Below are 144179 nucleotides of genomic sequence, written 5' to 3' on the forward strand. Positions count from 1 at the left end.
AAGTTATTTCAGTCAAAACCAGGATAGAAAAGGATTATAAAACACACAAAGAAAACATATCTTGTCAAAGAAATTTTCCAGCAGCTTGCTTATGCTGGCTTTCTAATTCCTCAGAACTGCCGAAGAACAGGGTACGGATGCTGGTTTTACTGTTTTGCAAACAAAACCAATGTTCTTGACAGTATTTCATTTGCATATGGACAACTACATCTATATTTGGTAATTTCAGAATTCCACAGCTATTACAGACAAATTTTCATAGACATACTTTGTCTTTATTTTTGCAGATCACTACATCAGACTGCACTTTCCTGAATTTTATGACTATGTTCACAGCAAGAACAAGAAATCAAGGGAATGTAAAAGGGATTTCAATTTCACAGATTGCCTTGGCACACTGATTGTAGGGTTCTCGTTTAATGCACAGTCCATTAGTAAATGGAAAAACACCCTGCTTTTTAAAATAATGCTATGGCTGCATAGCTTTGTGAAGCTGAATAGCTGCTATAAATGGTCTTAGCAATAATCCTGGAAGTAAAACATCCAAAATCCACCAATGTATTAGATCTATAATTTAGTTATTTGCTGGTACTATTTAGCAGAACTGACCAGGATGACTCATAGTATTTGGAAAGTTGTTTGTAATTTAAAACTAACAAACTTCATAAAACTTGCTGTGTGTCAGTTAGCAGTGAAGAATTTCAACATTGTGCAGTTGTTTTTTTACACTTTCAAATTTCTTAAATTTTATTAGTGAATTGTATTATAATTTTCAAAAAGATGCTTAGGATGTATTAAGGCAGAAAAACATTCTGTTCCTTACTATTTTGCAAATATTTATGTGCTTGCTAAGATTTGACTGCAGTGGGACATGAATCCATACTGTGTACTGCAAATACATTTAATTACATCATCAATAGAAAACATATTTTCATCCAAGTAAAATCAATTCTCCTATCAAAACAGTTTTGTATGAGCACTCGGAGAAACCCTGTAAAATTAATTGTACAACTTAATGTATACCATCAATACACATCTCAGGTAAAACTGTCTTTTACAGAACTGTATCAAAACATATGTGCCTTTTCATGTGCCTCATGAAGCCATCAAAATAAAGCCTACAAGGGATTTGCATGGTGCATAGATCTTGTAGTACTTCTTGGTTTAAGAAATAGTGAAGTTTCAACTGTTTGTCATAACCACATAATTGCAAAGATATAGCTGAGAATGAAAAGTAGAATTTGCAATACAAGATTCTTCAAGTTTCATTGATAAATGAAGAAAATCTATTAATAAGAAGCAATAAAAGAAAAATGTAAAGCTAAAAAAATTTAGAATGCACTGTTCAACAGTTTGAGTGTGTGTTGGGGTGGCAAGCATAATACAGCATGCATGCAGGAGAAGGTGCATGCATACACATTTATGTTTTAAAAGCTCATATGCATTTATTGGTGTTTTCAGTTTAAACTACTTTGTTATGTTAGAAATGTTTCTGTCTTTATGATATAAATATTTCTGAAAATACTTAAATTTATTTAGAAAACAACATTTGAAACACTGACCAATCAACTTTTTAGTCAGAATTCATGGACGACATAATAGACAAATTTCTTATTTTGGCCTTCAGCAACTTTGGAAGAGAAACACAGAAAACAATAACTAGTTAGAGTCTTTTTTTTTTTTTTTTTTAATTAATGTTAACCTAAAATCTAAATTAAAGGTGAAATATTGCCTGCTTTTGAGACAATAGAAATTTGTACTTTTGCTTTACTAGATGCAGGATTAGAACCAAAATCAATTCAAAATTAATACAAGTTACAATACATTCATTATTACGTAAACTAACAAAAGAGGGTCAGTAAAAAGAATACAAGGCAAAGAATAGAATAGTGCACTGTGGTTTTATTGATGGCAGCAATGACAATCTGCTTCTTTCAAACGTAAAAAGTATTCAGCTTCATGTAACTAAGAACTTTAAAAAAGTCTCTTTTGAGGTGTCAGCTCTGAATTCCTTCCACTCACACCAGCTTTCTTCGTTCCATTCTGCTGCTTGGTAAAAGCCAGAAGTTCTTCTAGAAGTCTTCAGCAAGTTGGAGCTGCCACTGAATTTCCCCCCACCCCGAGAAGATTGCTAAATGAAAAAGATACAATAGATAAGCACTAAGACTCTCTGCTCTTTGTACAACATATGCTTTACTGCTTTTTTTTTCCTCCAAAAGAGTATATATCTATTATTTCGTACTTACAGAGACATAAATCTTCAAAAGATTAAATCAGAAGGTTGCACTCCAGTGCAATAGGTATCATTGGTATAATACAAGGAAAGAACACTTTTAGGCAGACTCTTACAAAAATGTGATTTCTCCATTTGAAAGGACTTCAATACAGATTTTATACCAAGATTGACAACGTGTAGATTAATTGTCACTGAGCAAGGGAAAGCCAAAGAAAAAAATAAGGACCTAAGAGTTCTCGGTCATTTCAGGATCCTCCAAAAGCAATGATCTTTCAAAATACACATTTCTGATTACTTGCGCCCCTTCTTTTTCATATTATCCTGACATTCTAACTTGGGAAATGTAAGCTCATGAGGCATTTTTATTGAAGTTAGTATCTAATTCCTGTATGTTTATTCTCTAGGAGAATATTTTCTTTTATAAATCTGTTAAAACTAGTACTTGACTCATACCTCAAACAATCTATGATGTGTCCAAGGAGTCTAAATACAATGCTCTAAATGGATGCCGTTATACTGGACTCCATACCAGAAAATTAGAAAGCAAATTTCCATTAGAAAATTAGAAAGCAAATCTAGCAGAGAAAAGGTAGTCCATATCACATAGATATAGCTCCTGGATACAGTACTATAGTACTTTCATCCTCAAAAAGATTTCAATACAGTATTCTTAGGATTAGGAAAATTTTCTGAGTTTTGATGTTATTCAGAGATGACCCCAGATTCCACCTTCTTTAAGAGAAAGGAACAGGCCATTCAGTCTTCAAAACATTCACTACAACACATTGACAGAGGGGGGGAAAAAAATCTACATCTAGTTTAAATAAAGGATTATTTTAACCGGAACTACCACAGGAGCTAGGTAAGATTAAGTAATCCTTCCTGTCTCTAGTTTCTATGTAGAAGGTACCTCTTGTCTCACTATTTCTTTCTAGATTTTTTTTTCCTGGAAAAGACCATTGCCACTTATTGACAAATGCCTTTAAATGTCCTTTACTGGCACTATTCACAACCTGAATCTAACCCCTTTGTGATATTTTTTGACAAATGATAGTGGCACTCAATTTAAATCAGAATCCTGCTAGAATCATCAAAGCAAGACGCAAGAAAACCTGCAAGGTATAACAACCTATACCTTAGTAAAGTTGTTCCTTACATGTGAACATTTAATTCACTCTCCTTGGGAAACAAGAGTTACTATCAATCTCTCTGGATGTCTGTATTGCCTCTACTCTCAGCTGACCCAAGCAAAAAACAGTTTTCCAGATTTTTATTGTAAAATTAGAGAAATAACAAAATTACCTAAAGACATAAGAAATGTTTTTGACTGTCCTCTATACTGAGTAGAAATTTCATTAGCCAGGCTAATGAAATGACACTTTTCTGAGCCAGTAAGACTTAGTTTAAAACACAATTTATGCACACACCGGAAGTGTTTTTGCTTGCTTTATACTTGTCTCAGGAAATGTCTACTGATGGTGATTGATATATTTACTTAAAATAGAAAATCAAATGATAAGTGCAAAAATAGTCTACAATAGAGTGAAAAACAAGTCAGGAATAAATTTTGCTCCTTACATTGACAGTACTCCCCAAAATGAAGGTATTTTAGCATATGATCAAACAAGCAAAATCTTTTGTTATTACATGTCAGAAACATCAAAAGCTGTAGAGACCCACTACACCTATTCAGTCGCATGAACAGAGGAGGAGTATAGCAAGAAAGGAACTGAAAAAAGTTTAGTAAAAATAAAGAAGCTAACAGTAAAAAAAAAAAAAAATCTGATGCAAGACAAAGATACACGTAGAGGTTCACAAACTAGAATGTGACTTCACAAAGCTTGCTTTATTCAGAACAAACTTTTAATCAACCATTTTAGAATAAAGGATTTAGAAGATCCACAAGTAAGATGGATGCAGTACTTGATTTGGTTAGTGAAAGAGTTCCTATTGGTTTATCTGATTGGCCTTTTAAATTTTCTCAATGTAAATATCAGGGATATCATATTTTCTGAGTGTAATAGACAATCCTCACATTTCTACTAATTAATAAACTATAGCTTCAAGTATATCCTCAAGATTCAGAGTATGATGAGTATCGTTAGGAGCTGCACCTCATCATTCAACAGCAAGGTCACTGAATCGCAGATTTTAATGTTAGAACTGCAAATTCTCTTTTCCATACTAAAGCAAAACAATAGAAAAAACATTTATTTACATACATGGCTCATAAAAACTAGCACATTGGACCATGAACAGAGGTAGACAATCCAAATGCAGCAGGGACTGCATCTATGTGCTTCAGGGAAGAAGCTAGCCCAATATACGTGGAAAAAGAGAAAAATCACTGCTGCTACCAAGTTTAAAAGTATCAGGTAAATCGTTGCTTATATGACACAAGTCTCTCCCTAATGCATTAAAAAAAAAAAAAAAAAAATGTTATTTTCCAAAGCCTTTCTTTTTTTTTTTTTTTTTTTTTTTTTTTTTTTGGTCTTCTTCCTTTGTACAAGTATATTCAGTCTCTTTCTACAACTAGAAAATCCAGAGAAAAATAGATATCTACCTTCCCTATAACATAAAAACACCCATATCACTAAAAAAAATTCAGGACGGACTGCCAAACGCATCTTCCACATAGGTAACTGTGCCTTCTCACAACTATGAATCTTTCACTTAAATGATAAGGTAGATTTATAATCAATAGTTCTCTGTAGATGTGGGAATCACTGTGATTTGGGCTTATGCCTTACAATTTATAAATAGATTGCCAGTAATAAACAGTCGGGTATAGAGGCATTACTGTTTGATAGTATCATTTTTTCTTTTTAAATGAGAAACAACATTCTTCTAGGAATTTTAAATAAGGTATTTGTTCATATAATGATAAGTACATTATTTTTTCAATATGTTCATTACCTTCAAATTAATACTGAGGGCTTCTGTACCAACCAACTACTGGCAAAGCTGTAGGAAGTTCTCTCATAAACACCACAAAGAATGAGGAATACACAAATGTATAACAATTCAGATACACTTTTCTTGAAATCTACACCATCAATAAAATGCCAGTAGCATGTATTTACCTTTTAATTCTTATTAGTCAGTTTCTAGCTCTTGGGGGTTGATAAAACTGTTGAGTAGGTCGTGTGGATCGTCTCGGCTGGCCATCACCTCCTCTGCGAAACTCTAAAGTTTGTTCATATGTTTCTTCATCCTCCTCCTGCAGGTAAATAGCATTGTTTTAAATGTTGAGTAGGCAAATGAATTATACATAAGTATATGCATATACATACACACACAAACATATAGACACACACACACAAACATGTATGAATGAATGCATGCATAGGGACTGATACTTCTGTGCTCATGACCATTTAGGAAAACCAGTGAGATAATGGGAGCGAGTAGCTCCCTTTTCTGAATGTAGGAAAATAACAAAAACAAAGTGGAGCATCTCAAAACACAGTTCTCCAAGGCAATGGCAGAAGCTATTAAATACTTGCAAAGAAACATATATAGGAAAGCAAAATTATTTTCAAAAAGTCATACAGGCATCAAACTCAAGTAGTAATATAACCTACATGACCTACTAGAGCAGGAGAAAAATCACCTTTTGGGAGTTGCACAGTATGTACGAAATGAAATAAAAGAATTAGGGAATGAAAATGCAAGCAACAAAATCTGGCAATATATATTCTAGAAGCACATGTCTGAAACAAAAGAAGATGCAAATCTGTGAAGCAGTAATACTGAAAAAAGGCTACAAGTAATATTGAACAGCAATTTTGGTACGAATTTGCTACATGCAGCAATAATAAACATAACCTCTGAATAATGAGAGTAGAGGTAATTTCAAGTTTGCCATATTGCATTCACTCCCAGGCATCTTAATACCACAAAGATACTGATATGGAGGGAGTTCAGACAACAACAACAACAACAAGTATAAAGAGTACAGAGAATGATTTACAAAGGAAGATTAAAATAGCTAAATATTCAATTTGGATGAGAAATAGTGAAATAAAATACCAAAAGAAATACTGAAAATATGGAAAGAAACACTGAAATCATTCATCTGGTAGAATATTTTAAGGGGATATACACTAAAGATAGAGAAGAAGTTTAGAGTACTAGAGTTTTTAACAAAGAAACAGAAAAAACAGAAGTTTAGGATGCATGTCAAGTAAATGTTCCTGAACATGAGAATATGATCATCAAATGGTTTCTCAGGGAAGCAGTTATAATTGTATTTCTTTAACATCCTAAAATCAGACTGGAGCAGACAATAGAATTTGTAGTGTGGAAAACAATTAAACATTGGAAACAGATTTGTTTGATTTGTTTACTCTCATTGCTGATGACAGTAATTCCTGCCTTCCCTTTCCCCCAAAGGAATCCAATACTCTTCTGTTCAAAGAGGGCATTAAACTCAATAAAACATTGGATTTTGTACATATATGATGCTATGTATTAAGCTGCATATGTTTTAGATAGCTGGTGACAGGTCCTTTTGATTTAAGTCTTCAGTTGATATATTCCATAACTGCATACAAACAGGAAAAGACTAATGCGCAGCTTAGTATAGCAAAGATTAACGAAAGTCTACAGGGCATTACTAGGTCCAGTGGGAATATGGTTCAAAAAATCCACTTCTGAGAAAACGCTCTGAGTACATAACCCAGAATTCCCTTTCACTAGGAATATAGAACACACAGCAAGAACAGCTAATAAAAGAAAATACAAAAATCCTTCAACAATCCCAACATTTAGGAACTGTCTTACAATGCAGCATGCACGTAAGGACCAATAAGCGAATCACAACAGTAAAATGATCTAAGAGACAGAAAGGAAACCCCACAGTCTAACTTTCTTTCCTTTGCAAAAAGTCAAATCTTACTTAGGAAACTCTGTCCCTTCAGAATCAACTTGCATGCTGACAAACATGCAATTCTGAAATAAGTGTCTGACATACTTGCTCTTCAGGTTAAGGTCTCTTATTTATAAGGCATGTCTGTGGTCACAGCTAGATTTCCAGAACCACAGATTAAGTGCTACATAGGAAGACACTCTGCAATAACTGTAGAGGAAAGAAAACAGATTTCCAGCACAGTCACATACAAGTTAATTGATCTAAATCTTCAAGCTTGACTGTAGCCAAGTGCTGAGAGCTGTGGCATCCTGCCATAAAGCTTATTTTAGGGCAAAGCTGTATCTGTTTTACTGTATTCAGCACTATGAAACCCCTCACATGAAGAATTTCAGACACACTGATTATCCAAAAGAAATAAATAGAAAAGCAAAGCTAAGGAATTTGACATTAATGTTTCCCCTCCACACACAGAATACCAGGAAATGTTTTTTGCTGACACATCACTGACATTTAACATTCATATTAATAGAGAAAGATTCAGGAAGACTCATGTAGAACACAAGGTAGGAGGAAAACTGGTAGTTTTTGACCATTTGGACAAGTGCTACTATTTTCTGTCAAAAATAAAACAAACTCCTGAAATAAACAAATGACTTGGGTTAAACAGAAGCACAGTCCTGAAAAAGAGACACTCTTTAGCTACAGGAGACTGCTCTTAGGCTGCAATCATCTTCATCCCTGAAAAGAGTCTGGACTTTTCTCTTTAGTTGTAACATATTAAATGTATCCAATAGCATGAAATACATACATCAAAGCGGGAATGCTAGCCTTCCTGTCGGAGAAATCAGTCAGTACTAAGGTTACTTGTTTCATATATTCCCAAATCTCTAGCATTTATTTTTATTTTTTTATTTTTTGTTGGTCAAAACTGTAAAAGATACTTTAAAATGGTCTTCTGATTAAAGTTTAAACTTGGGAGAGATCAGTAATTTAGGCTTTGTTTCTACCCCTTTTTTGACACTGAGAAAAGAACTTAAAATCTTTTCACCTCATTTCTGGGTTAATGACATAAGCATATGAACATGCCAGCTTAATGCCGCAGTATTCGATTAACATTACTGAAGACATCTTAACCTGAATAACTATAAATATTATCAAAATGAGAACAATCATTGCTCAAAGTATATCCCTTTTGGACTTGGCTTTTCAGCTACCATTTCATTGCTCAGTTTCTCAGTACCACAGAACTGCTTGCTATGTAAATGGTATATCTAAATTAAAGGTCATGGGTCCGTTCATCTTTAAAAAACAAACAAACAAAACCCCCAACCAAAATGCAGACATATGCGTTTTGCAATCCTGTCAGCCCTACGCTATCTGAATAATCACCAAATATTGTCATCTTTCCGCTTATCAACTCTTCAGGAAAAATTATGCTATGACTTTCACAGGTCTAGTCCAGACTCAATTTAGCAGTAAAGCAGTCTCCCATCAATGGCAAGGAAACTTCTAAAAACTAAAATCTAAATTTTTAAAGTTAAACTAGATAGATGGCTAAAGCTAAGTAATATAAACACTTCCCACTCTTTCAGGATACTCTAAGCAACCGGAATAGTTGAGAAAAAAAGTTTTCATATTATTTGCCAGAGAGTAAACCAAAGACGTAATTACATCACTTCTTAAAATTCTTTTCCAAATATGTAATCTAAAATTGAAGGAAAAAAAATTCTCAAGAACAAAATGTTGAACTTTATCTGCTGGATATTTGGATTTCTCCAAAACTGGAAGATATATTGACATCTATGCATGACTGAAAGCTTAGCAATGCATACTGATGTTTTCAAGAGACTGTAATGAATTAGACATTTGTATGTCTTTGTAACCTTGATACTCTTTGCTCAAAAAAATCAGAAATTAAATAGGTTACTGCATCACCTTTCACTCATAACAAATGCAGCCTCTTCCTGAGGATAAGTACATCAGAGTAAATTTCTGTAATAGCAAGTCTTCACCAAACCTCATAGAAGTTATTGTTATCGATCCTTTCAACTTAATCACACCAAATTAAAATTAGAATTTGTCTTACACATATTTGTTTTAATGTGTTTGTCTTTATACATAGAATGAACACTTTAGATACATGCATTTTAGCACAAGTAGTTTTATTAAAATAGACAGTAGTGAAATGTGAAAAATCAATCTGCTTCTCTGGTCTTATGAATTTATTTGATCTCAAATAGATCCAAGATTCTTCAAAATACTGATTTGCCAAGCTTATCTTTTCTCTCAACACACTACTGATATTCTGTCCTCCTTTTTTATTGCCTTTTTATTTTGTATCCTACTTGACCATTTTCTTGGTCCATCTCCTTTATCTCCTTTACAGTAAAATCCCTCCATTCCATGCTCAAAACTGTCTTCTCTCTTTTGGAAGGGCATCCATTCTTTGTAGTCAAAACTTACGTTCTCTAATATTTACTTCCTTGTTTCTTCTATTCTTCTGCCTAAAACAAATTACAATCACTTATATTCCTTTCATTTTAACTCTGTAGTCACTTCGGTCACGTACCTTGCTATTAACCCTATTTTTTCCAGTCTTACTTGCTCCTTGTTTTCTATTTTTCAGCTGCTTTTCACTCACTCTAAATTATTCCTTTTCCCACATCCTTATCAATATAAGATCTGGACTGCATTTCATAAAGCAAAGGTGGCCACAAACCTCTGCACCCTACCATTTCCTCTCCTATGCTATTTCCATTCTTTTTCCATTACCAATAGAGGTTTTACGTTAGTGAACTATTCCAGAAACACATATGCTTGATTATCTCCATCTTTTTGGCTTATTGTACACTATTTGCCTAACATCCTGGGAGCAGCAACTGTGTTTCCTAGTATTTGCATGATACCTACCTAGGGCAATGTTCCCTGAACTTCAACTACCATCACATAGCATAACTGCAGGAAATACTGAAAACTGACAGGTTCATAGGAAAGGAAAAAAACAAAACAAAACAAAAAAAATCAGGGAAATATGCATAAGAAAATTATTATAGTAACAGGTTAGAATGGTATGAGAGAGAGGGGATAGAAGATATCAAAATTCTTTAGGTATTTAAAATTGAGATACTGAAAAAAGCTGAACTCAGACACATCTATCATACAGTATTTTCTCTAACCTTCTACAAATTTCTTTCATCAAGAATTAAGTCATCAGCATCAAGCACTTCACCTACGAATGTCTATGACTGAAGAACTTGAAATGCGGTATGAAGTACTATGTATGAAGTACTACAATCTAAATCCCATTCCAAGGGCAGATGATTTTCTTTGAATAAGAATGAGTACCAAAAAATACATCTTGTAGGAAAAAGACAAAAATCTAATTTATAACCAAGCAGTTGTAAAGCCTTAGGGGAAAAAGATTTTATAAATAATCAATAAAAATCATCATTAAAAGCTTACAAAGATTAACAAAGGCTATTTTAACACTCTCATATGCTATTGAGATTTCAACTAATCTTAGGATAGAAAGTATATCTGTAGTATTAACACAAGTATCATACTAATAGGTTAGGATCCAACAGTGCCCTGGACCACAGTTTAGTTGCAGTGTCTATATTATTGACCTGGAAGAGTAGACACTGCCTGTTACCAGTGGCACAACCTCCTAGTAGGTCAACCTAGAAAAATTAATACCTCTTTAAGAAACAGCAACAAAATCTAATGCAGCAAGTTAGCCTGGCTGGCAGTCAAGAAAGCCTCCAAAATGCAATCTGCCAACTACATGCAAACCAAGATATATTCTGATATGTATGTTGAGAATAATAATCCATTAGTTGTTAACCTGACTTCCTACCACTAGGCAGCAGTTTTTATATAAAGTAAGTAGAAGGTGCTAATACAAATTCCTATCCCAGTAAAAGTATATTTAACAGTTAAGTCATCTCTTCAAAAAAAGCTCAACCACAGGCAATTATTCTTAGCTACTTCTGTGTCTCCCAGGGAGAATATCACTCCCTTCCTCTAATATTTTATTTAAAGTTTTAAGCTTTTCACAGCACATTCAAAAAGAATATTTGAATACTTTTATACTGAGAAAGGAAGTAAAAGTTCTTTGGAATTTCAACCTCTATTCAAAATTTTGCAATAAAAAAATTTACTCTTACTGTTGATATCTTTGTTCCAATAAGACATATAGAAGATAGACAGAAACTTAAAAAGCATAGAAAGAGAAATATATGCACACTCGGTGTTATTTGTTGGGCCTACATATTCTAAATTTGAAGAGCCTGCACCACCACTGTATTATATGAGCCCATCTTAGTGAATGGGCAGGTAATATCAGACCAGCCAGTTGACTAGCAGTATGTCAAAAATTCATTTGATTTTACAACTGCAGTATGTAGCCATAAATCCAACAGTTAAAAAGATTTTAATAACCCTTAAAATTAACCATATTAAAGCAAAGCAAATATATATCTTACAAAAAGCATTCTCAATAAATTTCAATTGCAAGACTTCTTTCAGAACATTCAAAGAAATGTTTAGAAACTTTCATGCATGTGCAGTTCTTGAGGTGAGTACTCATTCTGAGTCAGATCTAAAGTGCTTGAATACCTTGTTCTGAGCCTTTGAGAGAAAGATGAGTTTACAGAATGATCTAAATACAGTAAGTCAGAGCTTGGACTTACAAGATCATAATCAGAGTAGTTACATGTATTATATGTTTTATTATTGCTTGTATAATTTCTGAGAACATTACGACTTACAGCTCAAGGAGTGGGTGGTGACAATAAAGAGCAGGCCAGATGTTATGGATTATACATACAAGCTTTGACTGCTGCATGTTCTGCTCATGTATACTTAGGAAGCAGCTGCATGTTACAACTTAGCGGCTCCCCCAGTTTCCACCTACAAATAAGTGGCTTTCCACTAATCGTCCTTCCTCTCCTGCTTTGGGGTAGAAAGTTCTGCTCCATTCTCTGGGCCCTTCTGCTGCAACATTTCAATATACTAATATATAGAGAACTCTTGCAACAAAAAAGCATGCAGTCTTCTGTGGGTTATAAAGGGAGGAACATCAGAGCCTCCATCAGAGGCAAGGAGGGCCCAGAGGAGCAGCACGGGGTCAGGAAACATGGGACAAAGAGGAGACAGAAGGTAAAGACAGCAGACATTTTCTTTTTCAGTAGTGGCAAACTACTGTGTCAATTTAAGCTTCACCTACATGCCCAAGGCATGAAAAACTTGCTGAACTCTAAGCACTAAAACGTGTTTCCTTCTTTGGAAAATTAACTTCTCTGTCATGTGCATTTCAACTCCATTTGCTTTCAGATTTTGTGCCTTTTTCAAACTGCCTACTATTTCAGCAAGTTGTCTCCTGCTGTTAGCACACGAAGTGGTCTCTTGCTTTCTTGGTTGAATTCCTTTCCTAAGCCTCTCTTCTTTCGCCTAGTTACCCAGTGTTCATCTCCTAGAGTACTCAAACCTTTGATCTCTGCGGTTTCTACTCACCCATACTTGTATTAATGTAAAGTAGATTAAAATATTCTCCTGCTGCATGAAAAAGCACCTCTCCCAAACCTTCCTTTAAACTTTCAATAAAGTTTTATCTTAACACTTAAATGCAAAAAAAAAATACTTTTTAATAAATGCATAAGTTTTATCAATTTAGAGTAAATTAGGGCATAATTTCAAAAATTAATATCAAGAGAGAGGTGAACATTCCAAGTAGAAGTTATCAGAAATGTCAAGACTTTTCAGAGATCTTAAATGTATCCAAGTACTGATTTTGTGGGAACAACACTAAGTGTCCATTACAGAGTAATTCAGCATAATTATTCTTGATCAATTTTCTCTGCAAATTATACTTCTTATTTAAAATAATATTTTCTCTTACAGAGTAGTCTTCCCATGCCTTTCTCTAGTGTGGACATACACATTTTTTTCATTGCACATGTCTATATTAGACTGGGCCTAGAAATTACATATCCATACCGATTTCTGAGCTAAAATGTGAATAAGAGGGACAACTGGAAATCAAAGTTATACTGCCTGATCTGCATAATGTCAACCGCTCACCGCTGCCAATAGGTACTGAGAAATTGCAGCATAATTAATGTACTCTTAAAGGATTTTTTTTAGAAAATATAATTCTGGCGTGCTTACATATACAGTAGTAAGACATATTAGCAATGTATCACTGACAGCTGAAACTACACAATTAGTTGCAAGGTAATAGCTGTTTAAATCAATAAATATTTTTATTAAAAAAGTATTATATGAAAAAATAACCTTTTTATATGGTATTTAGAAAGTTAATAAGATAATCCACAGATGCACTCAGTTATCCTTGACACTTAGCTCTGGTCTGCATCTTCTGAAGTATATCATTATGCTGCAAGTAGATCTTTCATAAGCGATGAAACTAAGTAAAGAAATAAACTATATGACAACCTTAAATATATGACCTATTTCTGACATCTAGACTAAAATTCCACGGACAGTTGAACCAATGTGATGTCTTTCCACTGCCAAAACAAAGTTGTTTCCTTTCTCTTCCTACTCCTTCCTTCCTTACTCTTGTTTCCCCTGTTCCCCTCCCTTTACCACTCAGGTGCACAGTTACACCCTTAACAAATTAAAGTAGGCTGGCATTAATGTGCCCTCTGAGTAATGATCCTGGAGCTGAAAGATACACACACAAAAAAACATTTTTTTTTAATCTTATTTACATTCAAGAAAAAGGAACTGATCCTTCTGTGGGTATGTCAGTGTACCTTCTCCTTTTCAGAATAAAAATTTTCAAGTTGACCTTTCCCTGAGTGAGTTCTTTCTTTAGTGTAAGCAAATCAATAGAGAAGTCTCTTCTGTCGATATCATCACTAACAAAGCATCAGAAGTCTAAAGTCAATTTTATATTTTCTCACCTAATTTTTATGCAATTCTGCAATGCATTTCTCCAGCAAGTTTCAAATTTTAGTACCATTTCTTCCCACTAGAAAAAGGCTTCTTAATACATTAAGATATTAAATTTATAATAAATATTCACTAATCTTGAAAAAAATGGGATACATACTACTAAATTTTTAAAATTACATTTCAGCAGAGGAAAAGGAAAATAAGTTGGGCCAAAAACAGCTGAGCTTTGAACAATTTCTAACAATTCCACAGTTACAATTTCTAACATATTCTTTTAGGACAACATTCATTCTGAGCATGCTTATTTTTGTGAGGCAAGAAACCCTCAATAACCAAATGACAGAAGACTTGGAGATTTTTCAGAAAACTCAAGAAATACAAAATAAATGGATGGACAAGAGGGAAAAATCATATTCTTAAATCTGAGATTGCTAAAAGCAATGCTGCAATTTACCTGGAATCAGATATAAGCGTTTCTTGGCATTTTGTTGCTTTTCTTCAACTTTGAAGACAAAGCACTTGTCTGTTTTCTAAACAGTATACATTCTAATTAGGTTTCCATAAAGCCAGGGCTAATGTAAGCCTGGGGCATGATTATCCCACAGACACTTTGCTAGCTTATCTGTTCCCCTTAAGGATATCACACAGAGTACTCATACTTGCAGTCACTCCCAGTGGCAAATAAAAATAAATATAGGATGATTCTTGTCGGATTTGTGCTTGTGACATAAACATTCTCTGTTGCAAGCTGTCAGAATCTTCTCAATACAGAAAAAAACATGAATTTTAAGTTATTCATATAAATACAAATTAAATTATTCATATTGTATTCTAAAACCAGTAGCTTATGTTGACTTTTTAACATAAGAGTAATGTTAATTACAAAGCTTCTTCATACTGAGAAGTATAAATATCAAACTATAAATATTAACAGCTTTGCATTTAACAATTTCTAATGGAAAGGTTGAAACACTGAAGCAAGTTCTATAGAAAAGAACATTCATTCATTCATTGAATGTTCTCAATTTAGTAAGAAGAAAGTAACAAACTGGAAATGGAGATATTTTTTCAACAAAATACTTAACAAACCTAGGGACAGAAAATCAGTAAAAGTAACTAGTATAACTAAGGAGTTACGGCAGTAAACGTGTCAGCTTTTGGGATTAGGTGCATGTTAAGGATTGATTCCTCGCCCCCACATACGCACACACCATCCATGCTCTTCCCCCTCCTCACCCCAACATTTTTAAAAATATCCATCCAGTACTTCAGAAAACAAAACTGAATGAAGATCTCTGGAAATATGACAAAAATAATCTTAACTGGTTTTACAGAAATATTCCTAAGCATATTGCCAAAAGAATACTCATGTAAAGCTGGAAAAAATTCAACATTCAGTTTCCTTGCACTAAGTGCACTCTTAAAAAAAAACATATACTTTTGGAGGAAAAAATCCCAAAAGAACAAAAAAACCCCACATATTTACATTTGGACTTATTTTAGCAAGTAAACAAAAAATTCTGCTGATAGAAAACTCAAAATGAGGAAAACATTAAATAATAGCATGAGAAATAACCTATGCTTTGCAGCCAGGGCTAAAGTCATCATCAAAAGCTAAATAAAAAGGAGGAGATCAAGGAGTTTTAGTGACATTGTAGGTGTAAGAATTCCATGAATACACACTTGCGTGTGCCCAAATCTGGCATGTATATCCCCAATATCAACAACGAACTGAAGTTTATATACACAGTAAACGTGTATTTAATCTTCCGTATGAATGACCAGCTGCACAAAAATAAATCCAGAAAATGAAACATTGCAAAAAGTATTTAAGTAAAAATACATTTAAGAATTTTAAAACACAAAAATATCCCAAATCCTTACAGATAGTGCAGAAACATATCCAAAGGAAAAAAAAAAGAAACACATTATATAAATGCTGAACATTTACATTTTAAAGTAAAATATACAGAATTTCACCTACATTTTATATTATTTTTAACCAGTATTAAAAAAACAAACAGGCTATGCCATCCTGCAAGTTCTACAACAGTATCAAAAACTAGAATGGGGCAAAAGATTCTCATTATAAATATTATCAATTTTTAAGCTGCTACAGGATAGAACAAAGCTCTAAAATCTGGTCTTGAGCAAATTTGCCGTGCCTACATGTAATTAACTACTAGGTTAGGACTAAAGTTAAGAACTTCTCAGTTTGCACAAGAAGCAAAACACTACATAACAAAAAATCCCCAAAAAGCAAAATTTACTCACGTTTGTAGCATTCCCCTTCCCTCCTTGATGAAGCTCGCCCAGTGATATGTTGCTAGGAAGTCCTTTTTTCAGGTCTAGACATCAATCTTTGCTCAGTAGCTCCCCTCCTTTAACTGGCCTGGAGCTTGCTGTGTAAGACCAAGGGTTCTCGCACTGGGGGCTCAACTCCTCTCCTCGCCTAGAACAGTGATGATGAAACTCTGTGGCCTACGATGGCATTTGAGGCGATTGCCATTGCGACGAACGCCATGCCTCAAACGGCGTTCTGAGCTTCCGCAGCAGCGATGCTCGGCACGGAGGATTGCTGACATAACCCAGCGGATGTCAGACAGCCAGAATGAGAGAAGAGGCAATAGACTGCAAGAAAGGAAGGGAGAGGCCAGCAAGAAAGACGAATAAAAGCTCCTCACCAACCAGGGAAGGGAGACAGATTAGGCGAGCAGGGAGAAGAAGCGAGTCTGGAATGGGCCAAGAAGGAAAGAAAGGACAGAAACCCACTAAGTCCACATCCAGTATCTTGCAAATTTTCACTTTTGGCCATTGTACTCAAGCAGGTTCATCATCACTGTCCTAGAAAGTACACTGAGGGAGCTCCATCAGGAAAGGAACAAACATTACTGCAATAGCAAAACACTCCTGTTTTCATTTCCTCCTACATGCCATTTGGCCCACAGTGGAAGTCCTATAAGAGCAAAGACAAAGTAGGAAAAGAAAGGAAGTGCCCAGGACAACAGGAAAAAAATCAACATAGGGAAGGAAAAAAAATGATGAAAGGATGCCATAAAATAACTATACAAACCTTTTTGATCATTTCAGCAAGAGATTATTATTCTATACGTACTGCTACAAACCTACATGAAATAAGTTCAAAGATTCCAAGTAAGAAGTCAGAAATAACATTTCTATCCAGGCCCTAATAAAAATGTTTAGAATACAGGGTGATGAGGAAAAAAAATAAACACAAGAAACTGACAGATGTGCTTCCTAACCATAGGAGAATCTGAAACAATCATTCTGAGCAATTAAAATATTCTCTTATATTTGCTATATGACAGCATGTCCCAAGTTAGAAGATCCTACACTTGATGTAGGATCATTATGTACAGAATACATACTAAATGCATGAAACATGAAAAAAATTACATAATCATCAAAAATTTATTGCTTAACTAGCTCTTACTCTTAAATAAATAATTATTCTACTTGACAAAGAGCTCTTGAACATTACACTTAATTTTTAAAAAGAATATGGAATTAACTTCAAAAACTTTGACATTTTATTTTTTCTCTCTCAATAAATTAGAACTCATCTAATTTTTGGCAGATGCTTCAAGTAATGATAGATGTTTATTATAGTAATAATAAGTATGTATTTCCAACCCTAAACAACATTTCTGAAAGAATCATGTTGAAGAAAACTGCAAAAGACTTTCTTCCATATATAAATTTAAAAATAGTTTTCACAGGACTAGTGTATTTTTAGTTTTCATTGCTAGTGTATTAAGGATTGTGTACTATAAATGATGAAAGCACACAGCCTTTAGATTTATATAAATATGTCCCAAGATCTAAGAAGATTAAAGGAGTAATAATTCTAGGCTAAAAAAAAATTACTGTCAAATGTACTTTTGACAAAATACAGATACAACGAAAAAAAGGTGTAATTCAGGCTGACATGATATACAACCACTATGACAAATATGTGGGTTTTTTGTTTGTTTGTTTTTAACTACATAAGTTAAAATAAAAAGGAAGATATAATTTCCTGTTCTTCACTTAACATATTATGATATAGTAAAAGAGCCAACATTCTAAAATCAACAAAAATAATTCATGTATTTTTCATTTAACAGCCCCATATCATGCTGTTTCTTACTAATAATAAGCAATACATTTAGAGGGCTGAATATTACAGGGGACTGACTATTATTAAACTTTATAATATATCAAGAGATAATTCTTTTCAAAACTGGATTTAGAATCAGAGGCTTAAGAGGGTATTTCAAATCCAGTCATCAAGACTGAAGATTAGACAACTAGCATATAACAGCTATACCATCAATTAAAGATAAATTTATATATATCCTGGAAACCATGAGGATGAATCTCAATATAAGCTGGTTGAAGAAAGGAATCTAGTATCTAGTGGATATGGAGACATGGAGAAGACTCCAGGTCCAATAGCCATCCTCGCACTAGATATCACTGAACTAAAATATCCATCTGCTGAGTGCATAAGGCCCTTCTTGGTTCAAGTACAAAGTGCTGCCATACTGTCTGCTATTATATCTAGAAACAAGTGACACCACATTTACTAGCTTTTGCAAAGTATATTTTCATATAGTAAACAAATGTTACCTATATTCTTAAATTGTGCTGGTTTTGCTATATTTATAATGTTATAATATATTAATATTATTAGTACAATGATTTCCTATTCTAGGAGTACATGCTGAGGCAGGGAAGGAACAGATGTACAAAAACACAACTGTGACTTTTCCTTGACATTACTACTAGGAAATATCATCTCTTGGTGCTCAGTTATTTTACAACTACTCCTGAAAGAGCACATCCAGTTCCAGTGAACACTAAAGTAAGTGGAACACTACCAAACTGGGGTTCAAAACAGAGCTATAAAAACAGATAAAGGACTGGCCAAAGTACACTATAGTAAAAGGCTTCAAGAGAACAATCTATCTGGTTTATCAAAAAAGCTAATGGCTGTCCTGATCACAGCCTAAAGAAAGAGCTTTGACAGAGGGCTATAGCATCTAGTAGCTGAACTCTAATGGCTAGAAGAAAAAAAAACACACTAGATAAACTCACACCAGGAACAAAGCATAAATTGGAAACAGTGAAGGTTATTAACAGTTGGAACCACTTACCAAGATATGTAATGAAATCTTCATTCCTGTACCTTTAAATTAGATCATATATTTTTGAAAAAATATTTTTTCCTATAGCAAATAAAAATTAAATGCAGAGAAATTCTATACCCTGTTAAGTAAGACATCAGGTTGAAAAGTGGAGTCATTTTTAAACCCTTCTTATTCTACTTTATTAAATTTAAGAGAATGGAAACACAAGAAAGTCAAGCAATGACCTGAACTGAAAAAGGTCAAATACAAAAACTTCACTCTGAGTGATTAACCCTCTTAGCTTGCTTTTAAGATTACTAAGATTCAATATGGGAGTTTCCATTAAAAATTCTGTAACTCCAGTTACCAGACAAGCTGTTCAGAGATAAAACAACGTAAGCCTGTCCCATGTAAAGTAGGACAACATGACTGCCCCCATTGCAGATGCTGAAATGACAAAATTATCTATCTGCGTATTTTAAGGAAAGCAAAAATAGAGGTAAGCCAAAGTTATCTTCTAAAGGAAAAACACAGACCGGCATTTCAGGGTTCCATATGACTCCTCTAACATTAGGACTAAAATTACTTATATCATGTCCTAACTCATCCTTTCATTTTGTAAATAAATAAATAAGTAAAAATATGCACAATTATCCAAGTTTGCACTTATAAAATGAACGGGGCCTGTTATCAAAAAAATTGCATTTTATGTAAAGTTTAAGTAAATACCATTTCTCCCAAAACTCTGAAACTCTAGATATACTAACCTAGTTCTCACATGGCAAACAAAGTTTGAAGAGATTTCAGACCAAGCATTTCCTTTTCCATTTATGCTCTGTAAAAATGGTCTGAGAAAATCTGATGAACTGCTGCTAGCCTCTGACACTGAACAATTTTATCTAGCTCAGACATATCTGTACTCATTTAGCAATGATCTATAAATATCTGTCTTGGGACATGAAAGCACTTGCAAGTGATACCACTAATATCAAAAAAAGAAAGCATTCTTGAGAGAAAAGAAAAAAAAGAAAAGAAAAAAGGAAAAAGAAGAAAAAAGGAAGAATCATTGTCATTGTCATAAATCTTACACAAATTTGCCTTAAGAAAATAAAACAAGTAAGCAGGAAAAAACACAATTTATGTAGTTAGCTATAGTTACATCTATCTATCTATCTATATTTGGAGGATACAAAAGGAGTAATTTCATATGCTTCTCAAGAATGAAGCAAATAAATCACTTTTCTGCAAACAACTCCTTTCACATTTACAAATATTAAATGTACAAGAAAGATTCAGTGCATCTTTTCCATACGTAACGCACATATTCAACATGTGCTGTATGCAATAAGATCTAGAATCAAATATATACACTACACTTATTTTTATAAGGTTTGTCATAACTTCTCTTCTACAATACCAGTTCACACAGTCTCATGCCTCTCTTCCCTAGAAAACAATGTCAGGAATACTAAGTCAGTTCCTCAAGTTTCCTCTTTAATTTAAAGAAATTCCTTGAATTAATCCATTAATAATCAGATAAACTCAGAAAACTGAGATGTGGAAGAGACTGGAAAATCAGAAGAGAAATGGGTATGTCAAGTATAGGCCAGACAGTTCTGCACATCAGACTTAGTCAACATGCTTTGAGATAAAAACAGTGCCTACAATAGGACAAACTTGTGTTCAATCTCAATAAATGCAGTGCAGAGTAATCTGAATATAAAATCTTTCAAAAAAAAATCTCACAAAATGAGAATTTGAAAAACTTTTATCGCATGACAGCAGCATCCAAAACCATACTTAATACAGATTACGGCATGCTGCACCAAAATGATTCCCAATGGTGCAGTCACCAATGAATCACCTGTGACATTTATTAGCAAGACAAGACCAAAAAAAGACGAAAAAGCAAAACAGTGAAATAGTGTAATGCTCAAAATATCATATTTTAACTGGCTCAACTATTCCCAATGATTACAAACCACAAGAAGAATGTTCTTAATCTGACCTTAATTACTGGCAGTAGCTTGTAATGATATGGTTTCTCAGGGGATAGAGGTGCTAAAGAAAATTATTTACTAACTGTTTACCAGGGTAAATGTTTTCCACAACATTTGCTTCTAACTCCTGCCTCCTGAAAGCAGATGGAAGCAAAAAGAAAATAATTATCCTGACAGAAATGACAAGACATCTCCTGCAGGTTGATTCTATGTAAAGGAAGGTATGATAATGCTCTTCAGAAGAAGTGATGAAATTTAAAGAGACATTTCAAATTAGTAAAAAAGCCTTTGGAAAGAAACAGGAGGAAGAAGGGGAAAAAAAAAGTCCTAAGATAGACTATAAAAGGTCAATACCTTCTAGTCTTAGCTTGAAACGACCCAGGCAACAGAAATCACCATATGTACGGAAAATAAGATCTCAAAGCACATCCACGTAAAATAACACTCAAAATCTAAAGTTTTTTAGGGAAGGAGAGAGAGAACCTTTTGTGGAAACTAAGTCTACTCTGGTAAGCCTTTGGATTAAAAATAAATCAATGAATAAATATATGACACCATTCAGGAGAAAGGGAGGTCCAAACTACTGAAAAAACAGAGTCTTCATTTAGTTCATTTAGTCGATGAATAATTAAGAACTGTACAACGATTCTAGAGATTTTCCTAAGAGTATGGAAGCCAAAGAATTAAAAATAATGAACTGTTGTCTGATACAACTATTTATCAAGATTTTTGCTACAGTAGTCTTAGAATTGGTTAGTTAGCAAATTCTACTTTAACAGCCTCATTTTTTGTATACTCAATGAGGATAGAAGCTAGATAAGATATTCAACCAAGATATGAATAATTTATCTATTCCATCTCATAGAATCGTAAGATGGTAAGGTTGGAAGGGACTTCTGGATATCATCTAGTCCAACCCTCAGCGGAGCCCATACGCGGACTGAACCCACAACCTCGGCATTAGCAGCACCACGCTCTAACCAGCTGAGCTAAACCTGCCCCCATCTACGTAATTACTCACAAAGACTTCGTTCTTGACACAAAACAGAAAAAGAGCATGGTGTCATACTAAGAACATCCAGGTAAAAGACCCAGAGCAACCATCAAAAATAGCACCTAGTCCTTCAAATAAACATTTGCCTATTGCAAATCAAGACCCTGGAATTCTGTTCAAAGCCCCCATAAAACAAATAGGCTAAAGCTGTCAGCAAAAGCCTTCTCCAGCCTGGAAGAGGCAATGGTAATCTTTAGGATCACAGTGGTTTTCAGTGTTGCTCCTAATATTGATGGAGAAGTGTTCCAACACCTTCAGTGTGGTGGGGTTTTTTTTGTTTTGTTTTGTTTTTTTTTAATAAGTTTGCTTCTTTAGTTACCAGAAACTGGGGATAGGTATACGAAGGGCCAGAACTATAGGGTTTGTCTGTTTGTTTAAGAGAAGTCAACATCTATAGAAACCCTTTATAGCTCTGTGACATTACCAAATTTGTGCTCTCAATAGTTCTTTAAATAAAATGCCTGCTACCATGAATTAACTGAGTCCAAGACTCTCTGCTCTTTTCCTTCTTTGAGTCCTGCCTTATTGGGAGGACAATACAAATAAGCTGCAAAGGGGATTTTCTATCTGCTATGGAAGAACTTCTTCCTATAGAAGAACTAGGAATACACATACTTTGATAATATTTTCTGCCTTCTTATCTCCTTAGAGAAATACAGTGCAAAATACAGGAAGAAGACTAGGCTACAGAAATCATTTGTAACTATTTTTTTTTTCTTTTTATAAAGTAGTATAAAGAAAGAGTTCTTATGAATTCAACTCTAGCTCGCCCTGAGAGGAATCAGAATAAGGTACCTACATATGTACATGGTAAAAGAACAATGTTTAACTTCCTTCGTATAATAACAGAAAACAAAAAAGCATAAACCTAAATGTAAACTGAGGAATGAAAGCTATCAAATGATTAAGGAAATGTAAAATGTAAAAGAGAAATGGATTTGGCTTTGCAAGAAAAGTCACAAGATAAGCACTTAGGCTACATTTTTTCATAATTTATTAAGGAAAAAAAACTCCTACAGCTTAGAGAATAAAATTAAGACTTAAAGTTTTTAAAGTATTATCTTACCTTTATTTAATTTTTCCACAAAACAGACTATTAAGTGAGTCAGGAAAGCCCTTAAAATTCCATGCTTTTCAGGTGTTAGCACAATCTTACATCTTTTACAAGGAGAACAAGCAGTTTTTATTTCTACAAAGGCTTTTTGCTGAAATTTTTGGGAGGATTATAATATTTTCATTAAGTGACCACTGCTACATATAGGGAAACAGAAGGATACAGTTTTGTAATCTTACATACAGGACACTCAAAGAACTATAAAATTGTGGAATCTAAACGTCATTTTATTATTAAAAATATTTATGAATTGCATGATTAATACATATTTTACAAGCGCTAAGCAAAAAAAGAAAGTTTTACTGTTCTTACATATACGGGTATTGTATGCGATTATTCAAAAAGTCCCCCCACTAGTTGTTTGATTTATCTTACATGAAATACAGCTTTATCTTCTACATTTCAGCAGTGTGAAAGATAAATAGCAGCATGTTGGCTATCAGAGGGGCTGAAAACTCACAAGGGCAACTGAGCAATGGACACTGTATAATCAATTATTAAGGAACCTTAAGATCATCTAGCTAAATCTTTTTCCATTAAGGTGGAAAGCAAAACTGATCCTGAGAATATTAGACAGACTGGATCTACATCCAGGAAAAGAAAGAACTTGAAATAATGTGACTACATTATGCCTCAGTTCTGTATTAGAACATTAGTGGGTGTAGAGACCTGCACATTAGTCAGCAGGGGGTGGGGGAAGAAGAGTTAGCTCAACTCTTCTAAGAACGTAAAGAATTTTCATCAATTTACTATTTTCAGCTTTATAATTACGAAGGATGCCAGAAGTATATACCAGAAGCTCAGGTATTTAAACAGTAAGTATGCCATCAAAAGAGGATCACTATGATATTTTGGTTGTTTTTTAACATGACTAGTTCAGCAGGTTCGTATACTTTTCTTGAGCTGGTGTACTTTTACCAGTTTGTTTGCTGGACAAAAAGAGAGAGGGAAAGACAGACAGAATTAAAATTAACTTACGAACACGAGAAAGTGTGCAGGAGAAAACTGTTAATAATCTAAAAATTAGACTATATATATATACATGCCTTGAAATAAAGCTTTTCTAATATAATTCTTTCCAAAAGGACTCTGAAAAACAGGTAATATTAGGACATCAGAACTCACAAACAGCGTAAGTCTTCAAGATAGTTAAGAAGCCATTATTACCTGGAAGAACTGAAATAAATTCAGCAGAACACTTCTAATAAAACAAGGTCATTGCTGCTGATAACATAGATTAGCAGAAGGAAAGAAGAGATATTTTTGAATGTAGTTTAAAAATCTGATCATTTCTCTCATAAGGAGTAAACATCACAAAGTTATATCACAAAGTTACATACAGCTTATGACAAAGAATTAGGTAATAAGCAGCATGAGAACTTCTTTTTGCATTTGTGTGCTATCTAGATTTCTACATTGATAAGAACACTGAGACACAGACAAGTGACCAACAGTGTTCAGCTTAAGAGAGAACCCTGAGTATCAGAGCATGACTCCAATGAATGATCAAGTAATCTGCAAATGCAGAATGAGACCTAGAATTAGCATGCAAATACAGAAAAGTGAAGGGCAAGGTGCAACTTTCTCCTGCAAAAATCCTTTACTTGCAAGGATCTCTGTGCAACAGAACAACAAAACTTTGGAAAGAAACCGTAAAATCTTTGTTTACTATGAAGTTGTTGGGTGGAAATTATCTTGCATGACTCTATCATCTAAACTTAGCTGTCTGAATTCAAGTTACTCATTTAAGCTCCCTTGAGAGTCAGTGGAGAGAAAAAGGCACAATGAAGAAGGTATCTTTGATCTCCAAATGGACTGCAAAGTCCCCTGAAAATGCTTATTTCTCCCCAAGAACAACAAAGGAAGCCTCAAAGATTAGGTTAGGATGCAGCATTATGTTATGACAATGTTAGGTCAGTAGTAGAACCTTCTCGCCGCACACTGTCCCACCATTTTCTGTCAGCTTTAACAAATTAACCCTGCAGAAAAAAAAAGGGGGGGGGGGGGGAAACAGAACAAAACAAAAACACGGTTTTCCATATTGAACCCACCCTATGGCTGCATGACTGATCTAACATAGAAGGAGAGGGATGAAGAAGCACATGTGGTCACAGATGAGCAGAAGAGACATGGAGAAGGATCGTGACTTCAGGTTAGCAGCTAAAGTTCTAAAGCCAAGTTCTTGAACTACAAAGACTAACTTCCAGCTGAAGCAATGCCATTCTTTATGATTATCATCAAAAGTGCAAAGAAAAGGCTGATTATTAACCTGAAAGAGGGTCAAAATGAGAAGAATAATCCTACAGTATGAGACTGGCACCTCACAACTCAGCTAGTAGATGGAATAAATAAATAAAATGAAAAGTTTCATAAGAACAGTAATATATCAGCAGGGATGAATGTCAGATGTCTTTTGAACTACAAAAGAGAGATCATAAAGGCACCTGAGAGCTACAGGTAGCAACTCAATTTAAAAGACCACTGGCAGGAAACAGTAGTTGACTGTTCAGCCTCTGCAGCAGTACTAACATGGCTATACGACCTATAGGTAGGAAATGATAATAAGCTCAGTAAACTCATCATTAGGAAAAACTATCAATATACAAATATGAATACTTTTTGTGCGGCTTTTCTAGTAAAAATAAGCAATAAATTTTGTATTCCTGTTTTCTTAAACCAAAATGTAGCTCTGTTTTCATGACATTCACAAATAAAGCCTATTAAAATTCAGCTTCCATATGGCAAATACATTCTAAACTTCATAAAATAACCAAGTATACACCTCCACCATAGTATTTGGCAAAGAAGAAATCATTGAAACAAGAATAAAACCATGATACAAAATAAAAAGATACAAACAGATGTCTGTTTTTAGCCATACACACACATATAGTAAAACCTTCAGAATATAAATTTAGAAGGCTGTTTTCTGATCTTTACAGAACAAAATACAATGTACATGAAATGAAACAGAAATCTGACTTTGACAATCACTTAGTATTTAATAGAGTAAGCACAACTTTTAGAGAGAAAAAATATGCATAAAACTTTATCTGACAGGTCAATTAAAGTATTCATTCTCAAATGATACAATTTAATTTTATTATACATGAAAAATATCACATTATTACACTTTTATCATCAGTAAGAAATTTCATATAGATATTATATAGATAGCTAAAAGATACGAAGGTTTTGTTTGTGTATTTGCTTTTTAAGTATTTTTTCCACACTTTTAAAGTTAGCAGTCTGCATAAATAGCACACGTTCGTGAAGGATTACAGGTATACACATACAGAATATGTAGTTTATATCTTTGTATACAATTTATCACATACCCATGTGTCTGGATGAACAGGCCTGATGTTGCTGAGAAGCACCTCTTCATAATTTCCATAATCACAGAATTTAACAACTGCAGTTGTCCCAGAAGAATGGAGAGCTTCAATTTCTGCCCGGTAGAACTTAAAAGAGAAATTTTCAGAGGTCACAAAATATTATGTGAAATACTACAAACAGTTTAACTATATTTTTTTTTTATAAAATTTTTTACTCATTGTCAGTATTACATTTTGAGTAAGATTTGTACCAGGTGTCTGTATGTTAGAACTTTACAAGAGTTTTCAAACACAGTCCATATCTGCAAGGACACCATAGCACAACAAAAATTGTGGTTTAACAATGATTTTAGAATAATCATTGTGAATATATGCAGCTTATGAAATTAGAATATTTAAAGTATTTTCATTTGTCTGGCAAACAAAGCAAATTTATGGCTAATAAAAATGCTGTTGTATATAAAGTTGTGATTTTTTTTAAAAAAATACATGCCTAATAGGTAGTTGCTTATACATATAAACTTATATACTACGAATATTAATATATACTTATTTTTTACATTGGCATACAAAAAATGAACTAAAATAAAATACTAAAAAATGGCCCTTCAGAAAAGTCTTCCTTCATCTATCCCAAGTTTGATTTTTTTAACATTTATCCAAACACTGAAAAGCTCATTTTAACCTGTCCAATCACTTTTTTGTATTACTGAACTCATAGAATTGGTAAGGTTGGAAGGGACCTCTGGAGATCATCCAGTCCAACCCTCAAACAATTGGCCTATACATGGATTGAACCCACAACCTTGGCATTATTAGCACCACGCTAATTTACCATTTACCATACAGACTGTTCTGAAGAGCACAGCATCCTGGCTTTTGTTCCTTGGAAAGCACGATGGGCCTCTAGACCCATGTGCGTCCCTTCAATTTTTAAGCACTAAAATGGAAGTTAGGAATTTAGTCATCCTAAATTCAACCTAAATTACAGATACACAATCACCTCCAAAGTGGCTTAATTTAAGAACCTAGTTTGATGCAATGAATTCAGGCCCTGTATTTCATATACAGAACAAGATGCTAGCCAAAATATAAATTAAACACTTATAAACAAAACCTTTTTGTGCTAGTTTTTTCCACTAGTACAAAAGAAAACATTAAAGATACAACTTGAGGTACTTGTTATCTGGCTAAGGCATACCTTGTTGTCTTCCCAATAAAGAGCAAAACACTCATCCCCTGGTCTCCAACTTTTTCCATAATCCACATGAATCGATGGTTCTAATATTTTCTCTGGTTTTATGGGCCCAGATCTCCTTTTGGGTCCAGTGTTGTAATACAACATTTTGTCATCAAAAGATGGAACTGTAGTGGGTCCTGATGGTTTGATAGGTCCTACTCGTCTTCCCTTCTGATGATGCTCAGTATCTCCATTTGGTATAGCATTAAAATTATCAGTTCTAGCAGAATTCTGATAATCATTATTCACATTAAAATGTTGTTCACTTTTTAATGTAAAGGTTTCACTACTTATTGTTCGTGCCTTCCTATCACAAAAATTTTCAGAACTGTGTATTTGGTTTTCCCTTTTCCCGCGTTTCTGGTTATTGTTGTCTGTGATATCTTGCGCAGTAGAGTTTTCCTTGAGTTCCGAGAACGACGCTCCTTTTCCTATTCTATTTTGCATATTATAATCTCTTTTTTTAAAAGAGACATCATTCTGGTGAGCGGCTGTGGAATAACCCATATCCTTTGGCCTATCATTTCTAGGATAATGTCTGTCATTTTTATTTTTTTCGTCTGTCCACTGCTCTAAAGAGCTGTGCCTTTCAAGGCCTCTGTTTCTTGGTAACCCACTACCTTCCAAAGACTGCCTTGAATTTTGAATCTCTCTTTGAAAACGAGGGGGTTTCTCATTCCTTGGCTGTCTCATGTCATTGCGAGAAATGTGTCTCGAATGATTCTCTTTGATGCCATTCTGCTCTGTATTCAGAAATTTGTGTTGTACTTGATGTGGTGGCTGAAACTGCAATTTTGGTTCTGCAAAGAAAGACATTATTTCAATTATTACAATATTTCATAAAAAGCATTTTAGAAATATTGTTTCAGATACTAATTAAGAAAACAATGGGATTAATTAGAAAAGTAAGTAGCATTTATCTTTATGGTATAAAAATTGAATGTAAACCAAGAATTAGCAGAAAAGACATATGAACTGTAGATTGTAATTCCTAGTTACTGCAAAGCACATACCCCTCTGCAGTACTTAGAGCCAAATAGCCTACCAGAATGAGGAATGCTGGACATAAATTTGCAGGAAGTTACTCATTTCTTCTCATGAAAATTAGTAACTTGCTTGAGTAACAGTTATTTAAGAGAAAGAAATAGAATTCCAACGTGGAGAGGAGCAGAAAGGAAAATGAGGGGAAAAAAGAAAGACATATCATCCAAATTGGAATTTGCTCTAAAAATAGCTTGTTAACAGCAGCTATTCAGCGTAACAGACAAAGACAAGATATAGAAACGATAAAATGAACACAAAGTGACAAATTGCAGCTAACGGAGACAACATGCAGAACTCTTAAGACCCGGATCAATAGGCCATAACAGGAGCCACTCAAGCCTAACCTTCAAGAGACTTAACTAGAACTTCAACTAGTGAGAAGAAAAATAAGATTATCATGGATCTTGTGGGAAAGAGCAAACTTACCATGGGACATTAGAGGGAGATTCTGAGACTATGTGAAACTTATTGTGGGATATTTATGAAAAAAAAAGCCAAAGGAAGGGAAAGGGGAAAACAAAGGTGAATGCAGTGGGAATAGGCATGATAAGATGCAGAAGGAATAGGATAAAACAGGACAGTCACAAGTAAACAAGCTCCTCGTCAGCATTCCTGTCCAGCCAGCTCCTGCACCCCATTTGTTCCATCTTCTTATTTACTAACTTCAAACTGTTTTCTGGGTGACCAAGGGTCTACTGTCCACATACTGGAGGGATCCATGTGAGTATGTGCATGTGGGTGGTTGGGTGTGAGGACACTCAGGATCTTCAAAAATACTAACAGATTTGCTTTATACACGTACTATATCAAGTATTTGGAATATACTTAATGTCTTAATTAAGATGAGGTTTGTGGGTTCTTTTTTTCTTTTTTGATTGGAAGAATTCCAGTTTGCAATATTCTGTCAATATTGTGGCCACGCTAGCATCTCTCTAAGATTCTTGCATCTGTATTTATTTTATTTTTTGACTATTTATGATATTCTTCTTGCCCAGACTGTACTTCAGGGATATTGAGTAGAAATGTATTTAATTATATGCCTAACTTTTAGCACACACATCCATTTCATACAAGAATAACATAAAGGCATTATTGAGCTTGGAAACTCCCTGAAAAATGTAACAAGGGCTAAATCTTAAAATATCAGCCACTCCTGGTAATAAAGTACATATATACACATATATATTAAAAAGTACCTGTGTCCTTTTAAAAAAAAAAATCCTATCAACACAGGCAGGTAGGGAACATATACAGAGAGCAGCAGTCCTGACTGTCCCTTAATATAGCTGAGCATTAACCTGAAGCTGTCCTACAGATGCAGAAAGCTTATCTTTTTTTCTATCTCTTTGATTTTCCTTCTAGTAAGAGGTTACAAATATTCTTATATGAGACAGTATTCCTGTTGGGGGGAAGGTCTTTAAAATCTAGAAGAAAATAATTCAGAATTATTTTCTGAATATTATTCTGGATAATTCAGAATTCAAATGCTATCATCTACTTAACAAGAATTACTTGTAATGTAGAATTAAAAAAACCCACAACTTTCATTTATTATTATAAACTACTATTCTTCAAAGAAGCACAGGGATTAAAATGAGTGTAACAGCTAAGAAAAGACAGCATCATGTTTAAATGTTAACACAAATAGATTCATCTAGAATTAAGTATTTACTGGAAGAATGTATATTATCTCATTTCAAGTCATAGAAAATTTAGCAGGTTGTTAATAGAAAAGGCCAATGGTTACAAATTTATTTAAGAACAACAACAAATTTCTAATATATTGGTAGCAAATAAATTGTTGGACAACAGGATATTCAAATAAATTATTTCTCCCCAATATAATGTGATCAGGACATAAAAGCAGCAACCTTATTTTAAAGTATATCTGAATTTTCAGTTATAAATTATTTTTAACAGTACAGGAAGATTCAAATAGTACTAAACATTAAACAGAATGGGAAGAGATTAGCTCATTTCAAAACAGTGAATATAAGTATCTTCTTTCTATACCTGTTTACTGTGACATGCAAAAGGTGCTTATCAAACACCTGAGATATTCTCATATTCTAATCTTAAGATGCAAAAAGCGTGGTAAACTGAGGTCTTCTAAGGACATTCATCTATGGTGGTAAAAATGTACTGGCTTCTTAGTGGACTACATCATTCTACACACTGGCCTTGTATTAGCAGGACACATTAATCCATTGTTTGATGTTCAAGCACCATCCTTGTCCAAAAGGAAACTGCTAAAAAGCAGTAAATGTTTATTTGTCACTCAGTCAACAAAAAAAGTCTATAGATTGATAAAAACACTTTCTTAATTTGTGACGTTTTATGTGATCACTAAATAACTGAGATGAATCTAAGCATTCGTTAACAGAAAAAGAGAGATCCCCTCTTCTGGTAGCAGCAGCGGCTGCTTGCAGTAGCGCTGTTCTGTGCTTCTACTTCTTGTCCACCTCCAACGAACTTTTAGTTAAAGTTCACAGAAAATCAATAGTTTCCACAAACTGGAGATCAAATTACTATTAATTTGGTACTTGGCAAAAAATACGATATGCTATTCCATCAAACAACAAGACATATCAGTCCAGTCACTATCATTATAACTAGAACTATGGGAAAATAATCCGGAAAAATGTCATTTCGAAATTAATGACAATGCTTTTGTCTTTTGCTGGGTAGTTTTAAGACAGCTACTGGATCTTGTCAGTTAAAAAAAAAAAAGAAAAAAAAAAAAAACTGTCAGTTATTTTTTAGTTATTTAAGTTTTTGTAGGTGGTGCTCCTGAAAAGCCTGTACACAAACAATCACATTCCCTTGTTCAGGAGAAACCAGCAGGAACTGATCCCAGGAAATGCAATAATAAAAAAAGATTTTTTAAAAAATTGCTCCATTAATAATGGCATTTATAAAGCACAGTTTCCTGAAGCTCTTTCCTGTGGATTATCTCATGTTTAATTATGTTGTTAAACTCATAAAGGCAGTAGCCTTTCCCACATCAGTGACACTTATTTAGAGTTCTCTTTCCAACTTGGTTTCTGTTTGTAGGCAACTTGATGAAAGTATTTCTTTGAAACATCTACCCTTGAAGCAAATTTTATCCCAAATTGGCCAGAAGGTTCAAAAATTAAAGGGAAAGCAAGAGTAAATTTGCATAAGCCTCACATCTCAGAGTAAAACTCCAGTTTACTAAAGAGTCAAATTTATTCGATTCATTTGTCAAATTACATAAATACTATCAATATCTTTTCTAAAATACAGAAGGAACATTGAGGAACGTAAACCTTATTTATGTGCTCCAGTTAAAAAATAAATAAATAAATAAATTGAAGATGTCTACACTACTAAGATAAAAATCATACAAATAGAAAAAGTGGTGAAAAAGTCATTTTATAGTTGCATTGACTACAAATCAAAATTTACAAGATTAAATGACTGGAAAAAAAGGACAGGAACTAGGGAAAAACTTTTTATTACTCTTTAAAAATAGGAAATTCAATATATTTTTATTTTCTGTATCCGAAGTTACTAATAGAATACCAAAATCTCCTAACTTATGCTGCTGATGACAATATCATAGAATCAGTAAGGTTGGAAGGGACCTCTGGAGAACATCTAGTCCAACCTCCCTGATCAGCAGGGTCACCTAGAGCATGTTAGACAGGGTTGCATCCAGGCAGGCCTTGAAGATCTCCAGAGAAGGAGACTCCACAACCTCTCTGGGCAACCTGTGCCAGTGCTCCGTCACTCTTACAGTGAATATATATTATTACAACAAGAACTAGTTTGCTTTCTTTGATAATCACAATTACCATTGACTGTATTTCAATTTTAGAAATAAAACTGTATAACAGCTATGACTTTGACATATCTTCATTGAAGATATGGCTTCTAAACAGTGAACTCCAAATTAAAAAAAAAAAAAAAAAAAACTCAGAGAAAGGTTGGAACTCATGTTTTTTTCCCCGCTAGTTTTTTCTCCTCAGAATATTCACATAAATTGTATTGGCAGGAAATGAAACATTATATTTTACTGTATTAATGCATTTCAAGCTCTTAATTCATTTGGGCAATATATAAGATATAATAAAAGAATGGAAATGCCCTGTCCCTTTGGAGAACTTCTAGGGCTGCTTCTCTAAGTGCTCTGGTGTGAAGCCTGCTGCCTCTGCTAAGTGCTCACTCTCCATTTCCAGAGATGTCCTCTGAGTATGACACAGTAAGAAAATCTCTGCCAGAGGGAATTGTTTGCAGGCCTCCTACATGGTCCAGGTCTCTGCTTGCACATATCTCCTGCAAACAACACAGGCAACCAAGGACATGAGGCTAATTGCAGCTAAATTAGGTGAGATGCTCAGATGTGGGGTGAGATGAAACAAGAATCCACAGCGGACCCAGCCAAAACCCATTTTGCCACCATCCTTCTAACATTTTGCTGCCAACTCTCTTCCCCTATTTTGACTTTAAAAGAGAAGCAGCATAGTGACATTTTGAAATGTCACTCAAATTATTACAGGAATATTGTATTTAATTAGGACACACACACAAAGAAGAAAATTGATAAACCATTCTTTGCTCAAAGAGAAAGTAATCCAGAAAAATCTTTTAATGAGAGACTAGCAAATTTCAAACCACATGACTAATACAATTGATGAATAAAAGACAACTTTTCTTTTTTTTAAGGTAAAAACCCATTAGAAAAGGGACTTCTGAGAGGGTTCGCAATCTAGTAAGAAAGGCATAATGAAACACAGCAGCTCGAAGCTGAATACAGAAAATTCAGATCAAAAATGAAAGATTCCATCTTTTAAATGGTGATCTTCAGCAAATTATGAGTCACAAAAGCAATTAAACTCATAATACAATTAATTCACTATGTGTAAAACAAAACTGGGTATCTAAATTCGTATTATCAACCAAAGCCTAATTGCTGGAACAGGAAGCAGCCTGTGACTTGCTCCCTCCTCGCAAAGTGTCCTTATTAACAGATTACAAAGACATGCTCCCTTTTGCTTGCTTTTTTCTGTGGTCCCATTAATTTTTTCCAATTGTTGTGCAGGAGCTTTATTTTAACAGAAGGAGCATGAAGAGTCCACAGCAAGCACAGCCTGTCTCATGGAAGAGGGAAGGGGAAATTCTAAACAACTGAAAATATTTTAGTCAATGCTATAACCAGAATAACCATCATAAGCACATCACTATGACTCTCTCAAGAAAAAAAAAAAATATATATATATATATATATATCTGTGTGTGTGTGTATATATATATATATACACATATATAGATATATATATAGATATATATAGATATATATCTTTGGGTTCAAAGAGGTCTACCAAAAGTTTTCATAGATTCAGATTCTAAATGGACGGAAGCATCAACCTACTCTGAATCTCTAAGAACTAAAGAGAGACGCAACATCAGAAACATGGTCAAGTTCTCATTATGTTTGTCTATGTCTAGTTCTTTCCTAATTCTTCAGTCAGAGTCTCTTGACAGTTCTGTTTTCCCTAAAAATCTCTCTGTTTGTGTTTCCTTATTCTAGCTGGCAAAGATGGATGGATTGCTCCTCATAAAAAAAGAGAAATTTAAAAAAATAAAACAAAAGATTAATGGAAAAATCTTTGTGTTCAGTAACAGAAATAATTTAATCGATGGAAGCAAGTAAATGTTGCCAGTTACAGTAGTTCCATTTAGTATTTTTGTGTATGTCACATAGTCAGTAGGTTTCTTTCTCCAAGTCAAAGCTCATATTATTTACTTTCAACATAAGAATACCTTCAAAAGTAACAAAAAACATTTAGAGTTAAAACACTCTGTAGGATATGACCATGTTTTTTGTCAAAATTCTATGCATTTCTTTTAAAGAATGTTCACTATATACTATGTTTTACCTATTAAAGAATTAGTTGATTATATGAGAATCAGATATTAAATAGTTTTGACAGCAGTGATTACTGAAAAACAAAAAAATATTTCATTAACTATGAAAAATGGTAGGATATAGGGAAAAAAACAAAGGGTATCACAGAATAAAAGATTATACATCTTATTTTCTTATAACTAATTTGTGCTTATTAAAAAATGTACTTTCTTACCTCTAAAAAACAAAAAGAGTATCTCTTGAACACAATATAAATCTATTTTAATTCATGAATATTATTCTGCTTAGTCTAAATAGGAAAAAGACAGCAAATCAAAGATAAACTAAATAACTGCCTTGTAGCTCCTGCTCACAAACTGAAACATATAGCCTTGACTTTGCAAATTCAAAGGCAAATTTATAAATTCTCAACAATCAACAGCATCTAGGTTTCAGATGGAATAAGAACCATAAAAGCCAAAAGAAAAACAAGGAGAAATGATCAGACAAAAGCAAATCAATTCTCTTTGTGTGTTTGAGAAAAAATCCAAACACTCTCTCCCTAGATCACATAAATCATTTTTGAAGAAAATGTCATGCAGCACAGAATTAAAAAAAAAAATCTATCTCATTTTTTTTTTAAAAAAAAAAACCTTTTTTTTGGCTTCTACATAGACACTTAGTATCATTTTCATGATAATGACAGATGTGGCCACTTCAAATAATCATATGCTCCTGATCATATGTGTAATGGTAGGAGTGTCCTCTATTCACAACTGTCCCTATACAAATCCCATCTCTTTAAATACATTTTAAAAGGTGTCTGGATTTTAGAGGCCATATGGGACAGCACAAGATAAAATGGTCCAGAAATACTGCAGAGCAATTCATCATCTTTTATATTCAGTGGAGGATGTATTATGCCACATATAAATTCAGAAAACCTACCAGCATGGGCAGTTACTTTGCAAAAGATCAATGATGAGACCTTGCAGATGTAACATTACAAATTTGAGTTGCTTCTAGTGGGTCCTCTGATAGGTCTTTCATCTTTGACCACTAATCTTCTAATACTAAGGAAGAGTTACATGCCTATGCTAGTAACAACTGACAAGATCAAATGAAGTGGAAAAGATGCTAGTAAGACATAGCCTGTTTTCGGCAAACATCATTGTACTACAAACACTGTGAATGCTTGTACCATCCAAGTTGGATGGAACTTCAAAATGAAGACATCTAACATTAAAGAACTTAAATAAGAATGTTTGTGGTGACAGTAAAAATATAAAACAACAGAAAGAACATTTTCAACAAGTGACTTTCTAAGAAAAAGAAGTTTTTTTCAGACTTGGCAAAGAAATAAAGCACTTCTAGAGGCTGTAAAAAGCCTGCTATTCATCACATGATTATGCATTTCTAGAAAAAGCCACTTGAAGTAGACTCTGAATGATAACAAACCAAAACAATCTGTCATAAAAACACAAGCATGCAGACTAGATGCATTCATTTAAGGAAATAAAAACTAACAAAATTAAATTGGGCAGCCAGAAAGTAAGGCCCACTGGCTCCCAAATATCAAGAAATACAAGTCACTTGTTATTATCTCTTCAGACAAAAGGGGAGAAAAAAGACAGAAACATTTAAAAGACATTTTTCACCCAAATAATAATGGAAAGACAGAATAGTTGGTTGGAAGGGACCTCGGGAGATTATCCAGAGGACTAACCTTGCCTGCCCCCCAAAAAATCATCAAAATATTTTCTAAACTCTTTATGAATGCTATTAATGCTTCTTTAGCATTCAAAGAATGCTAAAGAAATAAAACTGCATTAAAAAAGAGCACCAAAAAAATCTGTATATCATGCTAGGACATATGTTAAGACTATTGGCAACTTAAAGTATGTAACTTTTACAAAGTTTTTCCAGAAGCATCTTTTTCTTACGATGTTTATGATAATTTTTTGATTTTGGTTAAAAGCGGAAATGTATACAAAAGCAAAGATTATGTTCATTATTTGAACATACTTTTATAGAATTGTATCAGCTAATGCAGAACATTTATGTATTTGAAAGATGATGTGCTAAATTCCTGAAACCAGCAAAACCTCATGATATAAATATTCTATCTACAGTTATCTGAATTTAACAAAAAGGAGCTATAAAGTGGTGGCTACATAAACTGTAAAAAAACATACATAGAATTTTTTTTCCTACTTTTTATAAACTATTTTAGTAAGATCTAGACCCAACAAGAATACAAAACACTATCTAAAGAGAGACAGTTTCAGCAATCATATAGTATTTACTATCCAAAGACCTATAAGCTATCATATTTTCTAAGCAAATGTATTTCTGTTAATAGACCCAAGCACATCATTAAAATGTTTCATGAACTCTAGAAGGGCTCCGAGTGCATCTAATTCTGCCAGCAGTAGCAAGACACCTGGCTTTGCCAGCTGCTCCACTGGCTCCTGGGCCCAACTGCTGTTGCAGTTTGTTCTGTTTTTTGTTGCAGGGTTTTTTTTTTGTTTTGTTTTTTGATTTTTTTTTTTTTTTCTTTTTCTTCTTTTGCTGTCACTTCCTCTTTCTTAGTTGAGGGCATTCCCTGTGCTCAGTTGGTTAGAGCATGGTGCTGCTAATGCCCAGGTCGTGGGTTCAATCCCCATATCGGGCTATGCTGAGGGTTGGACTAGAAGATCTCCAAAAGTTCCTTCCAACCTTACCATTCTATGATCCCATACAGCTTCAGAAACTCAACTTCTAGATGGCTTTGTTTCTTCCCACCTAAGCATGCTGACTTTTAGTTGCAAGAAATACTCGAGTGTATTAACACAAAATGCTCTGCATGAGGAGGTAGAAACTGTAAATGGGCATCTTCAGAGGTTGGAACAATCTCACAAAAATAATTCATAAAAAAATATACCATGTATTTAATGAGAAGTATACTAGTATTTCCCACAGAAAAGTGTTTTTTTCATGCACTGATGCAGTCTATGCAACTTCATCTTTCTATTTCTGATTTAATAATGAATCCCTCAAATACATGTAGACAAATGTACTGTGACAGCAAGAAAAGGCACATTCTGTAATATAAATAAGCTACAAACAGAAATAACGCTGTCAAGAAAAGATCTCATTCTACCTACCAGAGTGGTGATTATGATTTATTTATATATCAGGTGCAGATACCTGCTGACATTACAGCTATTTGTACTTTTTTACAGCAAAAAAATCAAGCAGAGGAACATTTCAGAAATTTGCATCCATGCTAAATGGAAAAGCCAATTCGCATATGAATCTATTCTCTCCTTCAGTGCACATGCAACCTTATTAACATTAATTAGAACTGTATATAAACCTTAGAGAAAAATTACTTCTATCTGCAAATTGTAAAAATTTCTTATAAATTGAAACCTACACAGTCTTGGCCACAGCAATTAAGGATTAGGCAGTGACGATCTTTTCTGAAGAGACTAGATGCACACTCTTTTCATTTAAGTGTCGTTTTTGTCTTTCAAATATGTTTTGCATTTGAAAAACTGCAAAAGCCTAGGAAAAGCTTCATTACTTCAGATGCTCTTATTCTTTTAATATGTTTCTAGTAATGTTTTACATTACTAGTGCCAGAATAAGAGTAGTTAAAGAGAACTAACCACCATTTAATTTGGGTCACATTTCTAGCAAAAGAGAATCCATCCTGTTTGATTTATTAAAAAAAATATAGCAATCAAGCTTTTTGCTTTCTAACTCAACGCTCTCTTTCTGGTACACCATCAGAATTCTTCTAACGTAAATTTGGGAGACTGCATCAACCGACCAATTTAGCTACTACCAAGTACATTTTGTCATCGATATTTAACTGCTCTCTAACATTTTAAACCTTTTATCACAGCTATTATCTCCCTTTTCCTCAATTCCTGCAATTTCCTGTATGCCTTTAACAGCTAGTATGAAAGTGTTACTTGTTTGTTTTACCGATAAGCCCAAAACCTTAATATTGTTTTTTTTTTCCAAAGCTCAAAAAACTACTGTCAAGTTCAACTTAGACACTATATATATACATATATATATCAATACACACACACTTTATACAACCTATAAACTTTTAAAAGTCTGCACTTCGGTTGGGTAAATTAATGCTTCACAAATTCACTCTTTTCTTCCCACAATTAACCTCTGTCTGATTTAAATCAAGTATCCAGTAAAAGCCCTTGTTTAAGCACAAATTACCTTCCTTGTATTCCTTATTCTACAGTTACTTGCCCTTCATTATAGCCTCTGCAAATTCCCATATACCACACCATATATTTTCAAAGGTCACACCTTGCAGGAGAATACTAGAATTATCGGTGAAAGGTGGCAATGTGTCCCTTCTAAAAAGATAATTTATCAAATTCTAGGCTCTCCCAAATCTATGGTGTAAGAAACCATATAGTCACATATAAAAGTCTCAACAGCAGTCAACAATAAGTTAGTTTGATCAGTCCTGAAGGTTAAATTTCCCCCAAAAGTCAATATGTATTCTTTTATCTTGGCAACAGTCCATCTTAATTTTATCATATTCCATCTTTGAGGGACAAAAGTGACTGAAAATTTCCTCACATTTTTAGCAGTCTTTAATCAATGAGATGCTGTTGATTGCATGCCCTTCTTTTCAGTTGCTGATAGAAAATTTTTTGCACACAGATTGGCTTCCTACACAGTAAACTGCACCTAATATAGCTCCAAATTAACAAATATGAAAAGGCAGTATAGGAAGACTATGAAATCATGAAAAGTCATATTAAGTCAGTCGCTAAACTAAGACAAACGAGTCAAAGTAATAAACATCTCTATCAATTTATACAAATCTATATATGCACGTGAATCTGAATTTATCAATAACAGAATATCTAGTTTTCATCTTGCTGCCCATTCACTTAGCTTAAGTGCTTAAAGCTAACCAAAGATGATAAATGATATATTGCTAATTTGAAGTCATACTATTGTTTTCAGATATGAATACATTCTTTCTTTTCCTCAGTTTTTCAATAACCTAAAGCAAAATCCTGAACACGAACTCGATGTACTAACTCCTGCTGAGGTGAAAAGATGTGCTCTGAAACTTTTACCAGATTTTTAGTCCATGGAAATATTATGTTTAGCTTATGACTACTTAAAAAAAAAAAAAAAAAAAAATCAATCCCATATCCAGTGAGAATACACAAAACAAGTAAAGACTCATTAACAGTCAAAAGAATATTTTATAATTTAAATTGAAATTCTTATATATAAATTCAGAGATTTCTTGGGTGCATTAATTTCTTAGAGAACTGCAAAATATCAAATGGTTCATACAAGTTATTAGTATAATGCTACTTTTCATCCTTTTATGAAAGACTTGTTTTCTTAGGGAAAAAAATATCAATGTGAAGTTTTGCAAGGGAGTTAAGTTAACATAAGAAGATATTTTCATTTCATAGCCACTGAAACACCTTCAAGACCATACCCAAAACAACAAAGGATTCTCAACTTATTGCTCAGCTTATTTAGAGTTTTACTTTAATATTATAGCAGTCTTTAGAGACAGACATGTTGATCTATAAACTACGTCCTTATATAGCCACTGAAGAAAGGACTAAAGACATTAAAAAAAAAAAATCTTTCATGTTAAATCTTTTGAATTATTAGACTTCCCTCTTTCTAAGATCCTGCATTCCTCAGGCTCTATGGTCATTAAAAAGACAAACCATGAGAAAATGGTCATTTAATATTTTAGAGGAAAAAAAAATCCTTTGTCAGATTGAGGGAATTGAAAAACAATTCAACTTTATATCATTACTAAATTCTTAATTGAGCACCAGACAGAATGTAGTATTTATAAACTGAGAAAGGAGGATTGGCGTTTTGTTTTTGGTTTTTTTTTTTAATTACTTCTTAACAACAAGAAAACCCATTAAAGCCAAAGATTGCCTTTAAGTAATTAGATTAGTAAGCAAAGATTTATCTCACCTAATTTCAAAACAAATGAATTTTAGACATCTAAACCTGAAACAACACCCTAAGCTCTTCTGCAGTCAAATGAGAAATACAGACCATCACAGTGCAATTTATTTGACTTTTCTTCAGAAGAGACGAAAAGCTCGTTAGTCCTCATTTCTTACTGCTGACTGTGATGAAACTTCTAATGGTCATTTTTATATGACAAATTAGGACAAAGAATTCCACCAATACTGTCCAATATTGGCTCCAGATACATTAATTTCAATAACTTACCCTCTACTGTTAAAGTACCCATTTTGGATTCTAAGAAATCAAACAATGTGCTTGGTGCAGATGGTCTGGCATTCCCTAGCTCTTCTTCATCCTCAGGTCTTATTCGGCCTCGGCCCTTTCCTTTACCTGTAAGCATCAAAGTGATTTGGGGATGAGGGATGAATAAAAACAAGCAAGTGTTCACATTTCTTTTTAATATACTTAGTTTATAACATGTTTGTATTTCCTACCTTAAAAAATTCAGTCAAATACAAAATAAATCTAGATATTTTCCTGTTAATTTGTGACTTAAAATAAAAAAAAAAAAATCTCATCATTCAGAAATGATGAGAATATAATATACAGAGATCTTTTCCAAGTATTTGCTCTCAGGTTTGCAATGCATTATAACTTGTGAGGAAAAAAATATGCAGATATGCTCTTATGTAGCTACATTAGCAATCCACCATACACATATTCCTTTGCTCACGAACATTTTGTTCTAAAGTACTTCTTTGCAAGCTATACCTCTAGGTGGTGGTCCCTGAATGGGTTTCTGTTTACTGTTGTTCAGAAGAAAATTTAACGCTGCCTCTAGGCTGTTACTGTTATCCATAAGCGCCTGCCTTGCTGCTTCTTTGCTGAAACCCATCTCTGTTATGTGTTTTAGAGCCTTTTCATCAACCTGAAACAAAAGATGTACACAGATCTTACCATAAGCTACAACAGAGACTATAAAACCAACAGATTTGTAATTGTACATTAATATTTAATTAAAACGCTAATTCATATTTCATTGATGATATTATTTCAATCATTTATACAATCTTTACAAATAAGCTCTCTTAGGTCTAAAAAATTGGCTAGCAGAGATCTTCAGTTTTAATAGTAAGTGGTTTCAAACAGAAATTCCTCTAGTCTACCTCTTCTGTCACTGCATAATGTCTGACAGACAGTAATACACTTTCTCTCAGATGAAAAATAAAAGCATCTTTTAAAGCAGTGCTAAATAAAAACCAGCACTTTTGTTCCTGTTTGAACCCTTTCACAGCTCTTACAAACAACACAAAACCCAGTTATGTATTTCTTAAAATACAGAGAACATGTATTCACTATTCTGTAAAAGAAAACCACAGAATACAAACAACTTTATTCTTCAGAAATACAGGTTTTCTTACTCCTAGTTGTACAGAATATGGTGACAGACAAGTAAAGTAGAAATCACAGAGCATTAATTGTAGAAAATAATCTTATATCTACACTGTACTTAAAGGACTCAGCTGCTCACTTTTTTGTTGCAGACAGACCTACATGCACTGAACATAAAGTGAGAAGGGGAGAGGAAAAAAAAAAAAAGTCCCCCACACAACCAAACTGAAGTCAGTTATCTATCCACTGCAATAGCTGTAACCAAATACATCCTTAACTGGAGTCCTATAATGAATCCACCATGTAGTCAACATGTGCCAAAATAACAGTACAGTGGTCATAAAACTCAAAAAACTCGCTCTAAGACATGCAACTCATTCTTTCTCTCACTGCTTAAAATAATTTAAATTATTTATATCTAATATACATTTTTGTTCTATAAAAAAAAAACTGTCAAAGGCATAACATTTATCCCCACCTTCCCCGCTGCCCTAGTTTTATGATGCATTCCTCATTTTCTCCTGATGTTTGATATGTTCATTTTTAGTTCAAGATAGACTATGTGCTCTGGAACAACAGATTTATGCAGGTTTCCTTTGGAGTAGAGAACCAAAATCAGAGCCTGTGGTTGCAATCTCAATGCAGACACTTTAGTAAGCCAGATGTAAGAATCCAAATAACTTTCAAAACCATAGTTAGCTATCCAAAATCATTGTTATGTGCAAGATATAATGTTGTAGGGTTTGAATAAAACTTCTACATGCTTGGTTGAGTTAACTTCAACTAACCCTTCTTCATTCCCAAACTCATCAACAACATTCTTGGATCAAATGTGCACAGACTAAATAAATAAAGGAACGGCAACTACTAAGGTCTTCAAGAACCAGTGGAGCAGAAAGATCATGTAAAAGTCTGCAGGGAATAGTCATCCCACTTAGGTTTACTTTCAATTGCATAAATCTTTTTTTTTGGAGGGTTTTTTTCTGTTTTGTTTGTTTCTGTTAAATCACAAAATATAATGGATCCTCTTCCTGGCCCTTCTCCTAGATTCTGCTGCATGACAAAGAGGATTCAATGAAGGGGATGCTGATCTGCCAGCTGCTACTTCCTCAGCTTATCTGTTTCACTCTTCTCCTTCTTGAAGGTATAGTAGTGTTTTGAACAAGAAGAAAAATTATAGCTTACACTATTGCTGCACCACCTCCTTTCAGTGGTGAAAATTCACCAACTTCTCTATCTGTAGATGCACATGACAGCTACGTTCATCAAGGACTGGCAGGAAATGAAGATTCACACATATAGTACCTTTGCTCTGTGCTGTGGAGATATAATCTTGGGGAGGTCACAATTTGAGACCCAAGGGAGAGGCAATCTCTCAAATACAAAGACTGAAAAAGAAGGTAATATCTGAAGCCTCTGTGGATGTTAAAATCTTTCCCTCAGCTTTATTTATACAGCACATCTCTTGCTAGTTCTCAGATATCAAATCGGGGGGGGGAATGGAGAACTAGACTTGTAGGACATACACTAGAACTTTAGCGAGCAGGATGACTGAGCTAAGTAATCTAATGTCTATCTATAAAGGAACAGGAGAAACTACTTCTTCGTTTCTTATTTTGTTTGTGAAGATATAGTGCTTAAGGTTTCCCTGAAGGTAACACATCAATTGGATTTAAAAACTTTTTACTCTTTAAATGTATACATACATACAATTCAACAATCAAACCAACTTGATATTACAATTCCGAGAGACAAAACAAATTTATTATCCATTATCTTAAGATCTAAAATGATTACACAAAACTGAAAGGGAGTTTCTAGAGTTACTGGGTTCAAATTTGTTTCTTGTAAAAAGCACCTAGAAACGTTAAATGACTTAAAGTTTCATTAAGCTGGAAATTATTGTTATTTCACAGTGCAGTGTCTTACAATTTTCTCACAAGTCATAGAAAAAAAAAAAATTTAAACAAGTTTTAGACATTGTTTTAAATTATTTTTTTTTTTTTTTTTTTTTTAAGTCTATTTAAGTAGACATATTGTTCTCAAGAATGACATTTATCACTGGTCTTACACTGGGCATAGCAATGATTAAATGACCTCCTGACATTCTTTAAACCCTTTTTTCTACAATTTTGTATTTGGTATTTCTGAGCACAGTGCTGGAAGCAGCCATCTTGTTGAAAAGAGATGGCACTCACAATACAAATAAAATTAAAACAGGCAGATACTGCTCCAAAATGTCTTTTATTGTGCTTGTTAAATCTTTGGTAAAAGTAAATAAGCTGGAAAATATTCAAGAGTAAGTAACCAATATTTATAATGAAAAGTTTGATAATACTGAGTTACCACAGTGTTGTGACACCTCTTTCAGTTTCCTTTCATCACTCAAATCAGAATCATTAATGGTTACTGCGTATTTGGAAATCTCTCTCCTGAGTTTCTCAATTACAAACACAACCTTCATCCTGAACTTTTAGATTGCTGAAGCAAGCAAAACAGAAGTTTCAAGGACTGTTCATCTTATATTTACTTAGTTCAATGAGGTGATCCCTCGTGAGGTGATTCTTACTAAATATAAAGTTATGAAATAGATTTAAATGTGATGTTTTAGATTAAGAAGCATAGTTCAGATTCTCCAATTGTAACAGTCAGCTTATTGAAAACAAAATATTGTTTGTGACCATGTCAGCATGACACTCCAAAGCTACAGCAGAAGTATTTTTACTTTGAAAGTTTAAATATCAGAAGCAGCACGTAGCTTTCTCAGTGTCAAAGGAATGGTTTAAAACAGATTTTTGTAAATGAATACTAAATTAACATGGAAGAAAAGCTACATTAAAATGTTACTGGGCATGCTGAAATTGAAAAAAAGAGTTTTCTTGCCTAAAACAAGTTAACCTATGTTAATATGCAACATTCACTTAAATGAAAAAAATAAGACTAAACTATAGTGAACTATACCACCTATACTACTACTTTCCTTTGTGAGGACATTGTTTTAATTTTTACTGGATAAGAACATATTCAAGCTTTACAAAAACATGCTGAACCTCGGCTATCTCAAGCAAGGTACAAAACCACCCTAAGCATTCTAAACAGACTTTAAAGTAAATTGAAAGGAAAGCCTCATTCTTCAGGGTTTTGTTAGTTTTTTTTTTTTTTTTTTTTTTTTTTTTTTTTTTTTTTTTTTTTTTAATAGTACACATGTTCAAGGTTATGCTTAAGTCTTCAACCTTACCAGTTCTCGGTAGACACCTTCATTTTTTCCCTCAGGTTTTGTTGTCTTCTCTTTCTGGAACAGTTCCCTATTTCGATTCCCTCCAGCACTCACACTGAGATTACTTCTGCTACTACCACCACCTCCTCCAAATGTCTTGGTCTTTAGATAAGCACAAAAATAACATTTCAGTAAACAACACTTAGGAAAAAAAGCCTTAATATTTAGCTACCACACAAAGTGCAGTAAACTTGATGCAGCTCTATTTTTTATGATTATGCTTAATATCTACAAATAAAGTGCAAATTTACACACACAAAAAAAGATTAATTTATTTGGTGAACTTTATTTTCCCCTATGTCCAGATTAGGCTGTAAAAAGGGTTCTAGTTTTCATGACTTAACAAATCACAACAGTAAGCTAAAATGGAAAACTGAGAGAGGCCATAAAAAAAAAAATGCATTAGAACAAAATTTCCTAGCTATCCTATAACTAGCTTCTGTCTATAGGACAGAACTCCGGGAATCATGGGTTTTTGAGAATTGAAAAAGCAGATTGAAATTAATAATCTGTATTTATTACTCTCATTAGTTTAATAGAGCTATCAAAATCATATCTATAATAAAACATTTTATGACACAGCTATATGTTCAACACATTAGCTGCATTCCAATAAGAACACACTCATCAATCCAGAAAGAATCCACTGTTTGTGATTCATCTTTCTAAGGAGGTATAAAAGGAGACATACATCAGAAAGTATTTTTGATTTAAGATAAAAGTACTTAAAATAACAATAAAAGATCAAACACAGTTAGTGAAGTGTTGCAGTGCATGTACTCTAACCTCCTTGCTCTTTGCTACTTCTGCGATGGCAGCTGTTCTCTGCTTCTCAAATTCGTCATTGTCAGTTACAGGTTTTGTAGTATTTGTCACTTGCAAAGTCTTTCTGCGATCAAGCTCTCTGCTATCCACTTGTACACGAGACACGCATTTCTGGTAGTACAAAAAAAGGTTTTAATTAACTCTTCTGTCTACTCTCATTTGCAAAAAAAATAAAGCATTATTCTATCAGAGTAGCACAACTTTAGAAAAATACTGTGATAACACAAACTTACACACAGGAGATTTAGTTATCTGTGTTGACAGTAAACATCTCTGGTCCATAAGAGAGGCCAAAGAATGACATTTACATTTTCAGCTTAGCTCATGATGTGGCTAACACTATTTTTGTAAACATCTTTGTTATAGAAGAAGGGAAGAGGTTGGTGCCTGCAAGATATGGTAGGCAGAATCAAAGGCCTCCCATACCAAATAAAATTGAAGTGCGAACTTGAGTAAAAAATATCAGATATGAATTAGTTCAATAAAGTGACCCAACTACGGCTTTTTTTTTTTTTTTTTTATGACTAATAGCAGTGATTTCCCTGAATGCTGTGACTGTTCAAAGATCAAACTGTTTGGATTCAGGTCACCATGACTGAAGGTGCTTTGGTAGCCTCCAGGCAAATGGAACTAGAGCCCCTAGATATCACAACCCAGGCTATTTCATGAAATGTTGTGCCTTCAACTTATATGCCATGCTTCAATGACAGAGAAGTTCACCATACCTGCCCAAAAGGCACAAAAGGGGGAGGACCGCCTTCCGTTCCAATGTTACTCCTATTGTGTTTTGCTAAACTCTGTAAAAGAAAACTGTTGATTAATAAATTGCAAATGAAAACTAGATTATCTGGCAACAGTCTCTATTTCAGAACATCGATGAAACTTGCCAAATAAATATTTTAAGCAGGAAAAAAAAAAAGTATGACACCCCTTTAATCAAATATTTGTCTTAAGTGAAAGTGAGTATCTATGGTCCTTCAGTGTCAGATAAGAACTGTAAAATATCAGCCATTTTAACACAGGAATCATTTGTCAGTCAGCAGTAACCTGTACTTAAGAGAAATGGGCAACATGCAGCTATTATTAATAAATTCTTCAGTTTCTGAAGCAATAATTAAACATTGTCTATAATCAACCAGAACAACAACCCATACATAAATGAAATTGTCAAAAATACAAATCAGTACCGACAAGGCTCTGAAGCATTGATTACCTGATCTGACTTTCAAAGGATAAAAAGATAAAATAACCTAATTGAGTAGAGAATGCTTGCTGGAAATTATTATTTTTATTCCAGGATCACTTAACAGCAACAGTGTTCAGAAACTGAAAAATATGTACAATAGCCTACCTTTTAACTCTCAAAAATAATTAAAATACTATACACAATTTAAAAGTTAGACTGCAAATTTCAGCAAGGGAACACTGAATGGCATCCTCTACTTCAGAATCGTTAATTTATGATTATGAATTTTCTTTTCTGTTTTTAGACTTTTTTTTTTTTAACTCATAAAGCTGAAACATTTGGAAATCAACTCTTTCACTAAGAATTTCAGTACTGTTCTTTAAGCGTGACTTAGTCTTAAGACTTATCTCCTGGTAAAGATGCCTATGCTTAGGTGTTCAAATTCTTATTATAGTCAATAAAAATCTAGAGTCATACAATTAAGTCAACATAAATTATTTAGCCAAATGCCATAGTAAAAGTTTATTTTTCAATATAAGTTATAGCTCCTATTTGGACTTCATTGTCTTATTTCACAGTTGTGCAGTTACACACAGGCCTTTCCATAACTGCACCTGAATTATTATAATTAAATTATTACTAACTCGATCCACAAAAAGGACTCTACAAGGCACTGGGGACTACAGAGAGTAAGTCTGATTTCCAACCCTGTTAAGATGATAGCTTTTATAACAGAGCATAAAACCAACAGACACATGGAGAAACACAGTCCATCAGAAAAGAGCCAACTCAGATTCTGTAGAGGAAAGTCCTATCTCACTAACAAATCGAGTTACGTGATGCTGGAGTTTTGCTTGCTTGTTTTAAAGATTTTCAAGTAGTCTTTGGCAGAATTCCACATAGATTATTAGAGAAAATAGAAGTTGTCATGGAATTGTAGGAGAGGGTTTTTTCCAGACTGAGAATGAGTTAACATATAGGAAATAATGAATAGGGCTTAACACTTCCAGACAGATAAGAACTAGCAGTAAGGTGTCTCAAGAGATCACTGCCTAAGACAGCTGGGTTCAACATCTTCAATAACTTGGACAAGAGCGTAAACAGGGACACCAACAAGTCTACAGATGATACTAAGCTCTTTCAGGGGAGTCAAATGTTGTGCAAAGATTGAAGATCTCCTCACAAGAGCGAATAAGACAACAACAAGAGATAGCCAACAAGCTTCACTGAAGATAAACGGAAGATACTATAGGCCAGTCAGCCTCACCTCCCTCCCTGAAAAGGTGATGGAACAGCTCATTCTGGGTGTCATCTCCAGACACATGGAGGAAAAGAAGGTGATCAAGAGTAGTCAGCATGGATTCACCAAGGGGAAATCCTACTTAACCAACCTGATAGCCTTCTGTGATGGAATGACTGGCTGGGTAGATGAGGGGAGAGCAGTGAATGTTGTGTACCTTGACTTCAGCAAGGCTTTTGACACTGTCTCCCATAACATCCTCCTAGAGAAGCTCAGGAAGTGTGGGTTAGAGGAGTGGACAGTGAGGTGGATTGAGAACTGGCTGAAAGGCAGAGCTCAGAGGGTCGTCTTCAGTGGTGCAGAGTCTAGCTGGAGGCCTGTGGTTAGTGGTGTCCCACAGGGCTCAGTACTGGGTCCCATCCTCTTCAACTTTTTCATCAATGACCTGCATGAGGGGACAGAGTGCCTCCGCAGCAAGTTTGCCGATGATACCAAGCTGAGAGGAGTGGCTGACACACCAGAGGGCTGTGCTGCCATTCAGAGAGACCTGGACAGGCTGGGGAGGTGGGCGGAGAGGAACCTCCTGAGGTTCAACAAGGGCAAGTGCAGGGTCCCGCACCTAGGGAAAAATAATCCCATGCATCAGTATAAGCTGGGGGCTGACCTTTTAGAGAGCAGCTCTGAAGAGAAGGACCTGGGAGTGCTGGTGGATGACAAGTTGACCATGGGCCAGCAATGTGCCCTTGTGGCCAAGAAAGTCAATGGTCTCCTGGGGTGCTTTGGGAAGAGTGTTACCAGCAGGTGGAGGGTGGTGATCCTGCCCCTCTACTCAGCCCTGGTGAGGCCTCATCTCGAGTACTGTGTCCAGTTCTGGGCTCCCCAGGACGAGAGAGATATGGAGCTACTGGAGAGAGTCCAGTGTAGGGCTACAAAGATGATCAGTGGGCTGGAGCACCTGCCCTATGAGTAACGGCTGCGAGAGCTGGGCCTCTTCAGCCTGGGGAAGAGAAGACTGAGGGGGGATCTGATCAATGTGTACAAGTACCTGAAGGGAGGGTGTCAAGGGGATGGGGACAAACTCTTTTCAGTTGTCCCGTGTGACAGGACAAGAGGCAATGGGCAGAAATTGAAACATAGGAAGTTCCACCTGACAATAAGGAAAATCTTCTTTCCTATGAGAGTCACAATGCACTGGCACAGGTTGCCCAGAGAGGTTGTGGAGTCTCCTTCTCTGGAGATCTTCAAGGCCTGCCTGGATACAATCCTGTCTACCATGCTGTAGGTGACCCTGCTGATCAGGGAGGTTGGACTAGATGATCTCCAGAGGTCTCTTCCAACCTTACTGATTCTATGATAAGTCATACAGGGAAAAATAAAGCAGATGGAACAGCTGCCCTATTAGAAGGCTTAAAAATCTGGGCCACTTGAGCAAGAAGAAGGCTTTGAAGAGTACAGAAAGGAAGAATATGATCAAAATTTGCAGAACTGTGAAGGCAATAGAGCAAATGCAGACTACTTAGTTATTTACCAAATTCTGCAATACTAGAACAAGTGGACACTCATCTAAACTAGCAGCAGATTGGGTTACACAGCACACAGTGAGTTTCTGGCACTTGTTGCCACAGGAGGTTGTGAAGGCAAATAGTTTTAGCAGCTTTAAAATAGGGAATCAAATTCATGAACTTATCTACAGTTACTGAAAAGACTATTGTTTATAGAAATTTTTTAAATCCTTAGCCAGAATTAGGTCATCAGAAAGCCAAGCCTGACAACAATGTATTTTCAAATAATATAAGTTACTAGTCATCAGCGATGTAGAAAGGATATAAAATATTTCAAGAAAATATCCATTTATGCTTGATGCACTGTTCCCGTTTCCTTACAGATTCTGACAACAGCAACAAGCTGCAAATAATGAAGTTCACTGGAATCCATGTTTGGATACCTCTTAATTATTTCATATTACACAGAAATATTTGGTTTCAGAAATGGAAAGAAAAGGAAGAGAAAGGTCCTCAAGACTGCTGAAATGCTAAACTATATTTTCCTACAATGCATCTGTTTTATCATCTTCTCCATTTCTTATTGTCTGAGTTTTATTTTGTTACGGACTTTTCTTCATTGGGGCTGTTACGCATAATTATATACATCACTTGTCACTGGCCACTGGCAGTCAAAGTTTTCAATGTTTAAGTCCATATATAATATTTATCTAATGATGATGTAAAATAGGATAAACGTGAATATGTTTTAATCTGATGCACAATCAGTAAATTTCTTAATACATACAAGGTATTAATTTGACTAAACAAAACCCAAATCACCACTCTTGTGAGAGGATTTTTGTTGTTATTGTTTTTGTTTTTTATTCAAGAGCCAAAGAACATTTTCTAAATCACTTATGTTTATTAATTCCTTTAATAAAATAAAAAAAAAATCTTTCGGCCCCAATAAAAACATTCAATAAATTATTCAAAACAAAGCACTTAGAAGTGCAGAATGCAGAAAAATTTTGCTTTAGTACCAATCAGTTCACTCCAAGTGGCTTTTTAGAATTACAAGCCAACACAAGAGCGGATCACTGGAGCATGCTCATACCTTCCCATATCTACTAAGGCAGCACAGATCAGGAGTCATTTCAGGGCCAATACGCAGCCAAGTAAGGTTCTGTCTTCCAACCTACCACTGCTCCAACAGGAAAGGCATTCTAAGGGAAGGTAATCAAAGTACCTCTACAGTTAAGCTCTTCCTTGCTGGCCTGAGAGTATGGCATTTAGGGTAGGATTTCATCTGGCTTTATACAGCATGTACAATGTAAATACCTGAGTTAGTGACCCTGGGCTCTTTTTAGAGCCAATGGAGACAAATGGGGATTTAAGGGATTATGTTACCCCTCAGATATATCATGGCTTAAAATCTGCTCGTCTCCATCGATTATAAAAGGAGTTCAGGGTGACTAACTCCAATTGACATCTTACATTGCAGACATCATCTAACATCAGACACCATGAATGTTGTACTTACTGCAGCAAGCACCAAATCCCTGAGCTCTATGATATATACGCTAATTCCTGCAGCTACTTGTACTACCATCCAGTCTGTTACAGAAGATTTGAGCATCCTAAATCTACTGAGTAAATGTAGAATTGCGTGATCCAGTCCCATAAACACTGCACTTTCTGGCTTGGATCAAGGGAAAGGTACGCAAATTTTGAATGAACCATAGCACTGAATTCAACTATTATAAAAAAATGTTTATATGATAACCTGAGAATTTGATCACAGTCAAATCCTCATCTCCTATGAGGAAAAAACATGCTTACGTTAAGTTTACACTTTCATTTTTTTCTTTCCTAAACCAGGACCAAGGCAAAAACATACAAGAAAGATTGTTCCAAATTATTGTGGAAGCAAATAACTTGGCAGAAAACAAAAAAGCACTTACAAATTTAGCAAAACTCCCTATTTACTGATACTAGCTAAGATTTTGAATCATAACTATGGATTGCATAAAGTTCTTATCCAGGATGAAAGGATTCTGTCTAATGGATGAACAACATGAAGTAAACACAATAAAGTCCTTTCTTCTCAGGTAGCTTTGGCTGCTATGAGAATATCTGCTTTCTCAGGACAGGTGCTTGGGAATTTATACTCCACTTGCAATAAAAGAAGGGCAAATTGGCAACACGAGCAATAATTTTTAACTTATGATTAAACAGGTTTGTAGTACTAATTGATCACTTATAGTAAGCATTTTATTATTAAGGCATTTGGTATGCTGTTTCTACTCTTTCTGCTATATTTGGATTGTGCTGTTAGAACTTATTTCCCAAGGAATCTTCTAATAGACCCCGCTTACCATACAAGGATGAATACACAGACATTAAACATTACTCTCCCCAACTCTTGCTTCTTTCTAATATGAATTTTGAAATACATATAAAACTATTTCCTCTTCCCATCATTTAAATAAAATAATTAGCCTCACATTGCCCAAAACAAAAGAATCATTAAGTATACTAGAGATTTTCCCTTTAGATTACCCATAATTTGATTGGTTCTGTGTTTAAAAAAAAAAAAAAAAAAAAAAAAAAAAAAAAAAAAAAAAAAAAAAGGAAAAAGAAAAAAAAAGGAAAAGGAAAAAAAAAAAGAGGCCTACCAAACAGTTTCACTAATTATTTAAGCAAAGTTTGATTGCAGATCATCTCCTATTTTGACTAATAGCAATACAAAGTTCTTTGCTCATAAAAAGGGGGCCAACAATATCTCCCAGACACTGGTCCTCATCGACTGAAGCACCCATTATCACCAGAACACTGGGAACACTATGAAGTGACCATGCTTTCAAATTTACCCTTATCTAAAGCAGCCTGTGACACATTATATCTTACATTTCCAAATACTCAAAAGATCACACAGTAAGTCGCCTTTTTCATTTACTGTCTACTCATTTCTCATTTACTGTTCAATATATGACACTTGAAAAATTGAAGGAAATTTCTATAGAAGAATTACCCTATGATGAGACAAAGAATATTGCATTCATTCCATATAAACTATATTTGTAACGTGAGAATATTACACTCAGTCCACATAGGCTACATCTGTAGTGTGAGATTTTTATTATGAAAACTTGATTCCTCGCCTGAGCAATTTCAAGCTTCATATCAAATGGAACAAAATGGTACAAAGCACTTCTAAATATCACTGCAACTACACAACTAGAAGCTGCATGGATATGTACAAGGGCAAACATTTAAGACTGACAAACAACCTGTAACATTATTTGATTTCAAATCATTAACTTTTTGAGCAAACATAAGATAAAAATAAGTTTATCTTCAACACAAAAAGCCCAATTAATGCTCCTCAGACATAGTAGTGGAGAGAAAAAAAAATACTGGCTTAAAAAGCATAATTTGAAATAGTCACAGAAATCTATGCAGGCACAGTTCACTATTTGATTTAATCCTGACTAGCAAGCTTAGACAAGCAGTAGAAATGTCCTTGCTCAAATACTTTTGAAAGTTGACATTTTCTATAAAGTTTTCTGAACTATCTAAATAGCATCCAGTTTCTATAGATTTATTTGATCCTCATCTCTGGAGCTGTCAATCTGGATAATAGAATTGGAACTATGATTCCCAACGGTCATGCTTCACTTGACCAACTCTTGTTGGGAATTTGTAGACAACTATAATTTTACTACTGGGAGCCGTGCTATGAAGTTCAGAGAGAATTAGTCACAAAAAGAATTTTTTTCTCTGGTAAACCGCTAGATGGAACCAGAGAATTCAATTATAGGAAATAATTAATTTCCTATACTGTACCTAAACAGGCTAAAACTGTGACTACTTCGTAACTTCTCTTAGTAAACATACTCAGCCTAACTGGCTAACAAAAAATATTGGAAGTTATCAGAGTCAGTAGCTTACTGATGGTTATTCAGTGGTCTTTACTGTAATCAGAACATGTTCTGTAGTTATTTCTTGACATTGACCTCAAAAATATATTAATTATTTATGAAACAGCATTTATTTTTGAAGCTTAGGTAGAATAAACATGAAAAGTGAGTGTTTAAAATATCATTCACAAACCTAGCTGATTTTATCGAGCCTTCTTTTACCAATTATCATTCTTAAGAACTTATTGGTACTACAAGTTTATTTTCCCTTCCCATCAACCTTAAAACTTAAAGTTTTCTAATGAGACAGAGTATTCACAAGATTTTATGTTCAATGTGAGTATAAATGATAAATTTGGATGTTTCTGTTGCTATTCTCAGAACCTCCTTTTTATAAAATAGGCAGTGTCATTTGAAAAACTTACCCAATACAGGAATGTTTTTAAAAAATGTACTTGCAACTATAAAAGCGCTAAATGTATGCAAAGCACCCTGCATTCTTTTGACAAACTAATGCAATCTAAATCAGTCACTTCGCATAATACATATCAGCCAACTTGTAACAGGGTCACAACCACCTGCTCTATAAACTTCCACTCATTTGTGACAAAATGTAGCAAAGGAAGACTTTTTCTCTTAACTAATTCTATTAGGACAGTAAACACATTAAAACAGTAAAGGAGCTTACATATATTCACGGCTTGTTGAAAGACTAAAACCTTCAATTCATCTTTCTAATCACAGATTTACCTAAAGCATGGATGAATTCTGCAATACACAACGTGTAGTTAAGTGTGCTAACTTTCCTACTTTCTGTAAGCTTACCATATTCTCCCTCCCACACTCTGCAGACTGTAGTTGTAAAAGGCATCATCTTATAACTTACAGTACCAAAAACACTGTTCAGGGAAGTGACTAACCATTACTGCACTAAAATACATTTAATATTGATGATAAACATTTTCAGACCTTTCAGATTACAAAAGGAATCAGTTCCCATACAAAGATCACCTATGACTTCTTCATATGCAACACAATGTATAAGATTTATTTACACATATTTGGCTTCATGCAAAAAAAATATTTGGACAGTAAAGGTTCTAAAAAGTTATCATATCGAATTTCTCAGCTAACATTAACCTTAAGGTCATTAAATATAATCTGCATTCTGTAAGACAAGCATTTCCAGTGATGTTACCTCACCCTTTGCAATTCCCACTTTTCTATAAGATGCTCCACTTCACCTCCGAGAATTGCAGTGTTACTGTCATCCAAAAGCAAAAATCCGTTTTTCACTTCAACAATTCCTGAAAGCTTAATTTTTGTTCCAGGTGGAGTGTTCAGGCTAAAAGTAGAAACAAAACAAATATTTCAAATATGTTTATTAATATTCTTCAACAAAAACAATATAATAGTCTACTGCTATTATATTGCAAACATTGTCTTATTTCACAATAAAAGACCAGCATCAAATATCTTTGCAATAGTTTCTTTACTATGCACAGAACTTTTTAATAGCTTTGGGGGAATGCTTCCCATTCATGAAACAAATATGCCATATTGCAAATTAGATTCTAACAAAGATGAATGTTTGCAAATTGTTTGTTTGCTTAAAATCTAATTTAACAATATCAAAGTAAGGATGTGATTTGTCTACACTAACAGAAGATGTCTCAAAGTCAGCTGTCTAAAAATAAGTTCCTCATCCTAGGATCCACTTAGAGTCAACAAACAGAGATTCTCCAGATGGTTAATCGCCTCGTTTGTTTTAGGCCTTTAACTTGGGAAAAAACAAAGAGCTGTCAGGAAAAAAAAAATGTGTGTAACTAATACCCATGATTGATCCAGAATTAATATAGAATTCATGCACCTTGTAGTGCTTCTTCCCTCATTACTCTTTGTTGTAAAAACATATGGCTGCTCTCTGTGGTCAGCTCCTACGGGAGGTACTCGTCTTTTTGTCAGTTTAATCCTCCCTGTGAAAAACAACAGCTAGATGCATAAAAAAAAATCATCGATCTCCAAATAATAATTGAAAAATATGATAAGTAACATAGCCAGAGAACAGCAATTTTTATTGTAAGAAACAGAAAAGAACTGTCAGTTACAACCTTTCAAATGAGAGACAACAGCCTCTTTAAAATCTGCTAACACTATCACTGCAATCATGGGACTTTACCACACAGTGAGGAACATTCACAGTGAAGTCAGCCAACTTTAGCACTAATGACATTAACCTTAGCAATATTAATGGATTTTCTGTATTGTTCTGATAAAAGATTAGAAAAAATAGATGAAAAACAAATCGGGCAATAAAGCAGAATTATGCAAAAAGAAGGGTAAATGGAATCACCACTCATTAAGAACAAGAACTTCTTATTTAAAAGCAAACTCTGCATTTGCTCAACAAGAAACACCATGTAGTGAAACAGTCTATTATTCAAAATTAATGGTCCAACTTCAAACCTGAAACAATCACATACTCACATCAAGATTTAGTTTCAGACAGGGTTACTTAAAAAGAAGAGCTTACATGCTTACAACAGAGTAACGAGTTCTGTGACATTTTGGAGACCATCTATAAGCTTTCAAATTATGTATTCTGCTGAGTGTACTTCCTTAAGTATTGTGTGATATGAAATTTACTTACACAGGAGCCTATTTGCCTTTCTTTTCTGCCCTTTTATATTCCACATTAGAATATGATATTCCACGGTCTGATGGCTCAAAGGCAGAATTAAACTATCATTAATTGTTCTACCTTTTCAAATAGTATCACTCTAACTGCAAGTGGGCTTCTACTCAGTAGTAGCTTAACATTAAAAAACAACATATAAAAGGTCTATGTTGCAGCCAGCAGAGAAAGACAAAAGAAGAAGATTCAGAGGTGTGTGGGTTTTGTTTGTTTGTTTGTTTGTTTTTAACCAAAATAAGTTGACATACAGCAAAACACGACTCCAGAGATGATTTTCAACATCTGAATAACCAAACACACGAAAATTCCAGAAGTTTAACAGGGATTAGTTTTATTATACCTTCATTTTTAACTGAAGAAATATTTATTAAAACAGTGCAAGTTAAAGCCTTGTCGTAGTAAAGCAGCACTAGCTGCTTAAGTTAGGTGTCAGGTCTGTGATATTCTTGTTATCAAAGTTCTACTACTACTAAAAATGAAAACTTGACCTCAGTCTACACACACCCAAAAGGCCATTTGCCTTGTTAACTCTGACTCGGTAGATGGCTGCATAAATTCCCTTTCTTCTAGTATGAACCTCAGCATAAACTGAACAGTAAGTTATATTCACATATACCTTCGCATGCTGAATTTAAGGTTCTCCATATACAAAGTTTAGGAAGGAGAGAAGAATAAATGTTTTTCTAACCAAGGAGTGTGACTACATAAGATATTTTATTAGTTTTACTTGCACACCTCTATTGGCTCTCTTCTTACAAGATTTCACTTTGCTTAATTTTTTTTTTTTTTTTTTTTTAACTTTACAGGTTGTCTTTAGCACAGATTTTCAGACACTGCAGGTGGACTTGGCCGGCAAATCAAAATCCTATCAAACAGTGTGCATATAGCAGGAGGGAGGAGAGGGGGCACAGAGCAAGGCGGAGTTGTGTGGGTTTTTTTTTTTTTTTTTTTTTTTTTTTTTTTTTTTTTTAATCTTGAGGGAAACACTCCACTGAAGCTCAACAACTTAACCACAGACTTTTGCCTTTATCATGGTTTGAAATGGAACAAGAACAGAAGAACACAGCTTTCTGGATAACAGAGGACACACATTATTTTTAAAATTAAAAAAACAGAACAGTAATAAAAAGAACAAAAGAGAAGTAACCAAACTTTGTCTTTTGCATTGCTGCTTCTCTGCCAAAAACAGGCTGTTTTGACAGGCATTTTTTCCACACATTAGTAAGGATGCTTCCATTATGTTAAGGGCATTTAAGTACCAAGAAAAACTCTAAAAAGAAAGTTGTTCACCTTATTTTTGACATGCTACTGTATTCAACAGCTGTGCAGCTTGTGTGTCCGTCAGTCATCTGCAAACGTAACATTCTGGGAGCGGCCTGAGATTCTTCATTATCCTTTGGTGCAGCAACATTGCGTATTTTCTGTATCTGTAGAACACATGGCCCTTGCAGCTATACATGCAAAATAGAAAAGATAAAAATGTTTGTTAACATCATGAAGCAAACATACAATATTATCTAGACATACTAGCAGATGCCCCCAGGCAAAGCAAAGTATGATTTGATTAAGCAAGTCAGGTCCGATTTCTATCACTCATGATATTTTAGAGCATACAGTAAGTAAAAAGAGCTGTTCCAGAGAGAGAATCACAATGTTTTATAAATTCCACAATATAAATCATGGAAAAGTACACAAAAAACACCATACACCAAACAAATGCTGCCACTTCCAAAATGCTACAGAGTACAGATAAAATTTCACATGCTGTACCCACAAATTCTCAGTGCCATAGTGTTCTACAGAAAACAGCCAGTCTTGAGGACTAAGTTGCAACAAGACTGCATTTCAAATACAACTGTTTTGTAAAAACTGACTGGAAGCACAGCCTCTTCAAAGGTGCAACCAGAACGTAATATAATAATACATTAACCTCAAGAGACATCACTGTCTCTTGACTTAGGTAAAGATGCAACATATCCATATCACAATTTATATCTTATTGAAAAAAAATTCAAACAAACAAACAAACAAACAAAAAACGCTCATCAACTTTGGGTTACAGCAGAGTAAACAATTGTGGTGGTTTTCTCTACTCCTTCATTGTGTAAGGAAGTAGGATTATTCTGATCTCTGAGAAATAACCCTGAACAATCTGCTACTCTCCTCTGATCTCCAGCACCCAAGAGAGAGCAGAAAAGATGAAAAAGAATGCACTTATCAGCTTCTTCCCTTTGAGAAACAGAGTAGGTAGCTCAGAAGAATATGAAGTGAGATCAAGTACCTAGAATGTGAATATATCTAAAAAGAAGAGGTAATTGAATAAATAAAAAACAGCAGCATGCGATTAGGAAAAAGAAATGAGATAAGAGCGACTTCATTTAGGGTGAGACACAAAAAACTGTCCTACAGTTTTGAAACAACAGCTAGTAATATAAATGATGTTTTCTGCATAGCTGTGATATTCTTCACACTTCCAAATGAATTTAAAATTTGAAAGACCATGCACCTTTTAAGACTTCAAATAAAATCACAAATTATAGAGTATTGTGGATGGATGATTTCTGGCAAGCTGAAGGGAGTAAGTTATGTTTATTTGAAATATACTTAAACCTAAAACTTTTGTATCATTTTTCTTCATTAATTGAAAGTTTGAGGAAAATAATGTAAACAAGGAGAAACTGCATCGAGTTTCAGTCATTTCTGAATGAACCTTATTTATGTCAATTATAATTATCTTACTAATTCTGTTTCTAATATGAATGGAAATTTTTCTTCCCATGATTTCAATAGAATCAAATTGGATAATGTACGGTGTGAAAACAAGTTTCTCTTTACTGGTTAACTTCAGCAAAGAAGTCACAGAAGATGATTTTTTTTTTTCCTCCTCTAGGAGTTCTATAGAAAAAGAGATTCTTTCTATAGTAGCAAAAGAACCACAGTGCTCATTCAGGTTGCTTCAATGCACTAACTTTAGGCTTGTCATAAATTAACAATTTTCAGTTTTACACAATTTTATGAAAAATTCAGATGAAAAAGTATTAGGTAAATGAGAAGCATCTCTAGTTAGCCACATCTCTAGTTGGGTCTGGTACTCGGCCTGACCTTTACTGTGATGGTTATTTCTTGTATAAGTGTCTAACAAATTCTAGTTCTGGGTACTTGTTTGTCTTATTTAAATAACTGCTTGATAGTTCTCTTAAAAATCTGGAGCTTGAAGAAGTGAGAGCTAGGCTAACTATAAATACATATGCAAACATGCTCATGTTTGCTGTTATCTAGTGTAGCATACACTACAATAAAGCAGAGCTGCACATTCGTTGAGTTTAGACAACAGGGTCTGGTTCTTTAACATTTTTTCGCAATGGATATCACATGTTGTTTTGAAAAAACAGGTGCAAAAGTGAAAAAGGAGCTTGTAGCATTCTGAAAACATACCACGTAAACAACTATTATTTCTATGGTCTTAATCAAGACCTTAGAGCTTCTGTGTCTCCTAGCCTCAGTTCAGCTCAGTGTTTCTTCACCCTCAACTTTCTTTAAAAAAGAAAGAAAAAGAAACATAAAAAGCGCACACTGTGACAACAGAAAAAAAATTCAGTCTTCCTGCAGAAAAAGGGACTACTATCACAGGATGTTAGGCAAATCCGGAAGGCAGACCTACTACCCCAGGACTCTTTGTGTTGATTACTGCAGCAGTCATCATGAGAATCAGGACAGAAAACTATTCTGAGACTCAAAAAAAAGATTTTATTTCTCCCCCCGACTCCAAAATAGCTATGGTTAGTAGACACATCTACAAGTTTAGTCAGAAAGAGTCAGCCAGACTGAAAGTTGCTCAGTTGAACCACAACATATACAAAAAAGGTGAGAAAAAAGACAAGCTTTGCCCAATAAAAAATTCCTAGTGAATTATCAAGTATTCTATTAGAATTGGTTATATCCCATCTGATAAAGTTTCCATTATAAAATGCCCTGCCTTTGGTTGCCTTAAGTATATTGAACATGCCAGACAATTTCTACATCACTAGGACTTTTTCTCCCTGCCAGGACAGCGAAAGAGGAGAAAAATATTTTAAAACATCAGCTTAAACATCAATTTAATTATTTCTGAAAATGGACAATACGCTTGGCTTGTGATTGAAGCAATGTTCTTTGAACACTACTACAGTCTCTACCCTTTGAAAAAAAGGGGGAGGGGGGACTGAAATTTGACAAAACTATAAAGATCCGGAGAATGAAAGGATATCTGGTTTATAAAGATATCTGGTTAACTATTCTTCAGCATAGGGCAAGAGATGGAAAAGTAATAAGTTAGACACACAGATACACAAACCCTAACAAAGAGCCGGTTACAGAGACAGTAGTGACATCCAGTACTCTTAAGACACTGACTGATGGGCCGCTGCAGGAACCACTCAAGTATAACCTGAAAGAGTTTCAGCCAGAACTCTGTAACTGATAAGAAGGAAAACAAGATTATCGGGGGTCTGATGGACAAAAGCAAACTTATTACAGGCTCTCTGAGCGGAATTGTGGGACTGTGTAAAATGTATCATGTGATGAGGACAGGAACACTGAAGCTAGAAAAAGGGAGGGACCAAGGTGGATTCAGGAGAGCACCAACATGGAAAGAGGGAAAAAAGAAGAGGAAGGGGGATGAAAAGGGGCTGGTTGCCTATAGGCAAGGTGCTGCTCAGATGGCTTGTTTGAGTCATTTTGCCTGATTGCTGCTTTCTTATCTTCTCATTCTCTCTATTCCCACTTACTTGCCTTTCGAGTGCACTCCCTATTCTGTGTGTACCTGTGCCCAGTCTGCACTCACACTTCACACTGGACTAGCTAGTAAGAAGGACGAAGGGTCTCAGTGCCAGCAATGGAGGGCAGAGGCCGTGGGTCTAACGAGTGCCAGGATATGGGGGCCAGCAACTGGAGAGACCAAGTGTCTAAGACCGACCACTGCAGAGATCCACGTTGCGTGCATATGAACCACTAGCAAACTTCAATCCTGATTAGCCAGATAGGAGGAACAGGATCAGGCTGTTGGTGGTCACGACTGTGGGAGTACTTTCTGTCTTTATGTGGCTGCTAGTAAAAGCACTGTTTTATGTGTTGCCAGCCATGTTAGCAGCGCACATGTACATGCATATATGTGAGCCACTGGGGGGAATATATATGCAGACTCACTATTCGCTGGACCTTGTCACATAGGTACACCAGGTTCTGCGACCCTATCTAGAAGACTGCTCCAGAATTAGAGCCCATCTACTGCCTGGGGTTCTCGCAGATCACAAAGGATAACTCCCCTGGGCACCAGAGTCCATGGTATTCAGCTATCTTTAGCAAAAAAAGGTATGTGGGGTATGGCTCTTTTCTCCCTCCTTCCCCCACCCCAAACCAGACCCATTAAAATCCTCTAAATGCAGTAAAGTTAAAAAAGATATGGTAGGCAATTCTAATAGTCAATTTTGCAAGTCGCTGTTCTCACTGAGCACACAAAAATATCTCTCCAAACCCAGTAATGATTGGATCATGTAGGCGCTGCTTCCACAGCCAATAGAGTTCATCAGCCCAAAGTTACAAGGTCCTTAAGTTCACTCTGTTAACACTTGCTCCTAGCTCCTTCAAATCACAGGCTCCACAGAACTCCTCTTTCCCATGCTTTTGGTGACTTCTTTGATAGTACCAGGATGGGGAGATGAAAGTCATCTGATGCTGGTACATTCCAAAACATCAAAGAAAGAGCAAAGTATAACTGCACTATTTGGAACAGAAGAACGACAGCACTGTCTAAATAATAATATGGGAGTCTACACAAGAAACCAGTCATTCCACAAATATTTACAAACTGGACAAGCAACTGAACATGTGTTAACATTGGAATGCTGTGAAAAGCAGCTCAGGATGGCCTTAGAATAAAAAAACTATATAAACACAACTATAAAAATATTTCTGTGTGCCACATTAGTAATGCTATAAATAGCTTTCAAGAAACAGATTTTAAAAGAAGAATATAAGTTAAAATACAGAACATAAGCAAAATGATTTGAGGAATGATGGTGTATTTCATAAGATCATTAATGATCTGCTTACCTTTTCAAGGTAAAAAAAAGAGAAATATTTCTACTATAATGTTAATTATTTAGCTTTGAAATTAATTTACACCAAAAAACCTGAATAAGTCAGAGCTCTGAAATTTAAAATAACAGCAAGCGGCACAAGCCTAATGACTGGAATTTGAAGTTTAATAAATCAAAAGGTAGAAATAAGGTATATAATGGTAACGGGGATAATGAATCTCTGAAACAAGTCATTCTTTTCTACAGTGCACAATGCTTTGCAATCAAGAACAGCTAACTATCTGGAAAGTCCAAAACAATTAGGGTTCAGCACAAAAAGCAACTGAATAAGCATATGATAGATGCCAGAAGGATGCCTTTCGCATCCTAAAATCCACAATTGTATGACTGGGAAAAAACAGTCATTAGAATAAAAAGGAAGAAATCCTGAGTCTCTGATCTCAGTAAAGGAAAGATCTTGCCCAAAGACCTTGTTCACTTCACTATTTGGTGCATCGTCCTTCCCTTTGATGTCATTTACAAATTTCACTATCACTCTTCATATTCTACTGAGCCATTAACCAAAATTTACTATCAAAATGACACTCTGGAACAGACTTTGTAGGACCACCTTGAAATGCATTCATAATTTGGCAGTGAAGTATATGTACTTTGAGAGTGATTTTTCAAGCAGTCCAATGCTTAAATTATAATAGCACATTAACATACTCAAAAGAAAAGTAAGTTATGCCATAAATGTAATATCATTAATAAATTTCACATTTTACAACTTCATATAGTCTTCTTTGCATTTTTATTCCATTAAAAATATTTCATGTATATTTATGATCAGGGCGAGGACATTTCTTTTAAATCCTATGCAAACATGGCCATCTTGTGGTTAAGGCTGGTAATACTGATTTTTAGAGCCATGCAAGACACAGATACAAATGAGTGAATACAATATTTTTGAAAAACACTACACTAAAGTTGACAATCACCTATAATGGTCAAGTATCTAGGCTACTTCACATTCAGACTCTATGTCATCTTGTACACAAATATTTGCATATTGCATTAATATCACAAAAGTTATTTTCCATGGAAAATAGAAATACACTGTATGCTCTCAACAAGCAAACAAGCAGTGCTGATCCTTGTCGCAAATGAGAGGAACAACTGTAGCATATAATTTCTATTGCTTTCTGAAGCATTTCTGAACAACAAATGACTACTTTCTTCTGAGATATTATATAAACAAATCATTCCTATCTCAACTATATTCTCTACTGACACAAAGCAAGTTCTATCTTTTATATGCTAAATGTATAGTTCTGTGACATTATTTTTATACATCCTATATTTTATATATTACATTTTATATTAAGTAAGAGCACTTAAGTAGTCAGATCCGCTTTATTTTACTTTTAAAAAAAAGTTAGAAAAGCAAAGATTCCATACATTATCTAACAATCTGGGCTAAAAATTGCAAAACACAGTCATTCTGTGAAAAGAACACAATCTTTTCTTTGCAATCATTATTATTATCTGAAAGCTGGAATATTATCTCCCGCCTGCCAATGGTTCCCAGCTTTTTGGCAGAATAATTCCCTATGGTCTAGGATCTAAATAAAATACAGTAGGTTAAAAAATAAAAGTAAATAAAATATTACTAAAAGTTCATATGTGAAAATTCATGGCTCCTTAATAGTACTGACAGAAGCACGCAAGCCCCCCAAATTTAAAAAGTCCTATAACACAGACCATTAAGAGCCATAATTTTCCTTGGTCCTGCCTGTTTCCTCCAGCTTCGTGAAACTACTGCAAGTGTTGCCTGGAATCTTTTGTCTATAAGAAAAGAAATGTTCTTTCCCTCAGTCTTTATTTTCACTCTTTAACTACTAAAAATGGAAGAAATCTAGCACCATTGACCTGTCTCAATTATCTGACAACCTGGGAAACAAAAATACCTCGAATCACATTTCAAAAGGAAAATTTGGATCGCATTAGATTCCTGCATCATTCATGTCTACTGCCAAGTCCTTCAACCATAAGGCATAACCCCATCCAGAAGATTATCCAGCTCCCTTTAAGAACAGCTAGGTTTTTTTTGTCTTGACAACTGCTACCTGAAAAATATGTTCCAGAATAGTATTAGACTAATGACTAAATATCTTTTTTTTTTTTTCAGTTTTCAACCCAGACTTCTTCACAAATAGTTAAATCCACTTCTCTATAGAGAATTGTCCTTTAACTTAAAATAATCTTATTCCCCTTTTATTTTTCCTCCTTTCTGATATGCTCACAAAGTCTACAGCCCCTCCATGTTTCAATTTTGCTAAATTAAGAAACAAGCTCTTTCAACATATTTTCTTTTCCACATTCCTATTAATCCTCCTCCATATTTGCCACATCTGATTTACACCTTTCTCAAAACCAGTGACCAACACTATACAATCAGCATCTGTAACAGTCTAAGCAATGTCTTTTCAGACATGGAAATGTCTCAGAAATAACTCCTAATTTCATTTACATATTCACAGCCCCATTGCATGTTTTACGGTCAACAATACTTTCTATAATCCAGTCTCTAACCTCTGCACTCCTTCCCAAATACAGACTTCCCAGCCTACAATAGGATTAACTGGCCCCAAACATGCAATTTCAAACTTCATACAAGTAAACTTAAATCATGTAATTCTTCTTATAGCATATGTCAAACTAATTTTGTATTTGAAAGGCAACCTTAATTTCGAGGCATGCATAAATTTCTTCTGCACTTTTAACACCAATAGTAATCAATCACAAGCTCATTTCCAACATTTGTCCTTGAAGAATCAGAAATCCAGCTTCTAGCTCTATATTTTCCTGTCATTACAAACAACTGATGACATCTTTTAATCAGTTCTTTAGCCATGTTGCACCTGTAGTACTTGGGCCCCTGTCCCTCATTCTTACTTACAAATTTCCTTGAGGCCCTGCACCAAGTACTTTCAGATTTTCCAGCCGAGGGAAACACATTAGACCTGGATCTGATATTCAATCATCTTACCAAAACACAAAACACTAAGTTACATTTTTATGATGTCCCTTGATAAAGTAGTTGCTTTTTACTCATTTATTTTTCTCTGGGTTTTAAAAATTCCTTCTCTCAAAAAATTTTGAATGATCAAACTAAGTGTTGTGAATCTCATACTATGATATTTGCTATCAAACCTGTGATATCATGAGTCAGTTTTCAGGATTCAGGATGAAGATCAACTGATCCTTTCTAACCTGACTGCACCAAATTTAAGTTCTGCTTGCTCAGATACAGTAAGCATAACTTCTAAATGCTCTCTTTCATCTTTAGAAACTGGAGACAAAGTATAAAACTAGGAACAAAATAAATTATCATTTATTTCTTTATTCTCTCGTCTTTTCCGCTAGCAGGCTTTAAGCCACAGCTCATTGTTCCTGACATGCAATTCTGCAAAATACAAGTGTATTTTTGGGTGCACATATGCAGTACCTTTCTCCTGTAAAGGGTGGCTGTTATCTCACAGCCATTTCAAAGCTCTACAGTTTTCAAGCACAGTCCTTTGTTTTGTGCAAAGTCCTTCGTATTTTGTGGAAACAAATGACAATTTCACTTTCTTTAATCTCAGACGAAAAACAGTAAAAACTCCAAGTGATAACTTGTACATCTAAACTTGAAACAAACCAAGTATGTAACAAGATTCTCTTGTATAACAGCGATCAATTTTTGAGAAAAAAAGTAACTACAATGTTTCTCATTTAATTGACCATTTGAACTATGGTAGAAATTTAGAAAACATTTGCTCCGAAAGAAACAGACCACTTACTAGGTATACTTTCAGTAATGAATGAATATTAAAAATAACCTTCAAAGAGATCAACAGAACACGACAAAATTCTGAAAATTACAAATCACTTTCAAAATGAAACCATGTTTCAATTGCAAAACTAAGGTGAGCATTACCACACACACAAACCTTACTTTGATGACTACATTTAACAAAATACAGTTGAATCTGGTCAATATTGTATAACCTGAAATCCAAAATTCCATAATACTTCAGTTAAGCAACTGAGGAACAAACAATGCTAAAGCAGCTGGTAAAGAAAATAATTTGTTTTGTGTGTTTTCCACAGCTCAAGAACAGGAAATTGAAGTGAAATAAAAATAGTCAAGCCATAGATATGAGAAATAGCTAAACCAAAAATTCACGTAAGTGAAAATAGCTGCAAGCGCTGAAATATCTCAAACAGCATGCTGCCCCAAAACCTAAAGAGGTAAACAATCAATCAGTAGTATTTCAATAAAATAGCAGAAGTTCATAAAATGTTTTCACAATACTCACAAAAAGATAGTTTAATAATTGTATTTCTTATTTTATGGAACTAAGTTTAGGGGAAAAGTTTTATTTCATGTGCAGACTATTGTCTGACTAAAACTATGATCTATCTTGCAACGGAGAATGTCTCAAGTGGGCTTTTCAGAAGCTGATGATATTAATGACCCCCCCTTTCTTCAAAGGAGAAAGATACACAGCTGTAGACTGTGTTACATCAGTCACTGCTCCACTCAGACAACAGCATCAGCAGACAAAATACAAATCCAAACAGCTGCAAATAGCTTCTTTTCTCAATCTTTCTTTCTTAAAAGAAGCCTGCCTTGATTTACTACTACATCAAATTTCAACAGTATTGAAATGCATTTACCAAGAACATCAGTGATACAGATTGTCAATATTTAGAAGTTAAGAATAATGATTTGAATTGAAAACTACAACTTGTTTTAAAATAAAACTCACTGATTTATACATTCTGCTGGCTAAATACAAGGAAGAAAACAGGAAGGGCATACTGATGAGGGCAAACTTAATTCTTCAACTAAATACACAATATGTGTCAAAATTTTAGTACATCAAAGTTTTGATTATAACACCACTCTGTTGCATACAAAGTGCTGTATCATCTTGCACTTTATCCACCTACCCTGTACGATATACAGTTCTAGGTAAACAAGAGGTTTATAATCATGTATATTAGTGGGTAAATCAAGACACTATTAACATATATCATTATGTATCATAATCATACAGCTGCTTTGCTTTCATTCTTAGCCTGCTTTGCTGCCCTTGCAACATAAAGGGGGGGGGGGGGGGAAATGTTGTTTTGTGAAATTCTAATTCCATGTCAAAACAAAACAGGTTAAATCACAGAATTATACAGAACAGTTGAGGTTGGAAGTGACGTCTGCAGACCATCTAGTCCAACCAACCTGCTCAAGCTGGGGTACCTATAGCACATTGCACAGGATCATGTCCAGGTGGGTTTTGAATATCTCCAGAGAAGAAGACTCCACAGCCTCTCTGGGCAACCTGTGCCAGTGCTCCGTCACTCTCACAGGGAAGAAATTTTTCCTTCTATTCAGGTGGAACTTCCTGTATTTCAATTTATGCCTATTGCCTCTTGTCCTGTCACTGGGCACCACTGAAAAGAGTCTGGCCCTATTCTCTTGACACCCTCCCTTCAGATACTTACACACATTGATAAGATCCCCCCCTCAGTCTTCTCTTCCCCAGGCTGAAGAGGCCCAGCTCTTGCAGCTGTTCCTCATAGGGCAGGTGCTCCTCTGATCATCTTCGTAGCCCTATGCTGGACTCTCTCCAGTAGCTCCATGTCTCTCTTGTCCTGGGGAGCCCAGAACCGGACACAGCACTCCAGATGTGTCACCAGGGCCGAGCAGAGTGGCAGGACCATCTCCCTCGACCTGCTGGCAGCACTCTTCCTAATGCACCCCAGGAGACCATTGTCCTTCTCAGCTATGAGAGTACATTGCTGGCTCAAGGTTAACTAGTTGTCCACCAGAACAGGTTTCCAGTAGGTCAGCCCTGAGACTGTACTTGTACATGCAGGTATTCCTCCCTAGGCACAGGACCCTGCACTTCCCTCTGTCGAACTTCATGAGGTTCCTCTCCACCCAACTCTCCAGCCTGTTCAGATCTCTCCGAATGGCAGCACAGCCTTCTGGAGTATCAGCCACTCCTCCTAGCTTCCAGGGTCATTGATGAAGAGGTCGAACAAGACTAGACCCAGTACTGACCCCAGGGGGACACCACTAGCCACAGGCCTCCAACTAGTCTCCGTGCCACTGAAGACGACCCTCTGAGCTTTGCCTTTCAGCCAGTTCTCAATTCACCTCACTGTCCACTCATCTAACTCACACTTCCAGAGCTTATCTAGGAGGATGTTATGGGAGACAGTGTCAAAAGCCTTGCTGAAGTCAAGACAGATGAGGAGAGAGCAGTGGATGTTGTCTACCCAGCCAGTTGTTCCATCATAGAAGACTGTCAGATTGGTTAAGCATGCTTTCCCCTTGGTGAATCCATGCTGACTACTTCTGATCGCCTTCTTATCCTTCACGTGCTTAGAGATCCAGGATGACCTGCTCCATTACCTTTCCAGGGATGGAGGTGAGGCTGACTGGCCTGTAGTCTCCTGGGTCCTCCTCCTTGCCCTTTCTGAAGGCTGGAGTGACGTTAGCTTTCTTCCAGACCTCAGGTAAAGCAGTTTCTGACTGATAAACTAAGGTGCTAGGAATACTCACATTTATCTAAGACTTTTTAAAGACAAAAAAAAAAATCAAAAAGAGCCTTCTCTCTAAGGTCTAATGGGCAAATTACTATGTTAATATATTTATGCTACAAAATATTTTAATACCAGCTTTATTTGCACGTGATATAATGACAAAAGACAGAATAATGCAGCACAGAACATTGTTATCATACAAAACTCACAGAAGACAGAAAAAGTGAAGTTGATAGTTAACATTGTCTACCTTTTCTACCTTTCCACCATTCATGTCACTGGGGAGGAATTTCTTGCCAATGGTTCTTAAATCTGTCTGAAATTAAAACAGAAGACAAGAGAATATTAACCTAAAATATCCTGTTTCAAAAAAAAAAAAAAAAAAAAATTAAAAACTTACTACCATAAAATAGAAAAAAAGAAGGGTATTCTTTCTGCTATTATGTAATGTCCACTGTTTATAGACCACATAAAACCCACTCCTTTAAGAAAAACTAAATAACTGAAAAAGTAGGAAAAACACCTTTTATATCACAAAATTAAAACTAGATGAAAGGTTTTTCAAAATGAATTGTTTTGGTTTTTTTAATAGTATTTTTCTCATTTTAAGACTGATTAGATGCAATTCTGATGTTTAATACAAGTAAATGTCTTTCTCCTCTCTCCATCCAGGGCTTAAAGAAAAGCATTTTTAGTCTGTTTTACACACACAAAAAAAATCTCTCATAAAATGTTGTGATGATTTTTGCAGTTATGCCCAGAGTAGAAGTTCAAATAATACGTACATTAAATGATTTTAATTTCAATGTCTGATTATTTCTTTCAGAAGGGAGATAAACAGCTACACAATACTGCTCAGTAACTATACAACATATCCACCAAAATCATTTAACTAAAGAATTCAAATGATCAAAGGAACTAATCTCCTTAAAAGCACTTTCACCAACACATAGTTTGGCAAGTATTTCGGTCAGCGTGATGTCTAATAAAATGAAGTGGATGGCTAAAATCTGCAGTATTTTAAAACAGAAAACAATAAAAACAAATTAACATTTATGCATTAGGAACACGCCAGTGCAGATTCCTGTACTGAAGCTAAAACTCTTCCGTACCTAATTAGGTCATAAACACTTCCAAAAGAAGAAGGACTAAATAAAATTACTACTGGAACTTAGCATACTAACTTGCCATTAACATATGCCAGTGGACTAGCATACCAAAGGAGAAGTGAGCAGCACTGTAATTTAGCATCTGAAACAACATAGACAAGTCTTTTACTCTTCTTTTCTTCAATAAGAAATACTGATGCCCTAGTTAAAGGTTAAAAGTTAACACATAGGGATGCTGTTTTACTGATTTTTTTCTAAATATCCATAATGAGGGGATAAATGCCCAACCCACTTTCTCTGTTGGGCACGATAACCATATGTAGCGATAATAAAGCATATTCGATTTTCAATCTGAGCACATCTGAGGAACTGACCCATCATCTGTCACTTATTTATCTGAATTTTACACACACAAAAAAAAATTATAAACTATCCCCACAGTGTTCCATATCCATTTAATTGACAAATGTCTAGTGAAATGCTTTGAAATCCAAGTCGCAGGAAGGAGAGATAACCTTTACAAATCCTTTGCAATATCTCATACAAAATAAAAATATTTGAAGGACTAAAAGCATGTTTCCATCTCTTTGGTAAATATTTTTAAAAGTACATGGAAAAGATCAATTGACTTCTTGGTTTCTTCTGTCCCAAATGGTACTCCAAAAGCCAACAAAAGATGTGAATTTTGTAATTTCACAGTTTGCACTTTCCTCCAAAACACACTGCTATTCCCTACCTAGCCAACAGACAACTTAATCTTCTGGCATCAAAAATGGTAACAAACTTCATAACAAATACTGATAAGCAATTAAAATAGTCTTGGAAAACTTGCATAAAATTTCTCTTTTATTTTACTTTGATTAGCAAACAAATAAACAAACTTAAATACAACACACACACATGCACAAATGATCATCTTTGTACTTGCTTCAGCAGGTGCTCACATGCAAGGTGAGCACAGCAATTTGAAAGTATTTTTTTTAAAAACCAAGAATACATTCTCAGACTTATATAAGCATATTACTACAAGTCTGAGATAAGCATATTACTACAAGTCTGATAAGCATATTACTACAAGTCTGAGAACGAATCATATTACAATTTTGCATTACTTCTTTTCAAACTCATTACACAAATTTGTGCAGGTACATATGCGAGTGATCGAAGACATACTTGAAGAATAAATGAGGAGAGGAAATCTTTTTTTCAGAATATCTTCTTAAACCAACAGTGGTTGAATTTCAATTAAGATACACAAAACAATTTTCACCAAATCTCCTTCACAATTTCATTAAGAAGCATCAGTTTTCTCAAGTGTTCTACTATATCATTTTCTCCTCTTGGAACTACATACAATTGTTACAAAAGAAAAAGTTTACATAAATCCATAGAGCATGTAAAAGCTTTAATAGTTCTGATATGAATGACTCAGAAGACCTACTCAAAGAAAAATTCTCCTTCTCATCCTATTAACAGGATAACAAAAATACACAACTGAGATATCTCACTCTTAGAATTAGAATTCTGAATCAACAAAATTCACATACTTTGAGTCCTTCCAAATGTTCAATTTCTTTGTTTTCAAGTTATTTATTTATTGGCAGAAATATATGACTACTAATCTAGATTTCTACAGTAAATCAAAAAAAAACTCTTTGTAGTTACATATATATGTACAGGAAAATTCACCATTAGATTGCATCTATTTTAAGGAATATCATGCCCAGAAATTAAAGGCATTGTGCAAGTATGCCTTACTCATCACATTTGCACTATAACTTCACACCATTGTCTGTCTACAACACTTTGAATCTTACTATTTGGCTGCATTTTGACAACATTTCACAAACATAAAAGTATTTTCTTTACTGCAAATTATGTTCATTTTACTCCCTCAAGTTTCACCATGTGCAATAGGTGTATTTTCCAAGCAAAGTTCTAAAATAACTCATATATTACTGCAGGTGTCCAAAGGTGGGAGAGAGCTCTTTAACTTTTATGTAAATCACACAGTTAATTAGCTTGACAAACTCGCACCTGAGCAGTTACAGATATGATTTTTAGCATGATTTGTCAAAAAAAAAGTTCAATCATAACTTACATTAAGGGCAACTAGGATAATGTCATTTGTATTGACTTTTTCAGAGGAACTTATGCAAGCTTCAATTCCTTCATCTGAAAGATACCTATTAAAGAATATATATACATTAGTACATCGCATGAATACATAACAGGCAAACATTTTTCACATATAAAGATTATTTAGATTATACCCTCTATATTAGTGACATCAGAAGCACATATTAACAAAAATAACAAGAAAACCCTCAAACTTGAAGAATGATTCCATGAAATCAATCCCCTTACACTGAGACATGACTGAATAAGAAATTCCTTTTTCCATAAATTCTTAGGAAAAAAAACCAAAATACAGCCATCATTCAAATTAAATCACAGAGGGTAACCCCTTATGCCCCCAAGTACCTGTTTTATATCAACTGCTTCGGGCTTTACTCACTATTCAAGTGGAATACTTCTACTCATACACTTGCTGGAAAAAAAGAGAGCGGAAAATAAAAAGTGCAATACTGTTTCTAAAGAGCAAGACTGTAGTTAAACCTGTAAAGGTTGGGGCATGTAACAATACCATCCTTGAAAAATTTTGCTTCCCTGGGCTACAAAGTAACTGGCAACAGTAGAGGAGCACTACCTGGTACCAATAGCCAAGTATGGTGAAAAGGTTTCAATAAAAACAGAAAACCTCCTACACAATCACATTCAGAAATAGCACTTGTGACCTTTATGTTGGTAGTCAGGGATCAGTAATTTCCTGCCAAAAATCTGTCAGGATACAATAAATTTGTTCAGCAGAAAAATCAAGAAAAAAAGGTAATTGATTCAACTTAAAAGGTCTGACCTATTCTGACCTTCAAAATATTTTTAAAAGGATAATTTTGACTTGTGTGGTCAGAAATTGTGACTTTTGTTATTAATTTTTCCTCTTATTTCCTATTAAGAGCCCTAGTTCTCACGTTTGTGTAGCTGGCAATCTGCCTTCTCTACATACATCTTCATTTTATTTACTATATCACAGCAACCATTAAATAATTGGTATTTACTGGATATTGAACCTGACACAGTACTTGCCCAAATAACAGTCAGGTACTGTACTAACTACCTGACAAGGAATTACATTCCCCAAAGAATAAAGAAGCAATTTAATCTACATGAAGCTTTCTTTTTAACACATATTAAAAATAAATTTTCCAGATTATTTCAAGAAATCTTTCTTTAAAAAGAAAATATTGTCCACGGCATAACAGATAAGATAAAACACTTCAAGGGAAGTAGACTTGATAGACCTTTTCGATTCTGGCCCCGACAGCACAAACATCACCCTCTCCAGCCACGACAGCGTTGCCAGACTAATTAATGATCCTGGTTCTACTCTCCAGACACCTGATACGACCCCTAAACTGTTCAAGTCAGACAACAAGATCTAGCAAATCCTGACAAAACACTGGAGGGGGAAAAAAAAATGCACCTGGAGTGAAGTGGAGGGAAAAAAAAATCCTGTATAACAGCAGGAGAAGAAAACGGACTGTTTCTGCTGCAGAAGCGGCCTGCTTCAGCAGAGTAAGGTGGCAGGATTTATTAGGCTGCGCAGGAATGCAGGATTTCTCAGCTGAGCGACTCTGAGCTCAAGCACTACAACCTGTGCAGATTCAAATAACTGCTTTGAATTAGCAGATGGATCTTGTTAACTCGAGTGAGTCAGAATGTAAAGCAGAACAGAATTCCCACTCTCAGTGTCAGAAGGAACTGGAACAGATACATCCTACAGGCAAAATCCTACACTTGAGGCTTCAATTGTGATTTAATTATACCAGCCATAAACTTCCTGAAAAGAGTGGTACCATAAATTCTACAAGTTTACCTTCTGTTATCTTCAGCATAAAATTGAACATAAGGCGTACTGGTGGGGGGGGGGAAAAATACAATCTCATAAGCTGAATCTTAGACTGTTGGGCAAGCTGTGGAAAGGTTCTTCCTCTTCCATTTTTAATGCAAATGAAGGAATTCTGGTTCTGTTAGTCCCAACAGAATTGAAGAATTCTGTTACAGAATTACATACTCTAGTTTTTATATGTAGGCACTAATGTTTTCATAAATAAGTAAATATTTATATAGAAAGAGTGACCAAGTAAGAATTTGAGCTAGAACTAGAACTTCCCACACAGGGTAAAGTTTAATTCTGCTATCATCCAATGCACCACTCAGGCACATTTCCATCTCTCCCTTCAAAGTGAAGGCTGAAACACAGTTGAAAAGTTCCAGTGTAGTGAGATGAACTAAACTGCTAACTTAAAAATGGAACATTTCGATTAAAGGAGAGTGAGGGCTTGCTTTTTTTTCTGCTTTTTGTTTGTTTGTTTGAGATAGAAAGATGAATATAAAAACAATGGAAAAGACTATTCATTTTTGACTTGTATTAACTTAAGCAACAACTCTTAACAAAAGCATTGCCCATCTGACTGAAATCTCTACCAGTGCAACAGAGGCAACAACAGTGAGTGCCCTTTGGGGACATCTGCCAGCTTATTTTGCTGAAAAGCTGCAATGATCGCTTAAAAGAATGATCAATGCAGTTGTTAAAATATTCTCCAAAAAAGCAACATCTGTAAACATCAAAGGGTGAATAGTTTTTCAGAATTTTTCTTTTGTTTTTAGAAGTATTTATTACATAAAAGCATGTATGACTTAAATACATTAGAACAATTTTCAGGAACAAAAGTACTTTTATCAAGAAGAAAGAGCAAATCAACAATTATCTCAGCAAAACTCTGCTGAAGGACTTCCACAGAGAAGAAGCAAAATTGAAAGAGCTTTCCAATAGCTCATCAGGTTCTGCTTCTGTGCAATCAGACCTCCGAGTGCAAGAAATTATCTGCAGCAGGGCAACGAACCACAACCAGCCCACAAGCAACCAGAACAGATTTTTCCTTCCTTAATGGAAGCCTGGAATGAACATACCAAGCCAATCTTTTCTATTTTGCCCTAATAACCCCTCCTATATAGACTGCTTTATGCAGCACTGCAAATTCAGAATGCATTTAGATTTTCTTTATAACCTTAGGAAAAGTTTTTTATTGAAATTAAATGATCTTGTTTTCTCATTGTTTAACTTTGAACATTTCCTGCCACAAGGCTCACAAATTACTTAAGAAAAAAAAAAAATCAGTGTTTGAAGAAAATTGCAAGTGTACTTATAGCGGAAAAACATATCACCTCTTTCAAATGTAAAACAATGTGAAAGGGAGTTTAAATCTGCAAAATTAATCCTTCGGTTGGCATAAAATATACAAATTATAAAGTCTCAAATTCTTTTTTTCAGACTCTAAAGAAAACAAAGGCCCTTTTTCTATCTGCTTTCAGTACAGGTATGTGATACGCTGCAGGAAGGACCCTTACAGCATAAGGCTAGTCTTTTATTCTCTATATTAAATGAAGAAAAAGACTCTGCCTGAGCCAAAAAAGAAAAACTCTCCTCAGAAGTCAGAGAGAACAGCACTGAAACTCTGTGTCTTTGTATTACATTCGTTGAAGCGCCTCACAAAATCTATATTGCCTGTTCTGCACATTTTTCAGGAGACCAGGACCTGCCACCAGCCTAACTAATGAAGGCTGAAGTATGAAGTGATTCTACTATATTCCTCTTGCCAGAAGGCCAGAAGCAACCCTCAGTCGTCCGTCCACTAGACCACACTGCAAGAAGGAGCTCGTGAACCGATAAAGCCCAAGACACCTCCAGCAGCACTATGCTCTGTGTCCTGGCTAATTCATGCTCTCTGCATCCCAAGTTGTCTCATCCTTCTGTAACAAGGAAAAGGGGCGGACTGAATAAGTCAAGCATAAAAATTGTGCTACTGCAGCAACAAATTTCCCTTTGTATTTCCTCTTAAGAAGCATTTCAGAATTACGGACATTTGGTTGAGGGAAAGGAGCAAGCAAGGGGAAGAAAAACAATAAAATAGAGAAATAGAGGAATGAGTGAAAAAGTAGACTAGACTCACTAGACTTCTTTTTCAAACATCTTTAAAAACAATTTCAAAGGTTATAAATTGAAGTAATGCAGACAATTCAACTGACATCAAAGGAATTATAATTAAGTAATGCCGTACGAGTCAGGTAGGGATTTTGTGGCCTTAGAACACTAATACGAATTAAAAAAAAAAAAAGAGAGAGAGAGAGAGAAAGAAAGAAAAGAAAACATTTTACAAAAAAAAAAAAAAAAAAAAAAAAAGGAAAGAAAGAAAAAAAAAGGACATAAAGCTCCTCAAATAGTAGAGATGTTTATTTGTGGAACATTCTCTTGGGAGAAGAGACCAGAAGGGAGAGGAAATAATGCAGTGGAAGGAAAATAAATGCTTCTGTTGCAATTCTTCCACATTGTTTGCTAAAACCTGAGGGATATTTTTCTCACCTATTCCTCCCGGAACCCCCCCCCCACTCATTTAAGACATAACAGTACAATCCCCTTAGCAACAGCTTTTGTCAGAAGAACACCTACATTTCAAACTAAAGAAATGGAAGTACACAGATTCTAACACTTTCCAGTGAAAAGCAACAATGAAGCTATTATTAAAACAAAACCATTAGTAACAAACCAGCATTTTCTATACGATCCATTCACGTATAAATTTAAATCTGGAATTTTCCATATAAGATTCTTAGAAAACTAGGAAAAGATTCTTAAAAAAAAACTAGGTAACCACCCTAGGTAACACACAGACAGAATTCTTTTCTTCTGTTCCATCATATCAATTTACTATCTCACCTTTATATGTTACAAGCATGTGCACTCTCCATTGTAGTGCTTTCCATGGTTGAGGGCTATAATCCTGTGGTACCAATTTCAGCTATCTTTCTGCTCATCTTATTTTATCTTCTGCTTTACTTTATCAAGAACAGGTTACATCTTACATAACCTAAATACACAGATTACTGTTAATGCTATGCTGTATTTATTTGTAGAGAGTATTCCAATGTCTCTTACTTGGTAATGCCACAAAAGATGACAGAACAATTTTAACAATAAAACTCTTAAAATATAAGCAGAGTGCAATACAAAAGAATGCACTAGCTCAAGTCAACCACTGGATGCCAGTATTGCTACATAACAGAAGAACAGTATCTTCTACATTAGCTATTTCAAAGTTGGAGCACTTTTTAATAAGGTTTCAAAATGTTCTACTGAATTTCAGTTGTATAAAGGAATTATACTGCATTTTTAGAAATTTTATTGAGGGGCTATCATTAAAGCTGTTTTAAAAAACATTTTTAGAACATTGTTATGCTAAACACGAAAATCAGATTTAAAGAGGAGACCTCTTCATACCCTATAACCTGCATAACAACACCGGGAACGCAAGTGACATTGTTCTTGCCTTTGACTCCTAAGCTTTTTATTTAAAGAATAATGTACTATTATACAGGTTACTATAGAGAATAAAACAGAACTTAGAGGTTAAGAAAAATAAAGAAGATTTTGGAAGGATTCAAAAGTCCTGCCAAAATTAGGATTAGCTGTTTCTTTATCCACAAGGCAAATGTCTGTTAGGAATGATAAACACCTCTAATGTAGATTCAGTAGCCTTCTTGGCAATCTTTCTTTTATTCTTCTAACCTCCAAGCAAGTGAAGGTTTTGTTAACATTAACCTTGCTGCATTGCCTTCCATTGCTTCTTGTCATCCTCACATATAAAGAGAAGAGATTATGCCTTTCCTTTTGGCAACCACATTTAAAGACTTGCATCCTCCCTTCCCTTACTCTACATCTTAAACAGATGATTATTACTGGCTAAGTGTATTTTTCCCCTATCATTTATCTAACATGTCAGTATCTCTTTGAATTCTAACCCTAAGCACTAACATGTTCACATTCCCATGTAGCTTTATCCTGTGTTTAATACTTCACGCACCATCATCCAAGTCTTTAATGAAAGCAACAAATAGAAGTTGCCCGAGGCAATGCCTTCATCCCGCCTTACATTTTGACTGAGCCAGGAGCAGCCACTCTTTGTACTATGACCTTACAGTAAGCTGAAGTTACTAAGTGCTAAGTTACTCCTGAAAGATACAAAAACAAAATGTTAAAATAACTGAGTGTACTGTATTATACTGTTAGAAAAGTGCAGTAAGTTTTAAGTATACCTTTTTCCAAACACAGTTTTGCTTATTTGCACCACCAAGAAGGCACACAGAGAATTACAAAATTTTGGTTGCAACTAGGGACAGTATTTAAATGAAATGAACCTTCCTAGGTACATATATACTTAAGCATATATTTTAAACATTACTGATACTCCGAGCTGCTGCACAATGACTACAGCACCTCATTTCCCCAGGCATTTAAACTTCTATCCTAGCTACATAACTTTTCACTCATGGGCATGTATCTTTTTCCTTTTTTAAAAAAAAGAAAAAAAAATGTTTTCTCCAACCCGGGTCAAGCTGAAACTCCAGAAAGGAATTCATAAAATATGCATTTCCAAGTTCAAACTCTTATGCATTAGCTGAGAAAATTTAAAGTCTAACCCCTTGCAGCTATATATGACACCTGTCTTTCAATTAAAAAAAAAAAAAAAAAAAAAAAAAAAAAAAAAAAAAAAGCCAGGTAAGAAAGCCAATGTAGTTTTATAACTAAAAAAAAGAAACTTAAAATTAATTTTACCATTATATAGTAAAAATGTCTTCTTCCTCTCCTCCCCTTTTTACAGGGAGGAAGTAAACATAACTATGCAGTAGTAAAAACTTACGTTGTTAGTGAAATCAAGACCTAAGGAAAGCAAGGCAAACCCTCAGAGACCAGGAAAAGAAAACCAACTAAAGTGCTTTAAGCAAAAAATCAATGCACCAGCTTCATCGCAGGTTGCTTCTGCCAGCTGGAAGAAACCTTCAGCCATAACAGGATAAAGGCCAGTAATTCATTAGTATTGCAATCTTAAATATACGTCATACCAGACACCACCTAAATTATTAGGCATCGATACTTTCATTGCATGAGCAATGCTACTAGTCTTGCATCTGACACTGTGAGGCCCACTCCAACCACACAGTGTGCTGTTCCCTCAATAGCTCCCCGGCCTCAAACCTTATTGCTTCCCCCTCCTCTCAGCTCTGGAGAGGTGCAGAAGCAGAAATAATTGCTCTCCCTAAGCAGCAGCCTTTTTATACCCCTCCTACAGCAATATGGTAGAGGAGTAAAGAGCTACCTTATACCTGGATCAGTAGAACCTGAGAGGGGATCTGGTGATAAAGAGGTTTCTCATGGAGGACACCGAAGAGAGGGCACCCAGCATTCCCAGTAATACTTTGAGTGCTTCAAAGTCTGTATTTTGTCAGCATTTTTAGTTACTTTTATTACTCCAACTTTTCATCTAACAGACAAGGACTATTCTTATACAAAAGCATTATTAGCCAGTGATAGGTTTAGAATTATTCTTTAGTATAGACTTGACATGCTAACTGAAGTATTATCTATTATTAGGCTAGCCTGACTAGTCCATCATTCTCTCTAACATTTCTCCAGGCCCACACACCACCCTCCTCTTCTTTATCACTAACACTAGCCTCCCTGAAATCACTCTGTTCCAAAATTAAGCATCAAAACCAAATTTTCAGCATAGAGAGGATAGAGAATGCACATTTTAAGATATTTAACACTTGCATTACTGAGGTGTTTATAGTAATGCCTCTTATATAGTATGATGTATAGTATGATGTATGCTTTTTTCAAGTCTATTTTCTTCTATAGAATTCCTACTGCTGGAGATACAATTTTATTTTTTAAAACACAAAAGGGTTTAAATCCATGTTATGATGCAGGTACTACCATGTCTTTCATGAACACATACCACAACAGAAAAGTTGAGAGAATTCAACTTTGCACTTGTACCAGTCGTAACAGTTAGCAACACCTTTACAGCCCTTCAACTCAGTGCACCAAATCTACAAAGTTACATCTTTGTAGGCAAAAGTGAAAAACGAGAGCCAGCTGCTCCCAAGCAAGAACAGAATCACTTTGTTCCCAATGGCAGAACACAAAACGATCATTCGTAAGGGCTTGCACAAGATTTGGGCACTCTGGAAATCAGAGAATGCCTGGTGATCCAGTTCTGTGTGAGGCTGGTTTGAGGACAGCCCCTGTTCTTCTCCAAGCAAGGGACCGGGAAAGGGAAGCGCATTCACGCTGAAGCCTCACTTGAAGAGGCAAGAAGGAGCTACTAAGCAGGATGTTCTCTGAAAGGGCTCTGTAGCCCTTGAATTTACTTCCTTGTGCTCTCAAAAAGCTCAGATTAGACGGCCTTCGCTGAATGCTGTAATGTTCTTCTCTTTTCACTGGCACCTGTAAACAGGGGAAAACTGAACGGGTAAGAAACCACTGAAGGACAGGATAAAAGCTACCAATTAAGTTGTCAGATCTGCACACAGTATGTTATACTAAATTGTACAGCTGCACATTTAGGGTATTATTTGTGATACACTTTTAAATTGTATTAACAGCACTTTCAGAATATGCAAAGGTAACTACCTTGAAGGCTTATACAAACATATGTAAACAGCTATTTTATTTTCCACTTTATAGTAAGTGCAAAAGGTACATATCAATAATTTGAAAGACAGCTTACATTTAAAGATTAGCTAACAAAGTATAAATTTTTCATGTAAAAGATGCCAAAACTGAAGCAATTATTAAGAAGTAGAGAATTAAATGGATTTAAAGGAGAAGGGGAAAAAATGTAATTTCCCCAAAATAAAATATTGCAATCACCAGCTGCTTAGCATCAAGCTAGAAAGAACTTTTGCCTACCTCACATATTACTGTGCTTCCACTTTTTCAGTCTCTTAAAATGAGATAGACACATACAAGACATACAGCTTCCTTTACTGGAATGGAAGAAACAAAACAAGTTTCACAACCTAAAAGTAATCTTCAATCACATCAAAATGCACATCCATATGTAAGGCCAGGAGTGTTTCTGAATCAAACTGGGAACTCTATTTTGCTTCAGCAGCTGAAAACTATTATTTTTTGTGACGACTTCACATTGAAGTGAAAAAGCTATATACATTTTTAGATCACTATAGACAGAATCTTAGATATAGAAAATTATTTCCTATTAATTTCAAAAAACAGCCAAAAACTCAGGGAAAAACTAGATACTTAAAAATACTATCAAAAATTATCTTTAAAATACAAAGTACTGTTGTTCCCTGAGGAGAAATACATTTCATGTTTTTGTGGCTTCCCACAGAACTTTGTTCAGGTCAGTATTATTCATTATTACTAACAGTCTGGGCAAAAACGTAAAGTTGTAGTGATTTTTATATTTAAACTCAAAATCTAACAGATATTCTTCAAAGAAAAAAGGAAGGTTAATTATGCCAAGCATAAACTAAAAGTCAGAAGAAAGACTGATCAAAAATATTTTGGTGGGTTAGTTTGATAGAAGCTAACAATATATTTTTCAAAGTATATGCAATAAGCCTGACAGAAATGACAAGGCTGATAAATGACTGATGGGTAAAAGGAATGATCAAGAAAGACTAGAACTGTAGGGGTTTTTTTCTAGATTTTTCTAGAGTTTTCATTCTAGATTAAAGCTCTACAATGGGTAGGCTTCCACACTAGAGCTCTTGCCAAAATACACTCTTAGCAAGCTTCTCAAATAGATATTACAGGAGAAAAAGTTTCAGAACAGCAGCATCAATAAAAATTGCTGAGACCATGAAGCATTAACCCAAGAGCTCTGCAAGAGCCAATATATAAAGCTGCTGACCTGCTTTAAATCAGCACCTGCATCAAAAGCATGGAAAACCGCAAGCACCACACAGTAGTTTTCAAAGATCAAGTAGCACACAAATAGGTTGCCCAAAGCAGCTATAGGACCTCCATCCTTAGACCTTATGAAGGCTCAGCTAGACAAAGCCGCAGTTCCCCTCACCTAGAGCCCTGCTTGGAGCAGCTGCTTGAACGAGATGATTGCCAGAGATCCTTTCCCATCAACCTTTCTGCAATTCCTGGAACTCAGTCCACTTTGCAACTGCACCTGAACATTATCTTTCAATATGCAAAAGCCTGGTTTTAAACAAGCTAAAATTATGTTGCCTTCATTTTTTGTTTTTTTGTTTTTTTTTTTTTTTTTTGTTTTTTTGTTTTTTTTGTTTTTTTTGCTATTTCTATGCACTTTTGATACATATTCACTTTTATTTCCACGTTTTTAAATTCATCTGGAATTCTGACACAATTTCATAGATGTTGATGTCAGTCCTTCAGGTCTGTCCACGTTTTTTCTTTCACAGCTTGGATCAAAAGCTATTTACTTTTCCTAAGTTCATTTGGTGATCCTTCAGCGAAGAAATCTTTAACAATTATAAAGACATACACATTTTTCACATAAGTATAAGTGATATTAAAAGTCAACTGCCAATACTGGCAAAGAGAGATACATTTCAACACATCAAATCCCAGCTCAGCATACACCTAACACACTTACATAGCAACATTTTCATGTGCTCTCTGCCAGAATAAATATTCTACTTTGTATTGCTGCCTTAGCAGAGGCTCAAGCCTTACAACTTCAAATTTTGAAGGATTGTAATGTAATGTCCTAGTCTACTGGCACTTGTAAGACATATAGTAAACAGCTGATAGGTACGGGGCCTCCCTCTGTGTTACCAAGCTGATGACATGACAAATTAGAGAGCTTAGCATTCCATAAAAAGCTAGACAAGAATTAAACAAGACCAGTTTATACAATGCTACTAATCAAGCAATAATTTACTGTACAGGAATGTAGTATGTATTTTCATCAACTAATAACCTGGGGAGGATTCAGAAATCAATAAAGGTTCCAATTCCAAAACAGACCTGCAAGAAGCTATCAAATAGATAAATGTAGGCAATTCAGTCTTTGTGTTGCCGATATTGATCTTTCTTTTTTCTCCTCTCATCAGTCACAATTACTACTTCTAAATGTTCTATAACCACTTTTAAGAATCTGAATGCAATTCTGCAATTGATATTTAGGTTGTTGAAGGGTTTAGGGAGGTTTTTTTTTTTTTTGTTTTCTTGGATTTTGTTCAAGAGCTGGGATCATAACAATTCATCCCAATCTACTAACATTACTCGTCATTGAAAGTTATGATCCCACCATCATTTGGTTGACTAAATGGTAGAAGCTTACAATGCTGTGACAGAAAAAATCCTTAAAATCACTATCTCAATTGGGTATAATTGGAATTCATCACTAAAAAACTTGACCAGACATAGAAGTTAAAAACCTTTCAGCAATAGAAACCATTCCCTTATTCAAGGCAGGTACAAAGGAAAGACAAGGGTTATCATGTGGAAAAAGATTAGAGTATTTTTAAGGGTATTGAGTAATTTTGTAATACAAGCAGCAACCTGATAGCATAAAAATGACAGAAAAAAAAATGATTGGGTCACAAAGTAATATGCATTTTAAGCCTGTCATTATATCACTAACAAATTTTTTGGTTGCAGCTTCATATGCTTAATTTTGTCAATATGCACTTCCAGAACCACCTTGGTTGTCTTTATTAATTTAGTATTGCTTCTCTTTTATTCCTGCACTCAAACTGACATTACTGCTTTCTAAATTCATGCAATTTCTAACTGTGTTTTTCTAGATTATAAAATGAAGGTAAATATAGCAATTATAGTATTTATGCTAAATTATTATTGCAAGGTACAATGTGAGGCTGTGCTGCTTTTGGCATTCTACTGCATAGAAAAACCAAATTTACCACCAGAGAACAGCTATTTCTCTGCCAAAACCAAAGGAAACATTTTAAAACTTAAATCAAGTATAGCAGTAAGAACTAAACTCCAATTAACCATACCAGAACTCAGACAAAAGAAAAGTAGCTCCAACAAATACAAGCATAAGTTAATACCAAAGAATAATCTCTAAAATATCTGTTATTGCTGAAGTCTGAACTACTGTTTAGAAATATTTAACTGGAAATCGCAAAATTTATAGATTTTTGAAACCAAATACTAACATTGGGAAAATAATTGAGTAGACCATTCCATCAAAACTAAAAAAAACTCCAGTGAAAGGTTATTATAGGGATTCAGATTTCACCTTACTAAAGTCCGTTACAAAGGCAAGCATCTCAGCAGACGCTCTCCCTTCTACCCTGCTTCTTGTTTTGTTCCTTTGTCTTCAATAGGGACTTTGTAAGTATTGTGTGCATTTCACAGCCCTTATTTATCCCCATTTTTACTTAACCCCATGAACACAAGGTGATTCCTCATTCCTATAAAACAATTAGAGCCATAAGATTAGCATATATAAAACTTCCAGTGGGGGTAAGGGTTAATTTCTACTTCTTTTTCTTCTCTACTATCTTCTTTCTTCTCATAGATCTAAACAGCTCTTATTCTCAAGCTGAAAGACTGCAGAAAAAGTAAAGCAATTATTTCATAGAATAATATGCAAGAGGACATGTAAGAAACCAAGGTTTTAAGACCAAGTCACGATGAGATAGCAGTCAAATGCGCAGTTCACAGTATCCTGGGAGGAGATAAAGGATTCAGAATATAAACACGTTTTCCTTGAAAATAGTCAGTTCTTCATGTTACTGCAGTATTTTTTACGAGCGATTAACTTGTTCAGTGCTACTATTTTTATTTTTTTAATATTAGTTTCTCACATCACTCAGTAATTCTACAGCAAAATGAACTTATCCAAATACAGAGGGTTTTTTTTTCTTTTTTGGAAAAAAAAATTATTGGAAAAAAAAAGTCAAATAAAAGTTCCAGGACCAAACTGAAGCCCGTAAAATATCATAAGTATCTATAACCAAAGTATAATTTGTATATATTTCAGGGCAGATATTTTTCTGTTAAATCATGTCAGTTTAAAAAAACAGTAATAAATAAAAAATAAATCCGCAAAAGGTCACACTGTTTTCTAGTTCTCAACTCAGTCATCTTGTTCTCCTTCTCCCCATCCACACATTTGTCACACAGTGCTGTACCCAACCTGGGCACAAACTCCATGCAATACCTTACAGTGCTGACCAAAGTGAAAGGACTTTTTTCAGGTATCTTACCACATCGTTCTTGATTAAGAACCAGAACATTTGCTTTCTATATCCTATTCAACAGCATGCTGTTGTTAACTATGTGTAACATACAACAGAAATAAAAAAAATATATCTTTTTTCTGCACAACTGCTATTTAAGCAGTTATTTCCTATTTTAGGCAGTTGATTCATCCTACCTACTTACACACACACAAACTGCAATACTCTTACTGAAAAATATTCCTTTCCTTCAGAACATTCTTTCAGCTCCACACTATTTTCAAAGATCATTTTAAATACTAAAGACTTATCCTCTGAAGTGCTCGTAAACCTCCAGGTCTGCTATCGTCTCCGATTGGTAAGAATTTCCTCATCTTACCAACAATTGTGTCTGCATAAACTGCAGTTTCACTTAAGTATATGCCTAACAGAACAAAAGCTGCATTAAAAATACAAGACTACTGCATTTTGCCTACCTGTCATGATTTGTCAAGCCTTGCTCTTGTTTATTGTTGCTTGCCAAATGATTACATTTGTTTAGAAAAAAGTGAAAATTATCAAACTATTTACAGAACGTAATGCTACTCTGACTTTTAACACTCATTTTCACATGAAAAAAATCAAAAGGGATAGTAATAATGGCTAAAGTCGATCAGTCATTTCTAATAGAGTTTTTCTGCTGCCACATTTACAAAAACATAACATATAAATCATTCAATTTTACATATATTGAAAGTAGGCATTTTGAAAGTAATCTTGTTATGTAACTTTAGACCAACAATTTTAACCTAACCTGGATCAAGACAATCCAGATGAATAGATCAAAGAAACAGAATGATAAGGTAGAAGTAATTCATATGCAAGACCTCTATCTTAACCTGTTCCTTATGATACTTTTTTATTACAGAGGAGACAAAGAATTACCTCCTGGGAAAAAAAAGTCTGTTTCTTACACTAATTGAAGAAAGTTTAGAGAAAAAAATATTAGAGACTTTTCTCTTTAAAGATTCCTCCTGCAGTTCAGATCTTGAAGAATATCTGGTTTGCAATATTGGTAGCACCAAGATATTGGTGCTAATTTTTGAAGTTAGACTGTATTAAGTCCTAGCTTTCAACTACAATATCTGAAATTTAACCAATGTTAGTTTGCAGTATGCTTTGTGGCATTTACAGTCCTCCATGACATCCTAGAGGATGACTCACAACATCTTTCACTTAAAAGTTGCCAGCTATCACTCACGTTATATGTCAGACTAAAGCAAAGAGACACAAATTGTAACTCGTTCCCGTATATTAAACTATTTCAACAATAGATGTCTTACTTATACTTCCATATTCATCAACCCAGTGATTTGGAGACTTAAGGTGGAAAGCAGATTTACTTTCAGTGAGGGTAGTTTCTCAGAGACATTATCTCACAGTGGGGAAGCGTCTCAGCAACAACTGCCAGAGGCATTAATTGCGTAGTTCGCATGCAAGCTGTCTAATGTAGAGGGAGTATCTGACTATTCCTATAAATAGCCCAAACTGTTCGACATAGACAGCATGCACTTATTTGAGATGGGTTACAAAGGTTAACCTACGCATCATTTGGCATGAGAACTTGGACGCAGGCTATTCTTGTTGCAGGATGGCAGCCAAGTCGCTGGCAGCATCTTACAGCGAATTTTTTACTATGACAAATGCAGGTGGCTGAGCCAGTACAACAGGGAAGAATGAATATATATTTCCCCAGAGTCGGGGATGGGAATGGCTATTTGGAATAGCAAAATTCAGGGCAGAGATTATCCCGAACCGCTCCGCGGCACTTCCAACCATTTCTAGAGGCATGGCATGCTTTACCTTCAAAACAGCAGCATACAATTAGTTCAAGTGGCTACAACTAGCTTTAACTACAAAAGGCGGATTCTTTCACTTCCTTTATCTAAGGAAGCTGTATATTTATGCTGTAAAGTATCTTAGTTTTTAAAAGCATTTTGTAGGCTCATTAGGTAATTCAGCACATTTTCCCAAGCCCTCTCTCAACAAATTCTCAATACACTGATTTCCCCCACCCACCCTTGCATTTCTTCCCTGGGAGAAGATGGGTTTCCAGTCCTTTTTAAAGCACACTGGTCAAGCTTTGTACTAAAGTATATTGAATATGCTGGTTCTAACCTACCCTCTAACAGCACGTGAAGAAACATGCTCCTTTGTTTTAGCCTGAGCAAAGGGCTATTCCTATTCATATCCTATTGACATCAGAAGGGAAAAAACTGAAGCAGGTTTATTTTCAGCATATTGTAACAGCTCTGCACTGCTGGAGGTTTGCACCTGTATAGTGATGATTATCTTCTTTTATATCAAGCACAAGTCAGGATCGTGGCAGGGCATTTCAGAACATTACTCCACCATTTTGCATTCAGGTGCAGTATTCAGGAAGGCAAAGTTTATCAGACTCCTAGAGCAAAGGCACTAAGCATAGAGGCATTCACATTTGAAAGGTTCAAGACACAGAGGAACACTTCACAGATGAAACTAAACCATAGCCCTATAGAAAGAATTCCAAGAATCAATAAGAAAAACTCTCAAACACTAAGAACCATCCTCACAAATCACCTACCTCTGGTCTTCAAACAAAGAGCGCTCCACTTCCTTTACCTGAACAATTCTTTCCTCCCTCTTCCTCCCAGTTGCTAAAGTCCTTTTACTCTCAAGAGATCTGAAGCATAAAAGCTTAGCTGCTGATCCAATTGCATCTACATTGATCTCTGTTTATCTTATGTTTTACTTATTGTTAAAAACTAATGCAAGGATTCTGAGCCCAAAGGGTCACTCACTTTTTTTCCCCCCTCCAAACTTCATTATCTCTTCCCATATACATCATTTGCTTTCTCCTTGGCCTATCATAGCTACAATATCACTACCACCATAGATAAAAATAATTCACTTCCAAGGAGTCCTCTTGATACAGTGATGTATATACATCGTTGGATTTGTTTTTACTTTGATCACTTGTTTCCATAAGAGACTCTCAAAATGCTTTTAAAGTTATCTTTCCTTTACCCTCCAATAAAATGGTGTTTTCTCACACACTAATGCAGGCTATGAATGACCTATGAAGCAATAGTTAATGTCTCATTAAAAATAGTCACAGTGAAAACTTAACCACTAGAGTTTAACAACACATTACAACGTGTAATTTGTAAGACACATGGAGTTGACACGAAATATGCTGACCCCCAGCTTGGAAGCCTACAAGGAGTTGATCCTTTCCCATCATCTGCAGTAATTCACTTAGCTGGAATTATGTTTCTATCCAGAGTTCATTCCTTCTGAAGAGGAACACATCTGGCTACCATTATCACAGCTACAAGCGTAAATATAAAAAAAGTAGAATTTATCCAGATAGTAAAAAAAAAAAAAAAAAAAAAAAAAATTGTTGCACAGCATTAAAATAAAACTTTACATTTTTTGCAGGCTGAAGAAGTGAGCCACTTTCTCCTCTAAACTCGCACTAGAATAGATACAAAAACAGCAGAAATTATTAGGTAACAAAATTCCTTTATTGTTACTGACAGTCAGAAAGATGAGTTTTCAATGACAGTACACAAGAAATAATCCCCTTTTTGAGAATGGATGTACAGTACAGAAAAACTTAGTACCTTAGTACTTAGTATATTGATACAAAGGTATTAAAAGTTTAGACATTTCAGCAAGAAAACAAAACTTACTGGAATTTTAATTAAGTTAACACTTCAATCTTGTTTCTCCTGGAAGCATCCTGGACTACTGGAAAAGAGCCAAAGGGGTGTCCCATCACCACAGCAGCTCTCTAAAGCCCTAACTAGTTACATTTTTCAGATTACTACAGCTCCTCTGGAATTTTGATATTGCTAAATATAATTTTCAGCTTCACATCCAGTATTCAATTCAAAAATCTCATTAACTTTTATAAGATTCCTGCTGAGACAGTTTTGAACCACTGCTCTAAAGAATTATTTAACTTAGAAGAAAAGATTTTTGATGGCTCTTATGACCCTGCTTCCCTCTGTCACAAACCCAACGCAGGTCATTGCTTCAAGCTTTGGAATAGTTGTTTTACATTTTTACATACTAGAGCTGAAACAGCAACTACACTGTCAGAATATCTTCCACAGTATCACAGATTCATGATTTCTAAGGCTTCATGAATTTATCAATTTAAGGTTTTGTAGCATCATTCCTATTTTTGTTAGCAACCTGACTACTTTCCTGAAGTAGTCACACCTACAGCATATACTCCCCCACAAATTTTGTCACTATAACCACATCCAGAAGGTTTACCATTTGGTTTACCATTACCAGAAACTTTCACATTTGTCTTAGCCTTAAGCTATGGGAGAGAAACTCAAAATATCAAAATCCAAATTGTGAAAATGAACTGCAACAGAAGTACTTGCTTCATTTACAGTTGATTACTTCCACACATCAGCTACAATAAATATTAACAGCGTACTCAACATCTCACAGCACAGCAAGCTACTAAAAATTTGGCACCAAGTGGCCATACTTTCTCAAATCATAATACACAGGAATTTTAACAGAATGATGCCTTGCATGGTTTCTACAAATCAGAACAGTCTATGCTTGCAGGAAAACTGTTTATAATTTTGTAAGTTTCAGTTTTCAGAGTTTCTTACTTTAAAAATACATTCATTTCCAAAAACATGAAGAAAACATGTAAAATTTTCAGTTCAGATTACATTCTTTTCCTCCCTAGCTGCAACAGAAACCAGAATATTCAAAGGCAACAAGAATATGCCAAAGAAATCAAGATATATCAGTAATAAGGTCAGCTAACATAGTCAGTTTAAAGAGTTCTCCACACTGACTATATTAAGCAGTGGCTAGACCCAACTCTTCACACACAGGTATCTAATACCATTTGAGATCCCGCCAGATCCACAGTTCAGATGCATAGCAGACGCTTGTAAGTTGTGTGCTATACCTACCAGCTCTTCCATCTAGATAGCCTCAGGCATCTCACTCAGCACTAGACACCTACATGCTTAGGTAACATCGCCAAGCCCTTGCATCCAGAGAACATAGCCCTCAACTCACGTGGGTGCACTGGCCTAGGTTACAATGGAAAAGCAAAGCCTCTACCACAACTACCACCTATGAAATATGGATAAATTATTTTGCTGCCTCACAAGCATACTGAAGGGAAAAATGAACTAAAGATTAGGAAGCATTCAGGTGCTGAAAAGTAGTATTTTGATGAACAAAATCTGTAGGGTTTTTAATCGGCAACTAAGCATTCAAAGCAAGTTATTACATCTTGTATTTAGAAAAACTGCGAAGATAACACACATAAGCATGCTCTTTCTTCTGTTACCTTCTTCCACATCCTCCATGGAAAAGGTAGAAGAAAACGCAGATTTATTTTATATGCAGTGATTTTTACATCTGTTGCTATAATTAAAAACATAATTAAAAGCAGAAATAATTGTCTGCCATAGTCAACAAAAGAAGAAAAAAAAAAAAAAAATCACCTGTTAATATACATTCATCTTAGCTATGGACTAAATAACCCACAAAAACAAAAACTCATTAAAAAAATGGGTCGAGTAAAATGGAAGATTTCACAAGCTTGCAACTGGCCCACTGAACTGGACCTCTAGAATAGAAAGGTGAAGTACATAACAGCACCTCATCTAAACCTCCAGAGCCTCAAAAGCATACAATAAGGGCTGACTTGCCCTTAAGATTAAAAAAAAAAAAATCTAGAAACAGGAAGTAGCAACCTGCAACTGAACTAGTGCCATCTGAACAGTTCTGATGAGATTCAGTGACTGTAACAGCAGAGGCTAAGCTAGATATGAGTCTCTGAAGTAGTCACTCTTTGCTCCATTTGTAGTCAACAGAGCAATTTATCTTTCTTATCTTGGACAAATAACTTAGAAAGAGATGAATGGCCTTTTGGAAGCAATTATTTCTGTAAATTTAACGGAGACTTAGAGTAACTAGCTCAATACAGGCATCTAATTTTTTAGACAACTAAATCTGGATAGAAGAATCAAATTGTGTGTCTACTATTGGAGCACAGTTCTTCAGCTATATGGTCTTGACAACAGCCATCAGAACACGAGCTACACTTTCTGAAGCATAGACTAATACCTAGTATTTGAAGACACTGCATGACAGCTTTTCACTATGACAGAGTATGAGATATAAACTCTACAAACTAGGCAGAATCTTAGTATTAAGAAAAAGAAAAGAAGGGAATGATCTCCTCAGAAACAGCATTTTTACAAATTTATATATATAAAACACACACACACACACACACATATATATAAAATATCTACCCAAGAAATCACCTAAAGTTTTCTGCATAGCACAGAAGTTGTCCTTGTAGCATAAGGAACTACACTTTTGCTTCCTATTCTAAGAGCAGGAAGAGAACAGCCAGTCCACTGACAATCTTGTAGTAGACGTACCTAAAAAAAGTAATGAATTATTTTACTGTTTTCCAGTTTGATAACTGAACTTGCTGGCTCACAAAAAAAATACATATATTTATTTGGATGATGCCATGGAAATTGCTGCTTAAATATTAAGTTTTTTTCACATCTTCAGTACTGACGATAGATGCTACAGTAGGTTCCAAAAGCGTGCATAAATGAGGCGGTGCCAAGCCAGGCTGACAAAGCTATGCAATGTATAGAAATCATCACCTCCAAGCATACACCGTATAGCAACTCTCACAGCCAGCAGGACGAGTATAGCCATACAGTACTTGCACTAGAATATCTTACCATCAGAAAGCATGGTAATTAAGAGTATTCCTCCATAAATATTACAATGAGATCATACATTCTTGAATGTCTATTATCTATGACTACTTATTTTGAAAATGGTTAAAAAGAAAAAGCTAAAAAACTATACATGTAAAGCCAGAAATCATGAAACGTCTCACCTTTCATTCTCAACCTAAAACATTAGGTCATTATTGACCTCAAAGCTCAAGGTTCAACTAATTATCAGACTATTGGTCTGAATTCTAATTGTCCATTTAAAGGATCATGGTTTTAGACAGCAAAAATTTAATGTGCAAGAAATACACATCTGAAGCAAATCAAAAGGTACGTACTTCTCTATTTTAAGAAATTTGCCAGAGCACACAGTAACTTCTCACATTGTTACTCCAAAAATTGAGGAATTTCAAAATATTACTAGTAAAATTCAGAAAAAGCTCTCTCAAATTCCCCTACCAAAACTATACTGATCTCCTCCCTACATAATATATACCAAGTATATAAAATCTTTACTCAATAGTGTAGCTATTATTCTTTTATTATTCTTCCTAAGATGATTACCAAAACTAAATTTGTAACAACATGACAGCACTGCAAATTCTGTCCTGTGTTTGGTACCACAGCATTTCTAAGACAGCAGCTGTGAAAGTTTCAATGCAAAGTACAGTGGCAGAAAGATTCAATCCACACAAAATCTTTTACTGATGAGTTACAGGTCCTAGTAACAATTATAAATTAGGTATCTTGTTTAATTTCCTGCATCTCCTACCCTTAATCTTCCTGCATCAGATTGGGTTCTTCTGCTTATGTACTGCTACCAGGGCAATTCTAACAGAAACAAAACAAAAACAAGCAAAAAAAATGTTAAAATCCTCCTCAAACAGGTAAGACTCTACTAAATGACTGCCTTGACATCAAAGAAAAAAATTATGGCCTCCGAATAATACTCATAATTGAAATACCTGCAAAATTCTGCTAATTCAGGTGTTTTTAGTAAAAACTGCTATTTTTTTCACTGAAGAAATGTCAATGTAAGTTCCTACTCTGTGTAACTCAAATTTGCAGCAAATGGTATATAGCCAGTTAACAACAGCAATAATGCAATCTTATAGTCTCCATTCTTCTTCACTGAATGAGCACCATAAAAATAAATAATTCTCCTGTCTTGTACTGCCTCTCATTGTTTTCTCATCAGTTTTATAACCATAGTTTCACATGGAGACATACAAAATTTAAGAACAGAAAAATAATGCTCTCATTAACTTTCCAAATGGATATATTAAAAATCTACAGCTTGATTTCAAAAGTATCTATTACTGCAAATAAAGAGCGTGTTAAATACACACTAAGGTTTCAAAGGCAATATCAAAAGGGTTAGAAAGTACAAACATTAAGGTCAAACTGAGGTTTCATAAACAACTGATCTGTATATATTTAAGATTTAGTCTTTCATGATATGATAGCACTTCCACGGGACCCCTTACTTCACTTAGGACACAGGCAGTAACATAATAGGCAGCCACTTTTATTTTCAAAAACCACTATTAAAGTCCGTACTATTATCAGCTTCCTTTGAAGCTTCTTTTTTTTTTTTTTTTTTTTTCCCCGGTTAGGATATTGTCACTGGAGAATGCAAGTGAACACTAGGAAATAATTAAATCTGCCTTCAAGTGTTTCTCTAAGGTGAGATGATATTACCTCCCTTTCAAAGCAAGGAATTAAGCACAGCTAGATTTTGGCTAAAAGTGTCAAAAAGACAAACATTAATTTTGAATGCCCAGCTTGAAACAACTGCGCAGTTTTTTCTCCGAGCAATCAGAATTTTCATGTGAATTCAGAACTCTGCATTGGATAGTTGTGAGCTCCACACTTTGGAAAATTCTGATTCCAGTTTTCCTAAAAACTCCTGCTACTGTTGTGACTGAATGTTCACCCCTTCACTTCTCAGCTTTCTGCACTTCATGCAAAGCAGTCTTCTCTCAATCACTGTCCAAAGATCACCAGAATACTGTCAGCAAAGTGTTACAGACAGACTCAGTAATATTTAGGATGAAGCAGGAAAATACTACTTTCATAAGTATGTCCAGACAAAGCAACTTGGTGTCTGGCTTGTCATTTTTTATTCTGACAACATATTAATTTCATAATATCATATACATGTTACAAAGGTCCTCAGGACTGTTAAAGACTCCAAAAATATATACAAGGGCTCTCTTTAATTCACACTGGGCACAGGAACTTCTGATTTAATCTTTTAGTAAATTAAGCCTAAAGCATTTCTCTTTTTCCTCCTTTGTATCCCACTGACAAGCTGTAAACATCTACCTAAGAAACACTGTACAGGATTCTGTCTTCATGTACACTCAGACTGTGGGTAAGGACAGTCTGAGCAGTCTGAGTACATATGAAGACTCAACTATTTATTTTGTCTCTATAGGTTTCTTTAATTTTCCACCAACTTTAATTCTCCACAGAATCAAAAAAAAAAAAAAAAAAAAAAAGTTACTTATGAAGCTATTCTCATATTCCTCTCCAAATATGACTGCCCCCATCTCTTCAGAGAGACTGATAACCCTCTGCAAGATTAAGAATCAGTTTCTGTACTTAGTAAGGCTATTAAGTTATTTGCCATTGAGAAGTTAAGGGGAGTTAAACATTTGACAACAGGAAATTTGTCCTTCAGGTTCTTAAGATTGGTCAAATAGCCACAACATACTGATCTCATAAACTTACTTTGTCCATACAGATTTGTTCAGAGAATTCTCTTTTTATTCACAGGCTCTCTACTTAACCAGGCATCATCCTGCTTTTCTACAGCCAGCAAAACTCTTTACCATGTGATTTGATTAATTTTGCATCATACACCTACATCTACTTTCAGTAAGTTTGACTGCTGGATATATATGATATAATCCCAGATCTCTGTGCTGACAACTGCAGTCATAAAACTTCAGTGTGAATCTTATTATACAGCTAATTTGTAAGGTAACATGTACAACAAAAACTGCTCTTGAGATGAGTGAAATTAATCTACATGACACTTTATTAAGAGTGGAAATTGTGATTGGTCTGAATTAACTAAGCTGCAGTTCTATCTGCCAGAGCTAACATGGCAATGTATAACCAAAACATATAAAGCACAAGTATAGTCACAGCTCTATCTAGATTTATCAGTTAGGTCAGATAGAGTGAGTGGGATTCAGGTAATTTGTGAGTGAACTACTGAGAAAAGGAAGTGGAAAGGGAGGGAGAGCAACTAACACTTGAGGTGCTAAAGTTCAGTAAGTCATTAGTAATATTTATGTACCATGTCTCTCAACTAAATAAATAAACAAACAAACAAAAGTATCTCTTTAAACTCCATATATGGCTTCAGTACAAAGAAGTGTAAAGGATCCAGATTAAAAAATATATATACAGTAGTCAAATATATGAATGAAGAACAAAGCTAGGAGAAATTGGCCAAAAAAGTAAGAAAGTATGTCCAGAAATAAAAATGGAGAAATATGTCCTTTTCTGCACTGCAGTAGCCAGCTAAGTAATATTACAGCCATTTTGTAAGATACCTTGTGTTTTCATAGTAATTCTCACACTGATAATAAAACATTTATACACAAAGAACATTTATATTCCAGGTATCCAGCATAATAGGCTTGTCATCTGAAAACAGTGTCCATACAAGTTGAAAGTATTAGGAAACACTATTCCTGTGTTATCAAGAATAACAGAGGGAGGGAAGTTTGCAGTGGAGAGCTGCTTCCGGAGCCTAAAAAGCTAAAAGCCCAAACAACAGTAGTTCTAAGTCCTCTTGCTTGATAGTCATCTGACTAAAGTTAATATGTTTTTAAGGGTCAGAATATGCTGTTACACTAGATGCCTGATGGTTCTTGCTGCCTATTTAGTCTACAACAAATCAATTGACACTTAAAAGTAATTGTAATTCCATCTTTCTTTATTAATATTCCCCTCCTGCCCATCTAACTCAGATTCTGCTTTCCTTACAGGTTTTAAGGACAGTTAAATTCCAATCTACTTCCATCTGACATGCTACAAGATAAACAGCTTTGTACACAACTGCTCTTGATCTCTGCCATCTAGGACAGGAGCTGGTAGAGAGAAAATTTAATGGATCAGGATAAACAGAGCAGTTAAGTTCTTAACTTCTGCTTTCTAATTCCCACGAAGAACAGACCTACATGACTGATGAGACAGCAAGACATGTCTCAACTCATAAAGACTGGGAAAAGGTAGAATTTGCAATGCAAACTTCAGCAGCATGATTTTTCCTTACTTTGAAGGCACTGCTCCAATCAGGATGAGCTGCACTGAAACTTGCTTTCTATATCTCATTATCAGAAAGAGAATCTTCTTTAAAAATATTCTCTTGCACTTCAGAGAATAATCTGCCAGTAACAGCTGGAATCCTATAAACTAAATAATAAGAGGAGTCTTTTTAGTCATTTTAGCCATTTTTATTCGGCTGAATTCTGATAAGCTGTTGATATCACACCTATCTCACAAGCCTCTCAGGAAATGGTCGCTTTCAACCTATCTTAAACAACAAGCCTGGTTTCTGCCTCTACAGTCATGAATGGAGGATTAGAAACACCCCGCTGCTGCTGCACGTTTTCGTGGCGACAAATAAATGCAGTAGGTAATTGCACAATAAATAACATGGTGCACAAAAATTAGAATTCAAATGAGAACACTGCACAAACATTAGCGTCTTTCCACAGTTTCCTAGCCAGGTAACCGAGTCTTTGTCTATTCCTTCAGTTAAAGTTGCTCCATTTGTTAAAATACCCCAGTGACAAAGGAAAGAATGAGCGACTCACTAAGCCAAAGAGGTGACATGCTTGGGATGCAGTGCCAACTCTAAAGAAATTTGACTATACATAAAAAGTGGAATAGAATAAAAGAAGAAAGATCATAGTATATATTACAGATTAGTAGACAAAGCAGTCTACCAGGAGGCAGAATATGTAATTCAAATCCCTATGGCCAGAACTGCATCTAATTCACCTATACAGAAATACTCTGATTCAGCCCCTGAATTAGTGACTGCAAAGAGAAAACAGACACTTTTGCCAAATTTCTCCTTCTTCCTTTTAAGGGCTTTGAAGACAGAAAATATTTTGCGTGGGCTCAAATACAACATTTCACATCAAAAATTTTTTTTTTCATTTTTTATTTTAGTGAACAAATCCAGAAGTATTTAGAAAGCAGCTGAATTCAATTACCCTTAGAAAACAACAATTACATATTCACGTAGTCTGTCCAGCAGCCCTGTCACATCAGTGAATTCTAATCATGCAGGCCAATTTCAGGCAACTTTGACAGAGAACCAGAGGTCTCAAAGACAATGAATTCCCTTAGGTTTCACAGAAATTGGCAGCTGGGTAGAAGTAAGACATACAAATTAGCAGTTGCACTGTGGAAAAGGGAAACAGAACTTGGCTCTCATCCATTTCAAGAAGCAGCAACCAACTGGTCAGTTGAAGCACACACATAGCTCTGAAGCAGCCATAACACATGCTGATGCCTGCCAACCAGACGGGGACATACGAGGAAGCATGGCATATTATGGGGTAGGAGAGAAGACAAGAAGGAAATTACAAGTGCACAGGTAGCAGAGAGCACCAAGGGCACTGCAGCAGCTAGTCAGGAAGGTCCAACAGAAAAGTCAACAATAATGAGCTTGGTTTTAGGACTGGAGGAACAAGTCTGAAGAAAACCAAACTTTCATAGTTCCATAGCTCTCAACATCTTTTTCTTTTTCAACTTGCTTTTCATTTCATCACTAAAGTCAACTATTCATACGATGCTAGAACTCAAAACTGGGATATTGACTTCCTTTAATATGCAAGTTACTTAAAGTTTATACTCTAATATTCTAATAAGAAATACTGAAATCAAGCACACATCACAACATTTATGAAGTAATATTAAGCTAAATAGTCCAGTGCAAAATATACACCTGCATTCTTTTAAAAATGTATGTCTCTATATGACAGCATCACGACTGAAACAGAGCTTAAGATGCAGACAGACAGGCAAGAAGCAACTGAGATAAGGCATCTCCAGAAATGATTGCCTCTCAGCTGAGAAGTAGCAACTGATCACAACTCATCTGTTTAGAAGTAAAACAGGCATAACACCTCCAGAGAAAGATGGCATGATAAAACTAATCCTCTTACTTTGCACGTTTAATGGCCTAGGAGCATAAGTATCCCGTCACCGAGTCTCACAAATGCATGGACAAGCTCAGCCTAAACTCATGTATCTGCAAATGACTGTTCATAGGCTTATACTCACTCTTCTACTCAGACTCTCAAATACCTCAAAGGCTAAAGAGCAATATATCTTTCTCCCTCTCCTTTTTAGGTCACTTTTCTTAAACTTTCTCTACTTTCATGACCCTCTGCTTTCTCTCTGCCCTCCTTCATATGACAACAACAGCGCAAACTGAAGATACAGAACACCTTCCTTTTCAGGAGTAACCACACAGATGAGGATTGTTCACTGTGAAAAAGACTGAGGAGGAAATTTAATCTATATGGTCATGAGTGACACCAAGGCGGTAAAAAGGCATTGGTTGTTCAATGTGTCTGAATTAGCAAGTGTCAGATCCAATAAACTTGAGGAAAAAAAAGCGTTTCATATAACTTATAATAAAGATGTGGAATACCTTTCTTCTGTATTTTGTGGCTGCTGAAATCTTATATGGGTTCAAAAAACTGCACAGATTCATGCCCCCCCCCCAAAAAAAAAAAAAAAAAAAAAAAAAAAAAAAAACTATTTGATATAAAGAAAACATCTAGCTGAGAAAATTGCCACAAAGAATTAAAAGTTAGGAGAACACTCTGAGGAATTATCCCTGCCTATTTGCCCCACTCTTAACTCCTCAACAGACATCAGCTATTAGATGCATTTGGAAATAGATTATCTGGACAGAAACTTTGATGTGCAAAGCAAAGGACAGTGTAAGGTCAGACTGTAGAGACTGAACAAGGGAAGCTGGGCACGCGGAAGAGATCAGCTTAAGTTTCTTGGATCGGCCACAAAGTTAGCTCAAAACACTACTACTGTATAAAATGAAGAGATTCTGTATTACAGTCTCCAATTTATAAATTTGATAAAAGAGAAGTTTAAGTAGTTGCCAAACCAGAAAAAGTCTTCCAACAATGGTTTGTACCAAGAGTCAGAACACATGCGAAGGAGAATTTAAAAGTAGAAAATTATCATTTTCTAACTATGAAGGTGCAAAATAAAGAAGACAGGCATATTTGTTTCAGAAATATTTGGAGGGGGTTATTTAGTTTTATTTTTTCAAAATAAGCCTGTATTTCTCAATTTAGACTCATTTTCGTTCAAAATCTCCAAGAAAAAAGTTCAAAATTAAAAGATAATCTCAAAAAGAGATAGCATACAAATTTCAAGCAGTGATGTGATTTAGCAAACATTTTGTCACAAATGCTGCAAATTAGTAGTTTTGTGGTAGTTACAAACATGTATACGAAACAAAGATTACTTCTTCAAAACATATGTTAATACTTGATAAAATTTTATAACCATCTAAAATAAACACCCAACTGTACAGAATATTTTGATATCCAGGATTTCAAAGGTTTAAGCAGTTTCTTAGAGTTTGCTTAACTTAATTTTACAGTTTGGAATATGAAAATGTTGCTAATTTTTTATTTTATCTTTGTTCTTTACATTATTTACTGAAATAGTCAGCAAGTTATGAAGTGCATGAAACTGATTATGATAAATGTCATCAATGCATACAACAGTGACTTTCTACAAAAACTGAGAAAGTTTTTGAAAGGGTAATAATTCATAATTTCATCCTTTCAGGCAGAATTATACATTTAAATAATTACTTTTTTAAAAGTAAATTTTAAAATGCAATATGTTTAATTTTATCATCACTACTAACTTCCAAGCAAAGTCTTTATGGAAAAGTGAACTGAGCCCCATACTTTTAAGGATGAAGATACGGTTTTCCAAAACTTTTCCTGTGGAAGAACCACTGAAATATGCTCCAGAACTGACTTTTTAAATGATCACTCTTATACTATCCAAACTGCCACATGGATGGCTCAAACTATCCCTACAAAAAGTAACAAATACAAAATGGCAGTGAAACAAGCAACTGTCACTTTTACATATTGTACTTATTCCGATGTATTGTTATTCCCAACACCTATTCACATATGACATGTCCTCTTAACTAAATCATTAAACATCCAAACCCAATTCCACTGGGTATAATTGCACAGCAATTACTTTATTGGGGAAGCTGCGTTTTTTTCAACTCCAAAGTGAATTTTATGCTAATGAACACGTTCTTCAGAAAAAACTACCAGTTTCCTGATTGTAAATATGAAATAACACCACATCTACTATTTTCCAGTAAATATATGCCATATTAACCCAAGAGGAAGACAAGGCTGAATGTAAGATAATCCCTGATTTTTATTTTAAACTGCTACAGGGGAAAACAAACAAGAAAAACCCACTCTTTCAAGTAAATAGTGCTTCTTGAAATCTTATTTTGGCTTTACTGAATGACCTCTACACTGAGCTAGAAGCAATACAGAGGGAAGCCTCCATGCAGTATCTCACACATGTGCCTTCATCGCATTAAACTGCTCACAGCCTCACAGTGTTCAATTCTTTTGCACATATTGCCAACTGAAGTTAGAAATTTGCACTGTAATTTCTTCTTATACTGTTTGGTGCATTCTCTTTTGCACTTGCAACTCATTTCGTAAAAATTCTCCATTTCATAACTCAGGATGCTTTTGCCTTGGGTATAATGGGGATAGCCCCCTCTAGTGTTCTATAAATCTTGCTAAAAATCTTTGATTTTTATTCTTCCCCCAATTTTCACCAACATCATTGGAATTTAGCTTTATTTTCAGGAAATACACTAGGTTACAGAAAAACAAAAAACATGATTGCTATTTTATTTATCCAATATTTCCATTTCATTTGTATTACCACTATTACTTTATTCAGACCCTTCAGAAATCACTGGTAATGGCAACTGTTTTCTATTTATTCCAGGACTAGGAACAAAGATATAAAATGCAAAGATAAACTTTGCATATTATAGTAACTAATACCTTTTCATCAAATATGGTTATATTTTGCCGCTTTCAGTTATCAATGAAATTAACTTGCCAAAGGAAGTATTAAAAGTATTCCTTACCGTCTTATGGAAAACACGAGCACTTTTGCATTAAAATTCTACCTGAACAAGTGTGTGCTAAAGTTATGAAACTAAACTCAATGTAAAACAGACCTTTTGGAAGGTACTGTCACACTTAAGTAAGAGAGGAAAAAATGACTGAAAAGGAAAAATAGTGTTTTCTTCTATTAGCTGAGCCTTGTCTCCCTTGATGACTTTTTTTTTTTTAAGAGACTATCTTTCCATTTAATTTTGCTTTAGGTGAGATGCTTGTTAAAAACAAAGTTTTGAGGGTTAGGGCAAAATTTTAAGAATCAAAAGGTCTGTAATGTGTTCTCATACTTTCTGCCATAATATACAAATAAAAGATTAGACTAATTCACACTATTTTTATGTCATTGTAAAGATACTTGACAAAGCATTTGCGATGCATGAACTAACATCATTAATTTTACTTGAAAACTCTGCTATGAATTAAATCACTGTTCAGCTGTCACTTTGTTCTGAAGAATCAAAATAAATGCAAATACCACACTGTGAGACTATATTTCAGGTTATCTGCAGCTTATTTAACATGCTATTTATTTAATATGCACTTCTGGCATATCACATTTTCCACAGTCAGATAGTACATTACAAAATAACTTTTTGAGTACACACCAGAAGAGCTCATGGTGACATAAACATGTCAAATTAATTCTAACATAACCACTTTATTAGAAGGTCTTATTCCTATGCAAACTAAACCTTTAAAAAGTCGCGCAACTTCTGAGCAGGAAAAATGAGACACTGCAAATTTGGCGGGGGGAAAGGCAGTTTGCATGTAAAACTATAAGCATATAACGAGCATATTGTTTCCTCGGCCAACAGGAACGTCGTGAAGTTCAGCAAAGACAAAAACAGAGCTTGCAACCAACCGTTCGAGACAGGGGACTCGATCAGACAGGAGACAGCTCTGTGGTTCCTGACGGACAACTGTTTGAACAGGAGTCAGTCCATATAGTGATAAACGTGACTTACTCGGCTGTGTGAGCAAGACTGTAGTCAGCAAGTCAAGAGAAGTGAGTGGCCTCTTCCCAGCACAAAGCAGTAGCTAAGAGCTGTGACCAGTTTGGGGGCTCTCCAATACGACAAGAGGCCTACAAAAGGCCACTAAGATGTCTGGGGGGGGCTGCAGCACATGTCACAGGGGGAGAAGCTGAGGGAGTTTGTTCGTTTGTTCAGTCTCAAGAAGAGCAGGCTCAAAGAGGACCTTATTTCCCACATACTTCCTGAAGATGGGTTATGGAGACAACAGAGCTAGTCCTCAGAGACTGAGTGACATGATGATGAGGAAGTGCAAGAAAGACAGGTTGAAATGAGGGAAATTCCAATAGGATCTAACGGAAAAAAAAAATCTTCCCAACGAGTAGTTAAGGACTGATGCAGGCTGCCTTGGAGATGCTCAGAGCTCACATGGTCACAGCCCTTAAGCAAATTGACGTAACTCGGAATTTAGTCCCATTTTAAGCACGGGGTGGGACTAGGATGACCTCCCTAGAGGCCCGCTTCCACCTAAGTTTTTCTACATTTTCAGTATCTAAACAGAAAGCTAAACCTAGTATTTTTGTAAGAAACAATGCCTCAAAATGCTTTCTCATAGGGATTTTGTGTGCATTCTTTCCACCAATGATACTTAAAATTTGATTTATTGAAGCTGAAATAAGTAATATGGCTAAAAGAGTATATTTTTAGTAGTCTAAGTATAATTTTAATCATTTTTAATCACCTAATTTAGCTTATCAGCTGTACTCATGAAGGACACAATTAATATTTCTCAATTCAAGCTGTAAAATCTTACTTTATCACTATACAAAAACAGCACTGAACCATAAAACTACAAAATGAAACTTGGAAACATTATTAATTGATATTCTGTTATTAAAGCATGTCTTCCATATCAGTGTCAAAGACCTGGACTACTTGTGCTTCAAGACTCTCATATTAATTTCAGAAAGAATAGAAGCTTAACAGCTCCAATGCCTGCTGACTCAGAAAGCAAAATGCTAAGCAAATGCCTTAAGTTTTATTTGAAATATTTTTAAAAGGATTATATCACCAATCCCAAAATTCCCCAGAACAGCTACCGTCACGGGTATTGTTCTTACAGAAGTGGTTCTAACTAAAAAATAAAACTTTTGGAGACAACCTGCTCACATCTCTACTAAACAGCAAAGCAAAACAAACAAACAGAAGCTACAGCCTGCTGAGAAGACGATGGATGAAAGATGGTACTCATTACTGAGACAAAGAAATTGTATGTTATAACTGAAGATGCTAAGTAGAAGATGATTTAATTTGCAGCTGTGGTCATCTATGCTTAAAACACACACAGGCACCTAGTATTATATAACTTTAACTCAATATAACAAGTTTTTCTGCACAGGGAGAAGCTATTTTCAACCCTGCTAAAGCTGGGGGTTTCTTTTTACTCCACTTTATAAATCTAGTTTTAATAGTATGCTATAAACAGCCATTTCTACATAGTATATTCACAAAAGAAAAATCACAGAAAGTAAAAATTGCAAAGACATACATACTTATGCAATGTAAAGGAACACACATGAGAACTAATATATTTCATTTCAATGATATATTTGCAAAGTTTGGAGAGTGCCAGCCTATCAGTAGTTGTTAACTTGTTAGCAATGACCAAAAGAATATAACTGGCTACAGGTACAGAAACTGAAAAATACTACTGTATCCTTCAATTTGATGGAAGGAGGAAGGAGGAAGGAGGAAGGAGGAAGGAGGAAGGAGGAAGGAGGAAGGAGGAAGGAGGAAGGAGGAAGGAGGAAGGAGGAAGGAGGAAGGAGGAAGGAGGAAGGAGGAAGGAGGAAGGAGGAAGGAGGAAGGAGGAAGGAGGAAGGAGGAAGGAGGAAGGAGGAAGGAGGAAGGAGGAAGGAGGAAGGAGGAAGGAGGAAGGAGGAAGGAGGAAGGAGGAAGGAGGAAGGAGGAAGGAGGAAGGAGGAAGGAGGAAGGAGGAAGGAGGAAGGAGGAAGGAGGGACTTCCACAAGGTATTTCCAAGTTGGAGTTCATAAACTGTACATGCACACTCTGGCAGTATTATTCAACCACTGACCTACAGATGCCCATAGGTCCATTAGACATAAGGTGATCAGCCAAATGACTGCAAAACAAGGTTTAGTATCCGTAAGTGCAGTCAAGACATGCGAACACAAGCATACTTTTACTCACCAGTAATATTTTTAATCAAAACTCTTGTAGCTGTAAATGTAAAGTTTCACTGGAGCAAACACTTTTGCAAAGTTACTAAAAACTGAAACACAAGCTTGCACAAGAGAAAATGTGCACTGATTTTACAATAGTTTTGCTGGAATGACAGTCGCACAACATTGGACTTGTAAACTAAACTCTCTTAAATGTGATGAATTAAAAAAGAAAAGACTTCTTTGACAAATCAAAGGATAATTTTAAAAGCAGTGCAACTAAATGGAAGGAGAGAGACTAACAGGAAAGACAAACTGGAAAGAAAGTTCCTGTAATTAATATAAAGCAAGATCAACACACAGACAAGAAAACTTTGGGAAGAAATGGCTTTTGTCATTGCTGCTGCTATACACAAAATGTAGAAAAGCAATATTGCAAGACAGTAGGAAATGTTCCCTTTTGAACAGCTTACTAAAAAAAATATTTAACAAGCAAAAAATAAAATTTAAATAAAATAAATAAAATAAAAAATTAAATCTCCCAGGAAAGTCCTTAACTACTAAGATTTATCCTCACCTTCTGTGGTTCAATTAGTATTTTGAATTTAGTATTTTAGTATTGTGACCTTATGTTACTGAGGAAGAGAAAGAATTTGAATTCAGGGCTCTAACATTCAAGAGACTATCCTAACCACCTATGCAGAGGATAAATAAGAGAAGAGCAACATATAGTCTTCATTCATCTGTTTTTCTGAATTATGCTGTAATCCAAGCTTTCAATTCCATTCCTTCACTTTTTACTTAATACAGCCACAGGAATGTTTTACGTGAATGAAAGTGTTGTTTGTTTGTTTTTTTCTAGTCAATCTCTAATGGAGAGAGGTTGTCAATCTCTTGCACAAGTCTAACTCCAAGTCACTACTAATTACTATTGGCAGATAAAAATTATGTTTTTAATTTAATAATCAAACCACAATGGAACATAGTAATTCTTCTGCATACAACACATCCACAAAAATTACAAACTCAGTAAATGTGCAAAGAAACTGAAAAATATTTAGGAGTTGAAGTCTGCAGTTGTAAAACATCATAACTTCATTTGAGTAAATACAATCATACCTAGAACATAATATAATCTAAAATTGCAATTTCTATTAAACTTTTTCCGTTTCTTCATATTTTTCTCACACAACAACATGATGGATTAGAAACTCAAATGTAATTTAAGAAAATGGAAGAGTCAACAAAAGTTGAAAAGGAAGTTTCCCTTCCCTTTTATTCCCATTTCTCAAACTTTTAGAAAACTACAATTTGGTAATCTCTTGGCAGCATTTTCCAAGGAAAATTTTCTCCAACTCAAAAAATATGCAATATTTTTTCTGCCATTCAATGGCGTTCAAGACCAGTGAGTATTAACCATGAACTGCTGTAATAAATGTGATAAAGGCTGACAACCTGATGAATTGACAAAAGTCAACGTGTCAAGAATAAAAAACACTCAAAGTGCTTGTTTTGTCATTTGTTCATCCCATATAGATTTTCTCAGGTTCAATCAACCATTCAAAAGCAAGTTCTGAAATCTACAACATATATAATACGCCAATAATTATGTACATATATTACACAGATGTATATCTGTGTATTGTATATGTCACATCTGAATTAAACAAAGAAAACTACAACTCTCTGAATAAGTTTTCAAAACCAAGAATGACAACTGTGTTCATTATACATCCCATTTTCAAAAAAATGCAGCTTGATAGATCACGTTTTTTACATAAGGCTCCTCTCTGCTTTTCCTAGCAGCTCAACACTTCAATACATGATAGGCCTCATTCAGAAATCACTACACTGCATAAAGTGAGAACCAGACCCTTGAAAATTACCCACTTTTCTTCAGCTCCTTCATTGACCTTTTTTTCTTTCTCTCCTTCCTCAGTTAAACAAAAACCTAAGCACTTGCAAGTACTGTCAACTATAAAACACAAAGTGTTCTAAGAAGATGAAAAAAAGTAATGCTATTTTGTTGTTACCAATCAAAATAGTAATTCAGAATGAAAACATTTCTGTCTTGTATTTAAAACTTCCTTGGATACAATATCACAACATAACAAATAAAAAGGAGACGGTTCCAAGAATATCCAGGACGCTTAACCGCCTTGGTGCCTCTGAAAGTCTCCCCTACTCTCACTGTAGTGACCCTAATGGTAGTTATGGTAACATCACTCAAAAGAAAGAAGAGTAAATGTTTTTCCATGAAGCATATTTGTTCTATCAAGCAATAACACATACCAAGATGAACGATTTAACTGCTGAAAGTGTTATTTTCCACATTCACTATACTGTCATCAATACGAGGGAGATTTAGGGAAGTGGTTATGCTTCCCTAAAATGTGAAGATAATGTATTAATGCACCTGGTGAAGATTCTGGATAGTGCATACTTATAGTCTATGTTTTCATGGTATCTCCTGATTTACATCTATAAAATTACTTAAATATCGTGATAAACACATAAGAGGGTTTTTTTTACAATAGTAAAAGAACCTAAGAGAAGGAAACTTCAGCAGATTGCAGACAATGAGTCAATAGAAAGGAGACTTGGTGATAAGCATGCCCAACAATATCCAGGAGTAATAGCAGCTGCAAAAGAGTCAAACTTTTCCAGTTAACATTTAGAGATGTATTTAAGATAACCTTGCTAACTCCAAACTTTCACAAGATAACCTTTTAGCAAGTGGTTCTGCTATAATACAACAGACGCTAGTAACAGCTCTAGCAGTCAGAAGGCACTGGGCAAATATTCTTGCATGCTTTGCTCTTTGAGAATATCTGATATTCCATAATTCATAACAGGCCACAGGAATGTGACATACAAAGGTCACAATGATAAAGAGGGTTTTCCTTCTTCATCTAATGAAATTTATTAAATTGTTGCTGGGCTATAAGCTGTCAGTACTGTTTATCACTCACATTTCCTTGGGAAAATGTTGGCAGCCAGTCTTAAATTGAATTCTAAGTCTGAGCCCAAGCCAGAGAAACAACTGCCATTGCACTAAGCATATCTTGGAACTATCTGAACACACGTGCCTTTTTCTCCTCTGGTTTCCCTCAATAGCTTTTATTCAGACATGACAACACAAGAAACTCACGGTCATCTGGAGCACCATCTGAGACAAACAACGGGAAAGAAAAAGTCAGTCTTGACCACGCTCACCAGACAGTGCTCTCTGTCAAACAAGCAATTTCAGCAGTCCATTTTCTAAGTCTTCTCTTGCTGTCAGCTAAAATCATTACGCCCATTTCTAATACCCGTGCTACATTTCTTCAAGAGAAGGGTTCAAAACGACGCCACTGTAAGAGTTCCCATCATGCTTCAATTACTACTAGCTTTATAAGAACTATTTAAGCCAGTAACTTTTTTTAAGAGTACAAAGCAGCTCACTCAAAGGTTAGATGTCAGATTCAGAGCTGCTCATTCTTCCTTAAGTCTGACACCTCATGACTATGGATTACATTAACTATGTAAAATGTGATTAGAAATACTTGCAAACTATTCATCCTCCATATAGCTTTTCCTTCAATTTGTGAGTCGTATTAGAATTATCTTCAATGGAATTGAATATATTCCTTTTACTCACACACTCCTTCCCCCCTCCCCAAAGGAAAAAAAAACAAAAACACAGAAAACATCCTGCTCTTCAAAACGTGAACAACATGATGAGCTTGGAGAAGCAGTCTTTAAATTTGTTTCAGTTTTACTGTTATGAGCATCACACAACAAGCAAACCATTAAATAATTAACTAACATATAGGATATTTTCAAATCTAACATTTCTAGTAGCAATTTGATCTGTTAAATTAAGCTTCAGGGTGTCTTTGTATCACTCCCACATGTATTATTTAGATTTAGATGCAAAGTGGTATTTAAGTAAAATACGCACATATGAAAAAAAGGCTAAACATCTGTTTGTAATTGGTATAAATGACAACAATACGCCACTGCAAATTCTGCAACTACCCTCCCTTCAGCCTGTTGCTCAGGGGATCCTGAACCTGGGGAGTCTGAAGCACACAGTGTCTGAGCAGAGCCAATGCTTGTCTCAAGAGCCTCAAAGGATGGTTTTGGAGTGCACAATCTCTTCACCTGTATCCAACATCTTCCAGAATCCTAAAATTTCTGCTTTATAAAAGGAATAAGTTGTCTGGATAAAAATTTAAATCTCCAGGAGCACTTGAACCACCTCTGATTTTACTTTTGTTCACATCATAAGAGATGGTGACAGCTAGGAAAAAGTAGACTTCTTAAACACATTGCTAGTTTCATTAACTCACTCTTCCATTGGGAAATTCATCTGGCTTTGCTGCTAAAAGCAAATAAAGTATGCTGCTATTTCATCCTGCCCAAGTCCTTCTCTCAAATCTCTATCAAAATTACATTTTCAAATTTTTCCTTTACAGTACACTTAGAAGCCAAAATTGTGGGAGGGAAGAGGTCAGAGCCCAAAGCAGTCAATTATAATTGTGTAACAAGCTCCAGTCATTTACCTCATTTAGATTATGATATCAATTAGTTTATCAATAGACATGTCAACAAAAAAAAATACAAAATTCAGAAGGTATCTACAACTCAGAGATAATGTACAGTTTTCAATATAAAGTCTAAAAGCATGAGGACAAAAAGAGGCAGAAAGGAAGAAATTACCTCTGAGTCAAATACCGTATGTAACGTCTGACCTCATAAACTATTTGCATCTCAAAGAGAAGGCAAAGCATACGAGTTAAAAGACTAAGCAAATAACTTTTGAAGGGAAACAAAACACACTGAAATCTCCAAGGACTCCAAAAAGTAAACTAGCTACAGAAAGTTTACGTGCTCCTACAGAATGCATTCATTGAAGAGAATCAACCTGAGCTAGACCATACAAGGAAAAGGTCAGTGTTAAGAAAAAGTCCATAATAATTTAAAGAACTTTCAGCTTGAGAATTGTTTTAACAAGACTACATACTTTTTATTCATTTCTTGAGTAGAGAGTTTACAGAAGCAACCATCTTCATTCAAACATCAACAATTCTATGAACAAAGGCACCTTAAACCAGTCCTTCAGCTTCCAAGCACATTATTCAGAGACACCAGCAGGTAAAAGCTGTGTCCCCAAAGAAGATTCATAAATTAATCCAAAAGCTGGTAGAACAAGTCAAGAGAAGGAGAGCTCCTTCCAGCAACTAACAAAAACCCAAAGCCTGAGTTGCAGTAATGCAATAGAAACTACACCCAAGACTGTGTCCATATGGGGTCTGTCATATTTACTTGTCTTCTACTTTGTCTCATTACTAAAAGTCCTGTTCCTTTCTCTCCAGATTCCCACCTTCTCCTTCCCCACTCCAATCAAGAGTAGAAAATCCTTCTCTCAGAAGAACTATAGCATGAAGATAAATACCTATAATAAAAAGATAGAAAGGGTGGATGTGCTTAACTGATCTGGATCTATCTAATAAAGTGACCTTCCTCCAAGAACGGTTAAAAGCAGGACACTTGGGGAAACAATGCAATACATGGGCAAATATACAAAGAAATGCCTAGCTTCCAGCAATTCTAGAGCTAGTAGCTGCATTCTGCCATGAAGTTCAGCATTCAGTACATCTATCCCTACCTGATTTTGTCTAATTACTGTTTTAACCCACTTACATTTTTCTGCTCCAAAATATTATGTAGCAATTAAGTTCCACAATTTAATTACACATCACTTGAACAGCTACTTAAAATTTCATCAAGTAGCATGCTTAATTCAATTCACTGTGTGGCCTAATTCTTATGCTAAAAAAAATAGCTATTCTTGCTTTCTATTCATCATTTCTGTATGACCTGTGGATTTCATCAACCTCTATCACCTCTCCCCTTATTCTTCTGTTTTCCGAAGACCTTCACCTTCCCCAGAAGAGAGGTCCATAACTTTGATCCAGTATCTCTCTTCTTTTTCACTGTTTATGAAACCCTTGCTGTATTGAGATGATTACGCTAGTGCAAACTGTTCAAGATTCTAATATGTCATTGATTTATATGAAAAATACAATAATTTGTTAGGCCATTATGTCTTTCTAAATAACTCCTAGAAGCTCTGTGATCTCTGCCCTTTTTAGGTAACATCAGTTTTGCAGCTCATCATTGTTTATACTGGCTTGCACTATTTTCCCTCCATGTGCACTATTTGGCATTCATCAAAACATCTGGATACCATCTGAAACCACTAGACAACGGTAGCATAACATTGTTCTGCAACCGTACAGTCAGTTTAGATTTTACTAACCTGACTGTATCATCAAACTGCCACAGTGCCACAACACTATCATTTCTTAAGATTATTATTTAATACGAAAAAAATCTTAGATCCCAGCAGAAATCCACTGGTAAATTTTTCCCATAATGAAGCAACTATTTGTTTCTTTAACTTATTTCTCATCTTTTAACCAACTATCCACAGAATAACCTTTCATTCTCATCAAAAAAGCATAAGAAACTTTGATCAAGGCCCAAGGTCAAATATTTTTTTGAAAACTCAAGAGGACTATATCAATCATATCTTAGTTATACGATTCACGACCCCTTCAAACAATTCTGAAAAGGTCCATGTTGAGTGATTCAGCCTGAAAAAGTGAAAGAAGTTTGTCACTTCCCCCATTACATTTATTCAAGGGACTGATAATCCTCTTCTTAGAACAGTTATCAATTTTACCTGTACTGTCTGACTTATTGACCTTTAATTTTACAGATAACACAAAAATAAAACAGCACTACATTAGCTATCTTCCACTTCTCTTTTACCAATAATAGCTTATATTAATAGATTAAAACACTATTGTTAGCAAGAATGTATGAAAAGTTCTACTGGGACAGGCTTATGGTTCATCTAGCCCCATGTTCGGCCTTTGACAGTGGAGAGGCTCTTTATGAACAACTTAAGAGCCCAGTCAGTTCCTGCAATCTGCTCCTCTCATATCCTCACAAGCAGCAGATTAGGTTTATTAGAGGATACATCACTAGTAGGGGATACATAAAATAGTGTAATTTCTTTTTAGTCTGCTGATATAGTTTGCCTCCACAACTTATGAGGGCAACAAATGCTACACCTTCACTAGCACTCTGTAAGAGTACTTTCTTTCCCATTTTGAAACTAGACTGCTACTAGCAGAATAAACCCTTCCTGGTTCTAGCATTGTAGAATTCAGTGAGCAACAATGTTGCAGGATTTGGGGAACAGCTCAACAGTCCTCTTACCTATTGCCCTCAGATTAAATAAACCTTACTAAATTTTCCACTTTCAGCTTTCTCTTCTGTATTTTAAGGAGTTCTCAACATGTTAATCTCCTAGCGGAGTGCTACTCCATCATAGCTCCCTCATCAGCCTCTTCCATCTCCTTAACTATTTTAGTTATCCTTCTCTGTATCTTCTTAACTATTAATTATACGCATATCCTAGTTTCTTTGAAATCCTGGGAAGATTTCATTTGATTCCTGTAATTTGTTACTACTTAGCAACTTTTTTAAAAAAAAAAAAAAAAAGAGTATTAGTTTCTCAAGCTTATTTCCGTTAACAGAAGGTGCACTGTTGGACCTTCTTGGCTCCTCCAAAGTGAAAATGGCTATAATATATTTGCATATATACCTATACACACACTAGATATATACAAAACATAAAGAAACAATCCAGCAAGAATGCAAACCAATCATGCCAGCCAGCGTGGGACACACCTTGACAAAAAAATTTAACTATGCAGCACTTAGTTTTGTACTACAACTTAGCAATTTTACAGCACCAAATTTCATAAACCACATAGGTAAGTCATTACAGGACTGTCATAAATCTAAAAAGAGAGATATATTTCTCCTGCAAATCACTGCATTATCCCTGTACCCAAGGAACATGTTTTATCCAGGCTGAGCTTGTTTCCTACCTAGGGCTGAAATTCAGCTGAACTTGCCAAACAACTTTCAGAAGACCAACAAAGGAACATGTAAGCAAAGGGCATCACCTTGCAGGATCCTGTAACCAACTTACTTTCCTAAACTCCTGCTGCATTCTTATAAACTGGTGTTAGGTTAGTTCCTTTGGCATTTCTCTGAATTTCTAGGTGTTCACCTATTCCTGCTTTACAGCTTTAAGATCGCATCACATGGTTAGTCCTATAAGAAAAGTTAGTTGGGACAGACTAATCTTAAATCTAAAGTTAACCATTATGCTGCACATCACTTACATACTTCCACAGAAGTAGTTTAAAATAGTTCATATACATGAAATATACAATTTTCATTTACAAAACACATCAAACCTACACTAGATTGATGCCAGCATTTTTTCATGCATTGGTCAACACTCATTTTCCAAATAACCAATGAAATTCTGATACTTCTTCATCTTTAATAATAACTTGCCATAGTAGGAACATTACTTACATAGTCTTCAAAATATGCAGAATTTTACAAGATTACATAGTCTTTTTTTTTGCCCTAGGCCTGCTGGGCTTTATGGCATCATATACTGCAAAAAAAGAACCTGTACTACTTGACAAGGAACCACTTGCTCACTTGTAGTTTTTAGTTATACCAAGAAATTCTTCAGGTATGCGGCTTGCACACCTTGCTTTCTCATGTTCAGAGATCAGCCAGTCACCAGACCCGAGATGAATCAGACTACAGACTAGCCCTGCTGCTTCTAAAACTTCAAGACATGTTCATGTAATAAACTCCCAAGTTATCTAAGGATCTCTAAGGACACTGAAGAAGTCATGGATTTCCTCCTTGTTCTCCTATGAAATGCTATGAGATTTTCCAAAAACAGAATAAAGTTTGTTGCAGACCACTGAGGTCTGTGATTCACGGTTTGCACACAGTGCATTCTGTCATCCTTTTGGACATCATGTCCAGCACACTGTTGCTTGGAATTGTAGAAAACTGGATTCAGTAATTTAGGTTCCATTTAGGTCTATGCATTAATGACAGCTTTGGAAGATCTGTTTCAAAATTCATGACTGTAACAGTATAGAAAGAACTCTCTCTTCCCCTCAGCCCTCCTCCCCATAAATGTTTGGTAATTTGGAGGGAAAAAAAAGACAAGAAAAATAGAAAAAAGAGAGAGAGAGAGTTGACACACAACTTCCCTTCCAAGACAGGATATTTTTTCACTACAACATAATACAAACACACTCCATCTAAAGACAGAGCAAATATCACATTTGGACATGCAGCAAAGGTACAGTGTACTACAGTGTACTACCTAATGAAAAGAACTAGCCTCAAAAAATGTGCACTTCTTAAGACAGCTGCAAGGACATCTCCTTCTGTTCAGAAAAACTGCAGTTCTGTTCACGAACTACAGTGGTCTTCTACCTATTTTTATGAAATATCCCCCCCCCCCCAAAAAAAAAAAAAACTTAGGTTGTTACATTAGCTGTCACTGTGTCAGTGTATCAGTTAGGTGTTTAAAGAACTACTTAGAGGAAGTTTCCCTACATAATAAACTTAACAAATTGAAAAAGCAAACAACATATTAAGTTTCTACAGAAATTAATAATAAATGACTAACAATAACTGTTTGTAAAGTAGCTATATGCATTAACTACACTATGTCACTGCTTCACTTGGAAAAGAACTTTGTTATATATTCAAAGATATAACAAAAACTAATAGCAAAATTTCACACTAATAAATGTTTATAGTAACCTTTCTTATCTTTAAAGATCTACAAAAGTTATGATAATTGAATTGAAATAGGCAGTATCTCATAAGCTAACAGATTTACAACTATGGGACAATAGTTTCTTAATCTGTTCTGGTGCTTCAGCTGTTTCTGTGGGGACAGACCTTAATGTATAAACTCATCTTCAATTTCTGCATGAAGAAACAAACCATTTGACATGAGGAGACACCAACAATGGAAAGAAACTGGTTTCTTGTTTAACTACATGATTTAACTGCAAGCGTAGATCAGAAATGTGTATTAAAAACACAACGGAAGGCTTACTTGCATGTGTTAACAAACTTTAGGATCTGCTACTAATAAGAGGACAGCAAAGTCACAAGCAAAACAGTTAAAAGCATAGATGTTGAGGTTATTATTTTAAAGTACATGAACACCTATCTAAAGAATATTTCTGATGCATTATTTGTTTTTCTCGCTCCACCTCACTTCCCTTTGAACTACAGGTGTTCATTTCCCTTTCCCTTGTGCTGCCCTTCCCAATGCAACCACCTCAAGGCATGCTTCCAGCAGACCTGATAGTCACCCTCTACTTCCAGTGGGATCAAGTTCCAGTCCCTGTGTTTTTGGTTCACACCCTGCAAATTTGTAACGATAACGATTAATAGCCATTAACAACATACACCCCCAAAGACAGAAAAACAGTGCAGAATAACACAGACCATTGCAAATGTGCCTGGTATTCATAGTACCTAAAAGCAGTTTAACAATGGCATTCGCTAAATTGAACAAGCAGTAAAACACCTAAAGATGTGCAATAAAGCTTTGAATATATAACAGAAAACACAAAAACCATAAATTATTAAGTTACTTTCATGCAAAGATTTTTCATTTTTGGAGCGCGAAGAGCATGGAAAATGGAATGTGCTTATGTTATGAAAATTAACCTAAATAGCTGAGTAATATTGTTTCAATCCACTAGTAGCCAGTAATCACGTGATTATATTGAACTTTACACAACTTTAAAGGAACAGTATTTTTGACATATCTGAAAGAGACCTGAAGACACTAATTTCTCAAATTGATAAGAATTATCACAAAGCTATACTATGAAAACTAGCTGAGCCAAATTTGTAATAGCAAAAAGATAACAGATAAATATATTAACAAAAGCTCCTCTAGATGCTTTGTTTTAATCCAAACTTGAAAGAAATCATATCAAGCATATCGCTGTAACAGCAACAATTAAAAGCCGATGTACAATCCAGCAAAACCGCTAAATTAAAGCACGGGAATTAAACTATCCGCCAAAACCACAGGAAATAACGACGCTTCTCACAACGTAAGAGGTTTTCTCACAGACAAAAAATAAAATGCCTTTTTTTTTTTAAACGTGTTAGCTCCACCTGCTCTCTATTTTCTTTCCTGAAAGGGCTGCACGAGTAGGGCGCAATGAAAAATAACGCCAGGCCCGAGCAGGGGGAAGAGACGGGGCGGGGGGGGGGGGGGGGGGGGGGATTAACGGCACCCGGCGTCACCGCTCTCTCCTGCCCCCCGAGAAGGCGCACACGCCTACCAGGGAATGGAAATAAGTGGATCGGGAACGGCCCCGGCCGCCCCGGCCCCGGCCCGGCCCGGCCCCGCGGGGAGGCCGCGCCGCGGCCCAGCGCGGCCCGGCGGGCGGCGGCGCCACTTACCAGCCCGCGTCCGCGAGCGCGGCCCGCGCCGCGCCGGCCATGGCGCCGGCCATGGCGCCCGCCTCGGCGCCGCTCCGCGCCCGCCGCGGCGGAGAGGCCAGCGGGGCCCGCGCGTCCCCCCGCGCCGCGGCCTCTCCGGGCACGGCGCCCGGCCACCTCTGCGGCGGCGGCGCACACGGAGACGAACAAAGCCCGCGACGGGCGCCAGCGCCGCTCCCCGCCCCCGGCGGGAGGCGGGGAGGAGGCGGCGGGGCGCTCCGCCGCCCGCCGTGAAGCCGCCGCCGCCATGACGGGCTCGGGAAGGGCGGGGGAGCGGGCGGCGCCGCGGCGCCGCCGCCCGCCCGGGGCCCGGGGCCGCGGGCCCGGCCCGGCCCGGCCCGGCCGCCTCCGCTCGGCACGGTCCGGTCGGGCGTCTGCCGCCGAGGGCCTGGCGGGGAGGGCGGCGGCGGGGGGCGCTTGCTGCGAGCGCGTTTCAGCCATCCGTGAATATCGGCGATACCAACGCGGGGAAAATAAATAAGCAAACACGTCAACTCGGTCTTCTGGATACCCTCCCGGCGATGAGAACGGGGCTTGTAGCGCGGCAGACAGGACTCTTCGGAAAGAAACGTGTTGCTGTGTTTCCTTTAAGCCATTCCCCCCCCCCCTTTTTTTAACGCTTTGCCGCAGGCGCTGAAATAAGCGTTCAGTTTTCCGAACTGCCTTTTAACGGGGGCTGCGGTTTGCACGCAGTGCCAGCAGCGCGGTGGGGCTGCTGCTTTCCCCTCTGCCGTGTGCCCCGGTGTTCAGGGGGTTGTCGGGGCTGAGCGTGATTACGCCGCGAGTTGAGAAAGTTCCTGCCCTGGTTTTGGTGCTCAGGACAACCGAGATAACCTGCTGCCTGCGACCAAGGTGCTCAGTAAAGCAACTTTTTTTTTCTTTTTTTTTTTCCCCTGAGTTTGAGGATTTAGCTACCTGCTCCGTTCATCTATTTTAAGGCGTATTTTTCTCCGTGGGCTCGTTCTCATCCCTGAGACGTTTTCATTTTCACGCAGCATGCTTCAAGCCAAAGTTTGCTGGTTTTCTCCTCTGAGCTACCTGAAGACACATCTTTAGTGTGTTGTCTAGAAATCACTCACGGCAGAAGTTAAAATGTGTAATAAGCTGTGCTAGTCAACACTGTTCACTTTTCTTACTGTGTCCCGCTTGTTCTTACTGGATTATATTCTCTTTACTGTCATGGAGATAGTACACTCTAGGACAAAGGTTTTGTCACTAGTGTGTATTTTGTCCAGCATAGCTGCTGTTTTAGAAGAAGTTAGGCATCTTTTCAATCATTTAGTAATAGTAATAAAAAAGACACAGAAGAAGGAAACTATGCTTATATTGCTCAGATGGAGCGGAGCAACTTCTTACATTACGTATACTGTACCGCTTCAAACAGTTCTAATCTGGAGTCTCAACAAAAGGAATATACTCTAGCACTAAAATAATAAATTTGCAATTGAAATATAGAACTAGTAGATACTATCTCTGCCAGTAAAATCTCAAAACAATATCACACCCAGTGAAGTTTTGATCCACATATTGGTTATAAGACAGAGAAGTGCGGAAAGAATATTATTAATTGGGAAATTGTAACAACCTTCGATGCAAGTACATAAGAGAGCAATCACCAAAGGCATCTGCATAGAATTGAGCAAACCCAAGCAGGTCTATAGCTTATGGGTTGAACAACCAAGTGATTTGTACAGGTTTTCAAAGGTTGTAGTCACGTAATGACAGACTCCACTTGACTGTGAGCTTCTATATCAATAATATCAAGGAGAACTAAAATATACTTACTGTATGGCTATACCAAAGAAACTGTTACATTAGTAACAGAGGAACGCCCCAAGGTCAAATAGAAGAGTTTCTTTCAAATACTAGTTGCTGAACCTCGCCCTTGATTTTGTCGCAGACTTATAGTAGCAGCGGTTGATATGGAAAAGCACCAGCAGATAGGTGGAACTGTATGGCCAGTTCAGTCACTTGTTAGGAAGAAGAAATAGAAATAAAAGTACTTCTCATTCAGAATATCACCTGGCTGCACACTAGATTATCAAGGAAAGGCTGTAAACATTACTGTAACTGGAAAAGGGACTCCTGCAGAGGAATGTGACCTAGGAGAAGATGATGAGAATTACTCCTTTATGCATCACCTTAAGTTAGTTTAAGACGTGGAAGCTTTTGCTCACTTAAATCACTTAAATTACTTAAATCTTCATCAAAATCACCAGGCAATTATACTGGCAATTAGTCCAGCATGTGGCTATTACAACTCATTGCACAGAACATCATCTATAAAGAAAATGTAACAAACATTGTCTTTCTTAGAGATCTGCAGGCTTCTACTCTGACAAGTTTGTTATGTGCAAGCTGAGACACACGTATATTATGTATAAATACATACACACTTTTGTATGCGAGAAGTCCCCATTAGCGCATGTTTCTCTTGGTTAGCAGAGGGCACTGCCCAATCTTAGCTGTTTCTAGCTTGCTGATGGCCCTGCTGCAATGTGAGATAAATAATTAGGTCCAATGTAAAAAACAGGGTGATACAATACCTGCCAGACAGTCAGAGAACTGCAAATTGGAGGAAAAAGATCCTCTGTACAAGGGAAAAACATTCTTAGGCTTGTTCTCTGCATGTGCCACCTTTAGAATAAATGACATTTTCTGCTGAAGCTAAGGAATGTCGAAGTACTTAGGCCTACACAGGCAATGAACCTAGACTCTGGCACACCTGTAAAGGGCGCTAGCCTACATGGCTTTCTCTGAAAAATATATCCTATTAAAAATGAATGATTGCATTATTCTTCACAAAATTTGCTCAGAATCTTGGTGTCCAAACCATAACCTTCTTTGACGCATTCCACTGGAGCTCAGAAGCACAATCTTGTTTCCCTTTCCAAGCGTCTGATTCAAAATGTTGGCCATTGACAACTGTGTGGTAAAAAAAAAAAAAAAAAAAAAAAAAAAAAAAAACATGGCCTATGAGGAACAACTAACTGTTAAATTCACATATTTAACTTCAGGGTAATTTGCGTGATACAAAATCTCTTTACACCTCTGAAAGAGGTCAATATCAGAGAAAACAGTAATTTTTAGCCATTGTAATGGCTTGCACATGTGCACGCACACGTGTGAGACTGGTTGACAGTCCTATTTAAAAATGCTCTATGTGTAAATCTGCTATAATAAATTTTAAGAAATGCTTATTCTCAAAACCCAGCAAAGAAGTGTCAGGGCTGGCTGCTTCCCGAGGGAAGGGGCTCTGGGAGCAGAAGGTGATGACAAGGCAGATGTGAGCACAGACCTCACCAGCAGGGAGCTGGGACTCAGAGTGGCAAGTCCAGTCAGGATCGGGGCCAGGGACGGTGGCTGAGTCAGACCCAGCCCGGCGATCCACCAGCAAGCACACAGCCACGAGTCCAGCCTGAGGCCAAGCTGAGATGCAGAGCCAGCAGGCCCAGGTCAGGGCCAGGAGCATGGGGGGGCCAAGACCAGGTGCAGCCAGAGCTGCTGCACAGCTGCAATGTGGCTCAGGCAGGGGCCGGCGGTGCAGCCCCAACTGGAAAGCAGCTCCTGAGGGAAAGGGGGGCAGCCCATGCTCCCAGCTTTCCCCGTAGCAGCGCTCATCAGCGAAGGAGCTGACCTTGGACTCAGCCAGCTGAACCCTTCCCCTTAACCAGCCAGCCTCCGAGAAGGGGGATGCACTCCAAGCCGTGACAGCAGGACAGTTGCTGATGATATACTAATGTGTAAACAGTTCAGATGCAACATTTTCATTTGTCTGTGGTTTGTCTCTGAAGAAAGTTTTCTCAGTGTTTTAAACAAAAAAGGTGCTAAATGCTAACACCATTCTGGTTAATTCAAATACAGCATATAAGCCTTATCAGATTGCTCTGATACATCTTTTTCAAAGGATTTCTGCTTCCAGAGAAAAATGGAGAATTAAATATAATGATCTTTTCCCTCAAAGAAATAATGTGTACCTAGTACTTTATGTCTTAAAAATGCTATACATAAAGCTATTTATATTTTAATAAGATCTTTATACATTAAATTTGTTTTTGTTTTTCAATTTTGGTTCTTTTAAGATTAAATTTGATATATTATGTATATGCTTGAGGTATTACATGGCTATTTAAAAAGATACAAGGGAGGAAAGGGGGAAGGTTATTTAATATGTCATCTTAGGTACCATAACTGCAAATAAGCAACAATGTTCTATAATGTGCTGTAAGCCCAAAGTGAGTAATAAGGACCCGTCTCCTCTGCCATACACTACCTGTACTCCATCCATAATTATGCAGTACAACTTTATTTTTTTCATTCCAATCGTTTATTAAGTTCAAAATATTATTTAATGCTGGTTAGACTGAATTTTTATCTTCTGTAGGCTTTGTTTGTTACATTATTTGAAGACAACAGATCCTCTTACTGAATGCAAGGACAGTCTTACTTGTGGCCCAAAGTAATAGGGTAATGAAGGCAAAGGGCCTTCATTTCTATTCACTGCATCTCTGGGAGTGTGCTGGCATTACAGAGCTGTTTCCCAAATGTTTTAATGAACTGGGAGAAAATGTGCCATTCTATTTCTCTCTTTCTCTGAATAATTTGCCCTAGGCCATAGCTCAAAAGGTGCTTGCAAATGTATTTAATCTCAGAGGCATTCTGGACAGCCCTGGTAAAAAGTGACTGTCTCTCCATGACGGGCTGTTGTTGTGGGATGACAGACTATCTTTACAGTCCGAACTGCATGGGTTTCACATGGCACGAGGGAGAGGAGGAGAGGGAGAGGGAGATTTAATGCATGACTCCACAATTTGTTTCAAAGATCAAAATTTATTACATGTGTTACAACAGTACAAAGCAACAATTCTTATTAATAGAAACTTAACTAGAATACTTATTTTCTAATTACACTAAAAGTTACACTAATGATAATTACTTAGTAAACGGACAAAGCTAGCTACTTTATACTAACTCTAACCACCCAAACAAAAGAACTAGGCAAGGCAATTCTGATTGATCTTACCCACACGTTGCCTGAGTGGCCAACGTACACTGAATCTCAGGTAAGTAACTGCAGGAGGACATCTCCATCTCGAGGGGCTCTGCAAGTTGGCAGAGCTGCTGTCACCCAGGAAGATCCCAAGATGGTCTCCAGGGCCAACGTATTTATATCCTTCAGGGGAAGGTGGAGATGGAGTCACTAGGCCAGTTGCCTTTCTCTTCACGCAGTCGCAGTCCTTAGCTCTTGGCTGTGGCAGGGCTCAACTCTCCTCCATCACAGTTGTGGTGGTCGCACCCACAGTCATGGGGTGGGGGGGTGGCCGAACACCGGCAAGGGCAGGCTAGCTGCCCTGAGCAGCACGGAAGGAAGGAGTTTGAGTGATGGTGAATGACTGCTTTACTCTTGCAGTGGTGGTCCCAAGAAGAGATCTCACAGCTTAACACTGCTCCAACAGTGAAAGCAGGTGTTGTTTCACAAAATCCTGATAGAAGGAGGTAAGTCCAGACCACCACAATTAACCCTGCCACGGTGGTGAGGGCAGACTTTGTTTCTCAAGGTCCTGGCAGCTTATTTCAACCAAAACATTCAGGGCTATTGGTGGGTGTTTTTTCTGTTTTATCTGAAGGGGGACAAAAGTGCTCAGCAATCAGTCTTTCTTCTCTTTCTATCATGAATTTCCTGAAGTTGCAGATGAATAGCAAAGAGTGCAGGATACTACAACTATTTTGCACCAGGGAGATGTTTGCTGTGGTGTGAGGTTGGTAGTTTGCATGGGTGAGGGGCCAAACATGGCCTCTTCTGTCTCAAGGCAATCAAGCCGTTGTCAGGAAACTGTTAATTCTAAAACCTTAGATGTAATACCAGCACATGGAGCCACAAACCATGTAGTTACAGGTGGTACTGCAAGGAGAGAGAACGTCCACTAAGGCCAGGACTAAAGTTTTACTCAGGCTGGCTCCCGTTGTCATCTGACTGTCCAGTTTTGGACCCATTTAGTCCCCTCTTTCTCCCACAAATCACTACATACATGGCAGGCCATGGTGATCTTGAAGGTATATTCCACACTGGCATTGTGTCAACCTCAGAGGCAGCTTCACTCTCAAAGGACAATTATCAAGTAGCCAGGATAAGGCCTTATATATAATGGCGTGATGATACTATGGCCAGTTCTGTGTGCTTCTCAAAATACGGCCACTTCAGGTCTGAATGTTAGTGTAGACAAACCTGCATGGTGGGTGTAATGGATCACTAGGTACAGCAGAATGTAATCTCATGTAATTATGATGCTGGCATGCCCCCTTCAAGGGTTAGCAGGAGGGATTGTAAACTATCACTGATTTTGGCACAGCTAAACCTGTTGGTCTTCAGCAACCCTGCTGGTAAATAGCCAGGGTGCAGAGAATCAAATAGCATATGGCTTTGTAGACTTTCTCCAGGATCTAGTAAGCATCCAAGCCCTGAACCACTGTGCCTCACATCTAACATGATTACCTTTAAGAGGCTGATACCTTCAGGACTGGAAACAAGCACGCTACTATCAGGGTTCTGGGTGCACCAGCAGGCTCTGCAATCTCTTCATCCCTCCTAGGGCTCTGGCTGCCAGTGCTCCGGGCCAGCTCTGTTATAGTGCAGCTCTAATCTTGCATCAGCCTCCTGGGAAAAGAGCTCTATGAGAAAGAGTGGGGCTCCTGCTTTTTGCTTCGGAGCTACACTGAAGTTCAAGCTCACGCTCTTGCAATGTGCCTGAGCTACCTTCCTGGTATTCCTGTGCCTGGCTGTCATTGCTGATCCAGACCCACTGACTTAACTTCTGTGCTTGACCTTGAACCTGCCTCATCACTACAGATTTGTCTAGTGATCAGGACTGTTGGCTGATCCTGGTCACCATTATCAGACCTGCTGTGATTTCCTTGCTGAGGTCTTATGGGACTGTGCCCTTGCTGTGACTACCCTACCTGCTTTGCTGTTACTCTCAGCTCCTGGCTGGCTTTCTCTTGTGGAGCAGCCCATACTTGCTGCTTACTACTGTCACCACAATTATGAATGTGGTCTGCTACATCATGAAATCAGTGTCACAGTGGCAGTTAGTCCATAACTGAAGCATGAAATAGATATATATGATGTAACTGAACTAAATTTGTTAGCAATAGAGACATTGCTGGAGGCCAACAGCTTTCCATAAAGATTCTCAACATACAAGATAAAAAGAGATGTCCTCAAATACAAGGAGAGTGGACAAGGAATGCCTGATGCTCTCTGCAGATTTCTACTCTGCTCTTCCCAGCATCTCAAGTTGAATTTGTCATAGTATGTCTCAATGAAATTAAGGTGGATACCGATGGACAGCTCTGGGCAGAACTGCTCATGAAGAGTTGCACAGTGAAGTCGTGGCATATATATGGGACAGCTGAGTTCTTGGAGTGCCTTTGAGACATGTTAAAGGCTCTGTGGGATAGATGTCACGCAAGAGGCATGACATCTTCAGAGGGTGCCTCACAGTACTAGGGTGTAGTAGTAGTTTTAGCAAAAAAAAAAAAAAAAAAAAAAAAGGGGGGGGGAATTTCTTCAGAACTTTCAAAAAGCAACAGAATCAAAGTCTACAGCACTTAAAACAATCAAATGTAATAAATGGATATGCTATTTACTGCTTTTTACTTATGAATGATTCAGTTTATTTCTTTTCTGATTCTGCTTTTATTTTTATATCTTTCATGTCTCTTGATTTCAGCTACGATTCTCTCCCCAATGTGCCTTGTATCCCAAATGTTAGCAAATCAGAAAAAAAAAAGAAAATATGAAAGGATCAGTAGATCTTTGTAGCAATTTTTTAATCTTCTTTTAATGGAGAATTGGGTCCTATATTGTGGGTAACCGCAGAATTAAAAAGAGAATGACAATAATCATGATTAAAGCAACCCCACATATTTTAAGTTATTAAAAGCAAAATATTCTTTTATAAAATATATTTCAGATAATTGATAGGTTAAATTCTGCTATTTTCATAAATGAATAATAATAAAAAAGCAGAAATCCTAGAACACTGAGCAACTTTTTATTATTTGCAAGTAAACACTTTGAACTTCCTTAGCTCAGATATTTACCTTGAGTGCCTAATTCAAGTGGACTCCATACAACTACAGGGGCATAAGAGAGAAAAGAAAAGCTTCAGAGACAGAAAAAAGCTGCATAACCCTAAATCCACAATAGCATTTATTAGAAGTAAGCCCCCATTGCCACAACTATTTTAAAAACTATATCTCCCTTACTTGTATACAAATATGTAAGTTCACTTTGTCCTCAGCAACCTTCCCCATTCAAAAAAAAAAAAAAAAAAAAAAAAAAAAAAAAGTGATGCATTTCAGCAGCAAATACATGTGCTAATTCAGCAACTATTCTATGCAGAATCCAACAGATGACAGCCTGGGGGACATAAGTATGCTCTAGAAAGCAGAGTGCTGTCTGGCAAATTAGTGAACCATTGAGAACTGGTGCTAACCATGAAAAATGAGCAAAAGAAAGAAAAAAATAGCAAACGGTGAGTTCAGAACAAAAGTTCTGGAGGAAGTCAGTAACAAAACTGAGAATAAGGAGAAGATGGCAACAATCGGGCCATAGCCAAGAGCAACAATCCAGGCTACCTGTGTTAAGTGGAATTCACCTGTGAAATAAGATACGATGAATTTAAATTATCACTTATGGAGCAATAATATATTAAGTAATGCTACTAGGAAGCAAGCAAAATAAATACAAGTTATAACTGTATAGAGAGGTCTTTAAGGACTCCTTTTTTATTCTCATACAAATTGCCTTTTGGCGTGAAGGTTGAATACAGATTTTAAACGTTATATTTTTAGCCACAAAGCAAGAATCAGTATTCTCTTCCACTCCCTATAAAATTCCCTGAGGCATCCCTTTAATTATACTTAGACAACTGTTTGTGGGACCGGAGTATGAACCTGACAACTGGCTTAAAAAGAGGAGGAGTGAGAGAGAAGAGGTGGCTAGCTTTTATTTTAAAGTGAATATCTTTTCTGATCTGATTTGCAGCACAATCCTGCAACCACTTGTGTTAACATCAGGGTAGGAATTAATTGAGTCAGTACTCACGATGAAGACAGTAAATCATCAGATCACTGCCTCTTTGAAAAAAACAAATCCATTATTTGTGGAACAGTGCAACTGCAAATTAGAGGTATGAGAAGAGCACAGAACTGAGGGCCACAAGAAAGGTAAATGTGAGAAGGGCAGGAAATGTGTGTGGGGAAAACCGTGGGAAACAACAGAGTAACACGGAGAGTAGGGGTTGAAAGTGGTAGCACCTCCTCAAAGACAAAGGTAAACCACTGGCCGCTGTTAGAAAACCTAATTAAACCTTTTTGCTTTTCCTAGTTTTGTCTCTCCAGATTTTCTGCAATTGCTGCTGTAAGTCTCAGGTTTCGTTCAGCAGATACAGAGGCATGGGTTAACATAGTTTTATAAAAACAGTTGTTTTCCATCAAAGTACAAAACCCGATGCAGCAGAGCAGAACCCGGCAGTTTGTTATCTATCTGAGAGCTCGCAGTCTTGTTCATTTAGCCTGATAAACAAGGGGCCTGCTGTTAACAAATATTGCCTCAAGTAAAACACTAACCGCTCTAAAAGAACCTTTTATACCTATTCTACATATTTATGCCCAAGCATTTCCTAACAATTCTGGTTAATGCATTAACAAGCCTCATTCTTAGTGGCTGAACCAATCACTCTTTCACATTGACGTCAGCAGCATTACCATGGTTACGTTATGAGAATGCCTCAGCCTGGCAGGTGGCTTCTCAAAATGCTACCAAAACACTCCTAGTATGCAATACCATACCTTCCCTTCAAACAAATTAGTATATCACATGCTCTATTGTCCAGACTATGGCAGCTTTTTCTAGGTAAAAATGCTATTCCCATATTTTTATCATTTATCTGTTTCAGTATTCCTAATCAAAAGCCTGTTTTCCTCTACTTGCATCCTGGAAGTTCTAAAAATTTCACTAAAGTCGGTAGCCAGAAAACAAACTTCCAAAAACCTGCTTCCTCTTTGGAAGGAAGAGCCTCTTTGGAAGAGCCAGTGTAAGAATTATAACTGCATTTAAGGTTGGATGAAATGATCTCACGGCAACTGGAGGCTGGACAGCTTTTATCTATTTAAGGAGTTTCTCTGGAAGATGCAAAGCTCTGGGTTTTTGTTGTTGTTGTTGTTTGTTTGTTTGTTTGTTTGTTTGTTTGTTTCCTGAAACCAAAACTTATTTCCTGTAGCTTTACATAGAGCTTCAGCCTTAAACAGTTGTGGTTGGCAATACCAGAATTAATTCCATAATGGAAATTAGAGTATTTGTCGACGAAATATCTAAATCAAGTCTCCACATATAAATAGCAATATGTTCCGTAGGACTTAAGGTAACATGCCTTAGTGAGAGGATGATGGAATCATAGGAATATAGGAATAGAAGTAAAAACATAATGGACAGATATAACCTTAACATTTGAGGAAGCACTACTAGCAGGGATTTTTTTTTTTTTTTTTTTTTTTTTTGGTGGAAGCAATCAACCACTGCAAATCATGAACTAATATGAAGCCTCAATACCTCGGTTAGCTTTGATTCTTGAGATATTATAATTAGTCATATGTGCTGCATGTAAAAAATTGCTTGTATTTTTTGTTCCTACACTTCTAATAGGGTAAGATGCAGGGAGAGAATTTCACACTGTTTGCCAATATTTGTTGAATATATGAGAGTCAAGGCTTAAATAGACATACTTAAATCATAACAACCTGAAGTGTGTAGAAGTTTCATAGACATTTTATAGATTCATTCATATCATTTTCCCATACATCTTCTTCTTCCCCTCAGAATACATTGATCCGTTGGGTTTCTCAGCTTGTATGCATCTCTCCCATTTCATACTGAGCCCACTGCTTCATCCGTGAAGCTCCAATCCACCAATGCTGTTGCATTCAAGTTTAGAAACTCTGAAGCCTTCCTTAGGAGTGACTCAAAAAAATTTCTCAATGGAGGAGAAAGCTGAAAAGCCTTCAATATTTAAACAGAAAAATAAGTTTAAAGTGCAATATAAATGCTTCCATCCTCTTAAACTTTTTTCATCAATTAACATAGTTGCAACAGGTGGATTTTGATCCATATTTTCAAAAAACAGTAATGCTGCTGATACAGCATTTCCAGTTGAGTCAGAAATGCTGAGGCCGTTTTTAGAATATAATTTTATCAAGTAGTCAGTTGATAGGATGCTTCTTCTGGTAACTATTGATCATATTCTCAAATTGCAAAAGAACCAAAGCTATTCTTCATTATAATTTCAATATCAGGAATTCTTGAAGTGACAGTCACAGCTAACCCCTTTTAATGACAGCCCTGAACATTTAGAAATGCTATTCAACACATTTCTGTGTAGAGAAACAAGGACAGATGGATACTTCCTTAACACAGATTCCCTATGGAAATCTTTTGAAATATTTGCAAGGAGGAAGTGATTACTGCTATAAAATATCCCTCAGATTTATGTGTTTAGAGGAATTCTGTAGAACATATACAATTCATTTTAAATTTCTGAAGTTTTAACTGTGCTTTTTGAAGGCTAAGAAAGTATCACTTAGTGAAGGAAGGCTTATTTCTATGCCTCGTATGAAAAGGTTTAGCATATTAAGTTGAAGATTTACTGCAATTTATTGTGTAAACAGGCTGAGGAATGCACATGGTATGTTACTACAGCAGTAATGGAATAGCTCCAGGGACTAAGAACCCAGTCCTGCAAAACAGGAGCAGTCCCAATGAAGAAGAGAGGACTTTCTAGAGGAAATCACAGAAAATTCAAGCACAATAATTTTCTGACTTGGAACATCACAGAAAGATAAAAAGAATAGATTTTAGCTCATAATTATCCTCATAGCGCTCTTTGGGTGATTTAAATATTGCTCTGCTTCCACATGAAGGCAAAAGGAATGTAACAAATTATTTCGTAGATTTGGAATACTCTCTCTGTTCTCTTCCAAAGTTATATATGTAGTTTTGTTTGTTTGTCTGTTTTATACAGTCTTTTATGCAATAGATTCAATAAATAAAATGTAAGCTACAAGGAGCTAAAAGTGAAATGTGATTAGGGATTTTTATCCATGTAGATTATTTAATTAGTTTCATTTTCATTATGCCTAAGAAATGGCCAGAAATCATCATAAAAATCTAGTTATTTGCAACAGGAGACACAACCCAGGTTACTCTGAGTATGAAAAGAAGATGGTCTAACTTACATCCAAAATGAGAAGAACATACTTTCCTCCTACCATCTTTGGGTGTGGGTTGATAAAATAAATGCAAGTGATTAGAAACTTGAAAAATGGAGACTGTGGTAGTATCTGATATGAAAGTAAATTATTCCTTCCAAACCAGGCAGCTGTTGGGGTTTAACTATGTGTCACATCACTCTGGTGCTACTTTATAGATACACAGAGTTTAAAATCTGATACTTTAGTCTGATAATTCAGTCTGAGCTTTTTGCATTATGAAATTCACAACACCTCAGCCAGTAATGCTTATATCTGACCTGTAATTTCTGGGTGGGCTGGGGGACATCTCTCAGAAAGTCATCCAATCTCACTGTAAAGGCTTCACATGATGGTAAGTTTATTACTTCCAAGGTAAGTTGTTTTGATTATTAATTACAATAATTGAAAAAGAATTGTACATTATTTTAACCCCAAAATATAAATTTGTCTTCCAATCACAGAACTTTTATATGTTGTCTTAGTGATTCGAGAATGCTCTGATCTAAGAAATCTCATCCCAGTGTACATACTGATAGACTATAATCAAATAACCAGTTACTTTTCCATTGGGTAAACCTATTAAGTGATGCTCATTAGCATATGACTTTATGGTATATTTTCCAAACTTTGCCCATTATAAAAGACTTAGAAGAAGCTACAAATATTGTTTGCTACATATGTTTTTTAAAATATTAGTTAGAAAGACATATAATTTCTTACTGATCACTCCACTGATGCAGTATATAACAATACAAATACACCTTTCCTTTTTTCTTGGCAGTTTATCTGAGGATTACAGCAGTTAATTCAGATTAACAATTTACATGCATCTAGGAGAAATCTTGTACTTTGATTTTGCTCCTCTGACTCCTGAACACATAGATAACTCTGATATAAATCTGAGACCTGATTCCAAGAGCTAAACTCTACACTGTGTACACTAATGTAATGTATATGTTTAGACAAATTGTTTTCTCTCAAGGTGATTAGGGCCTGAGATAAGGCGAAAAGAACCAGTTTTGTTCAGCGTTGAGAAGACGAGGTTGACTGCAACTACTTAATGGGAGAGTGTAGAGAGGATGGAGCTAGACTCTTCTGGAAGATGTATGGTGAAAGGATGAGATGCAACGGACTTAAGCTGCTACAAAGGAAATTCTAATAAGATATTAAAGGGAAAAAAATACTCACAATAAGGGCAGCCAAACACTGGAACAGGTTGCCCAGAGACACTATAGAGTCTCCATCCATGACGATATTCAAAACTTGACTGGACACAGACCTGAGCAACCTATTGGACCTACTTCGAGTTGGAGGTTGGACCATATAATCTCCACAGAGAGGTTCTTTCCAGTCTAATTGACTGGCCAAGTACCTAATTAATTAGCTCTACTGTCTTTATTCATCAGTGGAAGGGAAGCGATACTGCAATGTAGGTTCAAAACGCAGGCCTGTCTCTTTTATGTGAGATCAGACCTCAGGCACAGACACAATTATCGGAGTGCTGAATCACGCAAATAAACAGCTATTTTTGAGACAGCAGCTAACTGACCATCTCATCCATCCATCGTACTTCTCTTGGAGATCCCTATCTCTACTGCATGAACTAACTGCATTTTACATCCCAGCCTGATAAAGTAAACCAGCATCTACTTCAACACTTTATAATAGACCAGTTTCAACCACTCATGACAGACCAGACTGTAATTTCCAGCAGTGTAGTAGCTCCTTGTAGCAGGAGGAGGGCAGATACTTAAGAGGAAAAGAACCCCTGGCCAAGCTAACTTCTGAATCAGGAACCTTCTTTTTTACTTTCATTGTTACTAAAAAACTGACACAAAAATTTATGTTCTTGATGCACCTACAAGATGTGTGAGAGCTAAACATTACTGAGCCTGCTTATCAGACATGATAAGCAATGCAATGTATATAATACAGTTAACAGTTTGTACCTGTGGTGTTCAAACAAATCATCCTGTTATCTTTACTTAACATTCTTTTACACCCACTTAAACTCATCCAGTGAAATACAGGTACAGACATAAGAATTAGACCCTTGATATGATCAGTAAAATAAATTAACTTGACTCCAGGAAGAAAAAGATAAGAAAATGCTTGTCCTTACAACAAAGGTCACAAGCAAAGGATGGGAAGGGTGCACATCTGAAGATTCCTTAATGTAAAGAAATAATGGCCAGAGGGATAAGGGACCTGCATTTCCTGTGTGTTTCTGTCTTCTAACAGAAATCTTTTTACTTGACTCTTCACTGTATTCCAGATTAGGATCACTTCTCAAGTGAAGTCTTTCGGACTTTATATGCCTCAAAGGCTATATTTATATTGCAGAGAAGACATATATAGTATTGCAGCAAAAGGCGGTAATAAACACATTAATGGATTAAACTACAGCTACATAGGGTAATATGTTGTAAATATACACATTTTCCTTTCCATTTTCTTCTGCATTTTGAAGCTCACATTAAAGTCACATCCCTATTGTGACAGGTGAAAAGACTTTAGTAGTCAATACCTAAAACCTTAGGAAAAATGCAAGATGGAAACATAAACACATTGTATGGTGGATTACTCAGCTAAGGCTGGAGTAATGAAAAGTGTTTTGTCCTGGAGTGACAGAGCAGGAAGGAATTGCTTCCCATGGCAGACTTTTGTCTGTAAATGTCATGTCTCCCTCTGCTAATTACTCCAAGTAATTGGAGTTCAAATATAATTGAGGAGTTGGATGTGCAAAACTCCTATCAGGAGTAGAGCTTATTGCTCTTTACACCTTCTCTTTTAAAAGTGAGTATTACAGCTTAGCCTTCCAAGAGACCAGGCTGTGACATGATCTGCTCATCCAGCCTAGAAGATTTAAATAATGTGGCTATCTACTGGAAAGGTTACGGTTAAGTCAAAGTCAGGCAATTTGACTGGAAAAAACATTTTTTTCAGCCATGGAAGAAATATGCACTGACTTCAAAGACTCTCAGTAGTGACTACAATGAGGTTTGTCAATTTATTTAGTTCCTTTGAAATATATCTGCTTCAAAAGTGAAATTAAAAAAACTTGCACCTTCTTCTGAGATCCACCTGCAGGCATCAAGTCTGAGCAAAAGAAGGCATAAACTTACTTAAACTGTGTCTGTATTGTTTCTATAAATTGACTGTTTCAGACTGCATGTTTGTTTTTCTTTAAATGTGTAATATAGCTTATTTTCCGTTCTTTGATTCATGGCAGATGATAAAGAGATCATGCCAAAACAGTATTATCAGTAACTTTGTCTTGCTAGTATACCTCATCCACAACTGCTAACACTCTTAACTCAGTGACTCACCTATTGCTATAAAAGTTCTCTCCTGCGAGCAGGGAATGGCAGTAGTTTCATCTTTGGTTATTTATCAGAGTGTCCCTTGCAGGTCTATTACTGCTCATCTAACTTGTCTCCATTTTTTTAAATCAAAAACTGATTTTTTTTGTACAATGCATACTGCTGTAAGGGCTTCCCTTTCAACCAGATTTGTCTGATAAAAATATATTTACAAGTAGTTATATCAAAAATTTTACAACCTTAACAAGATTCTTAACTGCAGTACAAATGGAGGTACGAAGTGTGTGTGTGTGTGTGTGTGTGTGTGTGTGTACATACGCCTGTGTGTGTGTGTGACAGAGAAAGTGGGTGGATATATATGTACTTGTTCTTGTCTTCTCAAACAGTAATTTAAATGTAAACCTGTGTGCGTTATTTATATATCTAGTCAAAGCTCTGGAGTAATTACTGTACAGTTAAAAAAAAAAAAAAAAGAGAGAGAGAGACTAAATGTTATAAATCTTCTTTTATGTTTGGGGGCTGTACTAAACATAATTTGCCAGAAAGCTGCATCTTGTGTTTGCATAGTGTTTATCAGCCTTCGCTATTTCTAACAGATGGAACTAGGGCATTGTGAATGTTTCTATTAAACAGTAAATGACATTGCAACATAAACACAATATTGCGGAAGTTTGGTCTTGCAAATTAAATTCTACAACCTGGCAGATAGCTTACAAATTTAAAATCATCTTATCTTCTGTTCTGCACAATAAAACCATAGCATAGATCCGTTGCCACATTTACAGCAAGGGCAACATTATTGCTGTGTACAGTGAAATATGGGGAAAGGAGAAAAATAATGAAAATTCTGCAAGGGTCATTGCATGGATTTCATGAGGCTTTATCACTTATGAAAAGACATGAATGGTCAAGCAACAAAGGTAGGCAAAGAAACCTCAGTCTGATTCTGATTCTTATATACTGAATCATTTCCACCTTTCAGGTTAAATAATCTTCCAAACTGATTTTATTTTAAGTCAGTGGACAAAATGAACACTGTAATCACAGCCATCACAAGGTGAATACTTGGCCATATCTGATCTGGGAGATACATCCTCTTTCAACCAAAAAAGTACACTTCCAAAGCTCTCACTCTGTCCTTCTTCAAGGAGAGTGAATATTTTTCTCACAGGCATTTATACAAGTCCTTCAGCTGCTAATTATTTCCTCACCTATTTTCTAATATTTTTCCCCCCTCTATCCCTCCCTAGACTGAGGGTGTGTGCTCTTTTGGGTCTCTATATCTGTACTGGTTATAGGTCCATTCAAGACTGGAAGTTAACACACCTTGCCTGTGATTTCTGTGTCTTTCTATTTATTTATTTATTTATTTATTTATTCATTCTTGTGTGTGAATGCAACTATAGGAAAAGTAATGCCAAGTACCAATGGGCCCATATGTTCAAATCCCTCCACCCCCATTAGTTTATAGCTGTTTGATATCTAGAACCACACAGATGGTCACAAAAATGGCACTATCATCTTGTAGTTCTTCTCTCATAAAAAGTATTTGGGGTTCAGATATAACATTTGAGAGTTTCTGCTTCAAAACTGTTGGAAAACTCTATATTCCCTGTAGAGTCTGGGCTTTCAATTACCGGGCTTATGTAGGATCACATTTTATCTCAGACTGGTGACCCATGTGCCATCGCTGGGAACTTGTTGTCAAATTAGTCTCAATATCATTCTGTTTCTCACGAAATAAAACCCCATAATCAGAAAGGGATCCTAACAGACGTGGCCTTTTCTTCGGGCTTGGAGAAAAGATGGAAAGTATAGAAAATCTTCAGAATATAGCAAAGAGAACATGGTAGCTGTGGCTCTTCTAAATTTGGTTTCTGTTACTGCTTTCTCAGACACGTGCCCATTAACCACTATAGTTGGTGTTTGCACCAACAGTTTGCAGCTACAGTTCTTGGTGTTTGCATTCAACCCACTGACGAACCCTTCCATCCATAAAACTCACGTTCCCGATCGACCTTGTATGTGACCTGTGTTTTGCTTAGTGGCAGCTGATAATTGGAGTTATCAGGTGAAGCAGTTTACCCAATTTTTCATTTTGTCTTGAGTGAAGAATCAGCTCCAGCAAAGTTTCAGCCAATTTCAGAATAACGTGAAACATGCCAACCGAATATCTGCAAAGACATTTTTTTATATATATATAAAACAGTTGGGTTTTATGCTTTTGAAATTGCCTGTAGTTGTTTCTAAAGGGTTTTTTTGAAATACAGTTCTTCCATATTTATTATAGGGGTTCATCAATCGCTATTAATCAAAGCCAAAAAGTTGGACGTGATGTTAAAAATTAAGTTATAGTTCATAGATGAACTTCTTCAAAAAGGTTCTAATTTCTGGATTAGAGCACTCCCTATGTCTTTATATTTCCAATTTAAGAATTAATTTCTGCCTGTGAGAGCCTTTCTTTACACAACTGGGCATGATATAAGTATTATTATTAATCTGCAATGTACATAATAAAAGTCTCTATCATTCTCATTTCCCTAAATACCGAAAAAACACAGAGAGATAAATATCCCAGCTGAAAAGTTTACATTAAATGTTTCCTCCAGAATTTACAGTTATGCTGGAAGCTGGGCGGTTTATAACTGTCCAGTCTTTAACTGATATAGGATCACAGATTTTCAACAGCTGATGTGGTTAGTAAAGCCAGCTATTTCATTCAAGCTAAACAAGGAAACAGTTAAATTTCCAGTTGTTTTACTAACAGCTGACACAGTGAAAATTAGTGTTCAAAGGTTAGCTGGAGTGGTAATACATGAGTTGAGTTGAAATTGCTATGTACGTATAGCCGAATGTGTGCATGTCAGAAGGAATAAGCATGAACTAGAAAACACAGGAAAAAAGCTCAAATATTAATTGTTATATAATTCAAAGAGCAACCTAAATCAGAGAATTTGAAGTAAAACATTAGCAGATAAAAGATATGCAAAGTAACTGCCTCCCGTTTCTCCCTTCTTACCATATTCAGGAAAACAGGATTTCATGTATATCCTTCTAAAATAAACAGGATTATGGCAAATAAATGTCTGATAGCAAAATCAATTTTTTAGAGAGAGAGAAAAAAAAGAAGAAGAAAAAAAAAGAAAAACAGTTTGCAAAGTCTCCCACTGCTTAACAGCTCAGGCTATGCCAAACTGAACTGTCTTTCTATTCTTCTTCTTATAGACCTGTAAGAAAAAAAGTGTTACATCCAAACTGTTATAGCTTGTATTAAAAAATGAAGGGAAAAAAACATATGTGAGGCTCTGAGGGATTATTTCCCATTTCATTTACAGGCAAAATATGAAGTTTATACCTTAGAAGTAAATAAATTTATATTTCAATATTATATTTTTCTTATACTTATGGAGTGATTTCCCCCAGGCAAAACAGCAATATCAATTTGCTATAAGGAAGCCATTTTGCAGTGCATAAACAGAGTATTTTCATTTAGTATATATCTTGATTATTCAGTTATAAAACTGTTCCTTCTCATATGGTTAATTTTAAAATTACTTCTGGCAGAGGTAAAGAAACAGGAGAGCTTTTCAAAGTTTACATTTCATTTGGTATCAAATGAAAATGTTGAAAAAATAATAAGCTCCTAGCGGTAAAACATGAAGTATTCAGTGCACCAAGCTTGAATGTGAGGCGTGGGGAAGCCTTGGCCCTGGCTCTCAAGGTTGCAAATATTTTTAAGTAAAAATGATGTAATGTAAAGTGCACATGTATTTGAGGACCCTGGTTGGGAAATTAGAGATCTGTTCCCTCTTGGGTGATTGCCTTAACCAGAAACCTTTATTTAGTCTTTGCTTGTCTTTTCCCTTCCACATGATCCTTGAACTCACAGCTATTCAAGGGTGCACTAGTCATGACTTAAGCATGTCTAAAAATCAGGGTGTATCTGGAGGATTTAGGTGGAGTTCACATGAATGTCTGCCTATATATGAATTGCAACGGGCCATTAAGTAACAGACAGGAACCCCTCCTCCTACCTCCCAGAACAAATGCTCCAAAAATTAAAATTAAACTCCCACAAAGCTTTCAGGGAGATATCTAATAAATTTAAGAGCCTAAAGGATTAGCCAAGGTGGAATGGATTGCTGTCTAGGACCTGACTGAGTTTTAGCCTGATTTAAAAAGGATTTAGGTAGACTGAATTCCTTCTATTCTAATCATGTCATCATCCTTCAAATGAAGCTGTTGACGTAGCCAGCCACGACCTTTTCCCCATAGTTACAATCAGCTTGTGATTTGCTGTATACCAGCAACCAGGATGTCCCCAGAGAAAGCCAGGTGGTGGCCGTATGATTTAGAGGTGTTACTGAGACAGATTAACTCTCCTGGAGTACAGCTGACCCATCTATTGCTTGCCACCTCTTCTGTTGCTTTTATTTCCTAACAATTTGAGGGAAACAAGGACAGGTATACATGGGAAGAGCAAATCTGTAATGTCAAGGACCCTTGAAAAAGGGTCCCAGAGCAGGCTGGACATAGTGAGCTCCTTGCCCTGCATCCTGCACATTTGTGTTGCACCTACAAAGCAATTATTCAGGGTCATTACATTTCATAAGAAGCAACTAAACAATCTTTCTGTTGAGTTTCAGGTGGCACTTCTCCTCCATCCTGTTAGAAGCTCAGTTTCTCTGGCACCTTTCATGCATGACTGTGTTGGAGCTGCAACTGTGAACAGCTGGGACAGAGGAAATAGGATACTGAGACAGAAGTGTGCAGATGCGCCCAAGGCTTGGATTGTCCACCTGATTTGGCATCTTGAGACCGCCGAGTTCTGGATATGTTGTAGTAACATTTCTGTGCATCCCCTGGGGACAAGGGAACAACTCAGCATCCCCTTAGGCAAGTCTTTGCCATGTGACTCCCAGGGCAACAGTTCCTCAGGACACTGAGAGAGAGAAAGGTCTGTGTCTATTTACTTCTGCTTTATCTAGACAGTAGGATGGCTTTATTCACCAGAGGCATCCAGGTTTCCAGCAGGACCAACCAGGGAAAGGTAACATCCTCGTTATTTTGGTCTTCTGAAGTCTTTTGGAGCCACCTATCCCCCTGCACCGGCAGCATAGACATCTCACATGCCTTGCATCACTCTGCTGCAAGTAAAGGCCAGATCCTTATTTTTTAAACATCACAAAGACATTAAAGAGACTGTCTGAATCTGTACCAAAGTTTCTCTGTCAGTGAAACTTGGACTTCTACAACACAATACTGCTTTGAAACATGACACATAGGTCCATAAATTACAGAGCACTTTTCAAAATCCTTCAACTCAAGATTAACTGTGTCCAGCAAGGAAAAATTTCTCTCATACTGTACAGCAAATCACTACAAGCTTTTTTTGCAGGATCCAAAAGTAAAACAGGCTCTAGTTTATGATGCAAGATTTTAATGAAAATAAAATCGAGGGATCTTCTTTTTGAAGATAAACAAATTTCAAAGAACATGAAGTACAAACACCTCAAACATGCAATTACATAAACTATTTGATTTTGCAAAAAAATTCAGTAAAATAACAAATTTTTAATGTTACTTTACTATAGAGTATGCAAATTATATTTACAAATCTCCATTTCTCAACAATAGATGGCACTAGTAATTCCTGCATTCACCACAACATTAAATAATGTTATAGTTTTTTAACATATGCAAAACTAATCATAACTGCCTAAGTAATATAGAATGATCAACTCTGCTCTAAAACATTTATATATTCTTTTTCCTCATAGCAAAAGACAGTTCTGATAGCAAGAGCAACATCTAAGAAATATTTTACTACTTACAATGATTTATCTAAACTGGAGAGAAATATTCCACTCAGTTACATTCGTGTAAACCAGAATCATCAGCACCAAAGAATAAGAAAAGTATTCTGTTTTTTAGTGCCCATAAAGCCTGTTGTGCCTACATAGAAGCAGTAGGATTAATTTAACCTTTCATTTTAGAATTAGCAAAGTAATTTTAAACATAGGTCTCCCTTGGAACAGTGTAAAAGTCACGCTAAGATTGACACAAAGCTTACTGATGTTTCCTAATGCAGCAGGAACATGCCTAGTCCTGCAGGAGAAGAAACACAAGGGTTTTCCTTCACAAAATCCAGCCTCAGGAGCCAGTTATTGTGACTATTAAATACTAAAGATAACATACACATAAATACTAAACTGTCTACTTGGTTAAGCAACCAGGTTACAGAGGGCCGTTAATCTTTGTGCACGACGACATAGGCATTACTCTCCCTATGCTCTTCTGCAAAGCGCAGGTCAGGTTGAAATCAGCTGACTAGGTCTGAGCTAGCGAGCAGAGCACAGAGGGCAGTTCGCCTACGGCACGCAAGCGCGTATACGTGCTCGTACCCCAGAGGTACAACAACAACGTGGGGGATGGCTAACTCTGTCTAAACTGAAATAGCCCACTCCAGAGTCTACCTGCCAGCAGATGTCTTCCACAGTACAGACCAGCATTAGCGTAGATCTTACCAGTCGTTACAGGCCGTCATAACACAAACTGTTTTTTAAGTCTGTAGGCAACAGAATACACGACTTCAGAAATGAGAAAAGGTGTAAGGTACAAAGGTCTGCTTGGCATTTCTGTTAACTACAGTTTCATAAAAATCAAAGTTATTTTTGTCCTTATTTCTTGACTCACCCATTAGCAAAACAGACTGTCACACATCACCGCCTGATAATTGCTCACGGTGGTGGTTCCTGGGAAGGAGGCTCCATCAGGCAAATCAGGAAGTCCTGGACGTACCTCTGAAATACAGTCCTCCTTCTCCCAGCGATATGGAGAACACGTTGCAGGCACTGTGGCAAACATCCAAACTTCACGCAGGTCTGAACTTTAGATGAAGTCTGCATGTTAAGCCAGGCTTAATCAGTCCTGTTGTTTGGAAGAATCAGCTCTAAACAGACCTTAGAATAACCATTCAATTTCAATTTTAATATCTTCATTTTTAATTGGCTTGTTGGATTCTTTGTATGCATTGAACTGCTAGCACGCTAGCTCCTGGGGGAAAATAGCACTCAGCAATTTGAAGTTGTTAGCTGCTTTGAACATAGGGGATCAGATTCTCATTTATGCTACAGTCACTTTATATTGTTCTGGCAATAAATTACATTTATAGCCAGTAAATGAACAACCAGAGTGGTGTAAAATAACTTCAGCATGAATGAGAATTAGGCCCAAAGCCTTCCTAAATTTTTATAGCAACTCGGTTATTCGTCTCAATTGGTGAGATAGGAATTGACTGACAAGCAGCTTAGCAACATGGTATTACCTAGTTTGGAAAGAGAATTGAGCCAGGGATTAGAAAACCCCAATTCGGTGAAGGAAATCAGACTGGCTATTAAGAGTCTGAGGTCCAACAAAACACTAAGGCCAGATGGTTTCAGCATACATTTTTACAATCAGCTAAGTATAAAAGATGAAATAGCTCCCCTGCTAGTTAAAGTATTTCAAAATTATTTACAGATGGGAATTAATGTTAATGAGTCGTGTAGCTAACTCCCTACACACCATACTGAAAATTTACCGCCCTCGAGTTTAGTCCCAGCCAATGCACCAGCAAGTTTCATCTTTTGGAAATGGAAATAGATTTTCCTTGTTTTACCATGTACAACTAACTATTTCAATTTCACATCTAAAAGATTTAAACAAAAGTAGGACAATAACGGACAAAGCTAATAACAGAAATGTCCTCAATGTGAAGGTTATTTTAATTATAAATTCCCATGGCTGGAAGATTCACTCATAAAACATACTATACAGTAGATGTGTAATACAGAGAGGAATGATATTAAAGATATATGCAAGAGTGGTTCAGGGGAATATAGAGCTCTTTATTTCTAGGTAAATGGCTCAAAACCATGTTAGGTCAAAATGCAGATTTCACCATTTGGTGATTGCTCATTTACTTTGATTAAATGGGTTTGGTTAATCCATTTAATTTCTGTAGGGCAGTTATTTACTAATGGGCTGCCCAGCTACATGTGTAGGCAAAAACCTAAGAATACTGTTCTTTTTATCTGAACATCATTTATCCATCCTTTGCACAGATATAATCAAGTAAATCTAAGTCAACTGGGAATTTATAATAAACAATAAAAAGTCCCCAGTGGGGGCTTTTAGCTAGTTTAGCCAACTCAGTCAATAGAACCATGTTCTCACATTTTCTTACCTACACATTTTCTTGCCTATATCTCCCAAAAGTATATTGTTATAGACCATTTCCACTGCCCACATGCAAAAGAAGGAAAAATCGATTGTGTTCAGGAGCTATTCATTGAAGATCGGATAGTATTCCTGACTCCCATTGATTTGGGGTGGGGAATGGGAGAAGAACAATGTTTTTTCAGAGGATCAGTCAAAACAAACAACTTTACTTGATTAATAACTCAGATGCCTTCTCACAAAAATAAAAGGTGAGATTATTTTTAAAAGGTATTTAGGCTGGGCTGACATCTGAAGAGTTAAATGAACTTTCTTTGGTGAGATGCTTCTGGGCACAGATGCTAACTGAGATCCAGGTCAGCAGCAAATGGCTGTATTTCCAAACTCTTATCTACATTTATTTTTATAATATATGAAAACTACTCACCCAAATCTAGGGCTGTACTCAAGTTGTACAGTGACTTAATTCAACCCAAGGGGATTTTGAGGTGGAGCACAGTCCCACAAGTATCTTAGCTCAGCTTCCTCCATGTGGCCAGAAGAAGAGAGAGTGCTGGAGAAGTGAGAATTTGGCAAGGGCATTTGGATGTACGGCATATTGAATGCCATATGTCTCTTTACCCACTCCATTCAGGGCTAATGGCAATCACTTTTCATCACACTGGGATATTTAGCCAGTAAACTACAGCTTCAAAGTAGAGTAAGGAATATGTTTTCTCACATTTAACTGTTTCAGCTGCTCTTTAGCTATCTCTGCTTATTTAGCTCAACTAACAGAGGCTTAGAGATACATGTTTTGACTTACGTTTGAGCTATAGAATTCAAATAAATCAGATTATTTGTCATATAGAGTTACTCTTTTTCTTGACTCAAATGCCATGATTTGCTACAGCAACAAAAAAAATTACTGACTAGTCTGAAAGCTTACTTGACTTTTCTTTGATAAAACCTTATTTTCAAATGAAATTTTTAGAGTGCTAAAAGGAGAACTTCTAATGGGACCCATTTTGTAGCATTCACTATACAGCTATAGCTTCTACTCTCAGCTTCTAGATTGCTACAGTGCATTGATCAAAAAATTAAACTATGATTATTGGAGTGAATTCAAGCAAGTGGCTAAGGCTGTGATGAAATACCATCAGGTACAGCAGTAGAATACAAGAATACAATACATTTATTCTTGCAATCATAGAAGAGTTTAAATGGAAATATGAAGTGTGTGTATATACATAAACATATATACATCTATTTATATATCTGGAAAATTCTTTCATTTGTCTTGCCTCCAAGCTATTTTTATTTAGAAAAATATTTTGAACAAATCTAAAAGACAAGCAAAAAAAGCTTTAGTCTGCAGTCAGGTTTTTCTCTGATCTCTGTCACTCACAAGTGGATTATTACTTCTGTGAACATATCAGCACTGTCATTCCCAAGTCTCCAGAGGAAGATTGCTATGAACCTGCTGCCCAGCAGAGGGACTTGCTACATTTGGAAATGTGGTGCATGCTACATTAATGCATTTTTTTCTCTGTATACAAATTTAAAATTAAGTTTTTGTCTCACTAAGCATCGCAGAGAAAGTGGGATGGAATCTGAATGAACAGACTTAGAATTCACTTCTCTCCACAGATACGAATCTCACCTATCTTTACACTCCAGTAACTGATTCGTTTCCTCCTAAGTACAATGAGCTTATCATTTGATCTCTGTTCTCTCTTTCTCTCTTCCATTAAATGGCAAACAATTAAAGTATAGTCCTTCATCAAGGTCTGTTCAATTGTTCATTTTACATATAGGGATAATCCACAGTGAATGAGGCCTAGCATAAGTTTCTGCTATTAGCCATATTTAATTCTAGCTTAGAATTAAATCATATTTAATTCTAGTTGCTTTTTTTTTTTTTTTTTTTAGATTGTAGTCTGGATCTAAGCTAATATGGCAAGTTAATGTAGCACTCTAAACCTTCTGCTTTTTCTTTGCTTCAACTTGACTTTAATTATATTTTTTTGGCATATAATAGCATAACTTACCTAACTAGTTCTGCATACAAAGACTCTACTATCAAATATATTTTTTAATGGTTTGGATTTATAGGTTGATTGAAGGTAGAAAAAGCTTCTGCATAGATTAAATGACTTTTGCCTTTCTTTACCCTAGAAGAGAGAAGACAACATAAAAAAGAATATACAGAGAAAGAGGTGTTTAAAAAAGTATCTTCAGAAAAGAGATTTCTTTCTGGTCATTTCTTGAATGACCATTTCCTGACTTTCCCTTCTTCAATAATTCTCCTTGGTTCTTCAAATTCTTCTTCATCCTGTTCAGATCTTTAGGTTTAGCTCAGCTGGTTAGAGCGTGGTGCTCATAACTCCAAGGCCACTTGTTTGAGGGTTGGACTAGACGATCTCCAGAGGTCCCTTCCAACCTTACCAATTCTATGATACTCTATTCTATGATACTCTCTAATACCAACCAGCTGTGTGGATTTTATTTCTTATGGCATTAGCAGTACATAGCAGTACAGAGAAACAACAAAGGGCCACTGCTTAAGAAAAAATGAAATTTCCTTTTGGAGGGTACTCCTCATGATGAGAATTGGTTGCAGCTACAGCTAGTAACAGGTTTCAATACCTTTCAATGCCATTTCAATACCTTACTCCTCATAAGCTGCTAAATGACCAAAGGCAGAACTACAGGAGGTGCCAGCAAGTACTGAGCAGCACCACTGCACCAATTATTGATCCGAGTCAGTTAAGCTCAGCTAGCAGCTGATCCACTTGTGTTAGTAATAAGGAGAGTCACTGCAAAGCCTTAGGGCAATTCTCTAAAATCCAGGTTATAATGCAAAACTTGAGACATAATTCCAGAAAAGAAAACATGTACAGAAGCCACAATAAACTGACAGTAACTCCAAAGAATTATGCATGTTTAACCCCTTGCAAACAACAAACATTCCTCAGAGATATCGGCAAATAGTAATTGTCATTAATACTTACTTCCTAAGTTAAAGAAAACAAACTCATGACAACTATTTAGTAAAGTCCAATTCTATACAAATCTGTCACACGGGACAACTGAAAAGAGTTTGTCCCTGTCCCCTTGACACCCTCCCTTCAGGTACTTGTACACATTGATCAGATCCCCCCTCAGCCTTCTCTTCCCCAGCCTGAAGAGGCCCAGCTCTCGCAGCCGTTCCTCGTAGTGCTCCCTTTGGTTACAAGGATCAGAAATAACTGCCTCCCAGATACTTTGGCTTTCACTCTTGACATGCTGAAACAGATGCAATTTGAAAGAATAGACTAGTCTGTATAGTTTAGGGGTTTTGTGCCTAGAAATAAATTAATAAATAAGACAGCAAATTAAAAGGCTTAACAAATATATCGATAAAACTTAAAAGACCATCATTTATTAAACTAAAACTGAGATAATACAATAAACAAAACAAAAATACTGTTGAGAATGAAATTAGGAAATTAATGGTGGTTTGATTTAGATTATCAAATTAATATAGCTAGGAATCAAATACAGTTATGAGGTTGCAAAAAGAAACAACCACTTTTCACTAGTCCTGTGTTACGAAAGAAATTCTTATTATACTTCAGTCTAATACAACTCCCACGTTTCCAATATTAATAGGGATTTTGCTCCGACAGTGAAACCCATTCAACTGCCATAACTACTTTCAGAGAATTATGCTTACTCTGGATGTTCTTAAGGAAATATAGAGACCAAATTGGTTTCTTTAGCTACAGTCTCACTGCTGTTTTTCTTTTTCCTTAAATGTCACAGTTGTTATAGTAGTTATTATTTTGCTCTTCTTATTACTCTCGCCATTGTACATAATAGTATAAAAACTAAACAACAGAAATAAAACAGAGGTGATTACTGCAACAGGTTTCTACAAACAACAGTTGCTCCAAATAACGCTTCTGTAACTTTGGCAACACTTACTAACATAAAAGACCAATTTGGGAACTCATTTTAGGGTTTCAG

General features: G+C 35.9%; 1 protein-coding gene across 2 annotated transcripts; it reads right to left on the minus strand.

Annotated features, from left to right (window-relative positions):
* Positions 1–1882: 1882 nt before the first annotated feature.
* On the minus strand, positions 1883–116360 carry TDRD3 (tudor domain containing 3). 2 transcript variants are annotated; one of them, XM_062566921.1, is made up of 14 exons: positions 116299–116360; positions 72698–72782; positions 69738–69803; positions 58125–58285; positions 55343–55484; positions 47035–47106; positions 46271–46420; positions 45446–45586; positions 41587–41743; positions 41080–41205; positions 27870–28708; positions 26669–26794; positions 5320–5456; positions 1883–2131 (listed from the first exon to the last, which is right to left on the minus strand). In XM_062566921.1, the coding sequence occupies exons 1-13, from the start codon at positions 116349–116351 to the stop codon at positions 5337–5339; spliced, it is 2238 nt and encodes a 745-aa protein (XP_062422905.1). In that variant the 5' UTR covers positions 116352–116360; the 3' UTR covers positions 1883–2131; positions 5320–5336. The 2 variants fall into 2 exon arrangements, with proteins under 2 accessions (XP_062422905.1, XP_062422906.1); XM_062566922.1 differs by lacking the exon at positions 116299–116360 and having other exon boundaries at positions 69738–69799; positions 72698–72783.
* Positions 116361–144179: the final 27819 nt, after the last annotated feature.

The sequence above is a fragment of the Rhea pennata genome, chromosome 1, assembly GCF_028389875.1.
Source record: "Rhea pennata isolate bPtePen1 chromosome 1, bPtePen1.pri, whole genome shotgun sequence".
Classification (NCBI taxonomy): domain Eukaryota; kingdom Metazoa; phylum Chordata; class Aves; order Rheiformes; family Rheidae; genus Rhea; species Rhea pennata.

Coding starts and splice junctions, on each gene's coding strand:
- TDRD3 (XM_062566921.1), bottom strand. CDS start 116,351: ATGGCCGGCGCCATGGCCGGCGCGGCGCGGGCCGCGCTCGCGGACGCG. Junction 28,709..41,079: donor GGGTACTTTAACAGTAGAGG/GTAAGTTATTGA, acceptor CTTTCTTTGCAG/AACCAAAATTGCAGTTTCAG. Junction 5,457..26,668: donor CTGTTCATCCAGACACATGG/GTATGTGATAAA, acceptor ATTTACCTGCAG/GAGGAGGATGAAGAAACATA.